Raw genomic sequence first — 112,356 nt, forward strand, 5'->3', positions numbered from 1 at the left:
GTGCTGTAATTAAGAACCGTCGCATTAAAACAAGACAAAATATGTCAAAGGGGAAAAAAACTGCATTTCGCCTAACCAGCAATACAGTTTTCTCCACTGACAGTGTTTGGGAAAAATGAATTTTTGTCTTTCTAAATGAACAGAAATTCAACAAATATAAAAGTGAATAAGATAAAGGCCCCGTAGTCCTTAGCCCAGCTGGACGAAGTAGTTTGCTATGTCTAGGAAACGGCTCTTTTCTCGTTGATGTTTTTATGTTGTGTGAAAGATTCTGTAACATTGCTAGCACAGCGAATTGCAAGTAGTTCACCATGTCTAGGAAACGATTCTTTTCTTCTTCTCTCTCCCACCTCTTTTTAACGTTTTTATGTTGTGTGAAATATTCGTTAATATTTCTAGCAGAGCGAGAGAAAAAGAGCTCCCTTGCCTCAGGTCTTAAGGACACTGATCTTTTTCAACTTTACAGGGTACAAATGAAATATCGAGGTACCAGCAGAACTCTGCTACTAATATAAACGACATCTGAAACACAAGAAGCTCCTTAGGCCTTAAATGTAACAATGCATATATTAGCATGATTCCACCATGAGAGTTGTAAAGAACTTCTCCCTGATATCCGGGTTCTCAGCATCTGTTGAAAGTGTTGCAGACGTACATAGAATGTCAATATTCAGTCTGGAAGTATAATAAATCACTAATAAACGAAATCGTCTGTTTTCGTGCTTTTCAAGTGAGTAGCTACAGATACTGTATGGATATTAAATGTGTTGAATGTATTTCACAATTTGTTTTAAGGAAAATTTCATTTTATTTCTTCCTTCACGATGGTGTTTTGTTTCTATATTTAGAGATGCACTTAAGTTGCCCATACGGTTCTTGTCAAAATGACTCTGAAAATCGTACCAACAGTGCACGCGGTATTAAACAGTAGAATTTGTTAGATTTGTGCAGAATGTTCGACAGGCGATCCTTGATACAGTTTGCGTAGCTCAAAGTCTAGTCAAAAGTATGTAGTGTAAAGGGACACGCAATAAACTTTAACAAGGCCGCTCGTTTGACTGATTTGGCGTTTCTTTGGAAGGAAAGCAGGGGAAGGGCAATGAAAGAGATTTCAGACAGAATAGCACGAATAAATCACCCATTCATTTGATTTAGATTGTTTCTTGTATTTATAGTAGAATGCATAAAGCCTAATGGAGTCGTGGCGTAAATACATCATCACCTAACTTCTTTAAAAATAGAATTGGCAGGATTTTCCTCAGTCGTATCCATTGCAGTGAAACCAATATGCAACACACACAAAAAGGCCATGTACTTTGCACACTGAAAAGTAAGATTAAGAGGTCATTTAGGCTATTTGAAAGTTGAGCTTAGAAAAGAAAACTGATTTCAAGATCAGATAGAAGCCAGTACATATAGAGTATACATATTTTATTCTCACCAGTCTACAGTTTTTATCATCTTTCTTGCCTTTGGTTTGAAAATAAGAGAAAGTAAAAGATAAATGATGTTTATATAGTTACTTGTGTTGTCCCATTTATCTAAAGTGAGGAGAACTATATGCTAATTACAATCACTTATAGCTGTGATTTTTAAAGAGAGAGAGAGGGGGGGTGTTTTATGCCAAGTCAGCAACTAAGGCTGTATCATAGCAAGGCAGCCAGAGGCCACATGCAGGAAAAGAACATTTAAAACATTAAAAAAATAAATCAGATAAAGGTAGTCATAAAACTTTCTAAACTGATAAATCAACATTTAAAGAAGTAAGTTAATAGTTTTTGTACTAATTTGCTACATTTGTATTTTACTAAGTCTATTTTTTTCTGGTTCAGGCAAAGGCAGTACTTGAGAGCACAAATCTCTGCAATCTCCATTGTCAACATCATGATGCTAGATTGCTAACTGTAAGGACTGAAATAACACTTTTGCATCACCTCTCAATTACGTGCATGTTCCTGGCTGTCTGGTTCAAGCGAGATGGGCAACACTCGTTCTAGCAGATGTGAGCTGGTCTCCCTGGGCATGCCACAGAGAGAACGAGAGCTACATCTTGCTGTGATGGGAAACGACAAAACAACAGTTCAGCACATAGTGTCTCAGGGAGCAGATTTGGATTACCCATGGAGTAACCCAGCCATACCCAGCATAAAAGACAGTACTACCCCTCTTCTGGCAGCTGTTTCCCTCAATCATGTTGAAATTACCATGGTATGCAACAGCTTTGATCCACATGTCTATCATGCCAAATGTATTTATGTACATTTACTATGTTCTTTTCCATTTTCTCAATATAAGCATCTGTGAAGTGATGGTCAGTATGTTGTTGACAATATAGAGGGAATCTTGAGAGTATATATATTTTGCCACCACCAATTTGTGCAACTTACCTTGTAGTGGTGTGGTGGCTTGAGTGTCTTGTTGATCTACAGAGGCATGCCGGCAGGAGCCTTGTGTTCCTGGCAGGTCTTACCAAGCCTCTCAGGTCTGTCAGGGTAGTGGCCTGACTAAAATGCTGCACCTTGGCCCTCCAGGTTGGGAGTTTACCTTGGGCTAACAATCCACTCATAGGAGCCTGGTCAGGAAGATTCCTCTTTAGAAGAGTTTATGATGCGTGGTGGTGAAAGCCTTAGAGAAGCCAGCTCACCAACTCCTCTTTTGACGACCAAGGCAAAAATCAGGATAGGGACCTGGAACATTGGGGGGGGTGTGTGTGATCATTCTGCTATCCATCCCCAGCCAAGTCCTGACAAGGGTAATACTAAAGATATTGAAGAAGGCACTAGACAAGAGAAAGAGACCAGAACAAGCAGTTTTTTGCCAGGATAGGTCATGCACAGACCACATTGCCACCCTCCGTATTATCATTGAGCAGTCTATTGAGTGGCAATTCTCCTTAATATAACTTTTGCGGACCTCGAGAAGGCCTTTGACAGTATAAACAGGTACGTCATCTGGAGGCTGATGATCCACTATGGTATTCCACCTAAACTTATAAGCATTATCCGGGGATTGTACAAAGACTCGTCCTGCCAAGTTAACTACAACTCGCTAAACCTTTCGTAATGAAGACCAATGTAAGTCAAAGCTGCATATTATCACTGACAATCTTCCTGATGATCATAGATTGGATTATGTGCAAGATAATTGTTAGGAATGGGGGTTATCATCCTTGTCTGTCATGGTTTGTCACCCTTAACTGAACAGTAGTAGGAACGCATGGGAATGAGTATGATTTATGAAGGAGTGCATGAGTGAGCAAAAGGTTCACGAAAACCCCTGTTGTTGGGAAAAACTCGGTTTGATGATTCCCATGCCAGTCGTCGAAGAAGAAAGACTGTAGCAAATTTCTGTATGAAATAGACCGGGTAATCAGAATAATTCCTTGCCTAGACAAGGTATGGGACAAGTTTTCTTTATTGCTATAGTTACCTTTATAACAGTGAATGGTGTCAAAATTTAATATTTGGTTGAAAATCTTGTTAATGGAAAGAAGTATTGTTGTAACAAACAGTGGTAGTTTAAAGTACATCAAACAATTGTATGCACTTATTTTTTGATAAATTCCTTTGGTATTACTCATCTCATTGTAAATATCTACCACCTGTATAACCTTTGTAATATGCTGGTTAGATTTTTTTGGTCTGATACTGATATGAAAGACAACATGTTGTGTACAGTTTTGAAGGGTTAGTTTTGGATTCTGTACTTAATATACCTTTGTTTAAATAATATTTATGCTGGTGAAGTTCAAGATATCAGCAAGTTGTTTAATATATTTCTTTTTAATTTTAGTTCACTAGTCATTCCGCTCACTGGTTTCTCTTTTAAGATTTTACTAAGGTTTGGAGCTGCTGTTAATCGTACAGACCGTAATGGATGCACACCTTTGTATAAAGCAGCATACCATGGACGCCCAGTTCTTGTGGATATCCTTGTCAAAGCTGGTATGACTAAAACTATTTGGGAAGAAAAGGGGAGAGAGAGAGCTACTTTTAATAGAGCTGTTTTTCTTTTTATTTATCAGAGACCCTTTAAGAGTTAAATGTCATTAGATGTATCACCCTAACCCTTCATAGAAAGATAACTCGTTTAAAAATTACTAATAATATAATAATAGTAAATAGAAACTAAGAACATCAAAAGAGTACATTTAAAGGGTAATAGAAGAAAAAATATAATCTCTGGGTCACTCAGGGTTAGCTCCATACCTCCGCACGTGATATGAATGTTGACACATGATCTGACTTGCATAACTACATAGCTGTAGCCTTGTCATTTCCATTGCAAGCTTTCCTATTTTCTTCATTTTAACAGGAGCTGAAGTTGACAAACCAGACAAAGAACAACAGACAGCTCTGCACATCTGTGTTCAAAATGCCATAGTGCACTCTAGTTATGCTGCTGTTGAAAGGCTTCTGGCGGCTGGTGCTTCAGTAAATGTGTAAGCACCTGACCACATACAAACTTAATAGTATCATCAATCATCAGCTTTATTTTTGGAAAGAATTGAAAGAAATTATGGAATTTATAAAGGGATTTCAGATTAGGCTGTGCAGGTAATGTCATCTAATTATCACAGAATCTGCTCTTGCTAGAGCAAAAAGTCATAAAGATAAATATCCACATTGGCAGCATGCTTTATCACTTTAACAGTTGTCTTGAGGAGAAATCACTGATTGTCAGTAAAACCAAGATCAAGGTAAAATGTTTTTCTTGCTTTTTTCGAACAATTGAAATTTTGGGGACTAAATTATTATTTTGGAAAAAACAAATCATTTCCTTCCTTTCAACCCCTACCCTATAAACTTCTGCTCCTTTGGTTTGTCTTGTTAGAAGAGACCTGTATGGACGAGCCCCTATTCATATTGCTGCACACTGGAAGATCCGGGAAATGTTGCGTCTACTTCTTGCTGCTGGCAGCGAAGTTGACATGGTAGACGGACGAGGTCGAACACCACTTTATGTGGTTGTCAGCTCTCTGTCCACAGGACTGTACAAAGACGACCTTCGTTATCAGGTTACATTTTACTTTTTATTTTTGTTCACTTGTGCTTAATTTATTTGGCTGCATTGCTATTGATGTGGTGACCAGTCTGGTCTTGTTGTAAAGACCTTTCAAAAATAATAAAACAGTTATGGAAATGCTTCTTCTTTTTCACACCCTTCCTTTTGTAATATGTTGTTCTCAGCTCTTTTTCTTGTTATTTGGTTCCTCTTTGTGTTTGCTGTATTTGATTTTATTCTTCGTTTAGTGCGCATCTTTATTTCTTTATTCTTTTATAGCTCATATATTATTTGTTTGTTTTCCTGTCCCTCGTATGCTGTCCATGTTTCATTCTTGTTCTTCAATGCTAAGAGGATACTCCTTAGGAGTGTGAGTATGCGCTTTACAAATTTTGCATTTATTACTATTATTATTTATAACACTTTATTCTCAGAAAAGTGTTTTGTATTTTTAAAATTTTCTTAGTGTTAATTAAACTCAGATCAGTTAAGTTTTTTGGTTTGTATTAGTTATTGGGGGATAGGCAAATGTAGTGCTGGAAAGTTCTCAACCGCAGAGTTAAATCTGTAGTTAGAGGGGGTCAGAGAGCAATCATTTCACCTCAGTCATATCACCCCACATCCTGAATCAAATCATCCCAGGTCCAAAAGACGAATTGATCACCGATAAGTAGCTATTAAATGGCCACTTGGCAATATACATGCAGAGGACATATCGTCAAATAAACATGACTGATTAATTAAAGATGATGTCACCATTTTATTGTGAACATGTATTTTTACCTTTTTTGCCTACTATTGTGTGCAGAGGTGTCACAGTTTGGGTACTCATTTAACTTAAAACACACCATACTGCACTGACACCACTGTGATGCATATTGCCCAAGTAGCCATTTTTGTTTAGTAACATGGGGACTAAACTTATTCACATGGCTCTGTTTAAAATAGGCTGCTGAGCTTGCGTATCTATATTGTTCAAACAGAGTATGGCTCTTTTGGTATTATATGTTAAGAGCATCTCCTGGGCCTGGGATGATTTGATTTTGGCTTTGGGATAAAAATCACCTGGGATGAAATGGAAATAGATGGGACAATTTGACTTGGGCTGTGTGGTGAAATGACCAGTGACCGTAGTTAGATATGATTTTGGAAACTAGGCCTGCAGCCTGGACTGCTTACATCAGGCAGGTGAAATCAACATTAAGAATGTGTTCAACATGGAGACAGTTGTTCCAGAACTAGAGAGTTTCAGAGTTACAGTATAAGGGTCTTCTAAAATATAGCTCAGTCAACCACATCTTTAATGTCACAAGCTTAACTCACCATCTGTTTCTGATGTCAGAGATGTGTCATGAATTTTTTTTTTTCATTCAGGTGCCCTGCATTAAACTTTTATTCTCGCATGGCTGTGATATGCTGAACCTGTTGGAGTGGCTGCGATGGAAGGGTCCTGGCATCCCTGCAGAATTGCTTGCTGATGATGAAGCCTTCTTTCGATGGTTAGTTTGAAGTGACTTTTCTTTGCCTGTCCTGCTGCAATGTCTAGGTTGAAAAACAGAATTTATACAACTGTATAAAATCTTCACTTCTTTTATTTGTATTCATCACTGTCAAAATAAAATGTTAAGACTAAATTTGATCCGTTTTACTATTTTTGGGTCAGGGCTTATAGGACAGTCATTCCTAGGACCTTGTAACATTAAAAATCCCAGTGTTTTACTTGACGTGCAGTGAAATAGAATGCTGTCTTCACTTGTTTCGAGTCAAAATTATTTGTTCATAATCTGTTCTTGTGTTTATTCCTGTTGTGTGTGCAGGTACAAAGAAAATGCAGCGTCTCCTCCACCCTTGCGCAACCTTTGTCGCAAGATCATCCAGCATCAGCTGCTGCGTCATGATCCCTCGCACCTGCTGCAGCTGATCCCAGCTCTACCCCTTCCCCCATCACTGCATCTGTATCTCTCACGCAAGATGTTTCACCATGATATTTCATAGTTGCCAGGCATGTCTTTCAAGCTTCCTTTTTGTTCTACCACTACCATCTAACCCTGTTGTAACCCAAAGGTTATAAAAGACTAGGAGACATAGTCACAAATCTTTATTCATGGTCATGTTCTTGTCTTGTTATTTTTGTCATCATTATCATCCTCTCTTTGCTTATCTAGATGCATGTGTCCTATTCCCCACAACTCCTACTGATCTTTTCCTGCGCTAATCTCTATTAAAAAGACACACTATGGTCTTTATATATTTTTTCCCCCGGTATCTTTTGCTCCCATATTTTTGAGTTGTTGTGGTTCCTGACTGTGATAGACAGCAATCAGCATTTTCTAATGACAAAAAATATTAAATCTAGAACATGTTTACATTTCACAGGTAAGAAATCTTGCCTGCTTATTGCTGATGTTTACCTTGTTGTTTGTTCAGTATCTGGCTTATCTGTATCTGTTAAAATTTGATCAGTTTAAGAATTTCTATTTGTTGAGTGGTGTATATTTAGTTTTAGTTTTGGTTTTAGCATGCATTTGGTAGCAGTCCAATAGCATTGTGACTCACTGACTGGTCAAACACCTTACGTCTGTTTTATATATGGAAGTCTTGGAACTTGTAACATTTGCTCATTTTAGTCAGAGGAAGACGAGAAAAGGAGCCATTGAATATGTATTAATCTAAGCACAACCCACATAGTCCTTCATCTTTGTTTTCTCTGTTGCTTTCTCATGCATTTTACAAATCTATATTGTTTCCCTATATTTATATTTGTTTTCAGAAAATCATGTCATTTCTGATTTGTATGGTACAGATTCCTTCACATCTACAGCCTAGTCAATCAAACTTTTTTTTACAAGGCACTTTTGTTTTGACATTTTAGTGTATAGTATAAAGTTGCTGTAGATGCAAGTATCCCAAACCACCAGCTTTGTTCTTTGCTCATGTTATTTTATACAAGAATAACAATAAGAAAAAGTCACTTGAATACCGCAAAACCAAAACCAACAGGCAAGCTCATTTAGCTGTGCATCTCACTGTAATTCACAACAATCACAGTCAGTGATATAAAACGAGGAATGGTGCAAAGACTTTCTCTGAAAGTCATGAGTAAAAGAGTGATCACTGCAGATTAAGTGAAGACAAATTTTGGAAAATGCAGCATAAAATAGAAAACCTTACAAACTGTCATTATCATCATTGTTCACTGTTGTCATCCGATACAATGCATGACAAAAGTAGCAATTTAAGTGGTTATTTTACTGATGTAAATGATTTGAAGTTTTATATGATTTCTTATATCCACAACCCTTGCTGTTTATGTAAATACAAAGCCACTTGCTGTTTTCTTTAGATGTGTACCTCAGAGACAGCATCATGCACATATATACATGTGGGAACGCAGAGATAATGCACATGCACTCATATATATATACACACACACAGTACATTAAATTAAAAAAAGGTCTCAGGAATGATTATCAGATACCTGATATGTTTGGTAATATACGTGTATGGTGTTTGACACAAAGCATCTTCAAAGTGTTCTTGCTTTTTTTAACATTTTTCTCTTGCCTTTATTATTTTTATTACGGGCTACCTTTTAAGATTTTGTTTGCAGGATCTAGTCATATGTTCAATGTTAGATGACCCAATAAAGCATTACATAATGAAATGTTTGTTAGATGTATAACAGAAAAATGCAAAATACAAAATGTTTTACAATAATATGCAATGTGTGTCAAAGAAATTGGATCTGTTTGTGATAATATTCCCTTGTTGGAATAGAAAATGTACAGCAGTCAAAATAAGAGCTTAATTTTTTTTTCTTGGAAAGGAAATTACTGGTTTTGTTAAACATAGAGTAATTTAATGTCAATTTTTTTTTTCCTTTTGTGTATGCCTGGTTTTCTTTTTTTGTTTGTTTTGGTGAGTTGTTTGTTTTATAGTGAGCTTCTGTGTTATGATGCAGTATGTAGTATGCTTAATTTTTGATCAAGGGTACATGATCATCAGGAAGTCCTGTTCACATATTTGAAATGCAGTAATCTGTTAAAGGCAAACTTTCGCCGTCCAGCAGAGGGAGGGAAGAGTACTTGTCCGGCCAAGTGGAATCAATAGTGAAGAATGACTGCTAGGTTCGCCAGCATTGCATGTGGTTCTTACCTCCCTTCCTCGGGCAAAACCATTCTTTCTGCCATAAGCTGAAAGTTCAGCCTGTACGACTAAAACAGCTGACTAAACTCTGTCAGATATTTCAGTAAACTGTCAGGGCGCATTAAGACATCATGTTTGTCTTTGATCAATCAATATTTGCTTTTTCTATACAAACAAATGCACATTTTGAATTGGTTAATTTAGTAATTAAAAGGTTTTTAACATAAATTTGGCTTTTGAACTTAATAGAAACTCAGAAAGCTAGGCAATTTTCTTCAAAATCATCATTTGGGTATTGCTATTTATAAAACAGTGATGGAATGAGCATGTAAATCATATATTAATCGGTAATGAGAAGCAGTTGCAGAATTATATTCACCTGTAAGTCAGCAATTTTTTTGTTTTTGATCATTTTGAAAAATCTCTTCCAGCAGGAATTTTACATATACTTTATAGAGAAATTCCTGAGTCAGGCTAGGGGTTCATTTCGTTACCTATATTGGGCTTTGTATATGCACATATTACTTTACATCAGAATGCATGTGTATGCATTGTGGAGGCATGTGCTTGTGTCTGGTCACTATGTTGGCAAAGAAATTTTCTTTGTGTTTGTACTGATATCCCAGATTCATCCCTATCACTGAAATTGTATTTGTACAGTTCACCACTTTTTGCCTCTTTCCCTACATTGTCATTCTGTGTCATAAGCAGTTTAAAGAAAAAAAACTTGTCTTGCAGGCCCTAGCCTCATCTAAAAAGTAATGCAACTGGCAGCTAACTGTAGATGCTGATGGCAGATGGACTGGTCAGCTTCTGAGTTACGGTATCATTGTTGGTCAGTATTGCGGTGAAAACTGAGAAAGGAAAGCAAGCATTATACATAGCCTTGTTGACGGACAAATATCAGTGTGCTGGCACAGTGATTTGTTACTGTTCTTTTGCAGCCCATATTATGACTGGGCAGGATGGAGATCAGGTGTGATAGAAAAGAAGGTAGGTTAGCATTCCGAGAGCTGGCTCTGGTTGGCTGCACCTGGCTGTCAGACCATGGTTCACATGGCAGAACGTGTCTTTCATCATTCTCCTGTTGATGTTGGTCAGCATTTGGCATTTCATAACTGACTGCACATTTTCTTGACCACTGTGGTGCAATTTCAGATTTAGTTCACTAGCATTTTTTGTGTTACTAGATCTTTCTTGAAACTTGGAGGCAGTTGTTCACTGTTCAGCCACAGAATGCATTTTTTTCTTCAGCTGCACAAAAAAAAGTACTTGCCAGAGCAGCGTGTCTCTTGTTGGAATTTCCCTGACACACTTGTTGGTCACTTACATGACTTGCAAATAACTTTCAGTGAATTCCTATACCTTGGTAAACTGCTGCCATTTGATAGCTGACTAGGCAAGTGTATTTATCATATTTACTTTGTTGATAAACCATGGAGTTGTGCTATCTCAATGCATTTTTATTTCTAATTTTAGTCTAATAATTTTGCAACACCTGACCATATATGTGCTGGAGTTGTTTTAAAGTTAAACATTTCATACATAACATTGTTTTTTGTTTTGTTTTGTTCTAATGAAGTCTTGATTTCATCATGTTACAGACAATTGGGTTTGATAAGAAAAGCTACAAGACACAACACTTCTAAAAGTTCTGAGAACCTTTGAACAAAACCAGTGTGATATTTTTAGATATTATTTGTAACATTTCTGAGAGCTTCTGTTGCAAAGTGTAAAGTAAGCATTTTATGGTAGGTCCAGAGGAGAAAGTGCATGAACTTGGCACCTGTTCAGTCTCTAGGCAACCTCAGAAAGATAATTTAAAGAGGAAGTTAGGCTACAGAGGTTGTAAAACATGTAAACTTTAAGCAAATAGCATACAGTGGCAGCTCTAGCTTTGCCATTTCCATCCCTTAACTTCTGTCTAGTATGGTAGGAGTACATGTGATATACAATAAGCATGTACATGTTGATCTCTGTATTAACGAGAAAGTACATCTAATGAAGATGTAAGCAAGAACTCAGTAAAATAGCACCATTTTGAACAACAATTTAAATTTAATGTCCTGTTGCATTTATAGTTGTCATCTTTGCTGGATGTGGCAATCATGTAATTCTGATATTTTGTGAAACTGCTTATAAAGTCTGGCTATGCACATAGATATGGCAAAGTCTCTGAAAACTCGTAGTTAGGCTTTTTCTCGTTGAGTTATCCAAGACAAAATCTAGTCATCAACAGTTATCTTTGTCATATTAGCCTTTAAAAATGTTTGGAAAAATCATTTATAGGAGCTGCCAGTTCAGAAAGTCGAACTTAGTAGACTTGAATAGAAAGTTTTCCGAGGCATCCAAGAAAAAATAAAGAATATTTTAAATACTAACTGCAACATAACATTTTATCACAGCTGTAACCAAAAGGTTTTGTTTTTGAATCAAGCCTCATGCTTACTGTATTCTGTTCATGAGTCCTAAACATTGAGTCTCCAAACAATCATCTTGATTATGTTTGTCACAGATTAAGAAAAGTTTCTTGATTCAGCCTCACCCTAGTTGATGCAGCATTATGTAATTCCTTTCCTTCCAGTTTGGACTTTTGGAAGGTAAATTTTTGAGCATCTTACTGAAATGCTGGTGGTGGTTTACACATAGCCAGTCCAGCTGACATGAGACACTGCTGCTGATCTTGTTCTCATCATTGCTGCTGCATTTTTTTTTCCTTCCCATGCCAGATTATGCTTTTAAGTTCTTGCTTTGTCAAAAATATGGAAGCTCTGAAGTCTTGCCACTGGAAGAAATTACTCTTAACGTTTTGTAGATATTTAAGTCTTAGTGTACAAGAATGCTGACTACAGGAGTCCCAAGCAGGTAACTGGAATGTGGAGAGTAAGCTGGCATTTGGGTCGTGGAGAAAAATGCTGGTTAGTGGAATGTGAAAAAGCTGAAATAAAAGTTTGACTTTGTTTTCAGTGTTTTGTTCAAGTTATTTAAGAGTCTTCGTTGGCTGAAAGTTGCAGTAAACAGGCATTTAAAAAAAAAAAAATTGTGTGGTAACGAGTCACAAGGATATCCTGTCAGAACTCATGCTAATGAGTACTGCTGATGGCACACTGCTAAATATGCAGACTGTGAAAGATTGTTGTCCTTTTTTATCTGCAGTTGGTATCATGTTTTTTTTTTAAGAATTATGCTCACATATGACCTCCACGCACCATTGGGAAATGTTGCTTCCAGTTTTCATAAAGGCTCATCATTATGTGTGCAGTATCTAAATCTTGTCTGTGCTTACTACAAAACAAAAAATGGGTTACATTCCTGAACAAGTGTTAGTTTCAAAAGCCATATTTTGTAAAATTTTCAAAGAGCATGAGCCTTTAACGTCTACATTGCTTTGCTTTTCACTGTCACTGAATTTGTTCCGCAAATTGTAAATTTACAGATTATTTTCTCAGCATATGGCTTCTGTTTAGAGGGATGGCTGCTTGGCCCTGATATAGCTTTAGTTGCTAGCTCAGTGTAAAACATAATGCAGGAACTTTCACAAAGTCTTGATAAAAATGAATAAGATTATGTTGAATTACTAAGACTAGCTGGTGGGAAATTGACCTTACATTTCTTTGTTAGTATAGTAGTTATCCCTATAAGTGCTGACCCAGTGAAAACAGTCTACTTAATGTCTTAAAAATTTGATGGTAATTAATGACCGACTCAAGTCAGCGGTCAGTCTCATTTCATCCCTACCATTCATGACATTTCAGAAACATAAGCTCCCCTTTTCTAAACAAGAACACAGAGAACAGACTGGGAACTTTCTGCAAAAGGAGGGTACACCGTGCTTCAACTCTGCAGAGGCTGGCTTAGTTTTTGAATTATTATTATACCTACCATGACCCACCTAATAAGCCAAGTCCTAGAGGCCACGTAATTGCACAAACCTACGGCAATCCTTGTATAGGGCAGTACCTGCAGTTTTTAACCAAAGGAACCTCTTTTCCCCACTATCCTGATCTACTCGTTTGCAAATATTGGTCTGTTTTAGACTAATTTATCAACACTGAGCTTTTATGCCAGAAACTACAACTACAGATAACAAGGCTATATTCTTGTTTCCATCATGTTTATTTGCATCACAGTGAAGATGGTGGGCACCTGTACAAGACAACTCAACAGCATCAACTCTATTAGATATGGGAGGTAAGTGCTTCATTCAAACACATCCATAGCTATGCACCCTTCCCTCTCATTCAAATCTGTTGTTCCAGAGTTGTGACTCATCAACAGACTAGTCTCCCTCAAGGCATGCAATATGGCAGAAGCCTCTTAAGTGTTTTTGTCACCATGTGAACACAATGACAAACCAACCTGGAGCTGACCTACATTTAAGAGTTAAATCTGTTATCTACATACCCTAATTACAGTATACAATGATGCAGCATACACAAATGCTTCTACTAATGTTTGTACAAAATAAATCTTCCAACCAATGTATCAATATTTTTCTAAAAACAAAATACTTCAGAGTCTTGCTGGTACCTTGATACTCCTGCAAAAATTATCAACCTATTTGACAGTAATTTTATCCTTTGAGTTCGTTCTGCTACCCCAATAGTTAACTGCCAATTTCAAAACTACATAATCTGTTATATGCATTTCTACTTTATCAATACTTTAAGAGAAGGTTAAGCAGTCTAAAAGCTAGAAATATGGGCTACAAAGGTTTTCAGCACAGTTTTGGATGTCAGTGCGACAGGATTAAATGGTATTTGAAAACTGAAGAACATGTCCTAACGAGTGCTGATGGTTCTGTTAGAGGTTTTTTTTATTAAAAAAAATGTAGCTAAGTTATCTACCTTGACAAATTGGCAGTTGTCATTATTGGAAAGCACCTGGTCATATTTAATATTTATTTAAAAAAACACTTACTAATAACTACAATAAAGATTGGCCACATATCTAGATATGCATAAATCTGGTCAATTCTTCACAACTATTCATGCCTCTTTCACAGATATTTATACACCTAAATATCACACATACAAGGGTAAAATTATTTTGTTCTGTAATCCTCCTCAAAATGACGAGAATGAGGTCTTCTCAAGTATCATGCTGTTGGTGCAAGCAACCCCTCATACAGAAGCAGCAAAGATGCAGGAGTGAAAAGATGCCATAGTGAAAAGATTCTACTACATGAAATAAATATTACCAAATAATTTGTTTTCACACATGGAGTCTACACACTGTAGCTTATGGTTTCTGAGTGTGGGTATGGGAAAACAGAACCTCACAGATGGGGAAAATATCTCCGTGAACACAATTTTTTTTAAATCCGTTTATGTTCAATAGACTAAACAAATCATCCAAATCTCTACTGCATACATTCTCTTCTACAAAGGAATGTTTTTTTTCCTATGGTGGGCCAACCAACCGATGTGACTGTAGTGCCACAGCCAACATTAGTTGCAAGATATATATACATCATACCCTCAAAAGATACACATGAAACAGTTTTAATTCAGCATTTAGCTTAATTAGCTTGTTACTATTAACAGTGGCACAGACTGGTCATTCACTTTTCTTTTTTTAAAAGAAACTAACATTTTAGATATAATTTCGATCTTTTATGACTATGACCTTCAAGTCTTTGGTCTTTTTGAGTGGGCATTCTTCTGAATGATAAACAGCCTTAACAAAAGCGCTGCATATTTTGTTGTTTTTTTTCTTAGTCTTTCAGTCTCTCCCAGAATACAGGGCAATAGACTGCAGCTTGCACATAAATGGCACAATGCCCTATTAAAATGTTATACCATCACCATCACTCCAAGTTCAGCTATTTTCCTACAGCGATGTTGTTTCCTTGGAGGTTCCAGCCTGAGTCCGCTGGGCATCACGAGGATAGTACTTTGCAAGTGTAGACTGGGGAATGCGCTTCAACATTTCCTTGGGGAAAATTCGCAGCAGCTGCCATCCAATGTCAAGAGACTCGAAAATGGTTCGATTCTCATAGTGGCCTTTGTACAAAACAGAATAACCTATTTAGAACCATACTTTTAAGAGACCACTTTTAGCAAGAAGCTTGTAGCTAAATAGACATTGTGTGAATAAGCAAACTGATGCTCTAAATACATTCTTGAACACAATACTGTCCATACCTTGAGAGATGAAGTTTTTCTCAAATTTGGTAAGGAACTCCAGGTAAAGAAGATCCTCTGGTGTCAGGGCTTCTTCTCCTACTACAGCCTTCATAGCCTGTACATCTTTACCAATGGCATAGCAAGCATACTGAAACAGTAAACCACTTATTAAATGCAAGAAAGAAAAAAAAATGCAGCAAAATGATTTTCTGACATTTTTTTACAATACTGGGTAAGCCTACAATTGTCCATCTCATCCTCAGCAACAACACACAAAATCTCTTGCACAAGTTTAATAACTGGTTAATAAAAATATATTAAACTGGTATCATTTCCAAATAAAAAAGTAATAACAAAGGCAAGATTTGTATAATGCATACATACACTCATAAGGACACGCTCTTAGCGCTTAAGAACAAAAACGAGACATGGACAACATTGGAGAACAGAAGAACAAACCACATATAAATGATGGAAGAATAAACAACAGTACTGATGACGACTAAATGAAAATACAAAGAAAAAAAAACCCAAAGAAAAACCAAGTAATGTGAACTGGGAGCATTGTGATTTTGCTAAGAAAGTAGTTGTAAGAATAAAGGGGAAGGGTGTGAAAAAGGACTAAAACTGTGAGGACTGTTGTTAGGAGTAATGCTTTAAGGAAGAGGTACGTTTCCAGCACATCAAAGGGATTCAATTGTGGGTAGGTGGTGTCTATGAAAAGGAGAGAGTTCCATTTTTTTGCCACACATAAGTAAAAATCCTGCAACAATATGCTGTTGTCTGTTGACAGGAGACAGTCGTAAGACAAAGAGTGTAGTTGTCTGGTTGGGATGTTAGGAAAGAGAAGTTCAAAAACATGGAGAAGGAGCCAGCGAAGAAATTAAAACATAGCATGAGCAGTTTGTACTTAATACGAGAGCAGATGGGTAGTTAATACTAAAAACGAAAGAAAGGAGTGACTTGGTCCCATGTTTTAGCTCTAAGCACCAGAGATACATCAGAGTTCTGTACTTTCTGGAGTTTATGGTGAAGATATGCAGGGCAGCCTGCAAGCAAGGAGTTGCAGTAATCAAGCCAAGAAAAAACAAATGCACGGACAAGAGTGTTGTTGTGTGCGTAGAGAAAATGTGACGAATGGCGCTGATCTTAAAGTAGCTCATAACAGGAAGACTGATAGACAGCTGTAACTAGCTTATCAAGAGTCATGTCTGCAATTAAAATGAATCTCAAAGGTGAATTCTGTTTCTTGAATCAAAACCTGCACCTAATGGAAAGTTCTAATGAAATCGCTGATGACACAAGACTCACCAACTGATTGGAGACATCAGCATGGTCATCACGTGTCATGCCCTCACCAATGGCAGACTTCATGAGACGTGAAAGAGATGGCAGCACATTGATAGGTGGATAAATCTGCAATTACACATCATGCACCTTTTAATTACTTCATGATCAAGTTAAACACTGTGTTTGGGATGATCATGCACAAGAAAGCTGTGCACATTTACAAATATTTCCCTTGATCAGTTCCTTTTGTATCTGGTAAGCAATGATCTTCCATTTCTGTCCCATTTGAAAGTGGCATAGTATAGTCAATAATGATCCCATTTTCATACACACGCTGCATAATTTTTATCTGATTATCTTGCATAAGGTTTACTAATATTTTGCCAGTAGCTTCTGAATGCTCAATAACCTGCAATCACTACATCTCATTCTCACAAAAGCTATTTACCTGTCTGTTGTGAAGCTGCCTGTCAACATAGATCTGTCCTTCAGTGATGTAGCCAGTCAAATCAGGGATTGGATGGGTAATGTCTGAAAATTGCAAGATTCACAGTTTGGAAATATATTTTTTGCTCTATTGTCCCTACTGCACTGCAACCACAGTATTTTATAAACTAGACAATTGAAGCATATTAAAACAACTGCTGCTGCCTAAGACTTACACTACTAGTATGTTCGTGTGTGTATGAGAGAGAGATAGTGCAAGATAGGTATGATTTGAATGATGGTGAATGAGTGCATTTGATACCTGCTGACTTAAGTCCACCTTCACTGTTGGTCAAAGGCACTCTATAATTAAACATTTATTGTCTACCCAAAACATTTGCAAATAATTATTTTCATTGTTCACATGTACCAATATATTTTACTCCCCCTTTTTTATTCTTTTGCCTCAACATTAGGAACAAAATTGGTACTAACCATCATTAGGCATGGTGAGAATAGGAATCTGAGTGATGGAGCCATTGCGGCCTTCAACTCTCCCAGCACGTTCATAGATGGTGGCCAAATCAGTGTACATGTAACCTGGGAAACCACGGCGACCAGGCACTTCTTCTCTGGCAGCAGACACCTGCAAGATCAATGCATCATGACTAGTTCTTTCACTCAGCATGTTCCTTTTATTTATCTCACATAATCCTAAATATTAAGGTTTAAAGTCTGACAAAATGTACCAAAAACAATGCATCTACGTCAAAGGGATTTGTGAATTAGAAACAACAGTGACCTTCAGATTTGTCATATTTCATGATTTGCTTAAACAAAACATCAGTGGCAGTCTTAAACTCAAGAGATCATTGTTGTTTATTACCTCACGCAAAGCTTCTGCGTAGGAGCTCATGTCGGTCAGGATGACCAGCACGTGTTTTTCACACTGGTATGCCATGAACTCAGCAGTTGTCAGGGCAATACGTGGTGTGATGATGCGCTCAATGCTGTGGGTAAAATTAGTTTATACAATGAACATCAGGAAGTTATCATATATTATCCCTTTATCAAAAACAAAATGGAGGATAAAAAGACAACAAAACATCCTTCAGCAGGATGGAAAATCACCATTTTCAGTGTGAAGGCCTGAGTTAGTGGTACAGATGGGACTATATGTCAGGTAAGACATGATAATATCACAATTCTGACCTCTTTATGTGCATGGTGATGTTTGAAGGTGTAAAAAGAAACAGAATGTTCATCATGAACCAAAGCAAGGTATTCACTCTCTGGCACTGAGCTTTACCCAAACATGAGAAAAAAAATTGTGCATTTCACCAGACCTTTAACCTTTTCTTCACAATTCCCACCTGCAGCTTAGTTGCATTGATTTGTCCATATTGAATGACCGTGAATAGTTTGTAATCCATCAAAGATTCTTAATTTTTAATGTACTGCTTTCTTCCAGTGTTTCTTCTTCCCTGAATTCCTATTCTCATCTTTCATGTGATTGTGAAACTAAATTCCATTGTTTATTGGCCCACTTTGTCTTGTAGATGAGTGGAGGGAGAAAGTGAGAACTAAACACTCACGTGGGGTCATTAGCCAGATTCAAGAACAAGCAAACGTTCTCCATGGACCCATTCTCCTCAAAGTCCTGCTTGAAGAAGCGTGCAATTTCCATGTTCACCTGCAAAACACACCAGATGATGACCTACACTCAACATCCACAGCTCATTCTCATTTCTTTAACTGCCTGCCTTTGCTATCAGTAAAAGATTATACAAAGATGTTCCAATCAGAGACGGGTAGGGAAACTATCTGCAAGCTGGAGAAAATACAACCGCTTGAAATGTCATTTACATTTATCAAATCAAATGATGAAAAAATGTCTTGTGACTACACATCAGAGAAAGTCATGAGAAAAACCCTTTCCCAGAATTCTACTATCTACGAGGCTTCAGGACATTAAAGACTGCAAAGTTGATCTTTTTTTGGGGGAAAAAAAAAAAAGCAAGAGTACTCACTCCCATAGCTGCGAACACAATGGCAAAGTTATCTTCATGGTCATCTAGCACACTTTTTCCCGGCAACTTGACTAGACCACCCTGTCTACAGATCTGGGCTGCAATCTATTTACAAGCCATAAAAATGCAAACATCAGACATGATCTCATATATTAACAGAAACAAATGTTCGTACATTTCCACATGAACCTGAACTCACAGCACTTTTCAGTTTCAATATAAAAAAAAAAATTAATCTTGATTCACTTTGAAATGAGTGTATGGGGATGCCAAGTGCGTAAACACATCTGTATTTCCAAAAGCTACCATGACTGGCTCATAACTAAATGACAACCAGCACATACCACACTGTGCCATAATTACAGCAAAAATGTGTGCATGGACAGTGATAAAACTGGTTTGAAACAGAGTTGCAGGCAATACACTTTTAAAATCTTTTTTCAATTACATCATACAAATTCCTCTTATTAATCAGTTTGCATGATTAACTAGGAACTGGATAGAGTAAAACAAAGGCCCATCTCACAGATTTTTATCCTGAAAGCAACATCACATGTTCCCTTACAAAGGGGTTACAAATCAGATAAAGGTGAATGGATGCAAGAAATTTACCTCATTGTGAGGCAGACCAGCAGCAGAGAAGATGGGAATTTTCTGCCCGCGGGCAATGCTGTTCATTGTGTCAATAGCAGAAATACCTGTCTGAATCATCTCCTCAGGATAGATACGAGACCAGGGGTTAATGGGCTGACCTGCACAGGGTTGCAACAGAACAGAAAATACACATCATCCCCACCTTTAAAAAGATGTTTCATACATATTCAGTCAAACTGCAATTCAAGCTTGGTGTTGGTATAAGCCACTGACCTGATTAATTACAAACTCTTAAAAAGGATCATCTCAATTTTAAAAGATGCTGATTGTTTTGTATTATTGTTTGTAGTTAAGTAATTATAATTTTGTTTAACCTTGAATATCAAGGAAATCCTCGGCCAGCACTTGGGGACCTTTGTCAATGGGTTTGCCTGATCCATTAAACACTCGACCTGTGAACATGAAAAAAAAAAAACCACTCCTGTCATCCTTGAGTTGGAAAAATTTTGTTTTACAGTTTCCTACATTCTAGCAGGTGCAAAACAGGTGCAGAGTTCTAATCATAGATTCTAAAAATAAGTTTAAACATCTAATATGTGAAAGTAGATAAGTACAAAGGTTATATAAAAATTATTATTAAAAATTTGCTACAGATATGCATGCATTTTGCATAAATAAATTTTATGAAAAATAATTAAGCACAAAAATAAACATTATTTTTCTAGTGCTGTTTTATTTTTTAGTCATAAAAATAGTATAAGATTTTTTGGGGTTATAAAAAAGGTTTTATTTTTCACTTACCCAACATGTCTTCAGACACAGGCATTCGCAAAATATCACCTGTAAATTCACATGTTGTATGTTTGGCATCAATACCTGATGTACCCTCGAAAACCTGCAGAGGGGGAAAAAAAAATATCAAAGATCCAATCTAGTTTTTTATTCTTCCAAGTGAGCATGTAAAAACTCATCCCAGATTCAGCAATCACATTCATGGTACTCTGTTTGTACAAAAATTTCTGCTAAAGAGAAATCAGCAGAAAACACAAACATCTTTAATCTTGGAGTTTTAGTAGAGATGTTTCTTTAAAGACAAAAAAGTTTTCTGAAGTTTTCTTGGAAAGTCATGCTGTCCTCTTAAAGTATCCAGATTGTTTTTTTAAATGGTAAGTATTCAAGTTGCACACCTGGACAACAGCTTTTGAACCGCTAATCTCCAAAACCTGTCCACTGCGCTTGGTGCCATCTGCCAGTGTCAAATTTACAATCTCTGCAAACTTGGGAAACTGAAACATAAAAATTCTAAATTAGCAAACTACAGGAATAAAAAAAAAACTTGAGTGGGAAAGGAAGCTGCAATTTTCTATTCCAACTCCCCCTAATAAAGATTGCCTGAAAAGATTGTTGGCTTAAAACAGAAAAATCTTTTAGTTCTAAGTTGTTTTTGCAAAGGAAATATCACTGATATTTTTATATTTATTTACACACTTTTATTTAACTCTCTATGTATATCTGTCCACCTGTCCACCGAATTTAGTAATCATTTTTTCACCTATTCCATTGTCCTAGAGGTCTGAAAGTTTCACCAGTTACTCATTTCTGAAGGAAATGCAATATTTCTAGCGATCCACAAGTAGTAAAATATTTTTCTCCAGAAAAGTACATTTTAACAAGAAATGCAACTGTGTAGACTTGATTCGGATTTTGCGTGAAATAGTTCCTTTCGTGTGATGATTGCATTTAAAAGAAAAAAAAAAGCAAAATTTAAACAAAATTAACACTTTATAATGACTAAAAAGTTTAAAATAAAATAAGTAAAAGCTAATTTTAGAACTTTTATTTGAACTGCACTAAAAAACAAATCGTAAAATAATCTTTATCCTTGTGGGTTTTTTTTTCTTTAATACATATAACTTGAAACATAAAAGTGTGAGGGACACTCTTGGAAATATTTTAATTAACTGTTACTAAGAGTGTCCCTCACAAGGCAGCGTAACCAAGACATTAAAACTTTAGTAGAAACTTTAAGAAAATAAAAAAAAACAGCTTCAGCCTTTACTGCAGCTTAATACTAATAATTTCCTCTGGGAATGGGCTGGAAAAACCCACCCCTACTGCTGCCATCAGTGGTAAAAAAATTATGGGTAAGAAACCAGAATTTGCTATTGATATTAATCACGATTAAGTGCCACAACAGCTCCACCTGCAAGGTCTCCTAATATGAATATTTCTTTGATATTGCTTTGCTTAGTGAAACAATAGCATTAGACCATAGAAAATATTTGAAAAGAAACCCTGACCAAACAAAATCCTGAAAAATATACATAAAAACAATTTATCAAACACTAAAACACCTAATTTATTGGTAAATATTTGTTGTTATTAACATCATTTTGGAAGAAATTTGTATTGCCATTGTCTAACATATTTTCTTTCATTTAAAAGTAGTAATAGATCAAATGTGTAATCAGTTGATGCATTAACATTTTCAATAACATACTGATTAAAAAAAATGAGCCCCTAAATTAGCACCGAAACAAGCAAGAAACTTTATATGATAAGCATGGTATATTAAGATTAGGACAATAGATCAAATATCTTACCTTGACATCATCCAGAATAACTAGTGGACCATTCACACCAGACACCGTCTTATATGCTGAGAGGAATTAATATAAAGAAAACAAAAACAGCTGTTATTAGACTACTATTTAAAAAATTTACTCACTTATACACACAATCTTCTCTCTTCTTAATGTGTTTTACCCTACTTAAATGTTTACTCTTGAAAGAAGAATCTACCATAGTTTGTTATTTTATTTGTACATGCTGAATATGTTGACAAGCCATATATGATATTGTATGCTGTTCTCAAGGTGCACCAAAAAATAAGAAATAATGAAAGCTAGAGTGTGTCAACCAATGCGACATAAAGTACATTGATGTGTATCTGCACAGCATCTAATGCAAAGCAAACTTATGTAATAGTCTCAAAAGGAGGTTGGGCTCTCGAAACAGGATGTTACTTATGTCCTCTCTCAATCTCACAACAACAAAAAGAAGCAGGATATCACTTCTAGTACATACAGTGAGTGTGCAAGAATGTTCCCCCTGACAAGCTAGGTTTAAACTGTGTCAGTGTTATTTTTAAGTGCTGCGGAAAAGTGAAAAATCTCTCTCCATAAAAGAAACTGAGCTATATGGAGCTTGAAAAATGATTTTAAGTTATTGCTTTTAAGTTATGTTACACAAAAAAAAGAAAGATAGGAGACATGTCACCCATCATAACAAAAATGAACACTTGTCACAAGCAGACTTAGCTCATTTTGAACCAAAGTGTCGTGATCATACATCAGTGCAGACCAAAATAATGAATGTAGGCTTCTAACTTGCTAAATGTAAGTTTCTCACAAGTGATGCAAACCACAAAGTTTTCTACTGTCATGTAACTCCAATTTTCCCAAATATCTGCTGATCAGTGCTCACCCCTACTTGTCTATCACCATACTTTCAGTTATCAATACTTATCTTTTGTCACTATCACTATGACAGTCTCTTGAATTTTATTCTGTTTTAAAGAGTAATACAAATAAAAATATATTATACAGACACTGAATGGCAATTTGAAGATGTCAGAAGTGGATAGTGTAAGAAAAATGGTGCAATGCAATACGACATATAGGTCACAAGGTCAGCTTTTCTTCACTTATGACTGTGCAAAGTTTCACATCATCTTACTGTATGTCACCTACTTGACTTTCCAAAATGAAGAAATGTTAATAATGGGCCTTTTAAATTTCTAAAATCTGATTATAAGGGAAAGCTTTCTTCTGATGCAGAATTGTTTTTAAGTCTTTAGCTCCTAAGATGGTAGATTACATACTATACTAAAAGCTATACTATACTAAATAACCTCAACAAGCAATGTTTACTACTTTTAACATTAAACTATCAAGGTATATCCTCATAAGATACTTAACAAGAAATTGTAAAAGATTACTATACTCATACTATTAACACAAAATCTCCACTCTATACATTATGGTATAACAGAAAAAAAGCTTTGACATAAATGCTTATATTAATGCTATTACTTTCATTATTACATATATGGTAAGGAATGCATAGCAATATATACTTTAAATTTCATAGTTTATAATTTAATTAAAGTTTCTTGAAGCTACCACAAATGCAAAAAAAAAAAAAATGTCATAGTCAGTCATCGCCTATGAAGATAATAAAAATTTTAAAAAAGCTACAATGATAAAGCTGTATTGTTATGTATTTTATAATCATTTACTTTGACTTAAACCAAACTGCAGCACCAAGCCTTTACCACTGCAGATTAATTTAAAAATGAGCATACTTTCTTTTCTTTTCTTTTTTTCATCAAAGCGTAATTCTTTTGATCGTGGCATAGCCCTTTCACGGTCCTTTTAGGTAATATTAAACAGACTGGAGGAAAAGCAGAAGCTCAAAAATACGTAAAACAGTACTTATTTTTTAAAAAGTCACTGTTTACAATTTTAAAATTGAAGGTTATGTTAAACAGTAAAACCAACATCATTTTTCCATGTGGCAACGCCTCTTTAGATTGCGAGTGCGAGTATCAGCACCTCTTGTATGGTTATTTAGTCACTTGTGATCATCAACCGCAACAACATTTTCAAACAATATTTAGCATTTCATGCTCTTTTCACAGATTTAAAGTTAAAAGAATTCATTAATTCACTTAAGAATAAATCCTGTATGAATCAATATGAAGTTTTTATCAAAAATTCCCAATCGTGTTTAACAATGATTTGAAGTATCGACGATGACTTTAATACCCATTGATAGAGATGCCAAAGATTCCTTTACATGAAATGAGAAAAACAAAGCATTAAGTTATTAAGAATATCTTACTTATTCTGGGCTGCGATATGTAGTCTCGGCTTACGGCTAGCTTGTGTGTTGCCCTTGCCTCGACGTCAGAAAGGGGTCCATTGAGAGACCGCATATCGAGCTTGCCACTCTTGTGCGCCATCTTTGATTATGCTGGTAAGTCATGTGACACGGTCATGCGGTAAATGACATTCGCAACTTCCGGAAAGTACCTTCTTAGTGACTTCCCTTGCATGGCCGTCGGCTGCTGTAGAAACAAATGTAGATATATGAGATTTATACGTAGATATATTAGATTTATTGTAAGAGAGAGTTTTAAAGGATTTTGGCTTATCAAAATTAAATACTCTTTATCTTAATTGGGGTTAAGGTTTAGTCGAAGGTAGGCTTGTGTAGCATGTTAGAAAAAAAGCGCTCGGTTGCTTATTTTACCCCCCCCCCCCTAAATAAAGAATTTTAATTGTAATTGTTGTCGTCTTAATAACCTGTTGTAAAAATGTCATGCAGTTTATTACTTCAGGTTAGCATAACTAAGAACATACATTTCAGAGAACATTTTTTCTTGTACTTGACGTCGTTGTATACTGTGTCAGTTTGATACAGATCAACTCTGGAAAGGAAAAGGAGGTAACAGATCAGATACGCATTTTTTGTGTGTTTCTGCTGGCGGTGGAAATCATGCCTAGAGGAAAAGATGCCACCTCATTGAAACAGTTATGTCTTAAGAATATTGTTCAGAACTTTGACAGGACATATGGATCTCACTATGATAGACATCTTAGTGATGTTCCGCGGCTGTTGTATGTAATTGGACCTTTTGAAAACTTGCGTAAGTTCCACAGCGTATTCAAAAATATTATTTAATGACTTATTTCTGAAACACTAAAAACAAAAATGTACAAGAGCAGATTTTAATTTTTTGCTATTAAAAAGTAATAAAAAAATATAAGTTTTTTCAAGTATATGAGCTATACTTCATTTCAATAATGCTTTCCACTCAAACACACTAAAATATATGAGATTTTTATTTTACTTGTCCTCGGTGTCTTTGTTGAAATCATGTTTCATGCACTCAAAATAACTGTTTGTGTGCTACCTTGTGATGTAAGTTGCTTTTTTAAAATGTTTACTATAGACACATCAATTCAACTCCATTTTCTTTGCCTTGAGATCTGAAAGAGAGAGAAAAGAGGGGAGATTAAAATAAAGATAAATGCCTACAAGAAGTCTAGAGAGGTCAGCTTAGATAGAGTTCACATTGAGTCCCTTTGCAGAGAACTGGTATAAGTTTATTAATTGATGATTTCATTCATTGCAGCTGGAGAATTGTGTCAAGACATCATTCACTTGATTATACAGCATCGCATACTGCATAGAGCACATCTTCATCTGTTGTTGCTGCCACAAGTAACACATGTTAACTTTAGTGGCGGCTCTACAACCACGGTCTCTGCACTAGCTCTTGAAATACTGTCCCTTCAATGCAGGGTAAGAACAGTTAAAAAGAATAAAAGGTAGGAATTGAACAAACCATTCTAGAACCAAAAAAAAGTAATAAAAATCTGTATTAAGTTTTTATTTTTTAATATTTATTTTCTTATTGTTTCCAGTCATGTCTGTTATTGCATATCCTATCACCTGTAATTTAAACTTACAATTTTTGGTACAGGAGCCACATGTAAAGTATACCATAATCTATCCAAATAATTTTCTAGGATAGGTAATAAAATAAGGATATAATTGATATTAAAATATTAATATATAAAGTTCACAATAAAGCAAAATTTGCTTTTTTTAATAGTTAAGCATAGCAGTTGAGAAGAAATCATTTAAGAAGTGAACAAAAACAGGAGGTTGTAGCAAAAATGTATTTATCATTTTAAAACCCTTTGTAGAAGAGAGAGGTGGGAAGGGAGTATGTGTGTCCACATATGGGAAGAGAGAGCAAAGAAGCAGAGATTAGAAGATTGTGGAAACATGATCATGGGTATTGTATATGTTTAAAGGTGGCATTTAAGTCAAAGAAAAATGTATATTTTTTTTATTCTGCCGTTACATTTATTTCTTTATTATCTGCAATCATCATCTTCTTCTACTCTTTTATAATCTCGTAAAAATTATTATTTGTCCTTTTTCTGATGTGATGGTTGCAGAATCTGGTGTCCTTGAATCTTTCCAACTGCCTTTCATTATCACCAAGAGCCATAACACAGTGTGTGACAAATCTCCCTTTGCTTTCACAATTGATACTCAAACGGACCAAAGCAAATGACAGTGTGATGAAGATCATCGCAACATCTCTTTCACAGCTAACTCACCTAGATCTTTTTGCTTGTCCTGTCACCAGCAAGGGTGCAGAATGGTTGTGTGGTGATGGTGAAGACTTTGAGCCTGTCTGCACTAATCTGATCAAACTGGACATTAGTGCTACTGAAATAGACATTCCAGGGTGCTGCGCTATAATTCGAGCATTCCCCAAACTGCGACATCTCAGCTTTGCAGACACAATAGAAGCTGTGGCTGTGCTTCACAGTGGCAAATATGACAGATTGAAAAAAAGATGTGAAAATGGTCTAAACAATACTGAATCATCCAGTGCCTCTATGGTCTTTGCAGATCAACACCAGCTGCAGATTCTGCATGCCACTGCTTTAAAATGTCGCCATATCAGTCCAGAGAGTGTTCAGGTTGCATGTGTTTACTGCCCTTACGTCCGGGAGGTTTACTTCTATCAGCATGCATCCAACGTTTCACTAAATTATCTTGCATCACTCCAACACCTTGCAGTGCTGGAGGTCACCAGCGACCAGCCTGGGGAGGTAACATTCCATGAGGGTTTACTTCCTTTGCTACATGCTCGGGGTGAAGGAATGATTGGCCTGGGACTTTATGACATACAGGATGTGGATTTAGGGAAGGTGGGCACGATGTGTCCTTCACTTCAGCGCCTCAAGATAGTCTCCATGTTTGAAGATGGTGATTTCTCTAGTTCTTTTATGCTAGCTTCTCAGATGCAAACAGCCTTCTGTCATCTAAGAAAACTGACCATTATTATTGGCACCGACATTACTCGGCTAGACAGAGAAGACATGCAACATTTACTTCTAAATGCATCGTTGCTAGAGGACTGCCACATGATCAATGTACAGTGTCTCACAGATGACACCTTAATCTTGGCTCTTTCACGGCATGGTTTTCAGTATTTGCAGGAAATGCAATTGGAAGTGTGTAACAGCATTACCAGTGAAAGTCTTACACAACTTGTCCACAGCAACAACCCTTTGTCCTCACTGTCAATAAAAAATTGTGAAAATGTTACCTACCAGGACTATCAAGATTTGATGAGCCATGTCTCACAAGCCTGTTTAAACCTGACAATTAACTGGGAATGAATTTCCTAATTTGTTTCTTGCAGACTGTTGAGTATTTGGTGTTTGGAGATATCAACTAGCTAGTGCATGTTAAAAAAAAAATTGATGAGCAAATTATTTAAATGTTTTAATATTTTTTAATGTTTATAAATTATTGGTCATTCTTCAGGAACAGAAACCAATTTTAACTATGTGAATTTATCAGCTCAAAGTTTGCATAGAGATTTAAGAATTTAAGATTCGATCATGCTTTTAACTGTAATTTTAGACTGTTAGGTAGCCAGTTGAATCAAGCCAAAAGCAAATTCAAAGGAAAAAGGTACAGGAAATTTGATTATAATAATTTTTAATACAGCATGTTTTCTTTTTATTTAATTATAATCATGTTATTGCTGATCTGCATGTGCAAGAAAACAATTTTTATCTGTCAGCATTTGCTAATTTCCGTTAACACCAAATGACATTTTGGATTGCTGGTTCTGAGCACCTTGTGCACTTGATAAAAGCATCTTTAAAAAAATTAAAATCTAGCCAACATCATAACCATTTTCAAATGCAGCAGTAATTGTGTCATCAGAGGCGTAAATTATTTGCTTAAATTGGCAAAGTTTTAGATGTCATCTTCAACTATATAGTGTCATGTTAAATTGGCAAGGTTTAGATATCTTCAACCATATTGCATCATATTAAATTCTATGTACGTAAATAAAGATTAATTAGGCACATAAATAAAGAGGCTTTCTATGAAAGACTAGCAGCAGACAACATAAACGATGTATATAAATACCTGCATGTTTTTAGCAGGTGTGTATTTTATGATTTACTTACACCATTACAGCTTTATTATCAATGCTTACAAAGTACAGCACTGTAGGGTCATTCAGTTATTGAGTGCTTCAGTACTACTGCTTCATGAAAATTACTTCGAAATTCTGCACTTCAGCGTGAAGACTTAAACAGATTTTCTTATTTTGTTAACAAATGGAAACATGCAAGTTGTTTTGAATTCTGTATTTGGGAAAAAAAAGCAGTCACTGCAAGGTGATGCAGTATATTGTTTTTGGCCTATTTTTCATACCAGTATGCTTGGCATGAAACACCTTGTTGATTTTTCAAATATTTTTCCACAATCCTTTATTTTCAAACATGAAATGGATTATGTAAGAAAACTTTGATTCTTTTTAATTAAATAAACACTACACTCACACCAACAGTGTGCATTCTCTGGTATGCTCCCAACATATTCATTCATAATCATTTCAGCTGTAAATATGTTAGCATGCTGAACAGAATGACAGTACAAGATAGTGTGAGCCAATGTAAACAGTGCAAGCCAGTCATAATTATGAGTAAAAACATGTGAAATCCAAAATCCAGTTACATCAAAGCACAAGCAATGTGTCTCTTCAGGCTTCTCTCCTGTCAGAAAAGTGGTACCAGCATTCACGTGCAATAAATGCTCGTTTTTGGGGGATTTTTAGCATTCTAAAGACAGCTAGATCAAAGGCAGGGTTCTATTAGACCTCTGATTGGTAATGATTATTTTGGAAAGAATTGAAATTGAGCTTACAGAAAAAGGATCTTGATCAACTTTTATTATCTTTTCAAATATGTAAAATGATTACATTTTTTAACAGTTTTGATAATAGTTGTATAGATCGAGAGTTAAGCTGCTCATCAATTAAGTGTTGTTTCTCACTAGTCGACCCCTTTCTTTATGAAGCATATTGTGACATTCTCTAACAGTTATAAAGAAGTGTGAACATGGCTTTTAATAAGGGTTAAAAATGCTGTATTTGTTAAAAAGCAATATCACTTACAGCTTGTGTTGCCAAAGGAATGCAAGTTTACAAGAGTGGGGAAAATTTTCTGCCTGCATGTTGGAAAGAGCTACTTATTACAATCGCACTCAAAGTAGAGTAGAAGGTAAAAGCTGATAGTAAAAATAAACCAAAAGCATCAGGTCTGATTAATGTACTATTTGAGTAGCACACATGACAATTTGATCCCAGCAGGAGTATGACATTAGAAGGACTGTTTCCTGCTAGAGGTGATTTAACACTGTGGGCAAAAGGGGGATTGAAAAATATGAACAAGCAAAAAGACCTCGACGACCAACCCTGTGAACAGGTGTCTCAGATAGTGTCACGAGATCGGAACCAAGGACCTCTTAGTTAACCGCAGTAGCAAGTGTTTATATAACTAGTGCACTGTCGAGGCACTCCGTGATCGAGTGTTGTACCTATAGTTAGCTGCCCTTATTTCAGTTTTGATTTAATACTTTTAAAACTTGCTCTGACAGTGATTTCTTTGCTGCTGAAAATAGCGTTTGTTGGACGAGGCAAATCCAGTGACCTCAAGTGACAACAATGGATCATTCGCTCTTTGTATTTCGAGGTTCACGGCAACCAAGATACTTGAAACTCATTGTTGTAAACACTCTATGTATCTCGAGGGGAGACATTCGAACAGATTTAATTTAGTTAGTTTATTCCTTGTTACTCCGCCGGAACACCACCTCGCCCGCGGACCCGGTATAGGGCAGTTGGGTCCAAGTGGTTCCGATGTCCTTTGCCTCGCTCTCTACTGTTCTTTTCCAAGTCTGCTTTGGTCTCCCAACTCTCGATCTCTTCCCCTGAGGGTTCCAGTCAAGTGCCTGCCTGTCAATGGTGTCAGCTGGTGTGCGCAGGGTATCCTACTCAGCCCCATTTGCGCTTTTGATGTCTTGGCTAGCTGGTTTTTCGAAAAGATTTATATAAATGATATTCCTCGATCCGACTAATTGTTTGTCGACCGCAAGCTGATCAAACGCAAGCTCTCAAAAAATCGCTCAGTTATAAGTGCTTATCGATCAAGCCAACTTTTGATATTTTTTATACATTATTTCCCCCAATAACGTATGGGAGAGACTTGCTGCTTTTATGTTATCGGTATGAGCTCAGACTAGATTTTTTTTCCATTCCGAAATAACGGCAGTTCCTACACTCAAATGAAACTGTAGTAGAATTTCAGATTGATCAATATTAACATGCTTTTATGGCAGATTCAACATCAAGGTAATGTCTACTTTTCCATTTTACGATTTTTGTCTTTATATTGTGTTATTCAGACCCAAAATATGATTGGTGTTTGGAAACCTGTGATAATATTTGTAATTGTTTTATAAATTTCCAATTCTGTTTCGCAAAAAGTTACACTAAGCTCAACGTAATACACAGTTTGCAGCAGTGATACTATTGCCTATTGCTTATAAAAAATTTTTATATTTAAAAACATTATAAAGCGCTATAAATCTTTTCTGAGTTATTAGTATCATATTTATACTTGTGTTGAGACACACAGGCACAAAAACATAGCTTCCCACCCCCACTGCTGCTTTTCGGTTGTTGGGGGAATGGTGAGCTGCGTTCATCTTCTAACGGAGAGGTTACTAGCGGCTAACATTGAGCGCCTTCCATGACTAATACGAAACCCTCCGGCAGTTTCAACAAAGATAACAGAAAGAAAACAAATGTATCAGCTGGGAGCTACATAAGGAGTTCATGGCAATATCATGCAGCGAACCTTGCCAAGTCTCCATGTTGTGTGACGTGTTACAACAGCGTGGCTACGCACTAACGAACCCAGTGTCGTGATGCTTACCGACCTGCTACGTCACAGTTTAACTGTTAAAGGTCTACTGCAACGCACAACTTTTTTAATGACTAGACAGAGCTAAATAAAAGATACTATTTCTCCAAACCTGCGTGAATATTCCCTTTCCCTTCTCGAAACACGTACCAGCCTACAAACCCGGGGTCCTACTGGCTCGCAACAGCCCTGGGTTCAGACCTACACCTTGGAAAGCCGTTGTGTCGTCTGTAACAACGCAGAATACATCAAGAGACACTCGGGGCAACGGAGCTGAAATCGTCAGAAGACTGCTGGTATCGATACAATCACAAAGCAGAGGAAAACTGCGTGAAAATTTTAAAGCAAAGGCATGACTGTGTGATCTTCAAAATATTCAAAAACCGTTTGGCAGAAAAAGATCGGCACTGGATGGAAAATACGAAAGTCGCAGAAGAAAAAAGTCAAACTGTCCTGCACAGCAACGACGCAACGAAAAAAATCACCAGTCTACACAACAGACACCAAAAACATGATATAATAATAAAAATAGGAAAATTGCGGAGAGCCACCGCCCTCAGCGCCGGCTGCCATTCGATTTTGAGGGAGGGAGAACATGGGCGCCGGATGTCTATCAGCATAGGTCACTGGGCAGGTGACAGGTTTGCTGCACTTTAGTAATTAAGGGGAGATGTGCATCAAAGGACCAGTTGCTTGGGCAGGATCGGTAAGGTGACCTCAGGTGACTAAGGGATGCTACATTGTTCTGTAATCTCAGGCCTCGGTGTAACAGGAAGGAGATGCGAGATGAAGTCTCAACACCATTCACTGAATGTCTCAAGTCTTTGTGTGAGGGAGAAGCCATCGACAAGCAACAAAGATGAACGGTCCGTGCATCACCAGCTCCTCAGGGAGAGAGACCTCCTTGCAGCAATTCCATGTCAAAGCTAAGTAACGAATGATTGCGTAAACAAGTGAAGCGTGTCAGTGCATGTATGTTACGGTTGGGTGGTTTGGACTCCTGTCTTATTTGGATTAGAGGAAAGATATAAATGGGACGCCCTAGATCATTAGTCAGGAATTTATATATCCATTTCTTTAATTATCGATGCTTATAGCGTGTTTATATTTATTTAAGCTCTCAGTTTATTAATAACTATTTATACACTAAATTGTGTTGTTGTTGGGGAAGTACACCGGGAGATCGAAGCTAAGGGATCATATTTTCATCTGTCTGCAGTAAAAGTTTATTGCGTACAGACACACATCGGGGGAGTGTTGTTGTCGTGAATGTTGTTAGCAAGAACTGGTGAACTTAACTACAATCCTCCGTCCATCACACGTGCTTGTTCTCCAAGGTTCGATGCTTGGTGATGTTTGTAGATGTCTATCTCGAGAACAGAAAGTTTCGCCCACGCTGGGAGAAATAGAAGCTTAGTACCTTAGTACTGAATCCAGTGATTACAAACAAGCTTTTTCACTGTTCTACACTTTTACTTCGCCATAGTGATGCTGAGAGAGCTCGAGGGTTGGGTGAGAGAGTATGTCTGTGTGTGAGTGTGCTTGTCTTTGCACGTGTGTGTGGTTATGTGTTCGTTCACGTGCATTTTATATGTACATAATATTTATGTGTGTTGTAATAACAATAACAACAACAACAATAATAATAATACGTTATGCTAAGTTAAGTGCACACACAGAGTATTTCTGGAAGATATGAGCCATATTTGTTGAGTTTCTTATGTCTAGGTAAACACTATTTTGCCCTTGTTATGGTTGCTACACATTATACTCTGTGATATATTTCCTGCCATTTACTCCGTTAATTTTCTCGACCATTAAGGCAACTGCTGTTCCACTTATCTCTGTGTGAACCGGACTGACAGCCGTGTGGTCTGCAATCTCACATTTCTGAAACCATTACCATTGATTTAGAGTTTAGAGTTCGTGGGGACGATCGCTCCTCCATCTTTTCCGCTGCATGCACTACTTCACTCACTGTTTCCGCTCGCACTGTCTGCCACTCGTTTTTCTTTCTGATCCGGCATGATTCGTGTGCAAGGTTTTCTTATTTTTACGGCCTTTGATGTGTTTCGATCTATCTGTTTGTTTGCCGACATGTTCTGGCCTGTGTCTGTACGCGTGTCATGTGAATTTGGTGTTTGTCTTTCTTTTTAAAGCGAATTGAGCCTTCTGTTAAATATGCGTGATATAAATTCCCTTTATTATATGGAATTCCAATCTCTGTATCAAAATACTTCAAAATGTCACTCACCAAAGCTGCCAGATGTGAGAACGTTGGTTCCTCCAACACCAAGGTGTCCAGAATGATACCTGTACATACATACATAACGGATGAGGGCGGCTTGTGGTGGTGATCTCTGTGTGAAAGTGTAAACCACAGCACATACCGTTGTAAGATTTGACCACACATGATCGTTATAGGATTTCAACCTCAGGTTATTCATTTTACCTGGCCGACAGGTGTTTAATAAAGAAGACAGGGGCTGCCGTAATGCTCAAGGGCAAAATTTACCTGAGCAAAAGTCGTGGCGACAGTATTGAGCGACACCGCAAAGTTCATAAATAATCACGAAGCATGGCATGTACAAAACACAATTGATGGGGTAGCAGATCGTAGTGAAAACGAGGCTGTCCTGAGAAGAGTTGAACTATTCAGTCACACGAACGAAAGAAGGAGGGGAGTGTTTCTTTGTCCGCTGCTCTTGTGATGTCCCGGGAACACTCTTCTGAAGGATGTACAAGTGACATTACTTTAAAAGTCACTCGAAGTCGACTGACATCAGTGCAGGACGAACTGGCGACTTTAATAGTGACCAGCAGGTGTTGCCAGTCAGGTGTTGCCATTAAATGTTGCACATGTAAGATTCCTTTTTCAAAGCCAGAACAACTTACACTCAGACAATTTTACATCCTTTTGCTCCATGTGTCCGTCCACCTTATCCTTTCTGGCTCCCTCTCAGTGTTGACAGCTTTGTACATGCGTCCAAATTTTAATTTCACCTGGAGAGACATGTCTAAACAGATAGGTGAGTCTCAAACGTTTTTCCACCCAAGATATGATCTTTAGTTAATTTTCGACATTTTTTGCTACAGTTGCTGCTTAGGACTCCAGGCCAGGGTGTATGAGTATCTCCTTTTCATAAATAACATGTCTGCAGCTTCCGTTCTTTCGATATGATAATTTTTATGCATTGAAATAGCATACAAACCTTGATTTATTTCAGTGATCAGTGGACATAGCTACAAAAAGCAGAAAATAACTAAAAAAAATTTTTTATTCGTTCTATCCGGTCGTGCAGCCCTCCGTCATCTGATCTTCCTGGCGGTGATGTGTTCCTTGGTGTCCATCCTCTTCTCCCTGTTCTATCTTCACAGCCCTGTGCATCCTGTCAGCCACCAATCGTCTTTCATAGAGAGGAAGTCAGCCATCAGAGGAACCCCCGACACACCTGACATGCAGGTGATCAAAAGCGCCGACAGGGCTGACAAGTGGCGAGGCATTCGATGGTGGGACTTGCTGAAAGGCGGCACCAGGCCCTCGTGCGGACCGGAGGCCAAACCCCGGGTGTTTTGTGTCCGATCCATTGGTCGCCTTGGCAACTCTCTCTTCAGCTACGCGTCCAGCCTGGGAGTGGCCATGCTGGTCAACGCAAGCCTGTTGCTGTGGCCGGAGTATGTGGGTCTGCTCCCGCATCTGTCGTTGCGGGGTGGCATCGACAACAACCTGACGGTGTGTCGGCGGGCTCTGGTCCGACCAGAGCGGACTTGCTGCATCTTCCAGAAGACCCTGGTACAGGCGGGACGCACCTGCGGACGCGTGCAGCAGCTGGGCGGCTACCTGCAGTCCTGGCGCTACTTCCAGCACGCGCAACAGGAAGTTCGAAAGGACTTCCAATTCCGAGGGATAGTCTTGAGTTCAGCCCAGCTCATAATCGGGAGAATCCGAAGATTCAACTCTTTCTTGGATCACGAGGACCATCACCGGGGCGACAAACGCCTCGCATTTGAGAACAGGAAGAGGAATAGCGTGAGCAGAGGAATGAATGTCACGCCCGTCACGGTGGTGGGCATCCACGTGCGTCACGGAGACATCACCATCAACCGGCAGCAGATCCAGATGGGCTACCAGACGCCCCCTGTCGAGTACTACGTCCGCGCCATGCTGTACTTCCGCCGGCGCTATGGCCACGTGTTCTACGTCATCACCACGGACAGCCGCAAGTACGTCATGAACTACCTGCTGCCTGCCTGCTTCCGGATCGGCGCGCGCTGCCACCTGACCAAGAACAACGTCTTTGTGGACCTGGCTATTCTGGCCAGCTGCGATCACGTGATCATGTCTGTGGGCACATTTGGTTGGTGGGCCGCCTGGCTGGCCGGAGGGGAAGTGGTTTACTATAAATATCCTGCTCGTGAAGGGAGTGTTTTGCGGAAGTACATGAACTATTCCGATTTTTACCCCGATCGTTGGATTGCAATGGAGTAAAACATTGTGATTAGAAGAAATCAGTAACTGACTTTTGTTTGTTTGTTGTTTGATGCTTTGCTGTTTGATCGTATCTATATTTGTTTCTTTATGTTGTATATATTACGATTACAAACCTGCTCGACATAGTCTTATACTCCATTGTTACACCCAGAGCGTACACCATCGTTCTAGTGGGTTCCACTTTGTCTAGTCCCACATCCCACAGGTTTTCTGCTCGGAGTCTAATGTTCTAATGGTTGGATATCCTCTTTTCTGATTCCTATACGGGTTTCACTCTACAGCATAGTGTGAAAGACAGGTTTACCCTATTCCATCTTATTTATAACCTTCCATGGACATTCAAGACATTTTCTGTTTCACGACATGAAATTGAACTTCGTGCTGTATTTTACATAAAAATCACATTTGTTCTGGAGAAGCCCATTCCACAGCTTACAAATAAACATTTATGTTAAAGCTTTTTTAATATTTATGGTTTTTCACCTGTTAAGACGATAAAGTGGTCTGGTGGCACAACGGTTAGACCTTCTCACCAACGGCTCTGCCATGGGTTCAGATCTCGTCTCGGGTACGCTGTTCTTTCTTTGCACGTGACATCTGTTGACGGGATTGACTGCTTTGCTGTGATGTAGCCTTAGCGGTTGACACCGTCTCTCCTACATAAGGCTATTTAATTTGAATATTCTGGGTTGCACAAAACTTGCTTCAGAGAAATCAACATTAAGGACAAAAAAGAAATCTTTAAAATCTGGTTTCCTCTTTGCAGAACCAATATTCAGACCATATCTGAGCGGTTGTAGGGTGGAACTAATCAAACCTCACGTTTCATTCAGCTCAGTTGCTATTAATTCTTAACTTGGAAGCCATATTTTCAGAAAGATTGACCAGCTACGGTAATCCTCTAGAAATGTTTTCAGCACAGCGATTTAGAAAGGAGCAGGATGTCGTCAGACTCCATCTTTCCACTCCCCATTTAGAAAAGTTGATGAACAAACCGATCGAAAGTGTTTACACCTTAACTAGCATCCGGATAGTGAATAGCTGAACTCACCGAGATTGAGTCTCGTGTTGCCTCAGCTCCACTAGCGCTTGGTCTCGGCAAGACAACACTGTACAACGCAGTGACCTGTAGTGGACAACAGCAAAGGGAAATTAGTTTGGAGACACATATCCAGCTTAATTAAAACGCATCGTCGACTGTGATAGTTTTCAACACAATTAGCTGCCATGGCAACAGTTATAACAGAAATTGTAGACAGGCTCCATTACCATAAAAGCTTTACCTAAAGAGTGATTAGCATAAGTAGACCAAGGAAAATAAAAATAAATGAAAGATGCTGGTCATTAAGACAGGAATTATTTGCACAGTCCGTGGAGCTCAGTTGTTCAACAGCGATCTCATGTAACCACTGCAAACATCGTTGGCACTTAATACCGAAGTTTAATTTAGGCTTTTTCAACGACCATTTTATCCAACCCAGATAGAATTTACTGGAAGGAGAGGAGATCTTAACGCACACCCCTCCATGGTTAAGTGTAATATTGATAAAATTATAATGTTAAGCAATCTTTTCCACATTAGTGGGTGAAGCAGACTGATATCAAGTATTTCCAGAGACTATTATCAATGTCTGTCAATATCATACATGAGGCTCACCATGAGGCGCTGAAGATTTGATATCAATACTCTGAGTTAATTCTGTTATTTTGGATTTTAAAATATTACTTTCACGAGAATCAAAACTTAACTTATAGAAATTTCAGAGCCATTATTTTAAAATTTTAATAACACGAATCCTACACTAAATATGAAAATTCAATAATTTATTCAATTATCGTTGACTAAAATGCGCTCTCTAAGGGCTTTTCAAATACAAAGTCAAAATACTTCTGTTGGCAAAGGATGAAAAGTGAGCCACCATTATTTATATTTTTTCTCATGAACCCTTAGTTTTTCTTTATTCTATAATGGCAAAAGCTTTTTACATACTGCGAGAGAGTAGATACTGTTGTTTTTTTTTTTCGGGAAGACTTGTAATTCATCGCGTTGTAGGGGTTCAAAAAAAAAAAAGCTCCGGTAAGCGGTTGTGTTGTGTGGAAAACAATGACGGAATTATTTTTTATTACATTCTGTTTGTATGTCTATAATGCGTTTATAGGCTTACCTAATCAACATAATAGAACAAATGTTGGGAAATGGGAGCGGATGATGACGTCATGACCCCGCTACACTCGGGTGGGCTTTCACGGTGATGACGTGGACATGTAGAAACCTTTCTTCTTCGCGCGGCCAACACACAGACAAGATTACAGAGATGTGTGGCTGTGTGCACGGTGCAGGTGTTTGTCGGACTGTTTAAGTGCAGCTTCTAGCGTCTAGGCACGCGTTGTGCCGCGGACCCCAGCTTCCTGCCGCGCGGCGCCAGACTCAGAACCACGCGCGGCGCCCTGACCTTCTGAGTCCAGACGCTGGGTGTCGCTCTTCAGACCCTCGCATCGCCCGACCAACGACGTGAGTGGCACACCGGGCAGCTGCTAGGGTATGAGTGTGATCTTCGGCACAGTAACATTCAATCTTCATGCTGATAGACTGGCAATCAGAGGATGTGAGTAAGCGTGTGTATATTGCACTTGTTCTTCTTGTTCTTGTTGTTTTTCTTCTTGTTCTTGTCCTTCTTCTTCTTGTTCTTGTTTTTCTTCTTGTTCTTCTTCTTGTTCTTGTCCTTCTTCTTCTTGTTGTTGTTGTTGTTGTTGTTGTTGTTGTTCTTCTTCTTCTTCTTCTTCTTTTTTCATACACTCTATTCTTTTTCTCATTCTCGCAAATGTGCATGAACGCGCGTATTAACACACCAACACACAATCACCTATCTTTCTAGAACAACTGTACGCTGGTTGGGACTTGATGGTATCAGTCTTACCTACCAGACCTAATTTTAACTGATGCAAAGTAAAAATAAAAACAATATGACCATCACCCGGCTCTCTAGAGGCAGTTCATTAACAGCACACCACTCCACGCCCCTTGACCCTTTGCTTACTTCCACTTACTTGAGTTCAGTGGGATCGTACCTTTCACCAAGCATCTTGACATGACAGAAATTTTATTGAAAGTTCTATTCCTGTATAGTAACATTGGCTGGCGAACCATGTATGGTCAGGCCTGAGCAGTTCACATGGAGAGCAAGGATCTTAGTCACGCGCGGCTCTTCCGGCTTTCGAAAAGACACTTTTGATGAAAATACTTTGAAGCTTTGAAGTTAAACAACTTGGGGAGACAAAGACACAAGATTTCAATTCAATTATGTGTCTCATGTATGGAAGGTCGTTTTTCTTTTGAAAACTGGTTCATTATGTATGTAGGAGTATAAGATATACACATTCCTAATGTGAGAAAACACAAGACCCTGGGTAGCTAGGTGACGTCACACAAAAACTACAATCAGCTTCACGCCACGTGATTAATTAATTACTTATTGATAAATCCTTCAAAAGAATAAACTTTTCTTGGTTATAAATATTTCCAAGTGGTCTCACCGTGCTCAGCTATGTTAAGACAAATAGCTTATGTCGATTTTGCTTGAGAAAACGAAGTCAGAATGATTGATTTTCAATTTTTCCGGCATTTGTATGTGAATCGCAGGCGCGATGGATTGTGATATTTTTGAAAACATCTGAAGCCGGTTTAGGCACATTCTGTAAACACCTTAAAGCAAAGATGTCATTAAAAAAAATTAACAAAAATAATTAAAATTAGCAATTTTATAGTTTCAAAAGGAATTCGACACTTTTTGGATTTTAAGACAAATTAATGCACAAAATGTAAATTAAGAAATAAATGCCGATGTTGTATGACAATATCCAGGTTCCTCAAGTGCGGAGAGGACAGTGATGGTTGAGATTCTAACATAACTAAGGCAGCAGCGGTCGTGCATATCCCGCGTCAACGCAACAACGTGGCCGCTACGTTGCCATCACGTGAATACGCGGAGACCACAGACGGCCACAGGAGGAATGCTGCGATGCGATGGACGGGCGATGTCTACGAGGCGACTGATGGTTGTTGTTCTTTGGGGTGAGTGTTCTACCCAGTATACATTCCTGAGACCCAAAGGCTGCAAACATCGACGTGCGCAGATAGTTCAAGTCTGTGATGTACTTTTAGGTCGTCGATACGTCTGCACCGTTAGGGAAAAATTGAGAGCATCGATTAATTCTTCTTTTTGATGACCTAAAGTATTTTTATCTCATTCAAGTACACTGGTAAAAATGTCGATTGTCAAAAGCTTGAATCTCTAAAGGAGAAAGTGGTTACGTGGTTCAGATTATTTATTCTTGAAGACATTAACAAACTCGAAATTTCTTTCTTTAAAATTTCCTCGTTGTACTACTTTTGGTTATAATAAATAAGAAGTTATTTTCACCATAAAAGGGGTTAAATCAAGAAAGTCATCTCCAAACTTACGGTTTACAAAAGTGGTTGGTAAAGCAGAACGATTTTATAATAATCACTTTTTTAAAGCTCACACATTTGTCCGTTAAAACTTTTAGTATTCCCATGTCTTCATGTGACAGGTGTACAATCTGTTGTTATCTTATAGGAACCTCCATTGCCAGGTATTGGGGAAAACACTCTTTGTTTAAGATCAGCTTCTGCGTCTCAGTCTCTCTGTGGTTAGGACCTGGTAACACACCGACATTTAAAAGCAAAAATTGAAAAAAGAAAGTAATTTTAGCGCCTAGCAAATACGAATGTATCACTTAGTCAAGACAAACTTTACAAAACACTTGAAAATGTTTACAGGAAATCCTATCACATTACAAGAGTGTCGATTATATGGCTAGCTCTGTTTTTCGAAGTTTTATTTCAACACCTCCGCTGTGTGCCTTTGAAATGCGTGGGACTAGTCTCATTGTTAAAACTAAAGTAACAACTGAACAAAGAATCCGCCATTGGTATAAAGAAAATTATTCATGCCTACCAGAATAGCTCATGCATGTAAAATGAACTTCGTTTGTGGGAAATGTACTAACGGGTATTTGTAAACAATACACTGTCATTGTCTGTACACGGCATTTGAAACACGATCACAGAACTTCTCCAGACTCAATGTTGTGTTTAGAATTTGGAAACAAAGGCTTTTGTCGCTTTCTGTCAGATGCTTACCGTGCTATTTGCAGAAAAGAAGAATTGAAGCAGCTCCGGTGTAATGAGTTAAAGCAGATAGTTTGTTGAATTCGCATTGAATTTGTTGTCCTGCGCCAGTTGAAAGACACACACACACAAAATACACCGACGGTCAGCCCTGTAAAACAGATATCACATTCAGAGAGTATGGTGTCGGAGCCGAGATACGAACCCCAAACACCCAACTCGCACTGTCGTTGACAAGTCTTTAATTTGTTTCTTTCGTCTGTGATGATTGACAGGTTTGGCTATCATTCCTGTGCTCCTGCTTGGAAGTACTTCAGCCAGAATCCTGTGTGAATCTTCAAACTACAAACTCACGACCTGTGATGTGTCAGCACTTGGTGATCACATAGTGTCCGTGGCTCTAGACCAGCAGCTGTCCTCAACGATCTGTGTACTCGACTCCAACTATGGCCTCAACTCCATCCTGAAGGCCATCTGGGTTTCTAGCGGATGCAGAGGTTATTTCACGGTGCAGGTCCTATCAACAGGTAATGAAAACAACAACAAATTGTCCCCCCCAGGTGGTCACGGTGAAACTCAACTTTATCCTTGACCCACACCCGACAGACCTGATGACTGAGTGACCAACAATCCATCCACGACAACTTGTAAAACTCTCGTCTGAGAACATATTACTAGTCTGTGTAAGAAACATTACAGCAGTCGATGAAGCAAAACGAGGAACCAGATGTGTGACAAAATTATTCCAGAAGATGATCCAAATTGACTAACAGAAAGCGGAATTTAAATTTGTCAGATGAAAGCAATGAAAATCATCTAAGTTCTCATTACTCAATAATCCTCCAACAATTAAACATGATTTTACTATGGAATAATTGATACAATGTTAACTAGCCTCGGATATTCGGTAATCAGCTCATTTAGCACCGTACCATTAAGTTTCTTTGACTAGAAGTGATTAAGACGAGTCGGCATACATCTTTCATCATTTAAATTATCTTTTATTTTAGTCCTGGCATATATTCTATTATTAGTCCATTATTGTTCAAGAAGTCTAATTATTTGACAATTGAGTCATTTTCATTGCCAGCCATTTTGCCTGCATAAACATTCAAATCGTTCAGGTTCAGGTTAATCTCTGTTTTACAGATTACAGCACATCTCCAGACTCAAGGCTACAAAGAGACATCGCAAGTTCTAAAGCTGAGGCTGATGTTCTTCCGACAGAACTTTCAACGAGCGCCGACGCACTTGTGACGTCAGCAGAACATGTGCCAACAACGAACACGGAAGTGACGTCGTCGCCAGCGTCAGACAGATCGACGTCAGTGCGGAACGAACATCCGTCCTCCAACACCAACGTAGCAGTCGCGTCAGACTGGGCCTCGACCTCTAGCAAAACAGCCTTCACCGAGAATGAGGTCACGACCTCTAGCAAAACAGCCTTCACCGAGAATGAGGTCACGACCTCTAGCAAAACAGCCTTCACCGAGAATGAGGTCACGACCTCTAGCGAAACAGCCTTCACCGAGAATGAGGTCACGACCTCTAGCAAAACAGCCTTCACCGAGAATGAGGTCACGACCTCTAGCAAAACAGCCTTCACCGAGATTGCGGTCACGACCTCTAGAAAAACTACCTTCACCGAGGTCACGACCTCGGCGATGACAAATCCTTTGCTGCCAAATGCGTCCTCTGCCATTTGCTCCTGTTTCTGCAGACTTCAGTCCCTTGGCGGAGAGGCCGAGATCGCCGCCATGCCCGTGCCCGTGGACAGAGCCTCGTTCTCGAAACAACGCCGCAAAAAGGAGAGCGCCAGTGACAAGCGTACGTCATCAGTCGTCATGGGAACCGGGGCTGTGGCCATACTGTGTGCAGTGATGGCAGTGTTTCCTCTTCTCGATCTTGAGCACATCGTCAGGGCTCTGACAGAGAGAAGGCAGCAGAGAAACTTCTGTTCATCACGATTCTCCAGACCTGGAGACCATGGCGGTTCAGTTTCTACATGAATCCAATGTGGGACACCATTTCAGCGCCATACAGTGTTGTATCTGACATGTCGAATTACCTGTTTCGATGCCGAAGTTACAAAGTTTTAAGGAAAACATCAAATTACACAGCGAATTAAGAAAGTGTAATAGCGGGAACCATTGCAGTCTTAAAAAAAATCAAACATATCACTAACAACCAAACAAATGTCCATTTGTCGACAAATTAATGGCTTGTACAATCATTGACTAATAAATATGTGTTATCACATCTGAGTGTTATTAATATACCATTACAAATTAACGAGATAAAAAATCTTTTCTCCAAAAGGTGAATTACAAGGTTCGGGGCTTAGTCCACAACGATGTGATCTATGGCTGGATTTAAACCATTGATATTGTGTAAGTAAAAGAAGTCCTTTCATTAAGACAGATGAATGTTGATAGTTATACTTCAATATATTCGTGATTATGTGAAGATATACTAGTTCTGTTGCTAGGCAACAATGACAGGGAGCAATACTTTGCCATGGCGCCAACTGAACCTGCCAACACCGACGAAGGATGGAGTGTATCTACGACTGATAAAAGACTGTAGTGGCAACTAAGGGATTGTAGTAGCCACTGAGGAAGGAAAGGAAGGATGGTGAACGTTGAAGAAGTGGTTGACAGAGACCGAGGCAACAGCTGACAACATGAGTTGTCGCTCATCGCTAAAGGAAAGGTGATGACACCGACTGTGCACGAGGAGTAGCTTCCCTTCTCTTCAACTTCACAACCATCACTGAACAGCAGGCTGCCCGACGGACTGACACATCCATAAAACTCCACGCTAGCCCCGCCTCTTGTATCCTTCCCTCTTATTTATCATGCATACAGGCACATGCAGGGGAGACAATAAGGTTGCGCAGGTCAGAAACAGGAATGTGGGAAGGAATAAACACCACAACACACACACATGTACGCAAGAAAAAAATATATATACGCATGTACGCGCGAAAATACACACACACGCACACACATATATTCTTTATAAATAAGTATGCCTGTGTGTGTGTGCGCGCGTTCGCGAGGATGATGGTTTGAGACACTGACGAAAAACAACAATAATAATAATGTGTGTGAGAGAGAGAGGCCAGGTTATATTATTGTGACAGACAGACAGAAAGAGAAAGACATAATTTTATGTAAAATAAATTCCACTGCTCTGGCTGGACTTATCTCCCTTTTCACGCTCCGACCCTTGTGAGACAAACTGCACTCAACACTTTATTGTGTCTACCTGCTGCATTACTCAGCTTTACTGCTGTAATATTCATGATAACATAAACTTTCTGGCTTACATTTTGCAATACAAGTGACTGTAGCTGCTGGCAGGATGTGAGCTGCATTGTGCAGCTAAAGACAATAGACGGGTATATACCGGGTAGATGTAGACACTAAGTGGACTGGAGTGAAGAGTATACACTGGGTAACCAGGAAGCATAACCTCGTTGTAATCAATGAGTATCGGCTGTTGCCACTACCGTGACTACCTGTCGGAACACATACAGTGGGTGTGTCATGTGACGTGCGGATAAGCTACAGGTGCACAGTCAAGGTGTCTCACCTGTGGCTTGGGTCTCAGTAGAATGACACACACACAGTCGCACAGACGCTGGCTGACAACATTCAGGTAGAACTACTTGAGAGAAAGGTAACAGGGAAGTGAAGGGTGCAAGACTGTATCTACACTTGTGTCCGGGAAACTTCGGCGGCCATGAAAATCATCGTCTGTGCGGTGTCGCGACAGGTAAGGCACCTGACATTTTCACGATAGGTATTTTCGCTGCCTAGTTACTTCTGAGGAGTCCAAGACAGTCCAGACAGAACATTGATGTGTTTTATGCCTATGTAATCTCACAACACTTATGTTCACAAACGTGTGTATACATTGAGTTTAACATGGTGTAACAATATGTCCTCACATGATTCCATGCAGAAATTAAATAATGTGCTATCAAGTTTTTCTTTTAGATAGTTGATAGAATAGCAGCGACTTCATACTGGTGTACAAATTATAGTTATATAATAATGTAAGTAAAAAATGTTAATTAGTGTACATAAGTTGAGCAGCGCCTTAAGTAAGCGGTTACACACCCTCTCATGGGTCTGGACAGATGCAAATGTTGCCAGAACGAGCGACTGCAAAGGACGAGGGGAATAAAAGAAGGAAAATGAAAGTAAGAAATATGAAAAGAACAAGGAACGTTTATTAAAAGTGTTAAAAATAGCATCGACCTTTGAACTATCGCAGCAAACCGCGCTTTATAAACACTGTACTGATCATTATTATATTTATTATTGTGGTCTTACTCTCTGCCTCGTCGTCCATCCCACGAAAAGAGGGTTGGCACCCATCGCCAGTCAAAAGAACACAAGGTTGGAGAAACAACACGTTTTCCGAGAGTTGAAGAGCTGTCAGTTCCAGTTTACATGAAGGATGTAATATTACTGGGAGTTGATTCCCGCCCTAGATATATATCTACATGCATCAGCGGATTTGATTCTTTTCAATGACACTCTTCTGTTGCTCATGCGACTGCTAAACGTGTTGCGGCATAAGTGGAGTCCACAGGAGTCCATAGGAGTACATAAGAGTCCACAGGAGTTCACACGAGTACATAGGAGTGTACAGGGGTCCATAGGAGTACACAGGAGTCCACAGGAGTTCACAGGAGTACATAGGAGTACATAGGAGTTCACACGAGTACATAGGAGTGTACAGGAGTCCATAGGAGTCCACAGGAGTTCACACGAGTACATAGGAGTATATAGGAGTCAACAGGAGTCCACAGGAGTACGTAGGAGTATACAAGAGTACACAGTGTTGAGTCTGCACTGACAACAAAGTGTCGGTGTGTCAGTCTACACAGTGCAAGGTAAGATAGCAGATAGCCACCTGTACACAAGTAGACAAAGTGGCAAATCAGGTTTGTTAGAGCACACAGTGGCCGTGCACTGTGCTGTCACACAGGTGACATAGATAATGTGTAAGTAACTTGTTATTCCTGTCCAAGGAAGCATCCAGGTAAGGGAATTTCCCTCTATTGCAGTGAGAGAGAGAGAATAAGTAAGAGTAATGGTTAGTGTGTGTGTGTGAGAGAGAGAGAGTGTGTGTGTTTGAGAGAGAGACTAAGATAATAAAACAATTTAATGATGGTCGACTCGTGTATGTCCCAAAATAATAATTGAATACAGTAAGGTGAAACACATAATGTTGACGTAGCACGCGCCGATTATTGTTCTCCGTGTTTATTATTTCCAGTGAAGCCCCGTCACACACTAAAGTCGCTTAAAAGTGTTGGCCTTATCAAAACGGATTTGCTCCCTACAATGTATTCGAAAAATATAGGTAAAACGTACCCCAGCCTCGCACTCACGCACACACACACATATACACGGTTCTTTTTTATTGTTTTATTTTGTTGTTGTTCTTCAGCTACTGCTGTTTTCACTAGAGATGCATGTTGCTGAAGTCATCATCTTTCTCTATTCTTTGTAGTCACAGACAACAACTGAAAGGTTACATATCAACGAGAAAAAAATCAGGACTTGTATTTGTAACACCTTTATCAATGTCGACCTCAATATTCGCGCTCCATGAGTTAAGAACCACTCAAGGACCTTTTGAAGAAAAGCCGCTCGCCCGCTTCCACAGTTATTTTCAAGAGGGTCCCACAGGCCTATTTTTTTTTAAACTGAGATAAATCATCTTTCAAGACACTGCAGCTACACTAACCCCATGTTGCCTCCGACTGTATGCCTCTTTTCTTGTCCTGTAAGACCATGGGACACCAGTGATTCACAGTCCTGCTGATAACCTAACCTCCGTAGTCAGCTCCCCCATGTTTCCTTCTTGCCATAAACCTTGATCCCTGCTCAATGGCATTATATAACTGTCAACACGGTGTGCTTGTCGAGAAAAAGTATTTGTACCGAACTGTGTGGGTGGTGGGTGTGGAGGTGGTGAGGATGAGAAAGAGGAAGACTGACAATGTCTGAATGTTGGCGGTTAGCAGGTTGCCTAGTTACGCCTAGTGTGAGTAATGTCCCACAAATATCCACTTAGCAGCAACATCCAGGGATGGATGACCACTTACAGCGTTCCTAGAAAACAAACAATGGTTTGTTGATGATGATTAATACACCATGTGAGCCCAAAGTGTGCAGCTCGTATCTTCTACCATCAGCTCGTGTCAGCGGTGATGTAGTTGAGAGTTGACGAGAAGGCAAGGGAGAGAGACTGATAACACTCGTTGTTCTACTACTACACACGTGACAGTTGTGGGAGGTCTTGCTTCAGTTCAGTCCTCATCATAATGAGTCCTTACAGCGGATGGATTTACCCACTTGGCCACCTACCCCGAGGGGACTATGGTTTCTGTTTCAAAGTTGGGTTTCCGACATTTATTTCAATGTCGTGCGGGATTTGTCAGTGGTTTTCCTCAATGTTGTGACCTAATAATAAGCAACACACTCTCCCTAGGACTGTTGGCATGCTCCACACAGCAACCGTCGAGGGGGAAAAATTAAAGTTTGTTCCCCAGAAGAGAAACACCGCCGTGAATGACCATCACTAACAGCTGTTACGACTTGAAATACTGGCGAGAGTCACGTGAGGTCGAGAGATTCATTTTATCAAATTTGAAATATTCGCCATCTCACCCACACGTGTTCATCGACAGACAGGCAGTAAGATTTTATTGACAACATAGAATTCATGTGACGCTGGCCTTGTAGCGGGTATGTTGTTGATATGTTGCTGATGATGACCTACGTTGCGCGTTTGTGGGTTGTTGTCATGATAACGAGTTTTTGTCAAAAACAATTGGAGCATTGTGGTGCATGTGGAAAACAGTTTGAAAAATGTCCGGGGGAACAGAAATCTCTGTCGCACTTGTAGAAAATGAAGTGAGATGACAATGTGAATATAATATTATACGGAACACGCTCACAAACACAGAAATATACACACCCTCACACACACACACATACACGCACGCGCGCGCACACATACAAAGCGTATCGATGACGTCATGGATCAACGTGACACGCTGATAGTGACGTCACGGGCGCCGCGATAATGACTCACTGTGATGCTCCCTGTGACGACAGGCTGATACTCGCGGGGCAGGATGGGAAGGCAGCGAGCAGACGCTGTTAACGAGTGATGCATAGCAACCTTCTATGGGCGCTGTCACCGAACGCCAACACCATCATGTCGAACACCAGCGCCACCAGAGTCATTACTCCTCACAAGACGATTGGTAAGTCGAACTCACGTGCTCTGTGTCTGTTGTGGTGCAGTCCTTGTAAACAAAGTACTGTTTGTTTGTTTATTTTTTTCCCCTTGATTCAAATGTCAACAGGAGCTGTATAGTGAATAAAATGTCGTGTCCTACCCATCGTTGTTGTGATCAATTGCAGACACGAAGAGTAAAACAAAAGGACATAAATGTTAGAAAATGGCAGAAAGAGACAGAAAGTTAAATAAAGAAGTAGAAAGCGTGAAGTCTAGAGTCGAGAGTTCAGTGCCAGGAATGAGACAGTCTATTGTATAGTCGTTTATAACAGTCGGTAGATTCCACCTGTACTTGATATATCCCGCAGTGGTTAGGGATGGCTGTACCTAGATACGGTGAACCACTCATACCCCCAGTCTTCCATCTTGTGATAACTGCTATGTCACGGGATATAACTCTAATTTACTGTCTCAATCGAGGTAGTGGCATGTCGGGGTATGGATTGTCATGTCATCATACATCACAGCATCTGGTTCATGCCCGTCACTACATCATGTCATGAGATGTCATAATAGGTGACACCTGTACTTTTTACTATCATACATCTTTTCAATTTATTTTTCCGTCAGGAAACATTTCTTGTCTTTTATTTTAAATCTCTAAAGTGGGAGATCAACTGTTCTGTTCATCTGTGCTGTTGTGTAATTTTTAGTGTGGAGTAGAGAGTAAAAGAAAATTGTGTGTGCGCACGTGTGTATGTGTGTGCGCGTGCGTGCGTGTGTATGTGCGTGTGTGTGCTCACGTGAGAATGAGCATCGTAGGAATTTGTGTGAAACTGTATAACTGTATACAGTCTCCAGTTCTGCATTTTATTGCATAAGGTGAGTGGCTAGTCTGGTCTTTAGTTAACAAATTGAGTTTTGTTCGTTAGTTGGTTCTTCTCGCATGCTACTAGTGCACGTGCTTCTGCTGGACATGTTGTTGTTGTTGCTTTTACTACCACTACTTAGCAGTAATGGCAGTGATATCAATACTCAAGTAGTATCCTGCTGATAAAGTAACAACATTCTGTTTGTTTACTTTTATAGCACTTTGATAAGCTCAACTTGTAATTAATAAATGTTTATGTTGCTTTGAGGATTTTCTATGGCGTAGTAACGACAGACTGTTGACATGGCTTTTCTTGTTTTTTCTAAGATTGTGCACACAGTAAATGAGGGTTATATAGTAGCAGCACTCATTTTCATTACTTCACGACACTGAGTTTTTAGTAAGTCCATACCTCTGTATCCTGGAACTGTGAGGTGACCTCTGACCCCCTGTACTATTATTTCTGTAGATAAGGACTTCAGAATCTATGGGTGTGCCCTGTACGGTTTCCACTCTAGAAAGTTCTCGTCACACCCAGGCATAGCGCCAACCAGAAAGCTGGCAAAGCGACCACAAAATAACTACATAATTTTTTTTTTTACTACAAACAAAAAGCCAGCGCAAAACATAATGCAATAGGCAGGGTTTATTGTTTGTTTGTTTCTTAAGGTTTTTTTTAGGGGGGGGGGGGGGTCGGAAGCTCATGAATGATTTCTTGACGGAATGAGGATGAATAATTTAAATCTGAGCTGAGCAGTTGCATTTGGTGCAAGGGGGAAGCTACACCGGTCCGATGAGCCACACTGCATACAGGAACTGCACCCTTGACCCTTGACCCTCCAACCTAACCTCGATCCACCAGAGTCCGTATAGGAGTTAAGGAAAGGAAAAGATTGCAACCTTTGACCTCAGTGTTGCATACCAGGTAGCTTGAGGGTGTCGAGGTTAGGGTACTAATACAGTTATTTTTTATTATTTATTTATCGCACGTGCATGCAGACACTTGCAGATTTGTTCGTGACTTCACGTGGTGTGTTGGGTTCACTTTGCTGACAGCGGCACAAAACAAAATGTAGAGACCTTGTATAGTCTGACTACTACAATGCCAGACATAATGTGTTGCAGAGAACACTTGCGCGCAAAATAAGTGGCAAGCTTATACAGTCGGCCCAGGTAAGAGATCACATTCAAGCGCACGTTGCTTCCATGGCGAGACTGACGACGTAGAGGCAGACTGACGACGCCATTGTCCGCTTTAGAGACCGGAAGTGAACTTAAGGTCACCTGCAGCTTTTTGACCCCAAAATACTTGGTATAGCGCAGAGTATTATTTCTCCAAATCCAGATTTCCAGATCTTTCTGTTCCGTTCTCAAGACACACATCTACACCCTCCCCCCGCACACACGCCGCCAAAGAACGACAACAACATGACGTCAGCGTTGTACGTGGACGTGTTTACGTTGTCAGAGCTTCAGCACAGGAGACAGCAGGAACTATGTTAACAATGCGGTTCTGACTGTCATAAACAACTTGCACAAACATCATGAAACGTCTGCCGGTATTTTCCAGAGAATGTAGTTCAGGGCCGTGTTCATGACGCGAAAGTAAGGTTTCGTCCCGGGTAAATGAAGGCAAGCCTCTTGTCGCCATGGTTACGACGCTGTGTCCAGTCTCCGTGGATGTTCTTTACCTATCGGACTATAGTTATAAATCAGGGGCCAAATTTTCCTGGGATAAAGGACCACAAAACAACATGCGCAGGGTCGATCCTTAATGTCCCCCATGTTACCTCTCGGCAATACCTTGTCCCTGCATCATGAATAGGGTTTCCCGCTTAGGTAATCATCGGCCACATCCCACTCACAAAATGTCTCTTCATCTGTGGAATGTTAATCAGCGAGCTTGTTTCTGTTGTTTCTATCACTTGTCTTTTCTCTTGCCGGCATCCGGCTGAATCAGTACTATTGCTGCTTCTTCTCATTATTATTATTACGGGTAGATGCTTAATCTCCTTACTTCACGAAGAAGACTGACTCTAGCAGTGGAGGTGTGAGATTTCAATGTTTGCAGTTTCCATACAAAAGTAGCATTAAACGATAAACTGCATTTTTACGATGCGGCTATAAACATTACGACCACATAATATCCATAAAGAAGGCAACAAAGAAAACCAAATTCACACCACTGATGTTTGTCACGTGACAGGGGCCCAAGAGCTGATCAGTGGACCACACGATCGGAGTGGATTTCTGCGCAAGCGCGGACAGAAGGAACGACTGTTCGAGAACCTCAAGCTGTCCAAACACGTGAACTGTAAGTGCTTGATGAAGTTTGTTTCTACTTACAGAGGCTGCTGTGGGGAAATGGACTTAGAAGAGCACACACACACACACGCACCCACACACACGCAGTCTCACGATTATGTCATTACTAGTTATGAAGGTTCTGTAATTCAGGGGCCGTGTTCATGAAGCGAAGATAAGTCGTCGTCCCGGGTAAATGAAAGGCAAATGTCTTGTACCGTAGTTACGACGCTGTTTCCAGGCTGATGGTCTCTCTAATGCCATTATTGTCAACCAGAGGCAAAGATTTCCTGGGACAAAGTAACAACATCCGCCAGGTCCGGACACAGCGTCGTAACTACGGAAACAAGAATTCTGTCCTTAATGACCCCAGTTTACCTTTAGGTTATGACTTGTCTTACATCATGAATACGGGTTTGATCTCAAGTACTTATCAGCTACATCCCAACCAGAAAATATCAAATTTAGAAAATTCATTTCTTCCTAAGTCTGGGCTTAGACAGCAAGTGTCGCGTGCGCTGTCATGTCGGCAACACACTGACCATCGAGATGTTGTGTCTCGCAGGGCGACAACGCTTCGTCGTCGTCTCCGACTGCTGCTGCTACTGCTACGACGATGAGCTGGCCAAGGAGCCGCTGCAGTGCTTCTCACTCGCTGGATACAACAGGTACTTTCGTAAGTCACGTGGTCTCTACCTTGTGCGAATATTTCAATATTTGAAAATCTCTCTGTCAGCATGTGAGATTAAGACTGTTACATTTGTATTCAACTATTTCAGAGTTTACCGAACAACCTCTGAACGCAACCCATTCTGCTTCATGGTGGAGCCAATCAACAGATGGCAGGAAAAGCTCCACATCTTCTCTTGTTCCAGTGAGGATGACCGGAAGGTAGGTGACGTCATTTCCGGCGTTATACTCTGTTGCTGAGATCTTTCTTCCACGGACCTTTATTTCCCTCGATAATGAACGAGACAGATTATTACATGATCGTCACTAAACAAATGTTTTATGTGCTGAAACTCAGTGTAGTCGCTATGCCACCAGGCCAGAGCGAGAATCGCGCGCGACTTTCTCACCGGTTATGATTCGCGTGACGTCAGCATCACGAGCACATGCCAACGCCACTCACGCGTGTCAAACATTGTTTTTACTGCAGTCTTCGCCATTGTTTTCATTTCGAATGTTAAATTCTTTGCGTGCTGCATCATGAAACAACAGGACATGACAACAACAAACGTTTATTGTTTTGCTTCCATCTATGAAGGAAGTCGCTATGCCGGTTTATTATTATTGCCGCCATAAGTAGTATCAACATCTATTGTTTTGCTTGTACTGATAACATGTTTATAATAATAGCTTGTCATGATTGGCAAGATTGTTCATTAACAAAATTAATGCGTTTGGCTGAAATTACAGCTCTGGATGCAAGCATTCAAGGGCGCCATGGTGGAGGCCAACGACGCCAAGAATTCTTCTAAGGGGTGAGACACGTGACATTCGACTTGGAATCTCTGAAACAAATAACAGTTTTTAATAATAAAATAATCACGATACGGTAGACAAAAGATGAAGGAAACGTTTGTTTCTACCATTCATATTTGCACACTGATCTCGACTTAATGTTTCACAGAGAAAGTGGAGATTCAGACGAGTTCAAAGATATCGAGAAGCCGATCTTTGAGACGGAAGACAATCACCTCTCTCAGACCACAGGTGAGATATTTAGTTACCGAGTAATTGCTGATTATTTAATCATCTCATACAGATCATTACTCAGCCTCGGACAAAGCAAATTCCCTTTCTAAATTCTCCCTAAATTTTCAATGATTTAAAGCTGGGATATGAATCTTCACAGCTTGTGTTTTTCCCCGTGAATTGCCGTTGTAGAGCAGTAATGACGTATTGGGGTGAGTACTGTGCAGCGTTGGGGTGAAAAAAAAAAGTTAGCTGAGCGTGGTTTCGATCCACGGACCTCTGGGTTATGGGCACAGCACGCTTCCACTGCGCCACTCTGCTGATGGGAATGACGGCCCTATCTGTCGGATTTACGTTGAGCAATGATCTGATGCAATCGCATGTAAAGGTGGATTGCTGTCTGTCTGCCGAGACCAACGCTTAGCCTCTTTCCGCTGTTAGTCTCGGCGAGCCTTAATAAAGAATATGACTAAGCCGGAAGCTTTGTACAAGCCTGTAGTTCTGCTTGAAAGATCACGCTGCAATCAGAAGGCTTAAAAAGCTATAAAGGTATAATAGATGAAGGAGGGAAGAGGTAAAGAGCGACGAGACTAAGCTGAACCCGGATGTTGTCACAGTGTCGCTGCACGATGACTCAGGAGGGGATGCCGTGGACAGCGACACCGACAGCGACTACGACCGCGTCGACGAGGATCTTCTCCAGCAGCAGCAGCAGGTGTTTCCACCACAGCGACTGCGCAAAGTGCCGCTGCCACGTGAGCTGAACTCAGTCTTTCTTTCTCTCTACCAGTCTTGTCTGTGTATGCTCCACAGTGCTCTTGATTTTTTTCTTGATTGTTTCATTCTTTCCATTTTTCTTGGTCATTTGTATTGTTGTTTTTTCCTTTGGGGGGGGGGTGGTGGTGGTGGTGCTTGTTTCCATTTTGTGTTTTTATTCCTAATTACTTTCTTGGTGATGTTAATTTATAAACTGTTTGAGAACCTCTTGATGCTTGCTTACAGCCATTCCCCAGGGGGACGTAAGCCCTCGAGCACATACCTCTCCCATCGAACCTTCGCCTCCACCCCGGGTCAACAAAAACAAGCCCCGGACAGGCCCCAGACACGATGTGGCGCCACCTATACCTGCAGCCAAACCCCAGGTATCCCCGGAGGTGAGCTGAGCACTCACTTAAAAAGTGAAGTCTTGAACACCATACTCTCTACCGACCATTAGGTCTTGTGACTCGAATTGTCTGCTAGATAGATTATTATTATTATTATTATTATTATTATTATTATTATTATTATTATTATTGTTATTGTTATTGTTATTGTTGTTGTTGTTGTTGTTGTTGTTGTTGTTGTTGTTGTTGTTGTTGTTGTTGTTGAAACCCTCTCCACTATGTCCCTGTGTGCAGAAGCCAAGACGCCTGTCAGAGAGGGATAGTCTGTTCGATGACAGCGATCGTGAAAAGGCCATCGCGTGAGTATGTCCCCGATGTGATAAAGAGCTTAGTGTTATCCAAAGCACAAGTGTGCTTCCGGTTGGACTATCAGCAGGACGCAGAAGAGCAGACGATGCTGTGTAGTGCTCATGGAGATATAAAATGGCTCATGCTGTATGGCCAACAACTGCCCCCACTCTCAAGTACAGAGCTCCAGTTTGTGTAGTTGCATTTTAGGAATCAGAAGCCTGGACAGTGCGAGTCTCCATCTTGATAACCGACGCCAACGTTCGTCAATTACTGTTCTAAACGGAAATCACCAATCCGGACATCCTTATCTTGATTAATAATGAAATAGGAAACTGTCACATATGCCACCCTAAAGAAAAAATAGTTTTAAACATTTTCCCACAACATTTGGAAAAGGGAGTAAAGAAGGATGGGATGCTGGCTGGACTAGAGTGTATCCAGAGGTCTGGATCTTTCAAAATATAGCACAGATGACACCTACATGGCACAGGAACTTTTAGTGCATGTGAGTGTTTGCTTTTGTCCAGGGGAAAGGCGCTAAATAATCATCATCATCATCATCATCATCATCATCATCATCATCATCATCATCATCATCATCATCATCATCAAATAGTATCTTCCCCATTATCGACACCGCTGAACCAGGGACCTGGCGTGACACCTGATGTTCCTGTGCTTCTTCGACTTTTGTTGCTTTGAACTGTGCGGCGCGGTACTAATTGTACACCGGGTATGGAAAAGGAGAAGCAGGATGGACTAACTTAACTACAAAGGAAACAATTATGCAGCCAGGGGAAAAACGGTGTACCATTCCACGCCCCACCGACACCAACGACTGTGACTACAGCAGGACCCGCCGGGCGGCTTTTGTTCTCCTCCCTGTAACCCTGGGGGTCCTTTGTTGTGGCAAGTCCTACATTTCCGCCTGGCCACACACCAGTCGCCTGATTTAGCCTTTTGATTATACCCTTGTTATGGGTCACAGTACTGGAGACTGCTGGTACCAGCGCTAAGATCTACTTTAGTTGAGAAATTTTCGAACTGTTTGTGGCTCCCATACGGATAAAAGAAAAAAAATTATTGCGGAAGAGGTTAGAAGAAAAACAACTGTAATGAACTCTTTTGTGTGGGTGTTCGTCAGTTGTGGTTTTTTTTTAACACATCGGTCTAATTACTGTAGAGTGTGGGGTTGTTCCAGACATATTTGGCGCGTGCACACACGCATACACACCGACTGAGACGGGAAAGGAGGGAGATAACTCATAACTGTTGGTCCGACTCTTCCATTTTACTATACCTGATTGAAAAATAAATAAATAAATAAAAAAGAGTTGGAGACGTATAAAATAGGGAAGGGGTGGGGATGGGTGGACTTTTATCGTGTGTATAGTATTTTATACCTTAAATAGTTACTTCCCTTGCCAGCAAGAAAAATGAGTTTCGACGTCAAGTGAAGTTAAGCTCCAGAACCAGAGGAGGCAACTCTTCCTTCAGAGAGTTTTGTTTGTTTGTAGTCCGGCCAAGGAGAGAGAGGACACACACACATACACACACACATGTAAACACACACACACAAGCAAACGCCTTGATGAACAGGATCTCATGTACTTTCCTGTGTGCAGGATCCTGAGGGAGAAGAAAGCTCTTGGAACGTTTTTAATTCGGAAATCGCGGCAAGGAGACAGCAGAGTAAGACATACTTACATGTTATTTGTGTCTTCCGTCTGTCGCTCATTGTTGTTTTTGTAGTTATTATACAAGTAAAGCAAACACTGATCTGTTGGAGACTTTTTTTCGTTGACCTCGTGCACTACAGACTTTTTGTGTCTTTTCTTGTTTTCTTCATTCCTATACATGTCTTTTGTCTTCTGTCTTTTCTTGTTCTCCTCAAGTCATAAAGATGTCTGTTGTTTTCTGTCTTTTCTTGTTGACCATGTCCTACAGATGATGCTTTGTCTTGTCTGATGCAGGTCCTGGCCGTAATGACTGCAGAAGATGTCAAGGAGTACAAAATATTTGAAGAGGTGGGGAGACTTATTTACATCACAGAAAGAGAATACGCTATCTTCATTCTTTTTTCTTACACTATCTCTCTTTCGTTCGTTCATAAATAATAAAAATATGAGTATATGAGCGGGTTTTGAGGACTAGTTCCAAGCGGACAGACAGACAAAGCATGTGATGAGGTCCAGTAATAGAGTCGTAAAGCGCTCTTCACCACATCGGTGATGATTATAAGCTTCTTGGTTCATTTCTTGTCTCTGGGCGCATTCTGTACGTGAACTGGCCGTTGGGAAATTTCTGATCAATCTACTCAGGTTTCCAGTCCTGTATCATTATCTCATCATTTTAGTGTGAAATTACTGCTAGGCGGAAACATTGTCTTACCCAATAAACCAGAAAGAGTGCAGTACTGACAGTTTATTGTCTAGTAAACCCTCTAATCAGCTGAAGAATATGTCACCGAGACATTGTCTTGTCTAATAAACCTTCTCATTTCTTTCCATAACATTTCCTTGTGCAAGAAATAAGCTGAAAATATTGCGATACTTTCCTATGCATTAAAACAGTAAATAAGAGAGTAGTTTATTTATACACTCGCTGAATAAACCGAACAAACTGCAGAGTGTTTCACCTGATACTTTCTCGTGCAGTAAACAGTCGCTGCAACACTTTCTTGTTTAGAAAACCTGAGCATATCTCAGTGTGTCTTTTCTTTGGCAGGGTAACAGGGTCACGCTGGACAGAAAACAATTCTTTCGCGACGTAGACGAACTGCTGGACACGTACAGCCGCGAGCCGTTGCCCAACCGCCAGCAGACGTTGACCAGGTCCTTCAGCAGCGCCACCTGCAATCCACGCCACCCCAAGTCGCCGTCATGATGCCCTCCGGCTTCGCTCTCCTCTGCCTGGTCATCGCCCCGATCCTTCTCGGTATCTTCATCCTGGTCTGACCTCGCTCCCAAGTTTTCAGCGAGACTTTTTGTTCCACGTGGAGTCTTGGCTGAGGGCTTCTCCTCGCTAGACGAGCTTCTCATGTGTTTGCACCATTGTGCCCAGACTTGTGCTTCAATATCGAGAGAAAAAAACCTTTCTATTATTTGAGGTCCCGTTCTTGCGATGTTATAAGTACACCTTACTAAGCGGTCTGAAGCTGAATAAAAGAGTCGTATCGTCTGATTAAAGTGAATGATTTGCACTTCGTGTGTGAAAACATTAAACTGACTCGACAACAGTGTTGTGACACGTGGGATTCCACTTGGTACTTACCTTGTGTCTGTCTCGATGTGACAGCAGTTGTTGTCATGGTACTAACCTGTTACAAACTGACAGAAAGTTGGCTTTGGCTACGAACAGACCGTGGTAACAAACTTACTGTGCATGTTTGCCTCTAATTTGCACGTACCTCCCTTGGAATAGAAAAACTTTGAACTTGTTAAAATTGATGCATGCAGAAGCGATGTTGGATTTCTCATCTGCCTGTTGTTATTGTATTTATATTTGTGTTCCGATATTTACTGTTTTCTGCTTGGAACGATATTCATTGCCTCTACATTGCCCTTACTGACCCCCACCATCTGCCCCGCCAGCAACTGTCATCTCCGAGTGTTCCTCACTGGGAATTTGAGATACATCTATAAACTTTTAAACCTTAACATCTGTAGGCTGTTTGCGATACCATCTCGTCCTATTATTCTCGAAGGTAAATCGGAGCTGATTGTTTGACTGCAACCTGGCGTCGTTTGAAGTCGCCTGCAGGACAAAGATGACGCGAGGCGAGTGAGGGACGAGAAGAGGGCGAGATGACGCGAGGCGAGTGCAGGGCGAACACAGAGGCAAGGAAGGGTCATAACATCTGGGCAAGTGTGAATAGCCCCGAGCTTGACAGCAAAGAGAGTGGTAGGACTAAGTCTGTGAGATGGCGCAAGAATAAATATCAGGCGACTTGTGTAGTTCGGACACCTGTACCGACGTGTAGCGTTTGGTTTTGATAGTGATCTTGTTTTCCCTTGTCCTCAGTTAGTTGATTGGTTAATTTATATCTTACTTGTTTCTTTTACTTCTTTCTTGCTTTTTTTATTTCTTCCTTTCCTTCTTCCTTTCTTTGAATAACTGTTGAGCACAGTTCACAATCTGTTCATTATCTAATCTCAGTATTCTAGGCTTTAACCAGGAGACCTGCCAGCCAGAAGGTGAGGGAGTGTTGTGAGGAACTATTATGTAGCACAACATGTAGCGAGTTCTCTCTCTGTCTCATTTTGCGAAGCATGTTGTTTTATGTATCATTGAACAAATTACAGCGCATTATCATTTGAGATGTTTTAGTTTAGTTCTTCAGCTTCTCCTTTTGTCTTTCTGTTCTCAGCAAATAAATAGATCCTGATACAATAATAAATGAATATTATTAATATCATTATTTATTTAGTTGGTTAATCCTAAAAGTATCTATGATCTTTTAGTCAGAATTATGCTTATCTTTAGAAACAGCATCAGAATTTTGGGGCTGAATTCATGTTTATATTTATCACTGAAAGTTAAATAAAATATTGCTGTTGTTTTTTTAAAGTTGATAAATTACACGTGCTTTAAAAGTCTGTCTGCTGTTCTGGGACTGTAGTTTTGAAGCAAGAATCAATCGTTGCACTGGGGCAACAATGCGAGCACAAGGCCAGGCGTCTTGTTTCTAAATTATAAAGCGATCTCTAGACCTCGAAAATGTTTTTAGCCCTAAACCTTTATTTATAAAGCGGTAGCAAAGATATTTTGTGATAAAGAAACCTGAAGTAGTGTCCGAGGGATCCGGACACCGATTTATAACTTCGGAAACAGGACACTTTTCCCTCGTTCCGTTTGCGGGAGACTACTCGGCGTGCCAGCTCTCTAAAGAAACAAGTTATCTCCCTTGCGTTACAGACAGCACCATGCTGTGCTAAAGTGGGTGAACCAACAGCGTAGTCAGCTTGTAACATTCTGTCGTCACGATAATCGTTATCAACGGCACAGATAAACAACACTTTATGTTTTTATTTCTTGGCTGGCATAACCCTAGTCTGTAATAAAAAAAAAAAGCTTGCGATTGTTGGTGTCAAGCAGATATGTTTATCCCCCCAGCCACTACCTACAAAAAAAAAAATGTATATTTAAAAAAATGCACAAACAGAAAGCATACACAATTCAAAACAAAACAAGAGCGTTCCTTTCCTAGTTTTCTCATGGCTCCCACAGGAGAGAGAGAGAGCATTACTCACAGCAGCTGTCAGTGATGTGGAAGTGGTTTCCCAAAGTCAACTAGGCGCATTCTGTATGACTGTAGACACGATAGACACATGCAGAAAATGTTGTCTGGGATGGGCGGCCTGTTGCTAGCATTGACATCCAGCCTGGGAATGAGGCTGGCGCTTGTTGGCCAGTGGACAACGGAAATACCAGCCAAGAGAGTGGAGCATCTCTAACATCATTTAGCTGCTGAGACCGACATCTTTGCTTTGAAATGAAAAAAGAACTACACCCCAAAACCTTTTCTGGAATGGAAAGCCCATCTCTCTCTGTGTGAGTTAGTGATAATGTTTCTTTTAAATAAAGAGTGACCAAATCTTTGATAATTCAACAAAACATGTTTGGTTTACGATTGTTTAATACTGTTTCGCAAACCATGCCGTGAAGTAAACATTGATAGTTGACTCTGCGTGATAAATCGTGATTCACCTATGTGTGTGTGTGTTTTACACTTGTTAACTGAGAGATTCATTTGTAGTGCCATGACACATGTCTGGCAGTCAGGTGTCACACAAGGCAGTAATGTAATCTTACTGACACACGTATCACTCAACAAATAAGTGGGATCAGAATCTTTATGGACGCCCCTCACCCCTTTACCCCACGCCACCCCACCCTCCTCACATGAGAAACACACAGCACTTGTCACTGACACAGATTTCATACATATCCCTTGTCTACACGTTAGTCTCTGGCACTGACAGGTCACATGTTACGGTCCACCTTTTGGTCCTTGTCCATCTTTGGCTGCAGGGCTTGAAGCATCTTACACTTCTCCGTCTGAGATGAGAGACTGACCAAGAACCGATTCTACTGTTATAAGGGTCGTTCTTTGTTTAGGCAGTAGTCAGACCCTTACCCGCAGCTGGCACCCGATCTAAAGATAGCGGAACACGGGGGCATGCCCTGGGTGTTGATCCCCAGGCTGAAAGTAGGAAACTCAGAGTCGAGCCGTGTGCACAACCCACGCGCCACACATCACATTCCTGGCATGTGTAGCTGGTAAACATCTTAGTCTACCGTCTGAACCAAGAATTCCAAATCATTCATTAATACTTTTAAATATTTCAGTTTGGTAAATGTCTCTTCCAGACGCTGATGTAGTGAAGTTCTAAGAATTGCATCTGCTGGAGGTTTTCTATACAGGGAGCCGACACTCTCACGAGGTGAGGGAGAGTGGCACACTGAGTTCATCCCCACTAGGTCTAAAAACACCCACGCATGCGCACAGAGTACGTGTGGGGCTGTGTACTCGTTTTGCCAGCTTCTTTCCTTCTAGCAAACCGCCTCTCACTCCGGTTGTCCCAACCCACCCAGACTTCCGCCAGCAGCCAATCAGGAGGCTGCACACAAGACTGCGCCTTGATATTCGCCAGTTTCCGATCTCCACATCTCAGCATTCCATTTCTTACTGGAAGGTAGGTTGGTAAGTGAGAAAACTTTTTCTGCCTCGGACTAAACTGCCAGGGAACATATCTTACCGCAGTTTGTTTTTGTTTTTTTTCAAATTTGCTGGACTTTTGTGTCTTTGTCGCTCGAGCGCCTTGGCAGCTTGTTTGTCCGGGGCAGGGAAAGTTTCATCTCGCTGACGGTGTATGTGCCTGCAAGTCTGTGGAAAGGTCTGACGGGTTCGGTCCGCCATTTTCTTACAGAGTTCTCTGGCAGAATGCTGCAGCGTGTGGTGCTGGTATTGGCGGTGGCCGGGGTGGTCGCTGTGGTCACTGCGGCCAAGCGGTGTCCGGCGTGTGACGTCAAGACATGCGCACCTCTCAACTCTGGCGAGTGTCTGGCCGGCATCATGAAGGACGAGTGCAACTGTTGTGACGTGTGCGGCAAGCTGGAGGGCGAGCCCTGCGATGACAGGTTGGTGATGACCTCAACATGTCATTACACATGACATCAACACATCATGACACATGGAGACAGCACACACACACACGTATGTAATGTATGTAATGTATGAGTGTTGCATCCCATTCTGAGCGGAAGGCATAACACAGACTTCATTGAATGACAATGTACAGTTGTAAACAAAAATGAAAGAGAAGGGGTATGTGGGAAGGGTTGGGACAAGTCGAAGAATGGTGAAAGAATAAAGTTGGAAGAAATAAAAGCAGCCTTATCACACCCATCTAAAACAGCAGATGCCAGCGGGACTCCCGCATTCGGAGACTGTGCAGTGTCATGTGACATGTTTGCGCCATTCATAGGTTCCTTCCTCCGCACACAAGAGAGTTATTGTGGTCTTCAGCGCCGCCTGCCGGTCTTTGCTTTCTACAAAACAGGGCGTCAAGTGCAGGCGCTGTTGTTTCGTGTCACACTGACCTTAGTGTTGCTTCCAGATTTCCTCGTGTGAACGAATAGCCTAGAAGTTAGGCGGTGTCGAAAAGCAATGGCTCGCACGACCCGGTTCGATACCCGTGCTGCCCTGCATACTTTCCCTTGAACTTGAACTCACAAACTAATTCAAGATGAACAACAAATCCCAAAAAATATTTGCTAGTCGTCGCAGTATGTTATTTCCTTATATTGTATTTTTAAAAGTAAATGTTTGTAGTCTTGATGCGAATTGGTGATAACCAAGATATCCGACTTACTTGTCCCCAGTGTCCGCGACCCATGCGGTGACGGCCTCGAGTGTCGCCGGACCGTGGGCCCCATCAAGATCTGTCAGTGCAAGTTCGAGGAGATTCTCTGTGGCTCGGATGGCAAGACCTACTCCAACCTTTGTCAGCTCATGGCCGCGGCTGTGCGCGAGCAAGTCACCGACACTCTTATTGTCAAGTCGGTTGGACCCTGCGACCCAGGTCAGTCGTGTTGTTTGGCACAAACATGTATTCTTACTGTTATTTGTATACTAACTTGTCACAAAGTGCGAGACTGCTGTACTCATGTCCTGTTTTAATTATTAAACTGTAGGTACAGGTTGATAGCAATGCCCACCTGTTTCGTGCTGCAGGTGCAAGGATCGTGTCACGGCCGGAGTACGTCAGGAATCGAACCAACACCGACATCGTGCTGCAGTGTGAGGCCATCGGTATGCCCAGCCCCTCTATGGCCTGGATCTTCACCAGGGCAGACAACCAGACTTACCATCTTCCAGGTGAGGGCTGACCGAGTGCTTTCCCTTTAATGTGTTCTTCGCCTATTCCACGCCTCTCTGTTGTTGTTTACGTGTTGTGTGTGTGCACAGGGCTGTGTGTGTGTGTGAGAGAGAGAGAGAAATAGACATAGACATAAACATAGACATAGACATATCTTTGATTGCTTTATGTGCATGGTCTACAGCAGTTATGCGAAAACCTACTAAAATCTGGCCATATACTCAAACCTGTACAATTTTCATTCATAATTTACCTATATTCTCACAAACTCGTGTACATATATAATTATACAGCAAAGACATACAAGAAAAGATAATATGGCTGAACACCCGCTTCCACACCCCTCTAATACCTTTCACCTCTCTCTCACCACCAGCTCCTACACCCACCATGACCATCATTCTATCTCTGTCTTCCTTTTACACATATTTACATCCACATCTTCACACAACTACACCCTTCAACCAGATATTTTCTGTTGGTCAGTTTCCACTCCATTTTAACAATTCATTCTCCAACGACGCTTTTCAAACATCAAGAATGTAAAAGTCCTTATTGTCTAATTACCGACTCATTGATGCTGCCTTATAATTGCTTGACAGCAAAGTGTCCTTCCTTCAACATTTTACACTATTTATCTCTCCGATTTGTGCGTGAGAGAGAGATTGAGAGAGGCCGGAAAGAAGGGAAAAAATAATATCTAATAATCCTATTAGTTATCCTGAAATGCAGGATATTCAATATTTAATTTGTTTATTTTCAGTAAAATATTGAACTGCTTTTACATAATGACAATTTAATACTTAAAGTTCTCTAATTAATTTTCTTTAATTGTCTGTTTCTGTGTTCTCCTGGAAAGGGTTATGACCTTCATTTGCATATTACGTGACACACAACGTGAGCTCATTGAATCAGCGACGTAAAGGCTAGGGGGAGATAATATGAACACATTACGTCTGCTAAAGCTGCAAGGGGAGACAAGCTACAGATTGAGAAGACAAACTTTTGTTAAATAAAATAATGTCAACAAGCAATGCAGATGTTGAGGTCATTGTCACAGGTGACGACAACCTGATGGTGACCTCGTCTCGGGGCGGTCCCGGCAAGTTCATGGTGACGTCATGGCTGCAGATCGAGGGTCTGCAGAAATATCACGAGGGCGACTACACCTGTCTGGCCTTCAACCACCACAACACCGACAAGGCCACGGCCAGGGTCAAGGTCGTCGACAAATAAGCTTCGGAGACAAAGAACAGGTAAGAGAAAAGTGAACACAAGCATCTGAGTCACTAGGAAGGGAACGTTACATTCTATAGTTTACGTGATTGAATTATGTACACATAGCACCCAAAATCTCGTTAATTAATGACAGTTATGTTCACTGTGTGTCTATGAACAAAAACCAAACTTTACTGCAATTTGTTGTTTAATTTGTGCAAGAAGCAGCTTACCGTTGGCTGCTACTTCTTGTGTTGATTCATAACTTCAAGCTTGCTCTTATTAAAAGCCATGCTCGTTGTTCTTTAAGGTAAATGATCTCAGGGGAGCACTAATTGTGTGATAATTGTTTTGTTTCAGAAAAAAAGACGCTTTATGCGGGATTTTTGTTGGAGCTTAAAGCGGACTTGGTTGCTTTGTCACCAGATAATCATCTCTTCATTTCATACACGGGTGATGACATAAAAACGCATTCAAATGTGATGGCACGAAACCCTCGCCAAGTACAAAAGAACTTCGAGAAGCACTTAGAAACAACTCCAAGTGTCTGACGCCATTTTGCACACGTCACTAGTGGAACTATCATTGCTCATCCCTCATGTAAAGCTGATTTCAAATGGTGCTAAGTCCCTCTGACAGTGAGGAAACTATGTTTTCTGGGTGATATTCTATTCACTTTCTGGCGCTTCTGATATTCAGCAATAATTGCAGTCTGTATGATTTATCTCATTATTGTCTTGACACTATACGCTTATCTGTAGACCAGTTCATTTACTGTACATCTGGTTAGGTCTTATGTTTTATATTTTCGTCTCTCTTTTCTTGTTGTTGCTGTTTTCTTCTCTCATCTATCTACTTTTGACATTTAAAAATTTGTTATATTAAAAATAAATTCTCTGACATGAGGGTAAACTGGTGTTCAAACATTTCTCTCTGATTTTGACTCTTACATGCCTTGGTGTGTTTTTTGTTCTGTTTTTGGTTTTTATGTATTGTATTTAGCGGAAGTTATGTTATTATAAACAGAATTTTTATGTCTTGTACATATTCTTGTTAAGCTACTCACATTCGCGTTGTTTGCTTTCAAGCCAGCTTTTAACAATTCTTCACTTGAAAGATCATTTTTAAAAATCAAAGAAAGTAACACGTGCCTGACAGTTAATTATACAGGTTTTATGTACCTTTGACATACAAAAATACACTAAAGGTTTAAGTTTCTAAACAACAAACTCGCCGGCTTAGAGACCAGCCTGGATGAATTGCGTTTTTTTTTTTTTGTTTAGATATCGGTAGATATAAGTGATATAAAACTAACCTGTAAATTTTAGTCTCTAAAACCCATCCGTTAATTAATTATCCGCTAAGATTCGTACCTGCGATTAACGAGCGCCTCTACCAGTGTACTACGTCACGCTAACGGTGTACGTCATGTTGGTACACCGTTGACAAGGTTGCCAGCTGTCAACACCAAACAGAGTTGCAGTCCAGGTTACTGGGATGCTGAAAGTCTGCATTTTTCGTGTTAAAGAAGCAGTTTTTTTCTGAAGCACGAGACTTGCAGACTGTCGTCGTCCGAATAATCCGAACTGTGGCTCTTTCTCTCTCTGTACGTTTGGTGTTGACTGCAGGCAACTTGTAAATGGTGTACTAGCGTGACGTAGTACGCTGCTAGCGTGACGTAATACACTGTTAGAGGCGCTAGTTGATCGCAGATGCCAGTAGTAGTGGATAATTAATTAACGGATGATTTAGGGAAACTGAAATTTACAGGTTAGGTTCCTATCGCCTATATCAACCGATATGTGAACACAAACACCGCAAACCATCCAGGTTGGTCTTTAAGTTTCTTACACTGGTTCTGACTTTTTTAAAAATCAGTAAGTAGTAGCGGAAAGAACTTAAATCAACTGATTGCTGTACAAAAGGTGACCAGTACTACCATGTGTCCAGTTCCGTAAAATTTTGGTTTGTGTTAAGATTACTGCAACTTTCAGAACAAATTTATTTTTATTAACTTTTCCGTGAAAATGTCTTATCCTATAATGAAAAGCGTTTGCGAGGTAGCGAAAAGTAGCTTGTTTAGAAGAAGGATGTTCAAGATAAACATTGATGTATCTGTGTGTAATGTGCATTTACTGTGTGTAATATCGAAATTCAACCGTGCAGGTTATACAACGAAATCCCGAGTCTTCCTGACTAACGTATACAGAGTCATGTCTAGAAACTATATTTCTATTGCACTACACATTACTGCTCTTCCTTTTCTGTAAGCCTGAATTTTTTTAATAAACATGTAATATGCTTATGAAAATTTCGTATCCTCAATCGAACTTGACTATCGTTTGTCTTTAATTGATGTTTTCTTTGAACCTCAATTGTGATCCTTTTATATTATTATTATTATTATTATTATTATTATTATTATTATTATTATTATTTGCATTGTACTACTGTAAATTTGAAGTCATCTTTACATTAGTTTATTTCTTTTGGCAGTTTTTTTTTTTTAGTCGTTGAAATCTGTAGTCTGTCTTGACAGAGTTGCAGTTTTGCTTTACTTTCCTAGTTTCTCTTTTTTTAATTCACAGTAACAAGTGAGCCTTAATTCTTCGAAAATAATTAACTGTTCTTGACACAAATTTGTAATAATTCATCAGAGAGCTCTGCTGTATGCCAAATTAAATATAATACCGTGTTCTCTGGTATTTCCGCGCCAAGCTTGTAATACTGTTGTTGACTGTGCCAAGGGAGCTCACCCTTCAAATACCATCATACGAGTAGCGTCCCTTGGAATATTCAGCGGTGACTGCGTGGAGTAGCAGACAGTTTAACTCTTTAAAGATCGATAGTTCTCATCGCAGCAGAGTGGCGCAGTGGAAGCGTGCTGGGCCCATAACCCAGAGGTCCGTGGATCGAAACCACGCTCTGCTAACAGTTTTTTTACGACCCTGTAGGTAGTTAGTAACGATGAAATCTTGAGTAAAGATAAGCAAAGACTAATCAACAGCGAAGTGTAAGCTGTGCATAATCCTCATTATCGAACCTAATTAAAAATGTCTAAGAACAGAGTATCTCTAGAGGAAACCAAGAGCATCTTTGTGTAAGTAACCTATGTCCATAATTCTTGAAATCCAGCTTTTGTCTAAAGTTGCATTGTGCAGCTAATCCTCGGATTCTGTTGACAAACAAATCGTGTAAAAACTAAAAAAATCCTATTTTGAACAAAGAGCCGATGTTTGTGAGTCTTTAAGTAAGAACATAAGGTGTTTAAAAATAGAAATAATATCTTGTAATTTAGTGCAGATCAGGGTTTTAAGTGCAGAAAAGTAGCTACGACCCCTCATTCAAAAAGTGCTTTGCATGCTGGTTTATTCCAAAGTGTTTTGTGATTACTTTGAGTCTGCGGGGAAAAGAACTGGACCGCAGTTAACTGTCACTCACAAGAAAAAAGCAAATCCACGCAGACATCTGAACCCAGGATGTTCGCTCTTACAATCGTGTCTCTGAATGACTAAAATACACCATCATGTCCTTAAATGACTGGAATGTTCAGCGAAATCTACAAATCTATGATTGCATCAGATAAGAGAAGATTATTATCTTGACAACTGATATTAATCAATATCAGCAGAGTGGCGCAGTGGAAGCGTGCTGGGCCCATAACCCAGAGGTCCGTGGATCGAAACCACGCTCTGCTAACTGTTTTTAGTACCGGAGTGGGGAGATGATAGGTGTCGGTTAATGTTACAGCAATATTTACAGTTATTATATCCTTCCGATGGCAATCGACGGCCAACAGATGAAAAGTTTAAATATCAGGGAGTTTTAAGTTTCTTTTTTGGGAAGCCTTATGACCAAACAACAAAGTTAGTGGGGTGGAGGAGGGAATTGATGTTTTACACCCAGCCAACAACTGTAAGGCTTGATTATGGCACGGCAGTCAGCCCTATCAACAGGGTAGTCGCGTGCCGTGCCTGTGGGCACGAGACCATTCACACCCGCTGACCATCACGTGACACTGGGGAGTGATTATAGCACAAGAGTGAAGGCTGTTTATGTCATCGCGTTCTTTCATCAGCAGAGTGGCGCAGTGGAAGCGTGCTGGGCCCATAACCCAGAGGTCCGTGGATCGAAACCACGCTCTGCTAATTTTCATTTTTCCCAGTCTGTACCGTCGTTTCAAAAAAAAAATAAATAAATAAAATAAGAAAGTTTCCTCATTAAGTGTCAAATAAGTCTATTAACGCATGCAGATGGCGAATAGGCCCGTAATAAGAGATTCTCTGGACAAAATACGAAAATAGAAAAGGAAATCCTATACATTATACAATAAAATGCGACTGACAACCAGTGCAGTAGAAATTTTTGGAAATTTTTTCTTTCTTTTTGTGTTATTTATTCAGTTGCAAGTGTCATCAGATTTATAATTTTAAAAGATTATTTAATTGATCAGTCGAAAAAAGACATTTTTACATCTCTCATTAAAGTGAGAATAGAATCCAAAGACTAAAGTACAATATACATGATTTCTTTTTCCACTTGAAAGTCTATTAGTTATTAATATTAAATTATTAATGAATTTCTTTGTGATAATTTATTTTTTATTTAAAAAGCTTGTAACACTTTCATTAGTTCAAAACGTCTTCCATTATATATGACCTATTCCTTAAATACTGTAGTAAATAAAAGCTAGCAGGATGCACAATATATGTTTCATCTTGAGACCGTCCATTTCCCATTGACGTGTCTGGGGCTCTTTCCCAGTGTGAGAGAGAGGGAGAGAGAAAAAAAGAAAGAGAGAGATTGTGTGCGCGCGCGCGCGTGCGTATGGAGCCAGTGGAGGCATACACACAAAGTACCAGCAGAAGGAATCGGAAGTATTTTGGTGATACTAGAACATTCACAGACATGTCTCTGTATCTCCCAAGTGGTCTAGTGGTTAGGATTTCGCGCTCTCACCGCGACGGCCGGGGTTCGATTCCCCGCTTGGGAAGGTGGTATTTTTTTTAATTGGCGGTGAGTTTGGTGGTGGATCGGATGATAGAGAATGTGAATGGATTAATGCTTCCGAATTTACAACACTCGTCATATCTGTTGGTGATGACCGATTTGTTTTTCACTTTTCAAAATTTATTTTAAAATAAAATTAGTTAGCCAAAGAATCTCCATAAATGTAATAAAGTTTTCTACAATAATTATTTTCACATGGTCTCTGTAGTTTAGATAATTTCTTTTAGCAGAAAAAAACTTTCTTTATTAGGAGTTTCGAAGACAGCGCTTTTATCATCTAGTCACCACCTAGCGGATTTTGTTTGATAGCCTGTTATTGTACTGCTAATGTTTGCCGGTCAGATCATTGCAAGGAGGAAATCGAGATATAAGGTCGAGATGACTGTAAGCAGAGTGGCGCAGTGGAAGCGTGCTGGGCCCATAACCCAGAGGTCCGTGGATCGAAACCACGCTCTGCTAGACGAATCTTTTATTTTCCTCGGTAACAGAATCTTTTTGTCGTGATACGACATCACCGAAACACTGTAAATAATGCTTGACGAAATTCACTAGTCAATCGCTATTTATTTTTTATAATTCTAATTTTTTTCAATATTGCTTTTATGACTCCAAATGTGGATTGATATGTATTCAAGAATTCATTCATCCTCACACAGCATATTGGGAGTGAACAGCTCAATAACCTGTAATAATCATCTCTGTGTGTGTTTCCTCAGACATGTCAAACGTGAAAAGGCGAGAAAACAAACACAGAACTGCCATTCTTGTCCGCTTAACCAAAAGCATGTTGTGGTGTCGACACACCCGTCTTAAACTAATTTCACGGCATTGTAGGGTGGTGGGTACCTCCGCACTCTCCGGCCTGGCAATGAAAGGCAATATGCAAAGTAGCGTGAGACGAGCTCACAAGCTCACGAGCAAACCTCTGTAACACTTCTCACAGCATAGTTCTTATGGTGTTCATGGAGTTTTAAACCTCGGCCACGGCTCCAAGTAGTTTTAATTGACAAGCGAAGGTGTAAATCTTCTCCTGGGTATAAACGTGTGAAGATTTCTAAACATCTCATAGCATACCAACGGCTAACGAGTGAAGTTTACGGTTGTTTTGTGGTAGCTGAGAGGTCTGGCTCTGAGCACGAGTGTCAAAATATCAGTTACTGTCTCCTTGGGAGGTAGAACCTAAGTCTCACCGAACTGAGGGTTCGAGTCTGAAGTATGGATACGGGATGGGTGGGGAAGAGGTAGTCGTTCGACTCGCACCCTTCTGACCCACAGCTTTAACGGTGGGGTCAGAGTTGAACGATTAAACAAAAAAGGAAAAGAGAGAAAAAAAACTGAATCACGAAAAACATGGAATAAAATGACGAACAATGCGCTAGCTATGAAATAATGACACGATGTGAGGAAACAGAGGAATATAAAAACAATAAACAAATATAAACAAATATAAAAATAATAAACAAATACAACGATGTAAGCTAAAAAGAATCATTTCTTTTAAAAAGAAAGTAAGGTATTGTGGTATCAGTAAAAGAAAGTTTTGCTTGATGGGGGGAAACAAACATTCTTTGACTTTTATTTCTTCCCATAAAGTCGTTATGCTCTTCATGACACTTGTTGCTACAGTAAGAAGATATGGTAGTTATGCAACATGTGACAGCCTGACATAACAGCAATAGTGCTTCCTGGCTGGAGACCCAGGATCGAAAATTTTCTCTACAGTACACAACGGGCAAAGATTGCGACACTTGAGTCCACTTGGTGTTGAATGGAGTGAAAGAGAGTATAAATAAACTCTGAACAAAAGGAACCCAGGACTCTCCCACAATCTGCTCGCCCATGATTTAAAGCGGGTGTGGACTTACCAAAGTGTTTCTCATTCATGTCAGCTGGTATGTACTTTTCTGTCTGTCACACACACACACACATTTTTCATTTCTCACTTTCACTTTCACTCTTTCTCTTTCCTCTCCTCTCCTCCGCATCCCTAGCAACCAGCGTGCTCCACAACGGTCGCCTTGTTTACAGCCCGCGGCGCTCTCTCTTGTTTCCGTTGCCACAGCACTGCAGCAGCGGGTCGATTCCCTCAGACAACGGGTCATAAGGTCATTCCGATACAGCCAGCACCCTCCTGTCCTCCCTGATGATGCTGCACTTTCATTAGTGGATGATGCTGGTGTAGGAGGGAAGGGACTGATTATATTAATACTTCCTGTCCACGTCTTAACTGTGATTATCTCTGTCTTCCGTGATCATGATGGCGGAAGTAGGCGGCCGGTTCAGATCTCGTCTCGGACACGCTTTTCTTTCTCTGCATGTAGCATCTGTCTACAGGATTGGATATTTTGCCGTGATGTAGCCTTAGTTGCCGGTTCGTGGTAAAATACCAATTCCCACCACCCCTAAAAATCTGACACCTTTTAAAAAAGGTCGCTATGTATTATGAGTCACTTCACTTTTATATCCAATCAGATTTTATTATCTGCAGTTGTATTAAGGTGAAGCTCTTTAAAACTTACTGTTAATCACTTGTAGGAAAGAGTGACGTCATTTAAAATGGACTACCAATGCTCAGTGACGTCATGTAAACCTTACAAGAGGTTTCTAATATATCTGGTAGAAATGAATTCTTTAAAAATTTCTATAGTGTCGACGTTTTTAACGAATAGACCATCTGCATATTCAGCAATTTTTTCTTGACCCATTCCATCGAACTGCGACACAAGCTCAGATCAATGCAGCGAGGTTCGCAATTTCCAGACGAAAGGTCACATTAAAAAATGTAAAACAGGGTTTCCTCCAGTGGCCTCCATAGAAAGCTGCGAGTAGTTTCACAGACAAAAGATTTCTTACAGCATTCAGTGCACATTCCCGGTCCTCGCACCCCCGACGAAGAAATATTATTTTTTACGCCGTGTATTGGGTAGATAATCTACCTGGTATTCAAACCATTGGAGCGAGCAGTCAATACCCTGCAGTGAATGACGGGTACCTGAATGTAAGTATGACCTTTGACCTGCGCTAACGTCTGTACCCGGTGTTTCCGTGACGCCCTCGATGGTTTAGCGCCGAGCACTTAGCTGGAGTCTCAGTCTTTCAGTCTTACCTACCTCCTCACGGACTTACCTGGAGCTTCACTACCTTCTGGATGTCATGGCAACCCTTCAGGTTCACTCGCAGGCTGAAGGTTTTACTCCCAGGATTCCAAGCGAGGGTTGCTAAGGTGACGTGTTGGTGAGCTTCGTGAAGATGTGTTTGTTTCTCTGGGCGAGAAAATAATCACGTGGTTTGCTGACAGTCGGCTGTGTGAGAAATGAAGTGTTAATTAATGTGTTGAGAGTAAGGTGTCGGTAGAGGGAAAGGTATGGATAACAAACTATCGTTCGATACGTGGACTGTGATTTTGTGATTGGCGATACCTGAGATAATCGATTATTGTGATACGTGCACTGTGATGTGTGATTGGTGTTACCTGAGGTCATCGATACTTGGGATACCAGCGACTCCTGGTGTCTGTTGACAGCATAACTGAGGTAAGTATATCAATGAGTTTGTGTGTGTGTTTGTGTCTGTGCGTTCGTGTGTGTGCTTGTCTCTGTGTGTGTGCTTGTCTGTGTGTGTGTCTGTGTGCTAAGTGCATGCCTGTGTAGGGGGCGCGTGTTCCAGTGTAGCTCCACACTCCAGTCTTACACTAAACTGTAATGTAGACCTTGTGTACACAAACACAGAAAAAGGCTTTCATGGATTCACCTCCCTGAGGCGGAAAAAATGCTGTCACCCCGGGTATCAACACGAACAAACACGATACGAGACAAGTGACAGCGGGTATCGAAGCGTGCAAGACGATTTACGGGTATCCCACAGGGTGTTCTTTTCTTTCACCCCACTTTGCATCAAGCGAGGACGCCGAAAGGAAAATATTTCATCCGTTAGAATATAACGGGTAACTAGATCCACCCGGCGGTCTTTCAGCGCAACGTAAACGTATCTGTACCCAGGATCAGTCTGTACCGGGTTGTCTACTCATTATTATGACTCCTGAGTTTAAATAGTTCGCTGTTCAAGTGTCCACAGCTGTTTACTAGCCTTCACACAGATGTCGGGTGGAGTCGTTAGAGAGTATCAGGGATGGCTGCCTTCAAAGGAGAGGCTGGTTTTAAAGTTTTATTTGTGACAAGACGTAAACAGCTTTACTTTACACATAAATAAATTAACTGAGAACTTTTCTGATTGCTTAGACGGACTTTGTAGCACAAGGGGGACAACACTCGTAATGACAGTGTTGGAATCTTCAGGAAAACAGAAAGGGAGGAACAATGGAGGGCCGTGAAATTACTCTGGGACACAATGACTAAGACCGTCCTAGAGTGACCTCCCTCTTCCAACGTTCGCTTCTGCGAGCATCCATCCACAACAAGGGAGACAATGGGCATCTTGCCGGACATCAGTGTCAACAACAGGTGAGTTGATTAAACGTGTGTCATCAACAATCGTCTCTTTTACTCGCATCCCCCCTCCTACACCCTTCTCTCAAAGTTATTCTTCTCTCTTCACTTATAAAAATAAACTTCAAATAAACTTCAGCAACTACGTCACGCTAACCGTGCACTACGTCACGCTAACAGTGTACTACGTCACACTAGTGCAAACCACTTCAGGTTGGTCTTTAAGAGGATCAGACGGCGACTGAGATCTCAGATAACAAGTGCTGGCGAGAAACATGCCAAAAAAATATGTGGTAGTCCAGCATAATATTTACTGGTTGTCTTTCGTGTTCAATGATGTGCGACCACAAACAGTCGTCTGAGTGTGTTTACCTTGAGGACTATTTATAGTAACCTTTTGTTTATGTCTCGTCGCGTGCAATAAGAGAATGAAAACATTCTCATAGCTTGAAATATGAGAATAAAAACACTCGCTTTGGTTTCTTCTTGAGCCGAGGCCTGCAGCATTTCCCCCTCAAGTCGTGCTGATGTGTGTGTGGAGGGAAGCATGGGTTACCTGACAAGGGAGGGCATCCGACAGACAACAGGGGAGGAAACTTGGTCCAAAGCCACACACAGAGAAGAAAGGGCCGAGGGAGTGATGGACAGTGGATTGTGTATGGAGAGAGACAATCTGTCAGATAAATTTTAGATAATATACACAACCTCATCAATAGCTAGAGGTGAAGCTGCTGATGTTACCGGCGCGCGGCATGGACATCATGACAAGTGTTATGACTAAGCTCATGACAAAGCATGACTAGTTTCACAACTCTATATGTGAACCCCTATTTCTGATGCATCTCAAGTTTCACGACAAGTTTTATGAAAAGCCAGTCGGTTGTACCTCGGGAATGAATGGCGAGCTGACAGGACGTGCCAGTCACTTTTGATGCCTTCTCAACTACCAGCGAATAGCGACACCCGGGGTGTCGATCAACTCCAGTCTGTTGCGCTTGACGTGGTTGGACGAGCGCCGCTCACCGGCATTTAAAGGACTGGCTTTTGTCATGTCAACCTGCGCTCGACACTGAAATGCACAGCCCCCGACAACTCCATGAATCTCCGATCATTTTTTTCTTACCTGTTAACTGTCATTGGGCTACTCGTCAGGTGCTACAGACTGTATAAGGACAATCCCTAACCTGCACCACAGTATATGATGTACCTGGCTGACTGATTGGTCTTCCTGTCTGTCTTTTGTGTGCCTTCTCTCTTTCTCTCACTCTCACTCACACACAAGTGGACATAAGGGCGCACGCACGCCCTCACACACCCACACAACGTTTTAAAGTCACTATGTACAAAATTATTCGGTAAGCCTCCCTACAGTAACCATTACATCACTTCCGGTTCTCCAGTCTGGTGTTTCTGACTTGTGTGGAGTTCTGATTGCAGGGAAGAGGCTGGAACTCCTCACAGACTCTACACAAATTTTTTACCGGCGGCGTTTCCTTCACGACTTCATGAGACACAAATGTGGAAGAGTTCTCCCCCTTCATCGTCAGACATCAGTGATGTCCCTTGCTGTGTACAAATCTGTGTACAAATCTGTTATCATTGATTAGCGTAGTGCTTTCTTCACACTTCATTTGCATTTCTGAATCCCCAGTTAACGATTTAGTTATTTATTTTTGTTTGTTCTCGTCTGCCGTGCCACTTGGAGGGAAAGAAAGATCAAGGGGAGAGCATTGCGTGTCGATGCATGCGAAGTTGTCGTCCCGAACTCGTCATGTAGTGGCCACAGTAGGAGTTTTCCCTGGATACAAAGAAAAGTCAGCGCCTTTTGTTGACGAGCTTTTGCAATAGAGAAACTCAAACGGCACGATCGGCTTAAATCTCCGAACACAATGCGGGTATGCCACCCAGTAGACAAACACCACCGACTGCCCCACGAATGAAATCTCAAGGACTGGGGCTCCAGAGAAAGAAGTTTGTATAGAAGGCAAGAGAGTATGAACCTAGGAGGTGAGTGGGTAGGGTAACACTTGCAGGGAACCGACACACGGAGTCTTGAGGGTCTGGAAGTCAACGTCGACGGTCACGTGGATTGTCTCGACTACCAGAACACATCTGTTGCTCGACTACTGTTTTGTTTCTTATCCACGATGAATCCTCTAATGATGACAGCGACGAAAGGGGACTTACAGCTGCCGGATTTGACAGAAGGAATGAGCAGAAGGCAAGGGAGCAAGGTGTTGGACCATAACCCAGTCAGAGACCTCACCCATTTTTAACCGACAGCAAAGGTAGGCGGGAAAAATGTATTAATTGTAATGCCACACCTGTGTTTATTACCTTTAACGTATCTCATTCCCTATCCCAGTGTTTCAGTTTTTGTTATATTTTACCGATCTTCTATTACCTAGAATATCTGCACTTTTGATCATTCTCCTTTGGTGCATTGGCTGAACTCTTCGAGGACGAGAAAAAAAAGAGTGAAGAAGGGGCAATAACGGCTGCAGTTGTTGTTTGCGCGCTCAGAAGGAACGTATATCATGTAACGAACAAGCAATTAATCAAAATTAATCCAACTTCCATTGTCGCTGTTGTCGTGCACAAAGTGCACTATAATATGAGGATGAAATAACTGGGGCGAGATCGATGGACGAAGGGGAGGAAAATCGATCTGAAGGCTTGTGTACTCAGGGGCAGCTATCAGGGCCCACAACATCCATCGTTGCTATGAGTTACCGGTGATCCATATTGCAAACACTTTGGTAGCTAACTGATTCATTCAAAAGAAAGCAGGTGTGTCTCTGTATAAAACTACCAGCAAAACATCAAACATAGAGACTCGTTGTGTTGAAACCTTGTCAGCAGTTGAGGTGATATTGCCGGAATATTATTCACCCGTGTAAGCAGGTAACATAGGAAACAGCTCGATGATACAGCATCAGTCGCTGGCACGATCTAAAACATCCAAACCTGTCCAACAGCGAGAAATCGTCTCTGTCTGAAGCGAGATTCGAACCGGCAGCCCCCAACCCGCGCATGTTACTGACTGACGGTGTTGGTTACTCTATCGGATCGCTCTGTAGCTCGACCTTTGAGTGCCATTGTAAGAGTGACAGATCATTCATTCCTCCGGTGCTGGTGTCGCCCATAACCCTGAGAACTGCATTGTTTCGTCCTCTCAGTCTTTACAAATTCTTTGTCGTCTATTGCCGCCTAGCCCAGCGGATGTGTGACGGTCACGTGACAGCGGGTCTCCATGTTTCGTAGGCGTGACTGACGGGCTTAAAGGTGGTAGTGGTGGTTGCATGTGTGCTGGCGGGAGCCTTACAGAATTTGTCATGGAGTTCTTAGAGGAGCGGTTTCAGAGACAAGAGGTGCTAGAACATGTCATCAGTCAGACGAGGTACTTGTTCAAATATACAGGATAGTGTGTGTGTGTGTGTGTGTGTGTGTGTGTGTGTGTGTGTGTGTGTGTGTGTGTGTGTGTGTGTGTGTGTGTGTGTGTGTGTGTGTGTGTGTGTGAGAGAGAGAGAGAAGTATTTTTACTTTGTGCAGCATAACATCTCACTAGTAGTGCATGAAAGAATTTTTATTCTCCTCTACCCTTTTCCACCCCGTCTATGTAAACATGCAAATGCGTTCATCTGATGGGTGAATGAGCACACTGTAAACATGTTTATAATGGAGAGAACAGGTACACAGTTGTAAACATGTTTATAATGGAAAGAACAGGTACAGAACTGTAAACATGATCATAATGAAGTGAAACAGGCTACAGTAGAATTACTAATATTCGCGTTTATTTTGAAATTTTAAAATGTCAAATGTTTTCACTAACAAAACAAGTGCCCTGTGTTTGTACATGCTTATAAACACCCAAATCCCATTTATACACGAAGTATGTACCTGCTGTATTTTATGTTAAAATTTAATGTTAACTAACACGATTTGTCTGCAAACAATAATTTATCTCCTCTTTTTGTTAATTTTGTTAAGACGTGTAATACAACAGTTTATTCCACCCCACCCAAGCCAAGACAAGAATTCCTGTCAGTAGAAGGTGTGGGTATGCCTGTCAGCACAATGTGCATCTCAATACACGAGAAGCGGACGGCGGTGTTGTTTTACCAAAGCTCGCATCAAAGAATGTTGTGGCTTCGCGTGCGTCTGTTGCCATGGGTCACGCAGGTAACCAAACGCCCCAAGCCCTCCACAGGTAACTGTTTGGTGCACGAACAAGGTAACTGAGAGAGTCCTTGGGGAGCGGGTTGTCTGCCCTTGTTTGCTGTAATGGAGTCTGAATTAATGTCAACAACCACAACGCGGAGACGTGCGGATGAAGGCTTTGGTGGCTTGACACATCGCACTCAGGCTAGTCCTGGCATGTTGGCTGGGGAAAAATGTTACACAACTGATCTGTTCAAAAAAAAAAAAACACATTTACTTTAGTGCAAGCATTCTTACATAACACTTCTTACCTCTCCATGTTGTGTTTTGATAACCGCATGGAGGTCAAAGGTCCAACGTATGTCCACTAGACACAGTATGAAGAAATAATGATTCTACCTTCCACGTTGCCCATTACCACAAATTTGTAAAAATAAAATCCAGTTGGAGTATATCAGATCTTAAGCCGAGTGATTGCAGCTTTTACAAAAATTTGTCTCGTCAATACAGTCTTGATTAGCAGTGGTGTTCTTGAAAGTGTTTCTTAATGAGCTCGCGGTGTCCCGGGTCAAGTGCTTCTAAAATAGCCAGGCTTCCAGTTGCAAAAATAAATATCTGAATAGCACTGCAGCTGTAGGACAATGTTTTATATACAGAATTAGTTAAAATTACACTAATTGGGACTGTGATATCATCTATTCCCCGAGAAATGTGTCCAGGCTTTCAAATTGCTCGCTGGCTTGTGTGTGTTGAACACGATGTCGTGAGACCGTCCTCCAAATCATCTTGCATATGATTGTGTTTTGTGAATAAATGGATTCATAAGATTTGACTGACCTTGTATATTTCTGTCAAAACGAACTCTTCACGATTTTGGAGAAAGACACGATGGGGACACTTTGTCAGGAAGAAGAATGAACGGCAGAATAAAAATATTCTGACATCTCTTGTCCATTTGTTTGAGCCGCACGTGGCATAGGAGTCCTATTACCAAACTCAATCCGACAGTTCGCTGACGAGCAAGAAAACAAAAATTCATGAGAGGTTTCCAGAAGAGTTAAGCTGCCTTACAGACTGACAATGTTTCAATGGATGAACAGTCTTTCTTATTCTGCCTGTAAATTTCACACGAAAGGGTTCGTATGAACGTATCTGACAAAGAAGTGTCAAATGTTGCACGGACACCATGTTTTACAGTTTCATTATTTTATTTACTTATTATTTTTTTAACAATTGTATTTCTAAGCAGCCTCTGATGTGTGCTGTCTTATTCGGATAACTGGGCTGTTATTTTGGAGGTAGGGGGGATCAAAATTTTATCTTGTTTGCAAGACAACAAAGATAACAGAAGATGTATTCATGGGTCAATAAGTAAACCCCGATTAAATGCAAAGTAAGCTTCTTGTCTCTGTAGTTAGGATAGGCGGTGTCCAGACTTTGTCCTAGGATAGCGACTTGCCTTCGCTTCATGATACGACCCAAGATGGGTAATAAAATATCTACACAGAACTTATCGACACAAGCAAAAGACGAGACCCATGCAGTCAACAATAACCGCGGCAAGTCTTTGATCCTGGTCATCTGTGTATTTTTAGCACAGTCCCGAGAACCTTCACGCTCCAATACTTGTCAAAGAGATGGCTATTGTTGACAAGACAATCCAATGGCTGAGTTCGTGGAAGAGGATGGCCGAGGAACTAGAGTATAGTTTTCTCAGAATGGAAGAATTCTTCCAGCAGGTTCGATATCCCAGAAGGGGCGCAACTTCCTTGCCCACAGTGGACCCTACTGTTGATACCCGACTGGGGGAGGAGAGCCAGCGAGTGAGAGGCATTCCCTTTCTCAAAAGGCTGGTCCTAAAATAAGTCCCTGATTCCCTAATGACAAAAAAATTACAAAGTCTACTTGACCTGTTTCTTTGCTCTACCTTTCTGCGGCGGCATAAAGGATATTTTATTGTTCAATACTCTGTTTTTCGTTTCAGGGTGGTGAACCACGATGCACATCGAGTTCAGCGTCCTCTGGAGGCACGCAAGGCGCAGTCACTTCCCCCTCCGAGAAGGAATGGCTACCTCGTGACCTCAGAATACCTCGCCCCTGATCGTGACCGGGGTCGTTACCATGGTGATGAGGGACAAGCAAGAAAGGAGGCAGCTTCACACAGTCGCCAGCTGTCTCTTCCCTTCAAAAATACGAAAGGTGATAATATTACAGAGATTACTATCATCAACCACGTGATGATCATTTATTGGGCTCCACGGTTTGATCACGTAAAAATCACGTCAAAGCACCGAAAAGTACGTCGTCAAAATACACCACCAACACACACAACTTTGTAAAATACATTTTTGGAAAAAGAAAAAAAAAGTCAAAAGGGCAGTGAATATAACTGGTTCACAGTGTCTAGGCCAGGCATTTGGAAGGCGGACCCCCGACTCAATCCTTTCACCTTCTTTATCTTTTAATATTCTTTTAATCGGGTTATACCGAACGGGTAGGGTCGCTTTTTCCAGCCCAAGCAGGTCGAACAACGAACCTTTGGAGTCATAGTTTCAAAATAGTGGGTGTAGCACTATCTAATATTTATAAATATTTACCTGTCGTCTGGCAAGATGAAAAGCACATTTCGATTTTAGCCTATCCTCGGACTTCTTTTGAGATCGACGACATCACTGTGTGCAGCAGAGAATCGCCGGGACAAAGCCAGGTCCGCCCCCAGTCACCAGGACGCCCCTCCACAGGGTGTGCCTGCTCCTAGAGTGAACAACTTCCTGTCGGGGGCCAGTTTGTACGGGGGCGACTCGGGTCAAGTTTCCAAAGGTAAATAGTATTTGATTAGGGCGTGTGTGCCCTTCCTGTGTGCGTGTGTGCGTGCGCGCGTGTGTGTGTGTGTGTTTTTTTCCAAGCAGATCAAGACATGACACCCTATACAAGAGACACATTTCGGAACACACTTTTCTCTTCTTTATGCTCGAGAGCACATGATCTGAGAGTTTAAGATTGGCTTAATATATGACTAAGTGTATGAAGCTGCTAATAATCATCTTCCTCCTTCTCCTCCTCCTCCTCTTCCTCCTGCTCCTCCTCATCCTCATCATCGTCGTCGTCGTCGTCAAGTGCGGCAGCGACGGCCATCAACAGCAGCAGCTATCGCGCAATGCAAACTGTGTATAACCCTAGCAGGAAATCACATTCGTAAAATTCATTTTACTATAAACTTCTTAAAGTCGTTCTTACAGCCGAACTAAAGTTGGAAAATGATTTACCTGATGTTTACGGTAAAACCTTCGCCAAACGTTCCTCCACATAGACTTGTGCAGTGAAGAAGAGCATTAAGTGAGATTAACTCACACTTCACTGGATGCCAAACATATCACTTGTTAAATGAAACTTCCAGCTAGAAGTGTGTGGACAAAAGCCACAAACATTTCGGTTTGAACAGAAATCTTGGTGTCTGCTATGACAACACTGTTGTGTCTGTTGACAGGCTTTGCAGGGGTGCCGACCAGACATCAAGACGAAAGCCATTTGAAGTAAGCCAAAGAGCTTGCTCATATTATGGTGCTACATGCTGATATGTGTTGTTTATATTTCACTATCGTTGACAGAAGTTTAATTAGAATATTCTTTATTATCGAACAATTACTGAGCTTGAGAGAGTTGATTACTGATTATACTACATCGAAAGTAGAACTACATCACATCATTAGTGAATAACTGATTCAGTAGACATACGTTGATATACGAGTTATATTTCTTTACAATTGGCATAAATAGTCAAAACTCTTGTGTGTAGACAACAAGGAATTCCTGTGCATGTCCATACCTATACAAACATACACAGAAACCTACAATATTCAGGAAAGATCATATCTGTATAATATTATGGCAAATATAAAGCTGATCTCCAGGTGTATGTATCGTCCTCAGGTCAAACAAGTTTGCGTCGAGCTGGGCACAAGTACGAGCAGAAAACCACATCGAGGTGACAGCAAGGTACCCTTCCTCCTGAATCTGTAAATCATTCACTAAGAAAGATTTAAACACTTTTATGTACAACGAATAGAATTGCTATATAGACATATACATGTAGACACCAGAATGCTAAATGTATTGACATCCATGTCGCTTGAACTAACATTTATTTCGCGTTCACATAATCTAATATGATAAGGGGAACATATAGCTTGGAACACCTTCGTCTTATTTTTTAATTCTGAATGATAGCAAGAGGCCTCCAGCAAGAACAATAATAGCAAGAAGCTTCATATTTAAATACGTTTAAAAATTGTTTTTACATTTTCTTAAGATTCCTCTTATTCTGATTTGCTGAAGCGTTGACATGAGAGAGAAGCTTTGAGTCAATATTGTGGATGTGGTATTTATGAAGTTCACATTATTATGTCTAGTAACGAGCGAGGCAACGATCCAGCGACAGAGGCTGTGAAGACACACGACAGCACCAAACATTCTCCAAGAAAGACAGAAAAGACAACATCGCCTTTCCACGCCAGACCTCGAGAGGAACCAGAGAAGTCCAGAGCATCCAAACCTCATCCGGGGAGGGCGACCCACGCACAGTCACGTGACAGCCAGGCAACAAAGTCCCAACAGGGTCATTTATTCCACGCGAGACCGCGCGAGGAGGGGAACGACCAGTCCATGGAGCCAACCGCGGCTCAGCAGCCGACGTCACGGCTGTCCACGAAGAGTGGCCAATCGAAAAGCGAGAAAGATGCGCAAGCTGGCAAGTGAGTGGAATGACCTTTTATACCAAACGTTTCAGCTGATTATTTTGGATAGAAATAGGTGTTGGAACTTATGGTCAAATTGTGATAATAACAACAACGCCAATAACTAGTTATTACTGTAGATTACTCTGCCCTTATCTTTATCATCTCCCCTTCCCCTAGCAACCATTTCCGTCACGCCAAGATGTATTGGTCCCTGATTCACTGGTCTCGCTTTTTCAATTATAGTCTCATCGACATTCTAATTAGTGTTTGGTTTGGTTTGATCTTGAACATGAGCCCACATTTCTTCGATCTTACTAATGCAATGGTGTGTTTTTTTCCACAGGCTTGTATCGCCAACCGAGGTAGACGGAATTAAAGATGGGTTTCGTGATAGCAAAATTAAAGAAAACGAAGTCGATGGAAGAAATCCGCGTGCCAACGGAGCGGAGAGGATGCCGGGAAAACGAAGGCCAGCGTGGAACGACCGCCTGGCGCTGAACCCAGAAGCCGTTCAACCAACCCGCGGATCGTGGCGCCGATACGAGGCCGAGCTGACCTACAAACCAACCACCACGTCCACGCAGAACATCCAGAAGGCTTACCTGGCGCCACCCAAGACCATCACACTCGACACCGGAGACGATGTTGACAAAGTCAGTCCACGACAGCTGCCGACTGCCGGTGAGCCCACAGCTGGTGACGAGGAGACTGTGACTTCCGAGGGGAATCCCGGGGACAAGGAGTACATCCTGTCGCGTGCTGAGGCCCGGATGTTCCTGCAGATGCAGGAGACGTATGGCAGCGACGCCTTTCTGACAGCGCGCAAGAAGAGGTTCTTCAATGCGTTGCTGGAGGTGCAGAAGCAGGAGGAGAAGAGGCAGGTGGAGGAACAGCGTCGACGGAAAAAGAAGATGGAGGAGAGCAAAAAGCGCCAACATCGGCAACTTCTGTACGTTCGCCGGAAGTACCGAGCTGAGCAGGCGCATCGCTTCCGCACGCAGTACGTGACGCTGCGAGTGTTCGAGCGCAAGCGCGCGGATAGGCTGATGTACGGGCTGCCCGACGATTCTGATGATGAAATCTTCGATGGAACTGGCATCGAGGATCAGGAGGCAGACGGGAAGGAAAAATCGAACATCGTGCAGGACAAAAACAACTCCAGGCACGAGAACGGTGGTGGCATGCAGACAGCAGCAGCAAAAAACATGGCAGACAAGCATGATCCAATCAGAACCGCCGACAGTGATGAGAACAACCCTAAACACCAGTCTCCACAACGAAAGGTCACGTTTTCGCCGGATAAAGGAACAGACCAGTCACCCAGTGGTCACCCTCTCGACAGTCACACCAATGAACAAAGTGTGAAACATTCTGAGAAAAGCGATGTATCTGGGAATGGCAGTTCAAAAACTGCGCTTGTCAAATCAGATCCCAGGATGGCAGGTGATGACAACAAAGAGACATCAGTGAAAGTAGAGGAATCAGGCTCCAACAATAAGAGTGCAACGACTGAATATGAAGCGGGCAGTCCTAACAAGAAAAGCAGAACCAGAAAGAACTGTCACCTACAGGAGGTACCACGGGGACAAGCGGGAGCAATCCTAGTAAAAGAGACAATACTGTAGGTCACAAGCAGGTCAAAGAACACCAGCCTCCACAAACTAACGATTCCCGTGCGAAGGCACTCGATGGTAAGAAGACAACTGCAAAACCGTTAAGTACAACAGCAGCGACAGAAAGTAAAGAACGGTTAAATATGGTGGATTCAGGACAAGCCAACAAACAAACTGAGCAAGGCTCTAACAATAGTGTAGCTGCTTCTGGTTCGAATCCAAGAGTAGGGGACACAGGACAAAGTACAAAAGTGAAAGCTGGAAGTAAAGAACAAATAAATATTGCAAATTCAGGAAAAGACTTCGTAGATTCTGATAAAGTGTCTAAAGCAAATGTAGATAATTTTGGTTCAAATCCAAGTAAAAGTGACAGTTCTGTTAGTGGAAAAAAGATCGGAGAACAACATTCTCCACGACAAAAATTTCAGCATACGAACGATGATTCTTCTAATACGCACACGACTGTTCCACTCACTGTCACCAACCCCTCTAACAGCAACAAGAGTCTCAACATGGCTTCCAGTCAGAAAGGACAGGTGACCTCTGACTCCAATCAAGAAAAGAAGATGAATCCAAACCTAAGAAGTACAGCCACAAAAGACACAAAAGAAACTCCAACTAAAATCTTGGTACCGAAGTCCAATACAGGCTCAGGTCCCACTAACACAGCAGATACAAGGGATACAAACATTGCTGCCAATCCTAACTCTTCGTCAAAACCCGGGGCTGATGGCCGCCAAAAGGAAAACATTCCGGTGAGAACAGATTCGACTGTCGCAAGGACAGACACGACCAGTGCAGCAGACGGACGATTCCTCACTACACGTGCAAGCAGTGTTGAGAAAGGACGAGTCGGCAAAGATCCAAAAGCAAATGGTGACAACATTAAAACTAACAGCAGTGCCACGACTGTGAACCGAAAGCAGAAGCGGAAGCCGCCTCGGAGACATGCGCAGAGCGAGGAGGAGAAGAAGGCGCAGATGGAGAAGCAATACCAACACATGTTTGGCGCCAAGTCTGACAAAACTCGTCTGGTGGTTCCTAAGATGGAGGGAATCGATACTGTCATCATTAAGGAACTGGACAAGGAAGGTAAGATTGTAGGAAGGTGTGTGGGCGAGTGGCTACTTGTTGTTGTTTTCTGTAGTCTTTGTTTTTCCCATACACACAATAAACATAAAGCGGAAATAACAAAATATGTTTTACCTTTCTTTTCACTGTAACCCATGTAAGGACCAAAATATAAAAAAAACTATTTGCGAAAGGCAGATATTATATATAGATATAAATCACTGGTTAAACGTCAAAGAGAAAGGTGGGAGGTCAATGTCTTCATTTCTTTTCAGTGGACTCGGTGAGTTATCTACCTTGCAGTATCCTTCATTTTAATTTTGTAGAATGTGTATTTACTCCAAGCTTTGAAGTCCACCCACAAAAATTATTCTGAAGTTAATGAAAACTTTATCGTCACATCAAGATGCAGACTTCCAAGCACAAACACTCAGGACAGGCGATAGTACGATTGGCATGTATAGGAAGATCTGATGAGGGCGTAGATAGAATGGTGGATAGTTGGGCAGAAACTGGTGGAAAGAATGGTGGATAGATGATCAGAAACTGGTGGGCCCTTTTTTTAAAAAAAAAATTTCTACCAAGTTTATCCCTTTCCAAAGCCTCTGTGTTTTGATGAGTGCAATTAGTGAAAAATAAATATTCGAAAAATAAACTTAATGGTATCATCAAATACCTGGACTCACCTGACGTCCACTTATTAAACTGACATTCTTCAAAATGATTGGGTTAAAATGAGCAATCACATTACATTACATCCATCACATAAATGTTCGATAAATGTTTGTTGCATCAATGATGTGCGTCGTAAATAACATTAAGGTATTACTTTACAGTTCTTTTAACAAACAGTTTCTAACCGATCTCTATCGGAAGAGAAACAAAATATTTTGTCCACCTGCACGGGTGGCGACTACAAAGAAGAGACAATAAAAACCGTTGCTTCCACCAAAGAATTAAAAACAAGTGGCGCGAGCTGATTAGCAAAAGACAGTTAAATCAGGATCGAATGTCAAGCCGTGTATCGGGTTCCCTGGTCATCAAACGCCAAGAAGTGTTCATTTACTTTGTCACGTGGACATAATCTTCAAGCTTATCCTAAACTTTTAGTATGAATTGCTCTTCTTAGAGTTGTGACGTGTAGGTATGAGAGCTTGTTGACTAGTCACGTGTGAGGATCTGAGAGCTTTAATAGAGTAGTGACGTGTGAAAGGAGAGGTTAATAGAATAGGGACGTGTGGAGAGAGACGTTAAGACAGTAGTGACGTGTGAAATTAGAAGTTTGTAGAGTAGTGACGTGTAAAGGGAGAGTTAAGAGTGACGTGTGACAGTATAAGAGGATGGAGTGTAGCGAGGCAGTACAACAACACCATCGGACTGTCACGATCAGGACAAATGATTTGACGTGCATTACCTCGGACATTAAGCATTGTGTCTGCTACCCACTGACTATAAATGTTTAATGTGTCTACATTCTGACCTTGTGACCTTGTGACCCAGGTCGTACGCGCACCAAGAAGAAGGACGTGAAGGATGTGGTCAGAGAGGCCAAGGAGGTGGCCAACACCGCCAGTGGGTCCGGTGAGTTGACCCTTGCCCTCAGTGTGCACAGTCGCTGTCGGCACAAACTTCCTTCTGTTTGGAGAGAACTAAAGATGAATTGTGGGTGGTGGGTGGTGGGTGGAGGAGAGGGAATGCGTGATGAGGGAATGCGTATGTCAATATATTTTTTCTAATGACTTTTTATAACTCTGACCTTAAGCGTAATTCCAAATTCTAAAACTGTAAAAAACAGCAACCCTGACTTCAGAAACCTGGAGAAAATGAACTTAAAAAAAAGAAACTCATAATAGTACGTCTAGAAATAAGTATGAGTGGGAAAATTCTTCAATAAAAATTCAATCTGTATCCTCACAACACAAAACCACTGCACTACAGCGAAAACAGGCTTAAGTTACTATCCACTAAAGTCACTTTAATTTAGAAACAATTATATTTCGACTAGCTGAAATTATCTGGAAGTTTCGACTCCAAGTATCAAATAACATTCCCGAGTTTTCTACAATATTAAAAGATAGCTCCTCAAAAAAATCTGTTTAATGCTGCAATACTCAGTTCTATGTTCACTTTCCTGCTGGTGTGGAATCGGTTTTCAGTTGAAGGCAGGCTGAGAAACACGCCACGACATGTTCGCGAAATTAAAAACAGAAAGTTTATTCGCTTATTTATACGATTTTGGAAAAAATTCATTTTGCTTATTTATTTATTTTCTGTTTCTAGACCCTTTGGCGACCACCACGGACATCGGCCTCGGCCACCAGCAGCGTCCTGCTTCGGCTGATACTCTCGACTTTGATGATGAGGATGACAACGATGAAGACGACGAAGACCTCTTTGAACTAGTTCGCAGGAAATACAACCTCCAGATCGACAGTGATGAGGACGACGTGGATGTCAAACGATAAGGCGGCTGCTGTCATTTTATTTTTCTGACATTCTGTGTGCAGCTGCCGTCAGGTATGTGACGTCACGTTACTGACATTCTGTGTGCAGCTGCCGTCAGGTGTTTGACGTCACGTTACTGACATTCTGTGTACAGCTGCCGTCAGGTATTTGACGTCATTTTACGTCATTATGTGCAGCTGCTGGATTACTTTGTCACGTAGCAGGCGATGTGGAGACAGATATCACAACGAAAGACACGTCACGGCCGAAACGGTGGACGTGACGTTGACTGCAATATCTCAGTGAGAGAGAAATTACTGTGGTTAATTGCAACTTGTATCACAGAATAATTAATTCAAAATGGCGGACACCCCTGAAGTGACATAACAAGTGGTCGTAACATTTGTTGGTGTCTCGAAACTCGTGGCTACAAATGTAGTCGGAGCACAACGAAAAGCATGTCACAAGTGACACGTCACACGCCTTGTGTACGGAGACTGGTGTTTATGTTTTTATAATGAAGTGACATAAACTCAGTCAGCTCTGACCAGTCTAAACACAACCACAGACTTGTGATTGGTTCCTCAGGAGCTCTATGCAAAAGACAAACAAAATTGTCAAAATACGTGTGAGAGATTCTTTCTATCACATGTAACAGGGTCAAAGGTGCTCCTGCTCTCAACCTTCTCACCAGATGCATTGCAATTTTGAGGTTTGAGACATTAGGGCAATTATTTTACAACGTTTATAAACATCTGAATTCAGTATAATGTAACAAATCTTTGCTGACTCTATTAACGATGGCAAAGAGAAACAGCTTGAAACAAACTTTCTGATCTTGTTTATACAACAGTTCTTCCAGTTTCATGCACACCTTAAATTTGGACAATATACTTTTACATAGTCATAGAAAAGGACTAAAAATATTAAAAATTTTGTTCTAGATTCAGATTCAGACATCCTCTGATTATTGAGTGGTAATAATGTGGACACAGGAACATTTTTTCTTTCTGTCCCTTAATTACCGACATTCATCATCATCGGCCTGAGGTACATAACTGCCACGCTTGCCTTCTTCGTATCAAAGGACATCAGTAACTTCAAAGAAAGCATTTCATGTTTACCCATTATCTTTTTTCACTCAAAATGTCTCCTGCCTGCCTCTGTCTGTTTGTCTTTCTGTTTAATTGATTGACATCTAGAGAATTAAAAGTATCATAAAGTACATGACAAGAGAAGATAATTGACATTTCTCACCACTCATGTCCCACTCCCTTGTTAGCACCTGTCAACAATACAGTGAAGGTTGGCTGTCCTGGTTCAGCTCTCGTTCGGGCACGGTTCTTTCTCTGCATGTAGCATCTGGGGAGGACACACTAACCGACAGATGGACGCTGACGTCATCACGGAGGATGTGATCAATCAGCGCCATGTCTGCAGCATCTGTGATGTTGACTACAAAGCACGCGGCTGTCGGGCAGCTTTCAAGTTTCATTAAGACAGACACTTTTATTAAGACTTGCGGACCAAGCTGTCCAGTGTTTGACCCACCCGACCACCACCAACATCAACACACGTCTAAAATTAACCGAAATACCCGTTCACCTGTTTCCTCACCTGAGTCTCTCCCTGCCACCAGTCATTGTAATGACGAATATCCTTAAAATTTTGGATCATGGTTCTGTTATTTACCTTTGTAGCTACCCTATAAATTTCTTTAAGTACCTAAGAAAGGTAATTATTTATTATAACCCACTGAAGCTAATGAAAATGAGACAAATTAATGGAATAAAATACAAGGAATATACATAAACTCTTGTCTCCATAGCTACCATGTACTGTCCGGGTTCCGCGGACATTATGTTATTTTCTATCAGGAATCTTTGTCACAGGTGTTATAACTACTATCTAGGGATAAACCAGCATGTACAGTAGTTTAACCTCCCTCATGACTACAGTCCCACAAGAATTGCAGCTTATTTTACTAGTCCACTCCTTTGTAGCCAATGATCGCTTCCTTTATGAGGGCATCAAGAATAATAACTATGGACACAAGCTGGAATATGAGAGACAAAACCTTTGTGATGTTAATGTTACAATTTTTATCACACCTTCCCCGCCTCCCCACTCGTCCTTGCACGCCTACAGTCCTCGTCTCTTTTCAGTCCTTTACTGACTTTTTCTGTCTCCTAGCTTCATGTTATTATTGTTGTTAATATGATTAGAAATAATGATTTAAATTTAATTTAAAATAAAATTAAACAAAATAAAAAAATATAGGATATAATGAATTAAAATATAAATATGAAGAAAGACAGGTACATCTGGTCTACCTGAGCTCTCGCTATGAAAATCGGTTTAAGACCAAAAGTAAAAAAACTACATTTAATTTGGAAGATAAATTTTTTAAACTCAAACTCGCATTTGAAAAGTCATTTGAAACCAGCATTAAGAGATTAGGGACAAGATAACTGAAGTTTTCGGATCTGTTTGTGGAAACAACATCCGCTCATCAGGAAGTTTGTGTCTACGTTTTTTTCGACGGTTGCGAGGAACCCACGTGACGTGTTTGCAGGCGATGATTGGTCGCACAGAGCTGACCTTGTGACCTCCATGTGGATACGATGTTTCGGAAATAGTGTTTGCCCTGCGTAACGAGCCAAATATTTTGATAAGTTTACGATGTTGTTGAACTGGTGAACCACTTACCCGTCTTAAATGACTGTGTTTGTCGGAGCCATGATTAAGTATAGAGATCAAGCACAAACAGGTTAAATGTTAGTGTGTCAAAGACACATGTGAACATTCAGTGTTAGTAGCTCGGGTATATCTTTCTTTTAAATGGAATCGGAATAAACTTTGAGGCCAACAGCACGCCCACAGGATCTTTCGTTAAAAAAAAAAATTGTAAACGAAAGCAATTGCTTGAAAAATAAAAAGATTTTTTGGAGACAGTTTTACCCATCAGTCACATCTCAAAACAGAAATCCCAAATCTCTTGGTAGATGTTTAATTCTCGTCATGAACCTTTGCCATTGTCCTGTGTGCACTATGCCGTGGCCCCCGTGGCCAGGGCCGAGCGTTTGTCCAACTTACACTCGCACCCGGCTCGTACAGCCTGCGAGTACAACTCCCACTTGTCCACCATCATGGTCGTCCCGTGTACGTCGACTGTCATGCATTGCCCGGGACGTCGCCTCAACATCTGAATGCGAAAAATGCTTTGTGCACAGACCCCGTGACCTGCAAGAGACAGGTCAAGTGACGTCACATTGGTGTCGGTTGGGCGCTGTTCTTACCTTCCACTCTTTTCTCGCCGGCCTGTGTGTGTGCGCGTGATTGCTATTCAAAAATAGTAATATATTTAAGCTTACCGAACTTAGAAGTTAATTTAGCTGTAATCTTTAATATATATATACCCATCTCATTTCGGCCATGTTCAACGGTCTTTTACAGGAAATAAAGTCAGTTTTCTCTTATTTCACGAAACACAAAGAAACAGGGGAAAAAAAATCCACAAGACCCATTAAAATTCCAGCTTTTGTAAAATGTTAAAAATTAACAATTATAAATTGATGTTACTACAGAAACAGACTGACGATGTCGGCAAGTAACGACCTATTCATATCCGCCATTTTCATGTCACCATCAGCTCACACAATTGAAGAAAAAACATCTTGCCTAGACTCGGGTGGAGGGTGGGGTGATAGTTTGAACATTCCAGGTGGCTGGAGGAGGATAAATAGGTAATCAACACGTGTGTTTAACTTTTCTCTGGTGGGTGCGCCCTGTAAAAAAGTCTCGTGTCTCTGTCCAAATAACCGGTCTGTCGGGTGTCTGAGGAGCGACTGAGTTCCACTCATTTCACATGAACTCCTACCACAACTATGATAACATTTTCTTCTTTCCTTTAAGCATGCAAACACCTATTTATCCTGTTTTCTGGGGCCTAAAACTCAATTTGTTCTTTATCTTGCTTGCCATCGAAACTCAAACAGACATTGTAGACAAACGAAAATAAGATGTAAAGAATGGAAAGATGGGAAAAGAAGACGCACTCAAGGCAAAAATATCTCAAAATGAGAAGGTTGTTGAGATACTCTATAAATTGGAAAGAAATTAAATCCGGTTCTAAATTCAAGAAAAAAAACTGTGCACTCACTGACGCCTCTGTAGTTGATGCAGGTGTTGTTCATTTGAGGGTTGCAGATAATCTCATTAAGGACACTAGGGAAGAAGTTATTGCTGAGCTGTGTCGTCACCTGACAGGATGAACACAGGTTGAGGAAGCCGTTCGACTCCTCTGTCGTGGAGGTGCAGAAGTGGGTTTCAGAGTTTTCTGGAAAAAGTATAAAGAGAAATGAGTTTCATAGCGCAGCGGTTTCAGAGATTGTAAGTGGTTCATTGAGGCTAGGGCTAGCCAGCACTTTTATTCGGGTACGCATTCCTCTAAGGAGAAAGTGAGTGGAAAACAGTGAAAGATTTCTCACTTTCGAGCGGGTGTCGAACCTACGACTCTTCACGGTTGAATGGACTACCAGACCGTCATTTGTCCATGCGACCCACCATTAATCTACCTGCTGTATCGGAGCTAATTTTTCTGTTAAAAAAAAAAAACTTGAAGATTTTCTTAGATCCTTGCTGGATGCTTACTGAACAACTGGTCAAACATGGTTCACATTGGTAAACCACAGACATTAGTATCTGCCTTGGGTGATAATATCTCGTAATAACCACTTTATTTCTCCTTTACAAACTCCATTGAACAAACACATTTACAAATTTCAATAATGAGTGAAGTTTGTATGTGAATGCTTTTCAAAAACACTTTCGGCAACCACCCTTGCCGCAGCGAACCACCCTGATCCAGGCTGTTAGAGAATCTAAGTTCTGGAGCTACAGTTGTTATTTTGACCTTTTGCTAGGGGAAAATCCGAGATTTTGTGTATAAAAGTCGACGAAGATAAAAGTATTTCCATGTACATTGGGCTAGGTTTAGGGATTAATTCCATTATTTTAATGAATTCTTTTCCGGTCATAAACTCTGCTAGGAAGGCTTTGCTTACAAAACAATCTGAATAAGATCGAATGGTTTATAATCTTCACGAAATGACGAGCTACAAAACAAGAAGACTGTAAACGTCCAGCAACTTTATTCGTCTAAATGTTTCTCTTCAAAAAACATAATCCATCCTGAACCTCCTTCCAGCCAACGCTTTCAGGAAGACTGTACGAAAGCAGAAATGCAGAATAGCATTAGAAAATGGAGAGGGGATTAAAATGTTTTGTTCACTTTCATGAACACATGTGATACTGAACAAAGTCATATCATTATTGTTTTAACATTTTCATTTTTTAAATTTACTATTAGAAACAAAAACACAGGATCGCCATGAAATAACTTTTTTCCCCAAAGAGTACATAATGATTTTACATCAGCTTGATGGAAGCAGTGAACACTAGAACTCTGCTCGTTGAGCAGGAAATCAGTCAGACAAATCGCTTTAACTTCGCCAACCTTAAGATCATTCTAGTGTTTTTACCTTATTCTTTATATCTTTAATCTTGAAATTTTGTAACTTTCTGGTTAAAAAAAAAAATGTAACAGATTTTCGATCGTTTAACGGCCTATTGAATTATGGGGGATGGAGATATTAAATGTCTGCACTAAGGATTAGGTCTATGAGCAAAAAAAAAAAATCAAAGAAACATTTCCTGAACTTTTTCGTTTTTGATTTTGTGGCATAATACCGTTATCTCCTGGCAACCTTGCCTCTCAGAAATAAAGATATTTTTACCTTCAATAACATGTCAATCAAATTTTTTTCCTAGCGTATTTTAAATTATAAATAGTGTTTTGTTATCTTGAAAGGTTGTGTCCTTTTGAGCAGAACAGCTGGTTGGGAACAAACTGACAAATGCCCTTCTAAACAAGAAACTTAACGCCTCATACAAGTTCATCATGATAAATCCACGGCAAAGACTTTGACAGGAAATATGAGGAACTCCCGCTCAGGGGGACTTTAAAAAATCTCCTCACACATCAGTCGCAGAATCCAAACATTTTTGTGTCGTCCTTATAATAATACAGCGAGCACTTTTAATGATAGTTTGGAAGCCTTTGAATTATTTTGCGAAGAACATGAACAGCTGTTTGCAAATGTATTCCACTCACCTGTTTGTCTTTTGTTGATTGTCCTTCCATGCCCCATGACATGCTTGGCTGGCACCATCTGATGCAAGAACTCCACAGGGAAGTGACTGTCGCTCAGCCAAGACAAGTCGTGGGCCTCTGGTCTGGTGGTAGACTGGTTGCTGTCTGTTTCCTTCACTTGTTTGTGAAGCGACTGATCAAGTGTGTTCTGATGAGAAGAATTATGTTGGCTTTCTATGTCCTTCTGTCTATTCCACTTCTTGGCAACGTCGTTGACAAACAAGTTTAATCTTGTGTGGTATTCCTCCAAGATGTGCTGAAGTTGACTTGTGGAATATTTTTCATTTAGGTATCTGTCCTGCAAAACGACCAACGTGACTTATAATAACCACCAAAAAAAACTTGAAAATTTGAGAGTTTCAATGTATACGGGGAAATAAATCGCAAACTAGTAAGATAATATCTTGCCTTACAGTTCAGTACTCAAAAGTGTTAACTGTTCTGTTCTAATCCTCAACATTGACCATCATCATTTTCTTCGTTAATCCCAGGCCCCCTCTGCCACATAAAAGTTATTTTTGTTTCCCATTTTTGTGTCTTGGAGAACATTTTTAAGCACACGATATGTTATTATTTACATTGTCATTGTACTGTGTCGTGTTTACATCAGTTTTGGAACTAGCAATATCAAATATTTGAACGGTAAGTCTTGTAATGTGCTTTACATCATGAGCAATATACAGTATGGGGAGCAGGTAAGGGCGATTTAAAGATTGTATCTCCATAATCCTAACACGTAAATTAGCTACAGCAAATATTAACAACTGAAAGAATAATGAGATGTAAGGACTATCTCAGCAAGTAGATTTTCATCCACTTTCTCTCTCCCTCACCACCTTCTCCTGTGTGCCCAGCGTTCTACCAACCTTGTCGGGCAAACCAACAGAAAGCATGTTGCGGAACTTCGAGTGTGCCTCTTCCATGGTGATGGCAGTGAATGGACTGGAAGCATCTCCTCCCCAGCTGCCGAAGCAATCGCACTCAGCTGCAGAGGGGTTAAAGTGGTGACATCCCGGCGTCGCCGACTCCCGCAGGGAAGAGAGTCCCTTACTATGATTGGTTGGTTCAGAGCCTCGCAACCGACTTCCCGTGAATTGACGGCCATTTGAGGAGCCATTGTTTGAAACTCTGCTCCAAGACCGGCTCCACCGAAAATGTCAATATGGGGTAACATCATGGCTTCTGTATAGCCTGCAACGGGAGGTGTGGGAACAGCATACGTAGTTGACTTCGGAGGAGTGGAAGTTCGCGGCCAGGGCTTAGGGGTCGGTGCGGCAGTGGGTGTCTGGGGGTACCTGCTAGGGACTGGTGAGAACGAGGGATCTGGAGAGGGAGTCGGGTAGACACCGGTATTGAGAAACAGGCTCGCGTCGACCGCACCGGTGTTAACTGCCTCCTCGTCCTGAATGACTCCGAGAGACTCGCCCGTGAGTCCAGAATCCCTGGCTTTATCCGGACTCCTCCTCTGAACTGAATCGTCGCCTTCACCAGTTTGCTCTGATCTCGTGACTGGCTGATCCGAAGGACCAGTAAGATGCAAGGGAAGCAGAGATGAATCCTCGAGCCGTGACACAGAAAAGGGAGCGAGGGTGTTTCCGACACTTGCGTTCAAACTCTCGGAATTTCTCGTCATCCGACGAGGAACGCGAGACTCGTCAACGAAAGTCCTTGCTATATGCTTTCTTTCTAAACTAATAGGCTCAAACCTCTTCCCTAACAGAGTGCTAAGTATAGACTGTAGATACTTGTCATGTAACCTCACCGGTCCCCATGGTTGCTTAGGTAACGTACCGGAAGCGTAGACATTCCGTCGATCATCTCCCTTGGATTCTTCAGTAAGTAGCAACTTCTGAGCTGCCTCCTTTTGTGCAAAGTTCGTCTGAACTCCTAGTTCTGTCCTAGCAGCATAATTTCCAACAGCTTCAATGAGTTCTAGAGGTGTTGCATTAATTGTGTTGAAGTCTGTTGTACCACCCTTTTTCTGTGAGACATCATTTTGAAACGGAAGATAATCCTTGGAAGACTCGAAGAACTGGTTAGATGGACTGCTCACTCTTGTGTACCAGGAGGTAGGCGCTAAAAGTCCTTCTTTCTTTGAAACATCGCTGAAACGGACTTGCAGTTGATCCGTGGGAAACAGTGAGATCGAATCCAGCTTGTTCTGTTCTTTTTCTGCGCAAAATTGATGTATTCTATGAATAAACTCGAGTAATTAAGAAGCAAAATAACACAAGAAATTAAAAGAATGATAAGGACATCGAAGGAAAGAAAGACAGAACGAACGAAAACGCATAAAACCGAAGAGGAAAACAAGTCTGATTATATCACTGAGCGTTGACCACAGTAAATGTCGAAAACAAGGAGAGTCGATAGTTTATGTTGCAGAAAGACGGATCAGATAACGCGAGTTTGTTTCAGACTGACTTCTTAATAACACAATTTTTAAAACAAATTTCCGCATGCAGATAAATCACATTTTACATCGTACGATCGGGTACATTAGTAGTCTCTGATACAGCAACTCAACACTCCCAACATCGTCTTCAAGCTGGTCTGATCTAGGAAGTGAAGAGAGGATTGAGTAACGGCATTCCATAGGAGGAAGACCCATCGATGAAATAGTCTTTGAGATAAACAAGGCTGTTCAAAACCCAGGTTCGAGGCAAAAAGCTTTTCCGAGATCTAGAACAATTTTTTTGGTACTGCAAGGTGTTATCTTCTGACATCAGCTAATGATGGAGCCAATCGAAAACAGTTTATATTGTCACCCTCGAGAGACAGTTAATCCAGCACAGCTGGTATACAGGAGAACTAATTGAAAACACTAAAAACATGGTCTGACCACTTAATAAACTCACCGAACAGAAACCCCGCACAAACATGGCCTTGGGTGGTCAAAAGAAAGATCCACACACTGCACAGCAACTCCGGTTTCATATTATCTATGACAAAATCACACAAAAATGTTGGACACTTCAATTTTTCCTAGCCAAAAAAAAAAATTAGAAAACTGATTTTTCTAGTTCTAGCCTGCAAAGGTTTTCTACACTTTCATAAGGTACCTACACCTTGTCCCGACTGACCTCGCTAATGGCGCTATTCAGTTTATATTCATCTCTCTACCCACGTGCGATAACTTCACTATCGCCCCCAGAGTGCAGTGGGCGGTGAGAGGTAGGCTGTCTGCGATTGGCTGAAAAATTGACGAACAGGCGTCTTTGTGTCATGCGTGCACCTTCTGGCACACAACTCCCAGAGTGCGGGGAGACAAGTCGTCTGTGGAAGTCTCTTGATTCTTTGAACAACGATTTCACCCGCCATAGCGTCGCCACCATTTATTATTATTATTTGTTTTTGTTGGGTTTTTTTTTGTTTTTTTTTGTTTTGTTGGTTTTTTTTTTTTTTTTGGTTTGGCTGGGTTTTTTTTTTTTTTTTTGTTTTTTGTTTGGTTTTTTTTTTGGTTGTTGTTTTTTTTGGTGGAGGTGGAGGTTCTCACGACCTTCTAGAACTTGAAGAGATTAGCTCCAAAATACACAAGGGATTTCCTCTAAATGAAGGTTTTATGTATTGTCTCCAATAAAAATGTATTTTACTTAAATGAATAAACATTAACATAAAGCTCGTCATTAGCGACGGTGGCGGTGATATTCAGACACTTCACACATACCATCGCCCACCTACTTGAGAAATTAAGTGCAAATCTGAAAGCTGCTTTTTTTTTTTGTCCTTTTTTTATCTTTTATTCCCCCCTTTATGCGTCCACCCACGTCTCGTCCATAGAAATGGTTTTCGGAAGTTAGGCGGAGGTAATCGAATTTTTTAAAAAAAAGTAAAGTTTAGTTTTATTTTTCTTTTTGGCATGAGAGGGATGAATGACAGAAGTGTTTACATCCCACATCAGCAAAATTCTCTTCTTGTCTCAGGAAACATTAATTTGACATGAGCAGGTGGGAAACAACAACGCTTAACGATATTGAGATGTAAATGGAGAAGACTAGGCGATATGCAGAAATTCCAAGTTTGAAACATTGCACCTCGACAGTTCTTATCTTAACACGTGACCATGTAACCCTCTCCTGAATATGGCTGGATATTGCTATATATTAAATTTCGCCAGCTCTGTGAAATCTGCTCTCACGAGAGATCACGTGACTGCTTGTACATATTATCTATCTCCCCAGAGATGATTTAAAACCGCAGTTTGGAGCTTATCATAAGGTAAGACATACGTATTTGTACTACTCCAGTGGATTTTGCTTTTGTTTCTGGAATAAAAATGTTGGTTGGAAAATATATCCTGCACTGAGTTTTACACAGACATAAGAAATTTTGTTTTTAATTTAAAACCATCAGCCAAACGCATGTAACCAAACGTGTCAAGCTATTTGAAAATATTTCAGGACTAAAAGCCATGGACTGCTAGTCCGGTTATGGATCTCAATCTCACAAAAATACATCACAACAAACGCCTTTTACATTAAGCAGGCACATCAACAACTCAGGGAAAAAAACTGCAACGAAACTCTCCTCCTAGCCGCTCTGTTCCTATACCATTCCGAAGACATTAACTTGCCAGAATGTTCTACAACTTACGGATGTTATACGTATGTTAGTAGGAGACTGTGACTGTGAAATCCTTTCGCACTTATGCACTCACTGTACCTGGCAGTCAGGATGGGGGAGACCGACTTACTTCTTGTACAGCTCAACTCGCCGTCCCTTGTCCGTGACTCTGAAAGTGTATTTAAAAAAGCTTACAACTTTTGTCAAGTTAATGCACGTATTGACAAACAATTCAACATAGTTTTGGACGCAAGAACTCTTTGTTCATAAAAATGGTTACTATATCTTTAACGAATCGTTAACAATTAGTTATTGAGTGAAAAAGCTGAACTTTTTGCCTTAATTTGCTTCACCTCTGTTGAGATTTCAGAGCAAAACTAGTCTAAAACTGAAAGATATTTAGTCCTGAAACCCTGGACAGCTAAATACCATTGACCTGCCTTGTCAGAACCATCGAGCCGTCATGAACGATGTCTTCATGACATTTACGAAGGATTTCCTCTAAAGACGAAGGCGACAAGTGGTTCCTGAGCGCCCTCGACGAAGCAGCAAAGCTGACTGAGGAGAGCTCCCCCTCGTCCTGTGCAAGGTTTTCTTTCCTCTGTAGACGTTCACACTCCTTTGACCAAACCAAAAAAAAAAAAAAAAAAAAGCCGTTGGTTTATCTGTAAGTGGGGCAAACTACCCAACAAAAGTAAACGGTACAGTGGCCTCTCCACTTTGACCCTCCCTTTGCAAGCTCCTTTTAACTTCTTGCCTGTCAGTCACCACTGTAAGTGGTTGCCACGTGGAGCACTGCTGTGGGGGGATGAAGCACAAAGCCTTTAACAAGATATTTCAAATGGTGACGAAGATAAACTACAATTTCGTGGACCTCGCTACAGAATCTACCTGCCCCTCCTGGCGCGACAATCAGGTGTGGTTGATACGCGGACATTATTTCCCCTTCATGTGCCTGTGTTCCCCTTTATGAGTGTACTCTATACGTCTATACATTTGAAGTTGTTGTTTTTTTATTTATTTATCTGACCAGCTTTGTAACTGGATGTAAAATGTGATCATCGCCACAACCAACTGGATTATAGATTCTCGAAAAGTCCTTACGAAGTGGTGTGAGTAAAGGCTTACAGTCCAGTTATCAACCACTTTATTTGTCGTTCTTCCGTTTTTGTTTGGTTTTTTGTTTCCACTTTTCTGTCAGCAATTTTTCATCCTGTCCTTTCCCTTAATCTCCCCCCAACTCCATCTACACTTTTTGGACTTTGTCTAACACAGTATGAATGTATTATTTGATTAATTGTAACATGCATGAGTGAGTCTGTTTCCAAGAAGTATTAACAGTTACTGTGCCTAAAAAAATTACTGGAAACTTCTAGTTTTCTCAAAACTGTTTGTCCTAAAGCCCTGAACTATTTCCTCTCTGCGAATATTTACTCTGTACGGAATGTACTTTTATTTCGATGGAAGGATTTTTTTTTCCTTTTCACATGTACATTATTTTACACTTCACAGACAAAAATCAAACGACAGGTTTTCGCTCTTTTCCCTAACTTTGATATCTGCTGAACTTAAATTTCAGCTGAAACTTTATTGCTGGAAGCGGTCTATTGTCGAACGGATGGGACACGTGTGATAAATGCTGTAGTGCTAGTCCTTTATCGATGAAACACTTTAATTATTGCATCCCTCGGTAGTCGCGGGCCGTGGAGAGAAAAAGCCCCGGCCGCTGTCAGCACCTCAACGAGTGTCTGCTAATGAAAACGAAAAGAAAAGAAAAAAAAACAGAATGTATGGGCTAGGGTTTGAAAAAGATGCTTAAAAAGCTGATCCCACGCAGATAGCATACAGCTGCCGAGACGTGCGCGCATGCGTGTGTGTGTGTGTAAGCTATGCTTCCATCTGAGCGAAGGACGAGTGTTACCCCCCCCCCCCCCAACCCACCGTTCGTCAAAAGGTCAAGCAGTTAATAACTGACCCAACCACATGTTCTGATCACTAAAACCTCACTTTCCTTGCATTTTGCTATGAAGCTACCAGGTCATGTTCAATGGAAATGTTGGCTGACCCAATCTTTTTTTCCAGCATTGTTGACCAGATAATTTAAAAATAAATTTTCAGACAAGTAGTTCTCCAATGGCTACTTATAAACTGGCAGAATCTATAAAATTGTGACTACCACTGGGCGAGTGAGAAAACAAAAGGGAGACAGATGAATACAGGAGTTAGACCCCACCTTTGATGGCACCAGCTGCAGTTCCAAAGGAGAAATAAAGACAGGAGTTGAAATAATTCTACTCTTGCTTTGGCCATGTGTTGTCCGTGTCGGAGAAACTAGCCTCGTGTTGGAATATCGCACTACACAGCATCTTTATTATTATTTTTGTCTTTGGTGGTACCAGCTGTTTTATTGCAATAGTTCACACTACGGCTACCATAACCAATATATATATATGTTGTATATATATATATATCTTTATATCTATATTTTTTCCAGACGGCGATCAAACGATGGAATATCTAGCAATGAAACAATTTATAGTTTAAGAAAAGAATTTTTAATGTTTTGTGTGATGCATTGTATTAAACAACTTATCTACATTTTGTCGGTATGGAGGATGGAGTGTTTAGTGCGCTCCATTGTTTGCTTCTGTGCTAGTGACTGTCTTCTTTCCTAACGGTAAAGCCGGGCCTATGTGTGCATGCATGAGCGAGCAAATCTGCACGATCGGAGTTATCTTGATGGACAGTCCACAGTGGCAGTGAAGGGGTGGGTGGCTGGTCGTTGGCTGACACCTAGGTCAGAAAATGATTGTGCGTACATTTCTGTGCTCTATTTGCTTTGTACATTCAGGGTCTCGGACGACTACCCGTGAAAGAATTTCTCACGCTCCTGCCCGCGCGCGCACACACACACATATTCACACACGCTCACGCCCAACCACACATATTCATAAAAAGTAATCCAGATAAGAAGTTGAAAAAAAGGCCAGAAAAAAAATCCGAACAGGGATTTGGAAACCTTCCACACACACACAAAAAAACAAAAACAAAAAGACACTAAAAAACGGTAGAATAGCGGTCCAAAAGGACCTCCACAGGAGTTGCAGGCTGCTACAAATCATGGCAGTTGTGAGACAACGCCAAAAATACCTAAGCACTACAACTGTTAATGATTTGTCACGAATCAAAAAGTGTGGACGCTTTTTGCTGAGATAAGGTTCATGCGCAGGGAGAGGGGAGGGGAGAGCCACTGTAAGTAATCAGTACCAGAGGAGGCAGCAGAGACTGTAGGACCAAAGTCTAGCAGACGGACTTTGTAACCCCCTCTCTTGAAGGGTTAGGTGAAGGTCCTGGGAATAAGGGACTGGCATGTTCAAGGAAGGTTAACATAAGGACAAACATTTTTGAAAAAAAAACCTTTTGTGTGATAATCTTTGGTGATTAGCGCTGCTGCATTTGCTGATATCTTAAACTGACATTACAATGTATCTCATATGCTTTGAATATAAAGGTCCTCAAACAGCCTAAAGAATAAAGTACTAAAGTGTACTAATTAGTGTGCAAGAGGTTTAGCACATGCTAAGTATGATTAAAGTGAAAACCAAAGGAAAGTCTCCTCATATTAACAATTGATATCTAAATACCATGAAAATATCACCTTTTACCTAACTCAAAATCCCACAATTACTCAATTTAAAACAAAAAGGCATTACATTCCATTCCTTTGTGCTAAAAAACATCTACGCCATTTCCATTTTTATTGCCTGTTTCTCATGCACCAAGAAATTAATTACCCTTATAAAAGCTGTGTTCACCTTTAGTAAATTTTGCCTGACAGCAAAACTAGATCATTAGATTCTAGATCATTAGGCTTCGACTGAGCAGGAACACATCTGCTGAGCAACTCTGTTGAATAGTTTATACCATGCAGTTTCTTTGTAAGTGCAGCATGTCAATGCTTGGCTTGGGAGTGGGCTTGGGTTTTGTCACTTTAAAGATATCTGTTTGCTGGTTATGGGCTACTAAGAATGCCATACACGACCCACTCAATTTCTCTCTCTCACACACAGAGATGTATGAACCTGCACACAAACTCTCTCTGTCCTCCACTCTCAGTCACTCTTTGTTTTTCTGTCTCTTATGTTCTTTTCTTAAATAATCAATTTAACATTCTGAAAAATAAATCCTTGTCTAATGACAAGAACAAATAAAAAGCATAACATTTGAAATAAAGTTTTACATTTTAACAAATAAATATAAGGCATTTTTTCATTCATCAGTCTAAGCAGTAGTACCATAGCATCCAAATTATTAATGAATAAGCAAAGTCTACATAATTACAGGAACAAAATAATGCATCACCTCTTCATGTTATTTCAAATTAAGACCAATCTGTACAATTTCTTGACAGTTCCTATTTCCCATTAAGATCAATCTGTACATTCTCTTGGCACTTTCTATTTCACATCAAGACCAATCTCTATATTTTCTTGCTGCACACCATCTTTCTTTATGTTGACACACTGTAGCCGCTGTTCTTTTACCTGTGTGCATGTGTTGTTATCACGGCATATAAACAACTGGCAGGTGATAACAAGCAAAAGCACTGACATATCAGGAATATCTGAAGGTAGGTCTAGTGATACAAGCTGCATTTTTTGGGCAATGTTTGATAGACAGAGAGAACCACTACTTGTGAAGGATGGCAACGATGATAGGACTGATTGTGTTTCTTCATCTGAGACAGACAAAGGAAACCAAACTGCAGATTTTGAATGAAAACCTTGAAAGAGTATCAAAAATATAAACGAAGAAGAGATAATTAAGACTAAAAGATGAAAGAAAGACATTTAAGCTCAAAAACAGCCATTACCATGTAAGCCCTGATCTATTTTTAAATAATTTATAAAGCTGCATATCAAGTACCTCGAGGTATAATGACATTATACTGTATGAAACAGAGTATAACACAGGTCCTCTCCCACTTCTTTCCCATGAATAAGGTGGTTAATTTAACACCAGATGACGAAAAGCAAGAAATTGTAAATTTCCAAAAATCTTTTCTTCAACGAGCAGTGTAAGCTGCTCCTATAGTACTTTCTCCTTATTTGCTAGGTTATCCTCTCCTGATCAGGTGTTTGGGTACTCACCACCTGCAGTGACTCTCCATCCATTTGGAGCATCATGGTTAAGATGGAGCCCCTTGGCCAGGTGCAAGTCAAGTTCAAAGGTCAAATGACCTCCAGGACAAAGAGTAACTGCTGGAAGATGAGGTTTCTTGTGTAGCGCACACATGTCCACATTCTGAAAGTTCTCCACTATTCTCCTTACGGAATCTTCTTTCAATACTACTGGAAGCTGTTATGCACAAAAGCATCATCAAAAAAAAAAAGTAAAAAATGGAAAATATAAACAAAAAGTATATTGGATAGAAAAAAGCAAATAAACATACAGTCTGATGGATGATGGGAGGAACAATGAAAAACAGTACAGACCCAGCCTGACATACAACACTGATTGTGTTATTTAATATCATCTAATTAAAGGGAAATAAGAAAGCATAGAAACACCATAAAAATATAGCAAAATGTATAAGACTATTGTATTCAAATCCTTTATTTAGCATTTTTATTGTTTAAAAAGAATGAAACAAACTCTGTGATCTTAAAAAAACACCAGTGTCTTAATCATTACTTATTTTTTTATTATTCATTTTTCCCATTCGGAAATGATGAGGTGCACATTAATTTCCTTTATGGTAATGCAAACTTTACCTGTTTCACAGACTTGTCTTTCCAATCAAGGATCTTGATACAGTGGTTATTGGTGTCTGCAATATATATAGCATCACCTTCACTGGCTACACAAAGTCCCCCAGGCTCATTTAGCTGTCCTGACCCTGGGTAATCTCCCCCACTGTTACCTGGTACACCTGTACCCAGGACTGTGGTACAGATCTTGCTGTGAATATCCACACATTTTACCTGGATAAACATATATGACAATAATGATGAATCCCTGCTACAAATGAATTATGAGGTCGCTAGCTACCCCATTTCTGAATTATCAGAATATAGAAATATAGAAATGCATTATTACAAATTTTATATCTGACTTGCCAGCTTCTTGGAATTATTTGGAACAAGTTTTGATTTAGCTCTCAGGTGTGTACCACTAATACCACTCACTTTATGGTTATAAGAATCAGCAATCAAAAGTGGTCCTGAATCAGCCAACAAAGCCAGCCCTAAAGGGTGCTGTAGTTTGGCCTCTGTTCCTTGTCCATCTACATCACCAAAGGCAAAGAGATTCTGGGACAGAAATATCAATGAGAGGAAATGGATATTTCACATACTAAATAGCACTATTTTAAAAAAAAAAAACGATTTTACAATAGATGAAATAAAACGACTCAATAAAAGCTGCTGTCTTAATCCTAAACAATCTGATGGTGAAGATTTTTGTAGTTACTTTTTTAAACAAATGATTTCAAATGTTTATCTCAAAGTATTAAGCACAAAATCTAAGCATCTCACTGTGGGATTTCTGTCACCGCCCACCAAAGCTTTGACACTGCCATCCTTGACACTGAGTTGCCGAATAGAAGAACTTTCGCTGTCAGCCACAAAAACAGCATTAAGGCCATTAGAGATAGCCAGTCCTGATGGCTGTGCAAAGCCTGCACGTTCAGGATAATTGTTGTTTCTGTTCTCTTCGCTTCCACTTCCAGCCACCCGCACACATGTTCCCTGAGGGTAATGCCTGCAGTATTTGCAGATCATTTCTAAATTATGTCTGGCTACATCTTTCATATTCTAAGTATCATTACTATAATGTTACCTGGTTTTAATGATAAAATAATTGGTCATTATTTATGTGCACGTTTGTGCAATTAGAATTCTGTATGGTCAATATGCATGAGGATGCTGCAAGCATGTACCTGTGCATATGCATGTGTGTGTGTGTGTGGACACATGGTACCCATGTCATGCAAATGCAATTTGGTTAAAGCATCACTACATTCCACATCTACCAATTATTGCTCATGCAATGATAGAGAAGTATACGTCTGAATGTTTGTGTATGAATATGTGTGTGTGTGTGTGTGAGAGAGAGAGAAAGAGAATGAGTGTGTGTGTGTGCACATGCATGCATGTTGCATATATTCTTCAGCAAATGCATGTACTTCTCACATAAAATATACATTTGCATCTTTAGGAACATATGTATCTTTGTCAATATTAATATACCATCATTATTATTATTATATTGCATATCAACTATCAGTATATTTGAATATATTTAGAAAGCAGTCTTGATACTTGTTTTTCCACCATAAGACATCTTTGAGGCAGTAAATCCATATTTGATGACTACCTGCCATGGCAATATAGATTACATCTGGCTCACTTCCTCCTGCGAGAAACAAAAAGGTGAAAAATGACCATCCAAAGTGATGCTAAGAGCACCAGCTACACAAACAACAAAGGCTAGCAATAGGAAAAAAGCGTTCCTCTGACAATTAGACTTTATTAATGTTTCTGCAAAAAAAAAATGCAACTATGCAAAAAGATTTTTCTAAAATGTCTAGTTACAGGATTAGGATGGGAAAAATTTAGTGCCTGCATTTCTTTGCAAACAAAACAAAATGAATACACAACTACCATGATTCATGAAGCAAGATGGCACTTGTTTTCTCATAAATTAATGCTGCTTCTTGTTAGAATGTCTTAAATAGCATGTTAGGGAAATAAGAAGAATCTCTAAATCTTTTCCCACCTGGAGAAACACCGACTGCTACATCCCATGGTGTGGATAGTGGTTGCTGAGTACCCTTTGCTCCTCCTTCCTGATCGTTGCCTTGACAACCTGTGCCTGCTAGAGTGGTTACTTGTCCTGTTTCTAAATTCACCTATTGCAAAATAGCTTTGATTTCTTATATTTGCCTAATTTGAAATATGAACTAAACAATTTCAGATCAAACATAAGAGCAAAAGTAATTAGGTTATTATTGTGAACCATATGTTTAAATGAGTTTATGAAGATTTGAGTCAAACATCTACAGACAACCACTTGAAATAAGATCTACTGTAGAAATTTTAGTCAGTGTTCACTTAACTTTCAACTTATTTTCTACAGCAAAGGAAACTCAGCAAATGCTATATCTTCGGTCTAATGACTTTAGAAAATACATCCTATAATATTTTATCTGTCATGATTTCCTTTTTATGCCAAGTGTTACCTCCATAATCTTTCATGGGTAGGCTTATCATAAGTTGAAAGCTGTAAGCATTTTGAAAGTTTTGCAACAGCACTGATAGTAAATGAGATAAAATGACAAATCAGCAAAGACTCCTAGAGAATTGTGTGATGGTAACAAAACACAATTTTTGGCTAAACAAACTTACCTGCCGTAGGGCATGGTTTTCTGTGTCTGCTACAAACAATAGTTTTCCAAAACTGGTAACTCCTTGCGGGGAGAAAAACCTGGCATTCTGCAAGCTACCATCACAAAATCCTTTCTCCTGACCACCAATGACTGTCTATCAACATAAAACATGTTTGATGATAGATATATCTTCAATTTATCAGATCTCCCAACACACTCACACACACACACACACACAAAATACTAACACACATACAAATGCATGCTCAAATGTGCATAGACACATGGTCATGAATGCATATACACGAATACACGAATCAGCTTCGGTCTCAAAACAATAGCAACATGCAAACATACCTGTACAACACCTGTCAGTCGGTCCACAATAAGTAAGCGGTGGTTTCCAGTGTCGGAGAGTACCAGCTGGTCTGCCTGGGGCCCAGCATGAACTTTGCCAGGAAAAAGAAGCACTGATGTATAAAGCCGATCTTTCTCCAGCCTGATGGGCAAAGGATGCTGGCTTATCTCCCCTTTAGCTGCATAGTGCTCTATTGCCAGGCTTACAAATTCAAACAGCTTGTCTTTGTGGCCTTCTCCTACTATGTAATAAAGCACCTGTAAACAGTCAAAAGTTTATGTTAATAATCTGTTTGGTCTCTAAGATCCCAGTTTCCACAAACTGTCCCCACCAACGGCAAACATTAAAAAAGAGGAAATGGAAACATAAAGTACAAACCTGCCCATGGGGACCCACAATAACAAATGATGGCCAACATGAGACTGACAGCTGCTGCCAAAGTCTAGCATCACTGTCATTGACAACTGCATGGGTGATGTCATAACGCAGAACTGCACTGACAATGTTTGCTGTCACCTGTTTTTTAAAAAAAATCATGTCACATCAAAAAAATTAATTTAATAGTAATTCTGTTATAAAATAGGTCATTAAGGAGTGATGTTAGAGACCTGACTTTTCTCACACTAGCTTTATGTGAGGGTGGTGTCCATCTCCTTTCCCTTGCTACCTTACCTTCCCCAACCCTGTATGGAGTCAAGGTACCCATTCTCATCAGTTTGGTCAACTGAGGAGAGTCTTCTGTACTAGAATAATATACAGTTCTTGAAAAGAAAAGTTTGTAGTAACTGCAAGAGTAGCTGTTAATAAGTGGCAAATGTTCAGGATCTAATGAAAAAGGCATTCTAAGACCTCAGGACTGAGACAAGAGAAAAGATGTGCATTCTAGAATGCATTTGCTACATTGACAGGCCTTACATTTTCATGATTTGAATTAGATTTCATAAACCATAAAACCACAACAATTTGTAGTTTCAGTAATAGTTACTTTTGAAAATGTTATGGTGGCCTTAATGTTTTTTTGTAATCAGTCAACTATTAACATATGATATTTTATTTCATCAATTTGTTTTCAGTCTGCAAAAAGAGAGAAAAAAAAATCTGTCGGTTTTTCAGTGTTCATTTCATGTTTGAGAAAAAGTTTTCTTTCTGATTAATTTAAATGACACTAGAGGGCTCAATTTAACCAGCATTTAAAGTAATAAGTCATGATGATGTCTCCAATATTTATTTTTCAAGACTACTGTGTACAGATTTGTTTACAGCATGCAACTTCAACTTCAGTTATTCAGTCATCACTTCGGTCAACAGAAAAAAGACTGAAGTGATGAGAATCAACAACAAGTAGGAACTCCCAATCCAACTTCAAGGAGAGAACATCCTAGAAATAGACCACTTCACTTATCTGGTGAGCATTGTCAACAAGGACGGTGGAACAGATGATGATATCAAAAGCCGTATCAGCAAAGCCAGGCATGCTTTCAACAGACTATGCCCCATCTGAAACTCCCAAGCATTATCCTTCAGCAGAAAGACCTGCATCTTCAACACCAATGTGAAAGCAGTCCTACTGTATATGGCTCTGAAACCTGGAGAGTGACAAATACCATCAACAACAAGCTCCAGACCTTTACCAACCGATGCCTAATCCATATCCTGGGAATTAGATGGCCTGAAAAGATCTCCAACAGCTACCTGTGGTAAAGAACCAACCAGAATGCCACTAGCCAAGACATCAAAAGGCGCAAATGGGGGTGGATAGGACACACCCAGCGAAAACCCTGGAAAAGAACAGTAGAGAGCGAAGGAAGCAACTGAAAGGGGCTGCCCAAAACAAGGTCCATTGCAGAGGTGTTGTTGCGGCCCATTGCTCCTCAGAGAAGCAGCAAGGATAAACTGCTATGCAACTTCAAATGAATAATATCTCAAAAACTACTAGCTCAGATAATACAAATGATTGCATTAACTCCAATATGCAGCACTTAAAATAATTTTTGTGATGTCTTTATGCATTTCGTGATGTCTTTATGCAGTTCAGTATGATGAGGATAGCTTCACCTTTTCATTCAGAAACTTTGCTGAATGGACACCAATAATGACCAGTCCATCTTCAGGAGAGTACTGTTCCTCAAGTTGGTGAAGGTCCGGCAGTACGTGCAGGCAGTTGACGCAGCAGTAGGTGAAGAAATCAAGCACCACGACTTTGCCTTTTAAGGAATCCTCTGACGCAAACGTTAGTGGAGTGGATACATTCACCCAGTCCAGATCTAGATGGACAAGAGACAATTTCTGAGTGCAAGTGGACCAACACTTTTAATATATTTAGAAGTTTTGGTTCGAAATTAAAATATACGCTTGGATGGAATTTCGTGTATCTTACTAACTAAACTGATGATAAATCATAATCGTGTAACAATCTCTGAAACCAGTCTATAATTAAAATCATACACATTGACTTTTGCATAGCATTTTACAAATGCATCTGTGAATGTATTTAAGGAGTGTCTTACACATCAACAGTTATCGCATTCCAGTAAACAATAAACTCGTCTATCCGCTTCTAACCTTTATCAAAATCGGGTATCCTGAAACCTTTTGGGTTGTCCACTTTTAAAAAATGTTGAAGAATATATTGTTTTCGGTCTTCGTTGCTCTCTTTTGTTGCCAACACTTCTTCAAAGTCTGCTAAATACGCAAGAAAGTCGTCTGCTCGCGCCATCGCAGTCGTTGGAGGCGGAAGTTACTCTTGTGTTGACAAGTAGCTTCCCCTGAACATCTTTTTCTTTTCCCGTGGGTAATTACTTCATTTACTTAGTTAATTCTTTTCCCCCGTAAAGGGCGAGGGCTAAATGGAAAAAACATATTCTGGCTTATTTAACCTCTCGTTAATAAAGAATTTTCATTGTCATTGAGTACACAACAGAAGTCTAGTTTACTAGAGTACTAGCAACGCATAGCCTTGACAACCTTCATCGTGCAGGAAATGGCAATTTCTTGAAGTTTGTACAATAGCTAGCACTTTCTTACCCTATGATGAATGAACATTTGCGAAGAACTGAAGAAACAATGATATGCTAAATTGGAAAGATATACATCATGAATTAATACAGTTCCTAGCAAATCCCATAAAGCCAGAGCTAGTCACGCTAAGTATTATTCTGTCATCTTGGACTGCACCCACCACCAGCTGGTGCGACTTGTAGTGGTGTGGTGGCTTGCACGCCTTGTCGATCCACAGAGCTATGTGCTCAGGTCTGATGATAAAGCCTAAATGAGCAGATATTCATGCTAGAATGTTAAGATACTAAAGAAATCACACGTTTATTGTTCATCATTCCTTTTGTGTGTCTTTCTGTCTTTTTTTCCTTTTTGAACAATGGTTGTCTATGATCCCAGTTTAGACTCACATCATTAGGACTTGGTAGGAAAAACTTTCAAGGTGCTTTATATGTTAGGCACTACCCTCTGTGTAGCAAACACTTTGAATCTAGATCATTCAAATCCCAAGAAAAACAATTGTCCCTACCCTTTTTTACTTTCTCAGTCCACCACCTCCAGTTCCCACAAAAGAAACCTGAAGGACACACAGCAGAGAAGTCCAACAAGAAAATGTGCAGATTGATACAGGTACTTGTTAAAACTACAATGACATGTATAGGAGCTCATCACAGCCCATGAATAAATTTTTTCATTCTAATCAAAGTTTTTTCCTGGCAACCGTTACTTCTTTGAAATACTTTTTCTTTTGCACTTTTTCTTGTCCGTAACTTCAACATATAGAAATATGTTGTAAAAAGTGTAAATGATATCAAAGCAATGGGTTTATGTTTGATGTAGTGGCAGGAAAAGTAGACAGAAATAATGTTAGTCCCAGTTACTACTTACTAGTGTGGAAAAGTATTCTGATTTACGCTGAGAAAAGGTGAGATATGCTGCCAACAACTAATAATGATCCTGATGACTAGGACCCAGTGGCCTTTGGCCAAAAATTGCTATCTAAAAAGCTTGAGCATGTTCAGAACGAGGTGTACTTTCAGAACCAAAAACTGCCTACAAGCTTCAAGAGAACAACAGTGAGGCAGACTACAAGCTTGTATTACTGGACTGCTTGCAAACGATTTTTTTTACAGTTAACTACTAAAACGAGGCTTGTGTATAGAAAGCTTCCGATTTAGTCACTTTCATATTGTTTAGACTTGCTGAAACTAACAGCAGAGAACGTCACAAAAGACTAAGCCTTGGTCTCGGTAGACAAACAGCAGTCCACCTATGCGCCTCCATGGGCAGACAGAAAAAAAAGACGAGTAGAAGATATGCTGCATTTTTTGCCAGCTGCTAAATTTGTAGAAACTCAGCTCTGAGTCATAGGAAAAGCAAAGAAGAGGTGCAGATGGATTGATGCTGATGCTATCCCTTTTTCATCCAAGAAAAAAGTCACATCGCTTCAAAACTTTTTATTTCGCAAAGCTTGGTGAACACTGTTAATATCCAGCTAGGTTTTAGTGAGAGCATTCTCACTGCCTTGAAACACAAGATACACTCAATGAGACCCAATCTGCTCTGTGGTATTTGATGACATGAGCATTAAAGAAAAAGTTACATTTTAAAAAAAAAAAACAAAAAAAAAACCAAGTCAAAATTCTTGAGGATTTTTGACTTTATTTAGACAGATCAAAGTTTGTTGCTAACCATGTCCCAGCATTTCTTGTCCATTGACTCACAGCCAACTTGAAACAACCTGTGGGATATTTCCTGTCCAGTGGACTAATCAAAAGTAATATTTACTTTTCATGAAGTGCGTTGAGGTCACAACTGCTGGACAGAGAGTTCAATGAATTACTGCAGACCAAGGTGCCAACAATCACACAGCTTATACAGCATGACACAGGGGAGAAAATTTATGCTTTGTCTGATCCCCCACATCTTAAAAAATACTGGAAACAGTATGCAGAAAAACAGATTTTTAACGCTGAATGACAAATAATCTGGGAGGACATAGT

At 40.3% G+C, this 112,356-nt stretch overlaps 11 protein-coding genes, 1 long non-coding RNA gene and 6 other non-coding genes across 28 annotated transcripts; 13 read left to right on the top strand and 5 right to left on the bottom strand.

The window, feature by feature from the left end:
* Positions 1–576: 576 nt before the first annotated feature.
* On the top strand, positions 577–12,112 carry LOC112565322 (serine/threonine-protein phosphatase 6 regulatory ankyrin repeat subunit C-like). Its single transcript, XM_025240717.1, has 7 exons — positions 577–730; positions 1,833–2,208; positions 3,830–3,944; positions 4,315–4,441; positions 4,834–5,017; positions 6,379–6,503; positions 6,822–12,112. The coding sequence occupies exons 2-7, from the start codon at positions 1,978–1,980 to the stop codon at positions 6,997–6,999; spliced, it is 960 nt and encodes a 319-aa protein (XP_025096502.1). The 5' UTR covers positions 577–730; positions 1,833–1,977; the 3' UTR covers positions 7,000–12,112.
* Positions 12,113–13,247: 1,135 nt separating this feature from the next.
* On the bottom strand, positions 13,248–24,681 carry LOC112565434 (V-type proton ATPase subunit B). Its single transcript, XM_025240903.1, has 14 exons — positions 24,524–24,681; positions 22,222–22,277; positions 20,806–20,904; positions 20,420–20,513; positions 19,993–20,070; positions 19,637–19,776; positions 19,025–19,129; positions 18,590–18,687; positions 17,881–18,004; positions 17,490–17,640; positions 17,017–17,099; positions 16,590–16,694; positions 15,297–15,426; positions 13,248–15,155 (listed from the first exon to the last, which is right to left on the bottom strand). Exons 1-14 carry the CDS (start codon positions 24,642–24,644, stop codon positions 14,983–14,985), a joined length of 1,557 nt encoding a protein of 518 aa, XP_025096688.1. The 5' UTR covers positions 24,645–24,681; the 3' UTR covers positions 13,248–14,982.
* Positions 24,682–24,719: 38 nt separating this feature from the next.
* LOC112565433 (dynein regulatory complex subunit 6-like) lies at positions 24,720–28,427 on the top strand. The gene is made up of 4 exons (XM_025240902.1): positions 24,720–24,763; positions 25,096–25,331; positions 25,821–25,990; positions 26,656–28,427. Exons 2-4 carry the CDS (start codon positions 25,181–25,183, stop codon positions 27,892–27,894), a joined length of 1,560 nt encoding a protein of 519 aa, XP_025096687.1. The 5' UTR covers positions 24,720–24,763; positions 25,096–25,180; the 3' UTR covers positions 27,895–28,427.
* A 155-nt stretch (positions 28,428–28,582) lies between these two features.
* On the top strand, positions 28,583–36,404 carry LOC112565435 (galactoside 2-alpha-L-fucosyltransferase 2-like). Of its 2 annotated transcripts, none has more exons than XM_025240904.1 (2): positions 28,583–34,532; positions 34,806–36,404. In XM_025240904.1, the coding sequence occupies exons 1-2, from the start codon at positions 34,214–34,216 to the stop codon at positions 35,990–35,992; spliced, it is 1,506 nt and encodes a 501-aa protein (XP_025096689.1). In that variant the 5' UTR covers positions 28,583–34,213; the 3' UTR covers positions 35,993–36,404. The 2 variants fall into 2 exon arrangements, with proteins under 2 accessions (XP_025096689.1, XP_025096690.1); XM_025240905.1 differs by having other exon boundaries at positions 28,583–34,364.
* Positions 36,405–37,978: 1,574 nt separating this feature from the next.
* Positions 37,979–44,514, top strand: LOC112565438 (probable GPI-anchored adhesin-like protein PGA55). Its single transcript, XM_025240910.1, has 4 exons — positions 37,979–38,601; positions 39,858–40,067; positions 41,423–41,674; positions 42,297–44,514. The coding sequence occupies exons 2-4, from the start codon at positions 40,007–40,009 to the stop codon at positions 43,154–43,156; spliced, it is 1,173 nt and encodes a 390-aa protein (XP_025096695.1). The 5' UTR covers positions 37,979–38,601; positions 39,858–40,006; the 3' UTR covers positions 43,157–44,514.
* Positions 40,089–45,605, bottom strand: LOC112565440. Of its 2 annotated transcripts, XR_003099405.1 has the most exons (4): positions 45,491–45,605; positions 41,160–41,298; positions 40,520–40,674; positions 40,089–40,170 (listed from the first exon to the last, which is right to left on the bottom strand). It is a non-coding gene; the product is annotated as an uncharacterized LOC112565440 (long non-coding RNA). The 2 variants fall into 2 exon arrangements; XR_003099404.1 differs by lacking the exon at positions 40,089–40,170 and having other exon boundaries at positions 40,401–40,674.
* Positions 44,779–59,310, top strand: LOC112565436 (SH3 domain-binding protein 2-like). Of its 4 annotated transcripts, none has more exons than XM_025240906.1 (14): positions 44,779–44,927; positions 48,293–48,444; positions 50,416–50,463; positions 51,497–51,604; positions 52,160–52,262; positions 52,374–52,485; positions 53,014–53,078; positions 53,228–53,310; positions 53,910–54,047; positions 54,295–54,446; positions 54,693–54,757; positions 56,375–56,441; positions 56,723–56,776; positions 57,477–57,942. In XM_025240906.1, exons 2-14 carry the CDS (start codon positions 48,348–48,350, stop codon positions 57,633–57,635), a joined length of 1,251 nt encoding a protein of 416 aa, XP_025096691.1. In that variant the 5' UTR covers positions 44,779–44,927; positions 48,293–48,347; the 3' UTR covers positions 57,636–57,942. The 4 variants fall into 4 exon arrangements, with proteins under 4 accessions (XP_025096691.1, XP_025096694.1, XP_025096692.1 ...); XM_025240907.1 differs by lacking the exon at positions 44,779–44,927 and adding an exon at positions 45,922–46,056; XM_025240908.1 differs by lacking the exon at positions 44,779–44,927 and adding an exon at positions 47,380–47,869 and having other exon boundaries at positions 57,477–59,310.
* On the bottom strand, positions 53,542–53,613 carry Trnam-cau. Its single transcript has one exon. It is a non-coding gene; the product is annotated as a tRNA-Met (tRNA).
* Positions 59,311–61,294: 1,984 nt separating the features above from the next.
* On the top strand, positions 61,295–66,656 carry LOC112565439 (insulin-like growth factor-binding protein-related protein 1). Of its 2 annotated transcripts, none has more exons than XM_025240911.1 (6): positions 61,295–61,447; positions 61,682–61,892; positions 62,637–62,836; positions 62,989–63,132; positions 64,194–64,389; positions 64,712–66,656. In XM_025240911.1, exons 2-5 carry the CDS (start codon positions 61,696–61,698, stop codon positions 64,367–64,369), a joined length of 717 nt encoding a protein of 238 aa, XP_025096696.1. In that variant the 5' UTR covers positions 61,295–61,447; positions 61,682–61,695; the 3' UTR covers positions 64,370–64,389; positions 64,712–66,656. The 2 variants fall into 2 exon arrangements, with proteins under 2 accessions (XP_025096696.1, XP_025096697.1); XM_025240912.1 differs by having other exon boundaries at positions 61,433–61,455.
* Positions 66,657–67,210: 554 nt separating this feature from the next.
* Positions 67,211–67,282, top strand: Trnam-cau. Its single transcript has one exon. It is a non-coding gene; the product is annotated as a tRNA-Met (tRNA).
* Positions 67,283–67,977: 695 nt separating this feature from the next.
* On the top strand, positions 67,978–68,049 carry Trnam-cau. The gene has a single exon. It is a non-coding gene; the product is annotated as a tRNA-Met (tRNA).
* Positions 68,050–68,427: 378 nt separating this feature from the next.
* On the top strand, positions 68,428–68,499 carry Trnam-cau. Its single transcript has one exon. It is a non-coding gene; the product is annotated as a tRNA-Met (tRNA).
* A 773-nt stretch (positions 68,500–69,272) lies between these two features.
* Positions 69,273–69,344, top strand: Trnae-cuc. Its single transcript has one exon. It is a non-coding gene; the product is annotated as a tRNA-Glu (tRNA).
* Positions 69,345–69,748: 404 nt separating this feature from the next.
* Trnam-cau lies at positions 69,749–69,820 on the top strand. Its single transcript has one exon. It is a non-coding gene; the product is annotated as a tRNA-Met (tRNA).
* Positions 69,821–72,337: 2,517 nt separating this feature from the next.
* LOC112565040 lies at positions 72,338–84,363 on the top strand. 4 transcript variants are annotated; one of them, XM_025240273.1, is made up of 8 exons: positions 72,338–72,894; positions 73,600–73,821; positions 79,955–80,169; positions 80,653–80,790; positions 81,458–81,503; positions 81,901–81,966; positions 82,380–82,721; positions 83,050–84,363. In XM_025240273.1, exons 2-8 carry the CDS (start codon positions 73,787–73,789, stop codon positions 84,329–84,331), a joined length of 2,124 nt encoding a protein of 707 aa, XP_025096058.1. In that variant the 5' UTR covers positions 72,338–72,894; positions 73,600–73,786; the 3' UTR covers positions 84,332–84,363. The 4 variants fall into 4 exon arrangements, with proteins under 4 accessions (XP_025096058.1, XP_025096059.1, XP_025096057.1 ...); XM_025240274.1 differs by having other exon boundaries at positions 73,657–73,821; XM_025240272.1 differs by lacking the exons at positions 72,338–72,894; positions 73,600–73,821 and adding an exon at positions 76,557–77,206 and having other exon boundaries at positions 80,656–80,790.
* Positions 84,364–84,431: 68 nt separating this feature from the next.
* Positions 84,432–89,507, top strand: LOC112565041 (Duffy receptor-like). 2 transcript variants are annotated; one of them, XR_003099326.1, is made up of 4 exons: positions 84,432–85,411; positions 86,891–86,971; positions 87,671–87,907; positions 88,000–89,507. XR_003099326.1 is itself a non-coding variant. In XM_025240275.1 (3 exons), exons 1-3 carry the CDS (start codon positions 84,463–84,465, stop codon positions 87,853–87,855), a joined length of 1,215 nt encoding a protein of 404 aa, XP_025096060.1. In that variant the 5' UTR covers positions 84,432–84,462; the 3' UTR covers positions 87,856–89,507. The 2 variants fall into 2 exon arrangements, 1 of the variants encoding a protein (XP_025096060.1); XM_025240275.1 differs by having other exon boundaries at positions 87,671–89,507.
* Positions 89,508–90,766: 1,259 nt separating this feature from the next.
* On the bottom strand, positions 90,767–97,453 carry LOC112565166. Its single transcript, XM_025240492.1, has 5 exons — positions 96,908–97,453; positions 94,916–96,221; positions 94,011–94,347; positions 91,998–92,174; positions 90,767–91,078 (listed from the first exon to the last, which is right to left on the bottom strand). Exons 2-5 carry the CDS (start codon positions 94,970–94,972, stop codon positions 90,885–90,887), a joined length of 765 nt encoding a protein of 254 aa, XP_025096277.1. The 5' UTR covers positions 94,973–96,221; positions 96,908–97,453; the 3' UTR covers positions 90,767–90,884.
* A 5,376-nt stretch (positions 97,454–102,829) lies between these two features.
* On the bottom strand, positions 102,830–110,113 carry LOC112564870 (NHL repeat-containing protein 2-like). Its single transcript, XM_025239956.1, has 12 exons — positions 109,922–110,113; positions 109,415–109,623; positions 107,738–107,875; positions 107,359–107,616; positions 107,021–107,155; positions 106,392–106,524; positions 105,935–106,028; positions 105,149–105,374; positions 104,801–104,923; positions 104,387–104,596; positions 103,763–103,970; positions 102,830–103,350 (listed from the first exon to the last, which is right to left on the bottom strand). Exons 1-12 carry the CDS (start codon positions 110,073–110,075, stop codon positions 103,070–103,072), a joined length of 2,169 nt encoding a protein of 722 aa, XP_025095741.1. The 5' UTR covers positions 110,076–110,113; the 3' UTR covers positions 102,830–103,069.
* Between the last annotated feature and the right edge of the window lie 2,243 nt (positions 110,114–112,356).

The sequence above is a fragment of the Pomacea canaliculata genome, linkage group LG5 (genome assembly GCF_003073045.1).
Source record: "Pomacea canaliculata isolate SZHN2017 linkage group LG5, ASM307304v1, whole genome shotgun sequence".
Lineage (NCBI taxonomy): Eukaryota > Metazoa > Mollusca > Gastropoda > Architaenioglossa > Ampullariidae > Pomacea > Pomacea canaliculata.

Excerpts from the sequence above, each read along its gene's own strand:
- LOC112565322 (XM_025240717.1), top strand. The coding sequence starts at position 1,978 with ATGGGCAACACTCGTTCTAGCAGATGTGAGCTGGTCTCCCTGGGCATG. Across the intron at positions 4,442-4,833 it reads GCTGGTGCTTCAGTAAATGT|AAGAGACCTGTATGGACGAG; the intron begins GTAAGCACCTGA and ends TTGTCTTGTTAG. Across the intron at positions 6,504-6,821 it reads GATGAAGCCTTCTTTCGATG|GTACAAAGAAAATGCAGCGT; the intron begins GTTAGTTTGAAG and ends TTGTGTGTGCAG.
- LOC112565435 (XM_025240904.1), top strand. The coding sequence starts at position 34,214 with ATGTCCCGGGAACACTCTTCTGAAGGATGTACAAGTGACATTACTTTA. Across the intron at positions 34,533-34,805 it reads AGACATGTCTAAACAGATAG|CCCTCCGTCATCTGATCTTC; the intron begins GTGAGTCTCAAA and ends CCGGTCGTGCAG.
- LOC112565434 (XM_025240903.1), bottom strand. The coding sequence starts at position 24,644 with ATGGCGCACAAGAGTGGCAAGCTCGATATGCGGTCTCTCAATGGACCC. Across the intron at positions 20,514-20,805 it reads GTTCAAAAGCTGTTGTCCAG|GTTTTCGAGGGTACATCAGG; the intron begins GTGTGCAACTTG and ends CCCCCTCTGCAG. Across the intron at positions 18,688-19,024 it reads TTGTGTTCGCAGCTATGGGA|GTGAACATGGAAATTGCACG; the intron begins GTGAGTACTCTT and ends TGTGTTTTGCAG.
- LOC112565041 (XM_025240275.1), top strand. The coding sequence starts at position 84,463 with ATGGTGGATTCAGGACAAGCCAACAAACAAACTGAGCAAGGCTCTAAC. Across the intron at positions 85,412-86,890 it reads TAAGGAACTGGACAAGGAAG|GTCGTACGCGCACCAAGAAG; the intron begins GTAAGATTGTAG and ends CTTGTGACCCAG. Across the intron at positions 86,972-87,670 it reads CAACACCGCCAGTGGGTCCG|ACCCTTTGGCGACCACCACG; the intron begins GTGAGTTGACCC and ends TTCTGTTTCTAG.
- LOC112565436 (XM_025240906.1), top strand. The coding sequence starts at position 48,348 with ATGCATAGCAACCTTCTATGGGCGCTGTCACCGAACGCCAACACCATC. Across the intron at positions 52,263-52,373 it reads TCACTCGCTGGATACAACAG|AGTTTACCGAACAACCTCTG; the intron begins GTACTTTCGTAA and ends CAACTATTTCAG. Across the intron at positions 53,079-53,227 it reads GCCAAGAATTCTTCTAAGGG|AGAAAGTGGAGATTCAGACG; the intron begins GTGAGACACGTG and ends AATGTTTCACAG.
- LOC112564870 (XM_025239956.1), bottom strand. The coding sequence starts at position 110,075 with ATGGCGCGAGCAGACGACTTTCTTGCGTATTTAGCAGACTTTGAAGAA. Across the intron at positions 107,617-107,737 it reads TTGTGGGTCCCCATGGGCAG|GTGCTTTATTACATAGTAGG; the intron begins GTTTGTACTTTA and ends GACTGTTTACAG. Across the intron at positions 106,029-106,391 it reads AGCAGTCGGTGTTTCTCCAG|GAGGAAGTGAGCCAGATGTA; the intron begins GTGGGAAAAGAT and ends TGTTTCTCGCAG.
- LOC112565166 (XM_025240492.1), bottom strand. The coding sequence starts at position 94,972 with ATGGAAGAGGCACACTCGAAGTTCCGCAACATGCTTTCTGTTGGTTTG. Across the intron at positions 92,175-94,010 it reads AATCAACAAAAGACAAACAG|AAAACTCTGAAACCCACTTC; the intron begins GTGAGTGGAATA and ends TACTTTTTCCAG. Across the intron at positions 91,079-91,997 it reads CATCAACTACAGAGGCGTCA|GTCACGGGGTCTGTGCACAA; the intron begins GTGAGTGCACAG and ends TGTCTCTTGCAG.
- LOC112565040 (XM_025240271.1), top strand. The coding sequence starts at position 77,109 with ATGTGTGCTGGCGGGAGCCTTACAGAATTTGTCATGGAGTTCTTAGAG. Across the intron at positions 77,207-79,954 it reads CATGTCATCAGTCAGACGAG|GGTGGTGAACCACGATGCAC; the intron begins GTACTTGTTCAA and ends TTTTCGTTTCAG. Across the intron at positions 80,170-80,652 it reads TCCCTTCAAAAATACGAAAG|CAGAGAATCGCCGGGACAAA; the intron begins GTGATAATATTA and ends CACTGTGTGCAG.
- LOC112565433 (XM_025240902.1), top strand. The coding sequence starts at position 25,181 with ATGCCTAGAGGAAAAGATGCCACCTCATTGAAACAGTTATGTCTTAAG. Across the intron at positions 25,332-25,820 it reads TGGACCTTTTGAAAACTTGC|CTGGAGAATTGTGTCAAGAC; the intron begins GTAAGTTCCACA and ends CATTCATTGCAG. Across the intron at positions 25,991-26,655 it reads TACTGTCCCTTCAATGCAGG|AATCTGGTGTCCTTGAATCT; the intron begins GTAAGAACAGTT and ends TGATGGTTGCAG.
- LOC112565439 (XM_025240911.1), top strand. The coding sequence starts at position 61,696 with ATGCTGCAGCGTGTGGTGCTGGTATTGGCGGTGGCCGGGGTGGTCGCT. Across the intron at positions 61,893-62,636 it reads GGCGAGCCCTGCGATGACAG|TGTCCGCGACCCATGCGGTG; the intron begins GTTGGTGATGAC and ends ACTTGTCCCCAG. Across the intron at positions 62,837-62,988 it reads GGTTGGACCCTGCGACCCAG|GTGCAAGGATCGTGTCACGG; the intron begins GTCAGTCGTGTT and ends TTCGTGCTGCAG.
- LOC112565438 (XM_025240910.1), top strand. The coding sequence starts at position 40,007 with ATGCTGCGATGCGATGGACGGGCGATGTCTACGAGGCGACTGATGGTT. Across the intron at positions 40,068-41,422 it reads GATGGTTGTTGTTCTTTGGG|GTTTGGCTATCATTCCTGTG; the intron begins GTGAGTGTTCTA and ends GATGATTGACAG. Across the intron at positions 41,675-42,296 it reads GGTGCAGGTCCTATCAACAG|ATTACAGCACATCTCCAGAC; the intron begins GTAATGAAAACA and ends TCTGTTTTACAG.